We start from the raw sequence: 144,179 nt of genomic DNA, 5'->3' as shown, positions 1-144,179 counted from the left end.
CTCGACAATGGTTGCTAGGGAGGGGCTAGGAAGTGTTGAGGTGATTTATGATTGGCCGTTTGCTGCCCTGAGTCAAACTTGTGTTAACCCCATCTCTTTATGATGTTCTGATGCAGAGATATAGGTCTTGCAAAATGGTTGCTAGGGTACTCTGTTTGGTTGCTAGGGAGTGGCTTGGCAGCTGCCAATCATGAAACTCCAAAGGCTGCTTGTCAGTATGTATGATATAAACCAACTCCCATGCCTCTGTGACATTCAGAATAGAAGATATCCCTCTTTGGATTGTTGTTGCTAAGGTGCTCGACAATGGTTGCTAGGGAGGGGCTAGGAAGTGTTGAGGTGATTTATGATTGGCTGTTTGCTGCCCTGAGTCAAACTTGTGTTAACCCCATCTCTTTATGATGTTCTGATGCAGAGATATAGGTCTTGCAAAATGGTTGCTAGGGTACTCTGTTTGGTTGCTAGGGAGTGGCTTGGCAGCTGCCAATCATGAAACTCCAAAGGCTGCTTGTCAGTATGTATGATATAAACCAACTCCCATGCCTCTGTGACATTCAGAATAGAAGATATCCCTCTTTGGATTGTTGTTGCTAAGGTGCTCGACAATGGTTGCTAGGGAGGGGCTAGGAAGTGTTGAGGTGATTTATGATTGGCCGTTTGCTGCCCTGAGTCAAACTTGTGTTAACCCCATCTCTTTATGATGTTCTGATGCAGAGATATAGGTCTTGCGAAATGGTTGCTAGGGTACTCTGTTTGGTTGCTAGGGAGTGGCTTGGCAGCTGCCAATCATGAAACTCCAAAGGCTGCTTGTCAGTATGTATGATATAAACCAACTCCCATGCCTCTGTGACATTCAGAATAGAAGATATCCCTCTTTGGATTGTTGTTGCTAAGGTGCTCGACAATGGTTGCTAGGGAGGGGCTAGGAAGTGTTGAGGTGATTTATGATTGGCCGTTTGCTGCCCTGAGTCAAACTTGTGTTAACCCCATCTCTTTATGATGTTCTGATGCAGAGATATAGGTCTTGCAAAATGGTTGCTAGGGTACTCTGTTTGGTTGCTAGGGAGTGGCTTGGCAGCTGCCAATCATGAAACTCCAAAGGCTGCTTGTCAGTATGTATGATATAAACCAACTCCCATGCCTCTGTGACATTCAGAATAGAAGATATCCCTCTTTGGATTGTTGTTGCTAAGGTGCTCGACAATGGTTGCTAGGGAGGGGCTAGGAAGTGTTGAGGTGATTTATGATTGGCCGTTTGCTGCCCTGAGTCAAACTTGTGTTAACCCCATCTCTTTATGATGTTCTGATGCAGAGATATAGGCCTTGCAAAATGGTTGCTAGGGTACTCTGTTTGGTTGCTAGGGAGTGGGTTGGCAGCTGCCAATCATGAAACTCCAAAGGCTGCTTGTCAGTATGTATGATATAACCAACTCCCATGCCTCTGTGACATTCAGAATAGAAGATATCTCTCTATGAATTTTGGTTGCTAAGGTGCTCGACAATGGTTGCTAGGGAGGGGCTAGGAAGTGTTGAGGTGATTCATGATTGGCTATTTGCTGCCCCGAGTCAAATGAGACCACCCCCATGTTTCTATGACAATTCAGTCCTGAGATATCCCTTTGATCTCTTTCAATGGAAGTCTATGGGACTTGTTGCTAAGGTGCTCTAAATGGTTGCTAGGGCGTGGCTTGATAGCTTCACAATGATCCTGAGAGACTGATTGGTCATCTGAGTAAGATGAGCCCTCCCCCTTGTCTCTATGACACTGTGATCCAGAGCTACGTTCATTACAAAATCCCTATGCAATTTACCATAGTAGGAAAAGCATGTGTGTTTCACGGGACATTCCTTCCCCATAGTAAGTCAATGGGACAACTTTGGGACGCTCCTGCCCCCCAGGGGTGCAACTTTTACCCCATTGTGAGGTATGTTCTTACAGAGCCTGTCAGCCTCTTCAAATGTGGCAAATCACACGTTTCTGCAAAATCCTCGCTCAGAGCTATGAGTGCTCAAAGTTCGTCGCAATGTTAAGTCAATGGAACTTTTTGGGGCGCTTTTTCGCCCCTGGGGCGAACACCGCACCCCCGATCGCTTATAAAAGTCATAGCACACCTCTCCTCAATAAGCCGGTCGATTTGACACCTCATTCATGGGTCTGTGACAAACGGTGCGGGGCGAGTTACGCGCCAAACTTTTGTCCAGAACAATAAGAAGAAGAAGAAGAATAACTAGAATGTACATTTCCTGAAGAAAATGTGAAGTGGTGCTTGCAGTGGCAAAACTCTCCACTTGGTTGCTAGGGTGTTGTACATGATTGCATTCGAGCCAACAACCATGTCTGTACAATGTTGTGGAGCTGAAATATGGCTTCTATATGTTGCAATATGGTTGCTAGGTGGCTCTAAACGGTTGCTAGGGTGTGAAATCAGTTACCATGGTGATAGTTACAGACAGTTTCCCAACCAAAACAAAAGAGCCAACCCCCATCTCTATGTGATGTTCTGATGCAGAGACATGGGTCATGATAAACGGTTGCTAGGGTCCTCTGTTTGGTTGCCAGGGAGTGACTTGGCAGGTGCCAATGATGAAACTCCAAAGGCTGATTGTCAGTATAAATGATTTAAACCAACTCCCATGCCTCTGTGACATTCAGAATGGAAGATATCCCTCTTTGGAATTTGGTTGCTAGGGTCCTCTGTTTGGTTGCAAGGGAGTGACTTGGCAGGTGCCAATCATAAAACTCCAAAGGCTGCTTGTCATAATGAATGATATAAACCAACTCCCATGCCTGTGTGACTTTCAGAATGGAAGATATCCCTCTTTGGATTTTGGTTACTAGGGTACTCTGTTTGGTTGCTATGGAGTTACTTGGCAGCTGCCAATGATGAAATTCCAAAGGTTTCTTGTCAGTATGAATGATATAAACCAACTCCCATGCCTCTGTGACATTCAGAATGGAAGAGATCCCTGTTTGGATTTTGGTTGCTAGGGTACTCTGTTTGGTTGTTATGGAGTTGCTTGGCAGCTGCCAATCATGAAACACCAAAGGCTTCTTGTCAGTATGAATGACATAAACCAACTCCCATGCCTCTGTGACATTCAGAATGGAAGATATCCCTCTTTGAATTTTGGTTGCTAGGGTAATCTGTTTGGTTGCTATGGAGTTGCTTGACAGCTGCCATTGATGAAACTGCAACGGCTTTTTGTTACTATGAAGGATATAAACCAACTCCCATGCCTCTGTGACATTCAGACTGGAAGATATCCCTCTTTGGATTTTGGTTGCTAGGGTACTATGATTGGTTGCTAGGGAGTGGCTTGGCAGCTGCCAATCATGAAACTCCAAAGGCTTCTTGTCAATATTGAATTATATAAACCTTCCCCCATCTCTATACGATGCTCTGATACAGAGATATAGGCCTTGCTAAATAGTTGCTAGGGTACTCTGTTTGGTTGCTATGGAGTGGCTTGGCAGCTGCTAATGATGAACTCCAAAGGCTGCTTTTCAGTATGAATGACATAAACAAACTCCCATGCCTCTGTGACATTCAGAATGGAAGATATCCCTCTTTGAATTTTGGTTGCTAGGGTAATCTGTTTGGTTGCTATGGAGTTGCTTGACAGCTGCCATTGATGAAACTGCAAAGGCTTTTTGTTACTATGAATGATATAAACCAACTTCCATGCCTCTGTGACATTCAGAATAGAAGATATCCCTCTAGGATTTTGGTTGCTAAGGTGCTCGACAATGGTTGCTAGGGAGGGGCTAGGAAGTGTTGAGGTGATTCATGATTGGCCATTTGATGCCCTGAGTGAAACGAGACCACCTTGGTGTTTCTATGATCTACTAGAGCGTTTCTAGACGTTGCTAGGGTGTTCAGGATGGTTGCTAAGGTATTTTTGGTAGTTGCTATTTTGTTACTAGGTGGTTGGTAGTTGTCAAAGATGGTTACTATGGAGTTTTTATAGAGTTATTAAAATCTTTAATAACGAGTGCCTTCAGTACGGCACTCGGCCTGCGGCCTCGTGCCTATGGCTGAATAGGCACAAGCATGGAGCAATATCGCAAGGCCACGAGTGTAATATTGCGTTAAAAAATACAAAAAAATGTAAAAAAAATTTTTTTTTGGTTTAGGGTGGTTGCTAGGGAGCTCTTAGTGGTTGCTAGGGTGCTAAAACTGGTTGCTAGGGTGTGGCTATGAAGATTTTAGGCCATTACTTATTGGCTGCTTGATAATATAAATCCTCTGAGGGAGAGAGAGAGGGAGAGACGCAGGGCTGTCAGGCCCTTTGGAGTGGTGTGTGTGTGTGAAAACGTCGGTTGGGATTCAAATATTTTTAGAATGCCCAATGTAAAGTCAATGGGGACTTTTTTGGCCGCTTTTTCGTCCGCTGTGCGAACATCGTACACCCGATCGCTTAGAAAAGTCATAGCACACCTCTCCTCAATGAGCCGGTCGATTTGACACTTTACTCAGGGGTCTGTGACAAACGGTGCGGGGCGCATTACGCGCCAAACTTTGTCCAGAATAATAATAATAATAATAATAATAATAATAATAAGAATAATAAGTATGAGCAATAACAATAGTGATGCCTTGCTTTCAGCAAGCACCACTAACTAGAATGTACATTTCCTGAAGAAAATGTGAAGTGGTGCTTGCAGTGGCAAAACTCGCCACTCGGTTGCTAGGGTGTTGTACATGTTTGCATTCGAGCCAACAACCATGTCTGTACGATGTTGTGGAGCTGAAATATGGCTTCTATATGTTGCAATATGGTTGCTAGGTGGCTCTAAATGGTTGCTAGGGTGTGAATACACAGTTACCATGGTGATATTTACAGGCTGTTTTACAACTGAAACTAATGAGCCAACCCCCATCTCTATACAATATTCTGATGCAGAGATGTAGGTCTTGTAAAATGGTTGCTAGGGTACTCTGTTTGGTTGCTATGGAGATGCTTGTCAGCTGCTAATGATGAAACTACAAAGGCTTCTTGTTAGCATGAATGATATAAACCAACTCCCATCTCTATACGATGTTCTGATGCAGAGATATACGTTTTGCTAAACGGTTGCTAGGGTACTCTATTTGGTTGCTAGCGAGTGGCTTGTCAGCTGCCAATCATGAAACTCCAAAGGCTTCTTGTCACTATGAATGATATAAACCAACTCCCATGCCTCTGCGACATTCAGAATGGAAGATATGCCTCTTTGGATTTTGGTTGCTAGGGTACTCTGTTTGGTTGCTAGGGAGTGGCTTGTCAGCTGTCAATGATGAAATTCCAAAGGCTTCTTGTCATTATGAATTATATAATCCAACTCCCATGCCTCTGTGACATTCAGAATGTAAGATATGCCTCTTTGGATTTTGGTTGCTAGGGTACTCTTTTTGGTTGCTATGGAGTTACTTGGCACCTGCCAATGATGCAATTCCAAAGGCTTCTTGTCACTATGAATGATATAAACCAACTCCCATGCCTCTGTGACATTCAGAATGGAAGATATCCCTCTTTGGATTGTTGTTGCTAAGGTGCTCGACAATGGTTGCTAGGGAGGGGCTAGGAAGTGTTGAGGTGATTTATGATTGGCCGTTTGCTGCCCTGAGTCAAACTTGTGTTAACCGCATCTCTTTATGATGTTCTGATGCAGAGATATAGGTCTTGCAAAATGGTTGCTAGGGTACTCTGTTTGGTTGCTAGGGAGTGGCTTGGCAGCTGCCAATCATGAAACTCCAAAGGCTGCTTGTCAGTATGTATGATATAAACCAACTCCCATGCCTCTGTGACATTCAGAATAGAAGATATCCCTCTTTGGATTGTTGTTGCTAAGGTGCTCGACAATGGTTGCTAGGGAGGGGCTAGGAAGTGTTGAGGTGATTCATGATTGGCTGTTTGCTGCCCCGAGTCAAATGAGACCACCCCCATGTTTCTATGACAATTCAGTCCTGAGATATCCCTTTGATCTCTTTCAATGGAAGTCTATGGGACTTGTTGCTAAGGTGCTCTAAATGGTTGCTAGGGCGTGGCTTGATAGCTTCACAATGATCCTGAGAGACTGATTGGTCATCTGAGTAAGATGAGCCCTCCCCCTTGTCTCTATGACACTGTGATCCAGAGCTACGTTCATTACAAAATCCCTATGCAATTTACCATAGTAGGAAAAGCATGTGTGTTTCACGGGACATTCCTTCCCCATAGTAAGTCAATGGGACAACTTTGGGACGCTCCTGCCCCCCAGGGGTGCAACTTTTACCCCATTGTGAGGTATGTTCTTACAGAGCCTGTCAGCCTCTTCAAATGTGGCAAATCACACGTTTCTGCAAAATCCTCGCTCAGAGCTATGAGTGCTCAAAGTTCGTCGCAATGTTAAGTCAATGGGACTTTTTTGGGCGCTTTTTCGCCCCTGGGGCGAACACCGCACCCCCGATCGCTTATAAAAGTCATAGCACACCTCTCCTCAATAAGCCGGTCGATTTGACACCTCATTCATGGGTCTGTGACAAACGGTGCGGGGCGAGTTACGCGCCAAACTTTTGTCCAGAACAATAAGAAGAAGAAGAAGAATAACTAGAATGTACATTTCCTGAAGAAAATGTGAAGTGGTGCTTGCAGTGGCAAAATTCGCCACTGGGCAGATGCTAACACAATTGACATGTTGTGATACCATGATATACCACGTTTTAGCATCATTTACCACGATTTACCATGATTCTAAGATGATTTACTACGATTTACCACATTCCAGCATGATTTACTAAGATTAACATGTTGTTAGAATGATGCTAGCATGATTAGCATGTTGTTAACATGATTAGCATCTTGGTAGCATGATGCTAGCATGTTTAGCATGTTGCTAGCATGTTTTTAGCTAGATGCTAACATGATTAGCATGTTGCTAGCATTATGCTAGCTTGATTAGCATGATGTTAGCCTGATTAGCATGTTGGTAGCACGATGCTAGCATGATTAGCATGTTGCTAGCATGCTTTTAACAAGATGCTAGCATGATTAACATTTTGCTAGCATGTTGCTAGCATGCTTTTAACAAGATGCTAGCATGATTAACATTTTGCTAGCATGTTTTTAGTTAGATGCTAACATGATTAGCATGTTGTTTGCAATATGCTAGCTTAATTAACATGTTGCTAGCATGATGCTAGCTTGATAAGCATGTTGGTAGCATAATGCTAGCATGATTAGCATGTTGCTAGCATGATGCTAGCTTGATTAGCATGATGTTAACATGATGCTAGCTTGATTAGCATGTTGGTAGCATGATGCTAGCTTGATTAGCATGTTGGTAGCATAATGCTAGCATGATTAGCATGTTGCTAGCATGATGCTAGCTTGATTAGCATGATGTTAGCATGATGCTAGCTTGATTAGCATGATGCTAGCATGATGTTAGCTTGATTAGCATGTTGGTAGCATAATGCTAGCATGATTAGCATGTTGGTAGCATAATGCTAGCATGATTAGCATGCTGCTAGCATGATGCTAGCTTGATTAGCATGATGTTAGCATGATGCTAGCTTGATTAGCATGTTGCTAGCATGATGCTAGCTTGATTAGCATGTTGGTAGCATAATGCTAGCATGATTAGCATGTTGCTAGCATGATGCTAGCTTGATTAGCATGATGTTAGCATGATGCTAGCTTGATTAGCATGTTGCTAGCATGATGTTAGCTTGATTAGCATGTTGGTAGCATAATGCTAGCATGATTAGCATGTTGCTAGCATGATGCTAGCTTGATTAGCATGATGTTAGCATGATGCTAGCTTGATTAGCATGTTGCTAGCATGATGTTAGCTTGATTAGCATGTTGGTAGCATAATGCTAGCATGATTATAATGTTGCTGCATGATGCTAGCTTGATTAGCATGATGTTAGCATGATGCTAGCTTGATTAGCATGTTGCTAGGATGTTTTTAGCAAGATGCTGTTGCCAGGTGGTTGCTAGGGTGTTCTGGGTGGTTGCTAAGGTGTTCTGGGTGGTTGCTAGGCAGTTGCTAGGGTATTCTTGGTGGTTGCTAGGCAGTTGCTAGGTTATTCTTGGTGGTTGCTATGGTATTCTGGGTGGATGCTAGGGCGTTGCTAGGCAGTTGCTAGAGTGTTCTGGGTGGTTGCTAGGCAGTTGCTAGGTGTTCTGGGTGGTTGCTAGGCAGTTGCTAGGTGTTCTGGGTGGTTGCTAGGCAGTTGCTAGGGTGTTCAGGGTGGTTGCGAGTGCCTTATGTACGGCACTCGGCCTGCGGCCTCGTGCCTATGGCCGAATAGGCACAAGCATGGAGCAATATCGCAAGGCCACGAGTGTAATATTGCGTTAAAAAATACAAAAAAAATAAAAAATATTTTTTTTTTGGTTTAGGGTGGTTGCTAGGGAGCTCTTAGTGGTTGCTAGGGTGCTGAAACTGGTTGCTAGGGTGTGGCTATGAAGATTTTAGGCCATTACTTATTGGTTGCTTGATAATATAAATCCTCTGAGGGAGAGAGAGAAGGAGAGACGCAGGGGTGTCAGGCCCTTTGGAGTCTGTGTGTGTGAAAACGTCGGTTTGGATTTGAATTTTTTGGAATGCCCAATGTTAAGTCAATGGGACTTTTTTGGCCACGTTTTCGTCCGCTGTGTGAACATCGTACACCCGATCGCTTAGAAAAGATATAGCACACCTCTCCTAAATGAGCCGGTCGATTTGACACCTCACTCAGGGGTCTGAGACAAACGGTGTGGGGCGAGTTACGCGCCAAACTTTTGTCCAGAATAAGTATGAGCAATAACAATAGTGATGCTTTCAAAAAAGCACCACTAACTAGAATGTACATTTCCTGAAGAAAATGTGAAATGGTGCTTGCAGTGGCAAAACTCTCCACTCGGTTGCTAGGGTGTTGTACATGATTGCATACGAGCCAACAACCATGTCTGTACGATGTTGTGGAGCTGAAATATGGCTTCTATATGTTGCAATATGGTTGCTAGGTGGCTCTAAATGGTTGCTAGGGTGTGAATACACAGTTACCATGGTGATATTTACAGACTGTTTTACAACTGAAACTAATGAGCCAACCCCCATCTCTATACAATATTCTGATGCAGAGATGTAGGTCTTGTAAAATGGTTGCTAGGGTACTCTGTTTGGTTGCTATGGAGTTGCTTGGCAGCTGCTGATGATGAAACTGCAAAGGCTTCTTGTCAGTATGAATGATATAAACCAACTCCCATCTCTATACGATGTTCTGATGCAGAGATATACGTTTTGCTAAACGGTTGCTAGGGTACTCTGTTTGGTTGCTAGGGAGTAGCGTGGCAGCTGCCAATCATGAAACTCCAAAGGCTGCTTGTCAGTATGAATGATATAATCCAACTCTCATGCCTCTGCGACATACAGAATGGAAGATATCCCTCTTTGGATATTGGTTGCTAGGGTACTCTGTTTGGTTGCTAGGGAGTGGCTTGTCAGCTGCCAATCATGAAACTCCAAAGGCTGCTTGTCAGTATGAATGATATAAACCAACTCCCATGCCTCTGCGACATTCAGAATGGAAGATATGCCTCTTTGGGTTTTGGTTGCTAGGGTACTCTGTTTGGTTGCTATGGAGTTACTTGGCAGCTGCCAATGATGCAATTCCAAAGGCTTCTTGTCACTATGAATGATATAAACCAACTCCCATGCCTCTGTGACATTCAGAATGGAAGATATCCCTCTTTGGATTTTGGTTGCTAGGATACTCTGTTTGGTTGCTAGGGAGTGGCTTGGCAGCTGCCACTGATGAAACTGCAAAGGCTTCTTGTCATTATGAATTATATAAACCAACTCCCATGCCTCTGTGACATTCAGAATGGAAGATATCCCTCTTTGTATTTTGGTTGCTAGGGTACTCTGTTGGTTGCTAGGGAGTGGCTTGGCAGCTGCCAATCATGAAACTTCAAAGGCTGCTTGTCAGTATGAATGATATAAACCAACTCCAATCTCTATACGATGTTCTGATACAGAGATATTCGTTTTGCTAGACGGTTGCTAGGGTACTCTGTTTGGTTGCTAGGGAGTGGCTTGGCAGTTGCCAATGATGCAATTCCAAAGGCTTCTTGTCACTATGAATGATATAAACCATCTCCCATTTCTCTGTGACATTCAGAATGGCAGATATCCCTCTTTGGATTTTGGTTGCTAAGGTACTCTGTTTGGTTGCTATAGAGTGGCTTGGCAGATGCAAATTTTGAAACTGCAAAAGCTTCTTGTCACTATGAATGATATAAACCAACTCCCATGCCTCTGTGATATTCATAATGGAAGATATCCCTCTTTGGATTTTGGTTGCTAAGGTGTTCGACAATGGTTGCTAGGGAGGGGCTAAGAAGTGTTGAGGTGATTCATGATTGGCTGTTTGCTGCCACGAGTCAAATGAGACCACCCCCATGTTTCTATGACAATTCAGTCTGGAGATATCTCTTTGAACTCTTTCAATGGAAGTCTATGGAACTTGTTGCTAAGGGGCTCTAAATGGTTGCTAGGGCATGGCTTGATAGCTTCACAATGATCCTGAGAGACTGATTGGTCGTCTGAGTAAAATGAGCTCGCCCCCTTGTCTCTATGACACTGTGATCAGGAGCTATGTTCAATACAAAATCCCTATGCAATTTACCATAGTAGGAAAAGCATGTGAGTTTCACAGGATGTTCCTTCCCCATAGTAAGTCAATGGGGCAACTTTGGGCAGCTTCTGCCCCCCAGGGCTACAACTTTTACCCCATTGTGAGGTATGTTCTTACAGAGCCTGTCAGCCTCTTCAAATGTGGCAAATCACAAGTTTATGTGAAATCCTCGCTCTGAGCTAGGAGTCGTCAAAGTTTGTCGCAATGTTAAGTCTATGGGACTTTTTTGGCCGCTTTTTCGCCCCTGGGGCAAACATCGCACCCCCGATCGCTTATAAAAGTCATAGCACACCTCTCCTCAATGAGCCGGTCGATTTGACACCTCACTCAGGGGTCTGAGACAAACGGTGCGGGACGAGTTACGCGCCAAACTTTGTCCAGAATAAAAATAAGAATAACTAGAATGTACATTTCCTGAAGAAAATGTGAAGTGGTGCTTGCAGTGGCAAAACTCGCCACTCGGTTGCTAGAGTGTGGTACATGATTGCATACGAGCCAACAAACATGTTTGTACGATGTTCTGGTGCTGAGATATGGCTTATTCATGTTGTTCAGGTGGTTGCTAGGGTGTTGCTAGGGTGTTCTGTGTGGTTGCTAGGGCTTTGCTAGGTGGTTGCTAGGGTGTTCTGGGTGGTTGCTATGGTGTTCTGGGTGGTTGCTAGGCGGTTGCTAGGTAGTTGTTAAGGGGTACTGGGTGGTTGCTAGGCAGTTGCTAAGGTGTCCTGGGTGGTTGCTAGGCAGTTTCTAGGGTATTCTTGGTGGTTGCTAGGGCGTTGCTAGGTGGTTGCTAGGGTGTTCTGGGTGGTTGCTATGGTGTTGCTAGGCAGTTGCTATGGTATTCTGGGTGGATGCTAAGGTGTTGCTAGGCGGTTGCTAGGGTATTTTGGGTGGTTGCTAGGGCGTTGCTAGGCAGTTGCTAGGGTGTTCTAGAATGTACATTTCCTGAAGAAAATGTGAAGTGGTGCTTGCAGTAGCAAAATTCGCCACTGGGCAGATGCTAACACAATTACCATGTTGTGATACCATGATATACCACGTTTTAGCATTATTTACCACGATTTACCATGATTATAAGATGATTTACTACGATTTACCACATTCTAGCATGATTTACTATGATTAACATGTTGTTAAAATGATGCTATCATGATTAGCATGTTGTTAACATGATTAGCATCTTGGTCGCATGATGCTAGCTTGATTAACATGTTGGTAGCATGATGCTAGCATGATTAGCATGTTGCTAGCATGCTTTTAACAAGATGCTAGCATGATTAGCAATTTGCTAGCATGTTTTTAGTTAGATGCTAACATGATTAGCATGTTGCTAGCAATATGCTAGCTTGATTAGCATGTTGCTAGCATGATGCTAGCTTGATTAACATGTTGGTAGCATAATGCTAGCATGATTAGCATGTTGCTAGCATGCTTTTAACAAGATGCTAGCATGATCAGCAATTTGCTAGCATGTTTTTAGCTAGATGCTAACATGATTAGCATGTTGCTAGCAATATGCTAGCTTGATTAGCATGTTGCTAGCATGATGCTAGCTTGATTAACATGTTGGTAGCATAATGCTAGCATGATTAGCATGTTGCTAGCATGCTTTTAACAAGATGCTAGCATGATTAGCAATTTGCTAGCATGTTTTTAGCTAGATGCTAACATGATTAGCATGTTGCTAGCAATATGCTAGCTTGATTAGCATGTTGCTAGCATGATGCTAGTATGATTAGCATGTTGCTAGCATGTTTTTAGCAAGATGCTGTTGCCAGGTGGTTGCTAGGGTGTTCTGGGTGGTTGCTATGGTGTTGCTAGGCAGTTGCTATGGTGTTCTGGGTGGTTGCTAGGTAGTTGCTAGGGTATTCTTGGTGGTTGCTAGGCAGTTGCTAGGGTATTCTTGGTGGTTGCTAGGGCGTTGCTAGGTGGTTGCTAGGGTGTTCTGGGTGGTTGCTATGGTGTTGCTAGACAGTTGCTATCGTATTCTGGGTGGATGCTAGGGCGTTGCTAGGCAGTTGCTAGAGTGTTCTGGGTGGTTACTAGGCAGTTGCTAGGTGTTCTGGGTGGTTGCTAGGCAGTTGCTAGGGTGTTCTGGGTGGTTGCGAGTGCCTTATGTACGGCACTCGGCCTGCGGCCTCGTGCCTATGGCCGAATAGGCACAAGCATGGAGCAATTTCGCAAGGCCACGAGTGTAATATTGCTTTAATTTAAAAAAAAAAGCAGTTGCTAGGGTGTTCTGGGTGGTTGCGAGTGCCTTCAGTACGGCACTCGGCCTGCGGCCTCGTGCCTATGGCCGAATAGGCACCAGCATGGAGTGATTTCGGAAGGCCACGAGTGTAATATTGCTTTAAAAAATAAAAAAAAATAAAAAACTTTTTTTTTTTTTGGTATAGGGTGGTTGCTAGGGAGCTCTTAGTGGTTGCTAGGGTGCTGAAACTGGTTGCTAGGGTGTGGCTATGAAGATTTTAGGCCATTACTTATTGGCTGCTTGATAATATAAATCCTCTGAGGGAGAGAGAGAGGGAGAGACGCAGGGGTGTCAGGCCCTTTGGAGTCTGTGTGTGAAAACGGCAGTTGGGATTCAAATATTTTTAGAACTCCCAATGTAAAGTCAATGGGGACTTTTTTGGCCGCTTTTTCGTCCGCTGTGCGAACATCGTACACCCGATCGCTTAGAAAAGTCATAGCACACCTCTCCTCAATGAGCCGGTCGATTTGACACTTCACTCAGGGGTCTGTGACAAACGGTGCGGGGCGCATTACGCGCCAAACTTTGTCCAGAATAATAATAATAATAATAATAATAATAATAATAATAAGAATAATAAGTATGAGCAATAACAATAGTGATGCCTTGCTTTCAGCAAGCACCACTAATAATAATAATAAGTATGAGCAATAACAATAGTGATGCCTTGCTTTCAGCAAGCACCACTAATAAGTATGAGCAATAACAATAGTGATGCTTTTAAAAAAGCACCACTAATAATAAGTATGCAAGAGAACACTAATGATGCCTTGCTTTCAGCAAGCACCATTAATAAGTATGAGCAATAACAATAGTGATGCCTTGCTTTCAGCAAGCACCACTAATAAGTATGAGCAATAACAATAGTGATGCCTTGCTTTCAGCAAGCACCACTAATAACTAGAATGTACATTTCCTGAAGAAAATGTGAAGTGGTGCTTGCAGTGGCAAAACTCGCCACTCGGTTGCTAGGGTGTTGTACATGTTTGCATTCGAGCCAACAACCATGTCTGTACGATGTTGTGGAGCTGAAATATGGCTTCTATATGTTGCAATATGGTTGCTAGGTGGCTCTAAATGGTTGCTAGGGTGTGAATACACAGTTACCATGGTGATATTTACAGGCTGTTTTACAACTGAAACTAATGAGCCAACCCCCATCTCTATACAATATTCTGATGCAGAGATGTAGGTCTTGTAAAATGGTTGCTAGGGTACTCTGTTTGGTTGCTATGGAGATGCTTGTCAGCTGCTAATGATGAAACTACAAAGGCTTCTTGTTAGCATGAATGATATAAACCAACTCCCATCTCTATACGATGTTCTGATGCAGAGATATACGTTTTGCTAAACGGTTGCTAGGGTACTCTATTTGGTTGCTAGCGAGTGGCTTGTCAGCTGCCAATCATGAAACTCCAAAGGCTTCTTGTCACTATGAATGATATAAACCAACTCCCATGCCTCTGCGACATTCAGAATGGAAGATATGCCTCTTTGGATTTTGGTTGCTAGGGTACTCTGTTTGGTTGCTAGGGAGTGGCTTGTCAGCTGTCAATGATGAAATTCCAAAGGCTTCTTGTCATTATGAATTATATAATCCAACTCCCATGCCTCTGTGACATTCAGAATGTAAGATATGCCTCTTTGGATTTTGGTTGCTAGGGTACTCTTTTTGGTTGCTATGGAGTTACTTGGCACCTGCCAATGATGCAATTCCAAAGGCTTCTTGTCACTACGAATGATATAAACCAACTCCCATGCCTCTGTGACATTCAGAATGGAAGATATCCCTCTTTGGATTGTTGTTGCTAAGGTGCTCGACAATGGTTGCTAGGGAGGGGCTAGGAAGTGTTGAGGTGATTTATGATTGGCCGTTTGCTGCCCTGAGTCAAACTTGTGTTAACCGCATCTCTTTATGATGTTCTGATGCAGAGATATAGGTCTTGCAAAATGGTTGCTAGGGTACTCTGTTTGGTTGCTAGGGAGTGGCTTGGCAGCTGCCAATCATGAAACTCCAAAGGCTGCTTGTCAGTATGTATGATATAAACCAACTCCCATGCCTCTGTGACATTCAGAATAGAAGATATCCCTCTTTGGATTGTTGTTGCTAAGGTGCTCGACAATGGTTGCTAGGGAGGGGCTAGGAAGTGTTGAGGTGATTCATGATTGGCTGTTTGCTGCCCCGAGTCAAATGAGACCACCCCCATGTTTCTATGACAATTCAGTCCTGAGATATCCCTTTGATCTCTTTCAATGGAAGTCTATGGGACTTGTTGCTAAGGTGCTCTAAATGGTTGCTAGGGCGTGGCTTGATAGCTTCACAATGATCCTGAGAGACTGATTGGTCATCTGAGTAAGATGAGCCCTCCCCCTTGTCTCTATGACACTGTGATCCAGAGCTACGTTCATTACAAAATCCCTATGCAATTTACCATAGTAGGAAAAGCATGTGTGTTTCACGGGACATTCCTTCCCCATAGTAAGTCAATGGGACAACTTTGGGACGCTCCTGCCCCCCAGGGGTGCAACTTTTACCCCATTGTGAGGTATGTTCTTACAGAGCCTGTCAGCCTCTTCAAATGTGGCAAATCACACGTTTCTGCAAAATCCTCGCTCAGAGCTATGAGTGCTCAAAGTTCTTTGGGCGCTTTTTCGCCCCTGGGGCGAACACCGCACCCCCGATCGCTTATAAAAGTCATAGCACACCTCTCCTCAATAAGCCGGTCGATTTGACACCTCATTCATGGGTCTGTGACAAACGGTGCGGGGCGAGTTACGCGCCAAACTTTTGTCCAGAACAATAAGAAGAAGAAGAAGAATAATAAGTATGAGCAATAACAATAGTGATGCCTTGCTTTCAGCAAGCACCACTAACTAGAATGTACATTTCCTGAAGAAAATGTGAAGTGGTGCTTGCAGTGGCAAAATTCGCCACTGGGCAGATGCTAACACAATTGACATGTTGTGATACCATGATATACAACATTTTAGCATTATTTACCACGATTTACCATGTTTCTAAGATGATTTATTACGATTTAACACATTCCAGCATGATTTACTATGATTAACATGTTGTTAGAATGATGCTAGCAGGATTAGCATGTTGTTAGCATGATTAGCATGTTGGTTGGATGATGCTAGCATGATTAGCATGTTGCTACCATGCTTTTAACAAGATGCTAGCATGATTAGCATGTTGCTAGCATGTTTTTAGCTAGATGCTAACATGATTAACATGTTGCTAGCATGATTAGCATGTTGCTAGCATGATGCTAGCTTGGTTAGCATGATGCTAGCATTATGCTAGCTTGATTAGCATGTTGTTAGCATGATGCTAGCTTTATTAGCATGTTGGTAGCCTAATGCTAGCATGATTAGCATGTTGCTAGCATGATGCTAGCTTGATTCGCATTATGCTAGCTTGATTAGCATGTTACTAGCATAATGCTAGCATTATTAGCATGTTGCTAGCATGATGCTAGCTTGATTAGCATGATGCTAACATTATGCTAGCTTGATTAGCATGTTGTTAGCATGATGCTAGCCTTATTAGCATGTTGGTAGCATAATGCTAGCATGATTAGCATGTTGCTAGCATGATGCTAGCTTGATTAGCATGTTGCTAGCATGATGCTAGCTTGATTAGCATGTTGCCATTATGTTTTTAGCAAGATGCTTTTGCCAGGTGGTTGCTAGGGTGTTCTGGGTGGTTGCTATGGTGTTGCTAGGCAGTTGCTAAGGTGTTCTGGGTGGTTGCTAGGCAGTTGCTAGGGTATTCTTGGTGGTTGCTAGGCAGTTGCTAGGGTATTCTTGGTGGTTGCTAGGGCGTTGCTAGGTGGTTGCTAGGGTGTTCTGGGTGGTTGCTATGGTGTTGCTAGGCAGTTGCTATGGTATTCTGGGTGGATACTAGGGCATTGCTAGGCAGTTGCTAGGGTGTTCTGGGTGGTTGCTAGGCAGTTGCTAGGTGTTCTAGGTGGTTGCTAGGCAGTTGCTAGGGTGTTCTGGGTGCTTGCTAGAGTTTTTTGTGGTTACTAGAGCATTTCTAGACGTTGCTAGGGTGTTCAGGGTGGTTGCTAAGGTGTTTTTGTTAGTTGCTATGGTGTTACTAGGTGGTTGGTAGTTGTCAAATATGGTTACTATGGAGTTTTTATAGAGTTATTAAAATCTTTAATAACGAGTGCCTTCAGTACGGCACGAGGCCTGCGGCCTCGTGCCTATGGCCGAATAGGCACAAGCATGGAGCGATATCGCAAGGCCACGAGAGTAAAATTGCTTTAAAAAATATAAAAAAAATAAAAAAATGTTTTTTTTTGGTTTAGGGTGGTTGCTAGGGAGCTCTTAGTGGTTGCTAGGGTGCTGAAACTGGTTGCTAGGGTGTGGCTATGAAGATTTTAGGCCATTACTTATTGGCTGCTTGATAATATAAATCCTCTGAGGGAGAGAGAGAGGGAGAGACCAGGGCTGTCAGGCCCTTTGGAGTCTGTGTGTGTGAAAACGGCAGTTGGGATTCAAATGTTTTTAGAACTCCCCATGTTAAGTCAATGGGACTTTTTTGGCCGCTTTTTCGTCCGCTGTGCGAACATCGTACACCCGATCGCTTAGAAAAGTCATAGCACACCTCTCCTCAATGAGCCGGTCGATTTGACACCTCACTCAGGGGTCTGTGACAAACGGTGCGGGGCGCATTACGCGCCAAACTTTTGTGTGGAAGAATAATAATAAAAAGAATAATAAGTATGAGCAATAACAATAGTGATGCTTTCAAAAAAGCACCACTAATAACTAGAATGTACATTTCCTGAAGAAAATGTGAAGTGGTGCTTGCAGTGGCAAAACTCGCCACTCGGTTGCTAGAGTGTGGTACATGATTGCATACGAACTAACAAACATGTCTGTACGATGTTGTGGTGCTGAGATATGGCTTATTCATGTTGTTCAGGTGGTTGCTAGGGTGTTGCTAGGGTGTTCTATGTGGTTGCTAGGGCTTTGCTAGGTGGTTGCAAGGGTGTTCTGGGTGGTTGCTAGGGTCGTTGCTAGGCAGTTGCTAGGGTATTCTGGGTGGTTGCTATGGTGTTGCTAGACGGTTGCTAGGGTGTTCTGGGTGGTTGCTAGGGCGTTGCTAGGCGGTTGCTAGGGTATTCTGAGTAGTTGCTATGATGTTGCTAGGCGGTTGCTAGGGTATTCTGGATGGTCGCTAGGGCGTTGATAGGCAGTTGCTAGGGTATTCTGGGTGGTTGCTATGGTGTTGCTAGGCGGTTGCTAGGGTATTCTGGGGGGTTGCTAGGCAGTTGCTAGGGTGTTCTGGGTGGTTGCTAGGGCGTTGCTAGGCAGTTGCTAGGGTATTCTGGGTGGTTGCTATGGTGTTGCTAGGCGGTTGCTATGGTATATTGGGTGGATGCTAGGGCGTTGCTAGGCAGTTGCTAGGGTGTTCTGGGTGTTTGCTAGGCAGTTGCTAGGGTGTTCTGGGTGGTTGCTAGGGTGTTGCTAGGCAGTTGCTAGGGTATTCTGGGTGGTTGCTAGGCGGTTGCTAGGGTGTTCTGGGTGGTTGCTAGGGCGTTGCTAGGCAGTTGCTAGGGTATTCTGGGTGGTTGCTATGGTGTTGCTAGGCGGATGCTATGGTATATTGGGTGGATGCTAGGGCGTTGCTAGGCAGTTGCTAGGGTGTTCTGGGTGGTTGCTAGGCAGTTGCTAGGGTGTTCTGGGTGGTTGCTAGGGTGTTGCTAGGCAGTTGCTAGGGTATTCTGGGTGGTTGCTAGGCGGTTGCTAGGGTATTCTTGGTGGTTGCTATGGTGTTGCTAGGCAGTTGCTAGGGTATTCTTGGTGGTTGCTAGGGCGTTGCTAGGCAGTTGCTAGGGTATTCTGGGTGGTTGCTATGGTGTTGCTAGGTGGTTGCTAGGGTATTCTGGGTGGTTGCTATGGTGTTGCTAGGCGGTTGCTGGGGTATTCTGGTTGGTTGCTAGGCAGTTGCTAGGTGGTTGCTAGGGTATTCTGTGTGGTTGCTAGGGCGTTGCTAGGTGGTTGCTAGGGTGTTCTGGGTGGTTGCTATGGTGTTGCTAGGCAGTTGCTATGGTATTTTGGGTGGATGCTAGGGCGTTGCTAGGCAGTTGCTAGGGTGTTCTGTGTGGTTGCTAGGCAGTTGCTAGGTGTTCTGGGGGTTGCTAGACAGTTGCTAGGTTGTTCTGGGTGGTTGCTACGGTATTTTTGGTGGTTACTAGAGCGTTTCTAGATGTTGCTAGGGTGTTCAGGATGGTTGCTAAGGTATTTTTTTTAGTTGCTATGGTGTTACTAGGTGGTTAGTAGTTGTCAAAGATGGTTACTATGGAGTTTTTATAGAGTTATTAAAATCTTTAATAACGAGTGCCTTCAGTACGGCACTCGGCCTGCGGCCTCGTGCCTATGGCCGAATAGGCACAAGCATGGAGCAATATCGCAAGGCCACGAGTGTAATATTGCGTTAAAAAATACAAAAAAATTGAAAAAACATTTTTTTTTGGTTAAGGGTGGTTGCTAGGGAGCTCTTAGTGGTTGCTAGGGTGCTGAAACTGGTTGCTAGGGTGTGGCTATGAAGATTTTAGGCCATTACTTATTGGCTGCTTGATAATATAAATCCTCTGAGGGAGAGAGAGAGGGAGAGACGCAGGGCTGTCAGGCCCTTTGGAGTCTGTGTGTGTGAAAACGGCAGTTGGGATTCAAATGTTTTTAGAACTCCCAATGTAAAGTCAATGGGGACTTTTTTGGCCGCTTTTTCGTCCGCTGTGCGAACATCGTACACCCGATCGCTTAGAAAAGTCATAGCACACCTCTCCTCAATGAGCCGGTCGATTTGACACCTCACTCAGGAGTCTGTGACAAACGGTGCGGGCCGCATTACGCGCCGAAAAGTTGTCCAGAATAAAAATAATAATAAGAATAACTAGAATGTACATTTCCTGAAGAAAATGTGAAGTGGTGCTTGCAGTGGCAAAACTCGCCACTCGGTTGCTAGAGTGTGGTACATGATTGCATACAAGCCAACAAACATGTCTGTACGATGTTCTGGTGCTGAGATATGGCTTATTCATGTTGTTCAGGTGGTTGCTAGGGTTTTGCTAGGGTGTTCTGTGTGGTTGCTAGGGCTTTACTAGGTGGTTGCTAGGGTGTTCTGGGTGGTTGCTAGGGCGTTGCTAGGCAGTTGCTAGGGTATTCTGGGTGGTTGCTATGGTGTTGCTAGGCGGTTGCTAGGGTATTCTGGGTGGTCGCTAGGGCGTTGCTAGGCAGTTGCTAGGGTATTCTGGGTGGTTGCTATGGTGTTGCTAGGCGGTTGCTAGGGTATTCTGGGGGGTTGCTAGGCAGTTGCTAGGGTGTTCTGGGTGGTTGCTAGGGCGTTGCTAGGCAGTTGCTAGGGTATTCTGGGTGGTTGCTATGGTGTTGCTAGGCGGTTGCTAGGGTATTCTTGGTGGTTGCTAGGGTGTTGCTAGGCAGTTGCTAGGGTATTCTGGGTGGTTGCTATGGTGTTGCTAGGCGGTTGCTAGGGTATTCTGGGGGGTTGCTAGGCAGTTGCTAGGGTGTTCTGGGTGGTTGTTAGGGTGTTGCTGGGGTATTCTGGGTGGTTGCTATGGTGTTGCTAGGCGGTTGCTAGGGTATTCTGGGGGGTTGCTAGGCAGTTGCTAGGGTGTTCTGGGTTGTTGCTAGGGCATTGCTAGGCAGTTGCTAGGGTATTCTGGGTGGCTGCTATGGTGTTGCTAGGCGGTTGCTAGGGTATTCTTGGTGGTTGCTATGGTGTTGCTAGGCGGTTGCTAGGGTATTCTGGGTGGTTGCTAGGGTATTCTGCGTGGTTGCTAAGGAATTGCTAGGCAGTTGCTAGGGTGTTCTGGGTGGTTGCTATGGTGTTGCTAGGCGGTTGCTAGGGTATTCTGGGTGGTTGCTAGGCGGTTGCTAGGGTATTCTGGTTGGTTGCTAGGCAGTTGCTAGGTGGTTGCTAGGGTATTCTTGGTGGTTGCTAGGGCGTTGCTAGGTGGTTGCTATGGTATTTTGGGTGGATGCTAGGGCGTTGCTAGGCAGTTGCTAGGGTGTTCTGTGTGGTTGCTAGGCAGTTGCTAGGTGTTCTGGGGGGTTGCTAGACAGTTGCTAGGGTGTTCTGGGTGGTTGCTACGGTATTTTTGGTGGTTACTAGAGCGTTTCTAGATGTTGCTAGGGTGTTCAGGATGGTTGCTAAGGTATTTTTTTAGTTGCTATGGTGTTACTAGGTGGTTAGTAGTTGTCAAAGATGGTTACTATGGAGTTTTTATAGAGTTATTAAAATCTTTAATAAAGAGTGCCTTCAGTAAGGCACTCGGCCTGCGGCCTCGTGCCTATGGCCGAATAGGCACAAGCATGGAGCAATATCGCAAGGCCACGAGTGTATTATTGCGTTAAAAAATACAAAAAAAATTAAAAACAAATTTTTTTTGGTTTAGGGTGGTTGCTAGGGAGCTCTTAGTGGTTGCTAGGGTGCTGAAACTGGTTGCTAGGGTGTGGCTATGAAGATTTTAGGCCATTACTTATTGGCTGCTTGATAATATAAATCCTCTGAGGGAGAGAGAGAGGGAGAGACGCAGAGGTGTCAGGCCCTTTGGAGTGGTGTGTGTGTGAAAACGTCGGTTGGGATTCAAATATTTTTAGAACTCCCAATGTAAAGTCAATGGGACTTTTTTGGCCGCTTTTTTGCCCGCTGTGCGAACATCGTACACCCGATCGCTTAGAAAAGTCATAGCACACCTCTCCTTAATGAGCCGGTCGATTTGACACCTCACTCAGGGGTCTGAGACAAACGGTGCGGGGCAAGTTTCGCGCCAAACTTTGTCCAGAATAAAAATAAGAATAATAACTAGAATGTACATTTCCTGAAGAAAATGTGAAGTGGTGCTTGCAGTGGCAAAATTCGCCACTGGGCAGATGCTAACACAATTGACATGTTGTGATACCATGATATACCACGTTTTAGCATCATTTACCACGATTTACCATGATTCTAAGATGATTTACTACGATTTACCACATTCCAGCATGATTTACTAAGATTAACATGTTGTTAGAATGATGCTAGCATGATTAGCATGTTGTTAACATGATTAGCATCTTAGTAGCATGATGCTAGCATGTTTAGCATGTTGCTAGCATGTTTTTAGCTAGATGCTAACATGATTAGCATGTTGCTAGCATTATGCTAGCTTGATTAGCATGATGTTAGCCTGATTAGCATGTTGGTAGCATGATGCTAGCATGATTAGCATGTTGCTAGCATGCTTTTAACAAGATGCTAGCATGATTAACATTTTGCTAGCATGTTTTTAGTTAGATGCTAACATGATTAGCATGTTGTTTGCAATATGCTAGCTTAATTAACATGTTGCTAGCATGATGCTAGCTTGATAAGCATGTTGGTAGCATAATGCTAGCATGATTAGCATGTTGCTAGCATGATGCTAGCTTGATTAGCATGATGTTAACATGATGCTAGCTTGATTAGCATGTTGGTAGCATGATGCTAGCTTGATTAGCATGTTGGTAGCATAATGCTAGCATGATTAGCATGTTGCTAGCATGATGCTAGCTTGATTAGCATGATGTTAGCATGATGCTAGCTTGATTAGCATGATGCTAGCATGATGTTAGCTTGATTAGCATGTTGGTAGCATAATGCTAGCATGATTAGCATGTTGGTAGCATAATGCTAGCATGATTAGCATGCTGCTAGCATGATGCTAGCTTGATTAGCATGATGTTAGCATGATGCTAGCTTGATTAGCATGTTGCTAGCATGATGCTAGCTTGATTAGCATGTTGGTAGCATAATGCTAGCATGATTAGCATGTTGCTAGCATGATGCTAGCTTGATTAGCATGATGTTAGCATGATGCTAGCTTGATTAGCATGTTGCTAGCATGATGTTAGCTTGATTAGCATGTTGGTAGCATAATGCTAGCATGATTAGCATGTTGCTAGCATGATGCTAGCTTGATTAGCATGATGTTAGCATGATGCTAGCTTGATTAGCATGTTGCTAGCATGATGTTAGCTTGATTAGCATGTTGGTAGCATAATGCTAGCATGATTATAATGTTGCTGCATGATGCTAGCTTGATTAGCATGATGTTAGCATGATGCTAGCTTGATTAGCATGTTGCTAGGATGTTTTTAGCAAGATGCTGTTGCCAGGTGGTTGCTAGGGTGTTCTGGGTGGTTGCTAAGGTGTTCTGGGTGGTTGCTAGGCAGTTGCTAGGGTATTCTTGGTGGTTGCTAGGCAGTTGCTAGGTTATTCTTGGTGGTTGCTATGGTATTCTGGGTGGATGCTAGGGCGTTGCTAGGCAGTTGCTAGAGTGTTCTGGGTGGTTGCTAGGCAGTTGCTAGGTGTTCTGGGTGGTTGCTAGGCAGTTGCTAGGTGTTCTGGGTGGTTGCTAGGCAGTTGCTAGGGTGTTCAGGGTGGTTGCGAGTGCCTTATGTACGGCACTCGGCCTGCGGCCTCGTGCCTATGGCCGAATAGGCACAAGCATGGAGCAATATCGCAAGGCCACGAGTGTAATATTGCGTTAAAAAATACAAAAAAAATAAAAAATATTTTTTTTTTGGTTTAGGGTGGTTGCTAGGGAGCTCTTAGTGGTTGCTAGGGTGCTGAAACTGGTTGCTAGGGTGTGGCTATGAAGATTTTAGGCCATTACTTATTGGTTGCTTGATAATATAAATCCTCTGAGGGAGAGAGAGAAGGAGAGACGCAGGGGTGTCAGGCCCTTTGGAGTCTGTGTGTGTGAAAACGTCGGTTTGGATTTGAATTTTTTGGAATGCCCAATGTTAAGTCAATGGGACTTTTTTGGCCACTTTTTCGTCCGCTGTGTGAACATCGTACACCCGATCGCTTAGAAAAGATATAGCACATCTCTCCTCAATGAGCCGGTCGATTTGACACCTCACTCAGGGGTCTGAGACAAACGGTGTGGGGCGAGTTACGCGCCAAACTTTTGTCCAGAATAAGTATGAGCAATAACAATAGTGATGCTTTCAAAAAAGCACCACTAATAAGTATGCAAGAGAACACTAATGATGCCTTGCTTTCAGCAAGCACCATTAATAAGTATGAGCAATAACAATAGTGATGCTTTCAAAAAAGCACCACTAATAATAAGTATGCAAGAGAACACTAATGATGCCTTGCTTTCAGCAAGCACCATTAATAAGTATGAGCAATAACAATAGTGATGCCTTGCTTTCAGCAAGCACCACTAATAAGTATGAGCAATAACAATAGTGATGCCTTGCTTTCAGCAAGCACCACTAATAAGAATAATAAGTATGAGCAATAACAATAGTGATGCCTTGCTTTCAGCAAGCACCACTAATAAGAATAATAAGTATGAGCAATAACAATAGTGATGCCTTGCTTTCAGCAAGCACCACTAATAATAAGTATGCAAGAGAACACTAATGATGCCTTGCTTTCAGCAAGCACCATTAATAAGTATGCAAGAGAACACTAATGATGCCTTGCTTTCAGCAAGCACCATTAATAATAAGTATGAGCAATAACAATAGTGATGCTTTCAAAAAAGCACCACTAATAATAATAATAATAAGTTTAAATAGGATTTCAGTAAGTTGGCTCTCTCAAGCCAACTTAATAAAAGGACTCGAGAATGTTGTCCTATAAGAACGGTATCTCTCAACATTACAAGACTGTATATTAGCTATTAATGACATTATAAGAACGTTCCATAAACATTATTTTAAGAATGTTTTGTCCAAACATATATATATATATATATATATATATATATATATATATATATATATATATATATATATATATATATATATATATATATATAGGCTAATAAAAATAGTAATAGCTTATATCAGGGTGTTCTGATAAATTAGCCTACATTTCTTCAATTTAATCTTCCTCCACTTTTCAATTTTAAAATTCTCAAGGATTTACAGTAAAACCAAAATTCTTTTTGAAAAACAACAAAAAAATATGGCTTTGTTTTAAAGCACTTACATTTATGAATATAACATTTCCCCAGTATGAAAATAGTAAAAACTGAATGTTTACATCTTCCATTTTATACCAAATGTTATGTCACTTTTAGAGCACTGAGCAATCAAATTAATTGAAACTGTATGTAACAGTAGCCATTCATGTCAGACCAAAAGGCACTGCTGTTTGAACAAAACAATTTTGTACTGTTGTTTCAATTTCAATGTCATATTACTATACGTAACATTACTACACTCCAGTTCAGTAGGTGGCGGTAATGGCACAGAAACTGGTTTGCTAACCGCCAGAAAACAACACAAGAAAAAGAACCATTACCGCGAAATGTCAAATGAAAACAACGTGTGTCAACGGCACAATGAGGTAAAACAAAAACAAAGATAATTTCGCATTGTTGATGCGTTGTTCTTCAATCAAGGTGAGCAATGAACAGCGCCCGGTGTTTCTTACCAAACATTTTAGATGTTTGCGTGTCATCACGTGTGAAAATGTTGGTTTCTTTGATAGGACAGTTGCTAACTAGGGGGATCTAGTTAGTAAAATTCTGCATAGTTAGTAAAAGTTCTGCATTTGCTCTTGTTTTCTTGTTTACGACTTGCTTTTTAGAATTACTATTAGAATTACAAGAATTACAAATTGATATTTGTCCTCCTTAATTGATTAATAGTTTTGATGTGCTGATCTTGAGTTAGATTCATGATGCGGGTGTGTGTTGCTGGACTTTAACTCACCATGCTTTTTTTTTCATTTTCATATTGTGCATATGTCTTTGTTAAAATCTTTGCTGAATGCATATTATAATGCTTATTATCTGCTTTGCTTGCCTCATAAGTTACTGAGATTTCATGTTTTATTTTCTGTTGTTTGGTGCAGTTTTAGAAGGAAACCTTTAGAATCAGTCATGACTTCCACTGCATTCCTCAAAGGTAACGTTAACTTACTGATGGATATTTCTTCAATTAGGAGATATTTTGGTAACACTTTACAATAAGGTTCATTTGTTTACTACCTCAGTTTATATGAACTAAGAATGAACAATACTTCTTCAGCATTTATTAATCTTAGTTAATATTAATTTCAACATTTACTAATACTTTATTAAAATCAAAGGTTGTATTTGTTAACGTTAGTTAATGCACTGTGAAGTAACATGAACAAACAATGAACAGCTGGATATTTAATAACTAACATTAACAAATATTAATAAATAAATACTGTAACAAATGTATTGATCATTGTTAGTTTGTTAGTTAATACATTAACTAATGAACCTTATTGTAAAGTGTTAACGATATTTTCTGTCCTCTTGGATGTTCTTATTTTAAAACATGGATTAAAATTGTGTTAACATTTTTTTAACACGGTCTCATAGCAGAGTGTCAGTTTGAAATCAGAATATTTTTAATTTTAACATTTTATATGCACAGTGCTTATTTAATTTATTAGACCACCTGTCATAATAAAGAGAAAACACAAATATTTTAGGAATCTGTCAACAAATTGTGTTGTCATTTTATTAGGCAAATAACAAACTGAAACAACTACATTGTCTTTATTCATTAACAAAAAAAAATTAATATTTTTATTTTTTTATGCCCTCCTTTGGCCTTGATAACAGCTTGCATTCTTGCTGGCTTTTATTTACAGTACTTTTCCACAGTCTTTTGTTATTGACTTATTATTGACCAAATAGTTTCTAGTTGTTCCCAAAGACTTGCTTTTGATGAAACTTTTGTGCGAATCCACTAAATCCCAAATTTGTTCAATAGGTCTCAAGTCTGGACTTTGAATTGGCCAACTGTGCGGCTGCCTAAAGAGCTTACACATACTGGTGGATTAACTTTTACAGAAACATAAAAAAAAATATTTTGGTAATCCCCAAAACTGTTAGTTTAGGGCAGCTGTGGCACAAATTTTACATTGGGTGGTGCTCTAATAATTTGGTTAAGCACTGTATATTGTATCAAATCAGAGTTAATTGACTGAGCTGCTTTGCTTTAGCTTGTTCAAGGGTTTTCCAACTCTTTCAAAAAATGTGTGAAATATCAATATGCTATCAATAAGCCACACCTCCACACATTATACCAAAAGATCTTTATTCCTAGATGTGATAAATGTTTTAACATTTGAAGATTATTTGCCAGTGGTGCCATAACTTGATTATTATTATGAAACAAACTTTTTTTGTGCATTTGAATTTGTTTATCCACGTTCTGTTTCTCCCTTTGAAGACGTGGTGGCATATGTTGATGTGTGGTCCGCGAGCCGGGTGGAGGATTACTCTGATCCGTTCATCCAGCAGCTGTTGGACATGGGTGCAGAGGTGATAACTTTTTTGGCTACTGTGTTACAAATTAAATTTGTATTAAAATGTAAAATAAATGACCACATTTTAAATTTGTATTAAAATGTAAAATAAATGACCACATTTTAAATTGCAGGTATCGAAGACACTCAACAAACAAGTGACCCATGTAGTCTTCAAACATGGCCGCCTGTCCACATGGAAGAAGGCCCAGAAAATGGGTGTAAGGATTGTTTCTGTCCACTGGGTAGCCAGGTAAAATGTGTAGCACACACAATTAATCTTCTGCATGTTCATCTCAACATCTCAATAAAACCAGCAGTAGGGCTAAAATCATTGGTTTAAAAGGGTTTAAAATCATTGGTTACCTGTAAGCCAATCACATAACGTTTGGTTATGACGTGTGTTATGCGCAGGCTCAGCCGCATCTAACTTCCACTGTAAACACATGTATGATGCAAAAACAAAAAAAAAGCGAAATACCGGAGTGAACATGGCTGTGAACGACTTTTGCAGATTATGTGAAGTACATCTACGCATCCACGGTACAATCAGCATCTACGTCCCGGCTCTCAGCCCGCCCTCTGTTCGTTGATTGTCCGGCTGTTTTGAGGCCGGAGGAAAACGGGGAGATAGGTCGCTATCTCAGACTGAGTACAGAAGCGAACTGAAATTGAGAGGAAGTACGAAGTCTGATGTAGTCGGGCTACAGTAGGGCTGTCAAAAGGGCTGAATTTGAATTTAAAAGGCATTATTTCAGTTCGAGAAAAAATAGCTTTTGGCTTGTCTCCTTAAGGCCACAAGAGGTCACAATGAGCCAAATATTAATGCACAGCATTATTAACTTTAAGTCTTTAACTAAGTCTTTTAATGTTCATAAATCGTATAATTTCGTAAATTAAATATAATTTTGTAAATTCCATGAACAATTATAAACATAAAAGCATCACTCAAGAGTCGAAGCGCTGACCACACTGAGTACTTTTTTTATTTTTAGAAACATGACATGCAATGGAAAAAAAAAATACCCCAAAAAAGTCTCAAGATATATTTTTTTTAAAGTTAAACTTTTAACTTTACATGGCTTTCTAAACATGCTGCACTCTTGTGTGAGAAGCAAGCGCAACAGTCAAAGTTGTCCGTCTTGTGCATGTTTACACAGAAATCAATGGAAAAGCAGTGCAGAAAATGCATTCTGTTTGTATGAACGGCTTGGTTATGGTTTAGACGTAACCAAGATTTTCTCTGCATTAAAGGCACAATATGTAACTTTTTTGCTTTAAAATTAGCAAAAATCACTATATCTACGTTATAGCACGTAGCTATAGGTTTAGTACCTATGATCACGCGCGTGAACTCTGCAATCGACTACTTTGGACTTCACCCGAAAACAGGATGTAAACAAAGGTATTTGCGCTGGCTTAAATAACATAATTTTTATACATTTCTTTCACATCTACTGCAGTCAGATCCACTCGTGTTCACTCAGAAGGAATCACTCACATTTTCTGTGCACTTGTAATGACACATCAAGGATGTTAAGAGGCTAAAAGGAGGTTTAGTTCGTGCCCTATTGAAGTCAACAGGGTGCAAATTTTAAAAATAGAATAACTCGGTGTAGGCAACACCGATTTTTGTCGTTGTTCTCTGTATTGACAGCACTCCAAATGTACAAAAAAATGAGCTCAATGTTAAAATTGACCGGAGTTCTCCTTTAACACAAAGACTGGAGGTAAACGGCTCCAACTAGCATACTGCTCCCAGTAAGTGACAAAATAACGCCAACATTTTCCTATTTACAGTAGGTAGTCAACAAGAATGGCAATTACCGCCACGCCAGCCGCCACGGCAAAAATAAACCATTTCAAAGTCATTTGCGAAATGACCGCCAGGTGGCACAAAGGGATATTGTGCAAAACAGCAGCAATTGCTGCATTTTGAAATGTAAGGGGTTAATGTCAATTAACTGTCAGGATGAAATATTACAACTATGGTAAACAGAATAGAATATTTTTTTAGAACAGAAAAATAGAATCAAAACTTAAAAATACATACGACAACAATATAGCCTATATTTCATATTGTAGATGTCGGTGGGCAACATAAGACTATTTCCCGGGGGAGCAGCGCGATAACAAAAAACACAAAAACAAAATAACAAAAATAAATTGGGTGCAATGAAGCTGATTATTTTTTTACTATTCTATTAAGGAATGAGACGAATGAAGAGTGTTTCTCGCTCGTGTGAGCAAACACTAATTGCTGGACAAACAAACTTTTGGGCATTTCTCAGTGAGTAAATTCGTGGCCGAGTGGTAGAACATAACTTTCGATCGTTTTAGATGACACGGGTTCAAATACCGAACAAACATGGACTACTGTAATTTTTATATTATTAATGCATTTTATATTATTAATGCAGATCGATTTGGCTAGTCCTAAAACTCTTTTACACCATATCGGTTTTTGCATATATTTATAAAAAAAAATTACCATGCATTTCCATTTTACACTAAGGAACAAATATTATCCAACAGAATTACTGAATTTACATCTGTATAATAATTCCAGTCGTAATATCAAAAGCAGTTCTGTTAAAAATATATTATATATTTTGGGGTTCCCTATACAGAAAGAGTTTTTATAAACATGGTTTTAAGCAGGGTGTGATTTGCCAGGGGGGATAGGAATTTCCTTCTGGTCTAAACATCCCTGCTTCTGCTAAATTATTTTACCCAAAAGTTTGTCTGTCGTCTCTGTCTCCGGGAACTGCGCGTCACAAAAATTAACCGAAAGCCACTTGCCTCAGCTCAGTCACGATAAGAAATAGGCTATGTCTAAACCAGGGGTGCCCAATCCTGCTCCTGCCGATCAACTGTCCTGCACAGTTCATCTCCAACCCTAATCAAACACACCTGCCTTTACTTTTCAAGTGATCCTAAAGACTAGGGCTGGGGTAAACGATTATTAATTAAACGATTAGTTGGGTAATTATTTTCTCGATTAGTCGACTAATCTAACGACTAATTGGAATTATTTATCCTGTCTGTTATTCGCATATCTCTGTCGAAACCGTTACTCCAATGGATTTCAAACTCGACAGCTGTCTGGGCTCGAGTAAGTGCAGTGCCAAGTTTGACGTTGTTTGGATGAGAAATGCAAAAGATATGTTAAATATATTGGTAAAAGAAGCACTTAGAAGGTTGTGGTTTAAAAATAAACATTCTGACATAAACACACTGTCAGCTACAATGCTTACTTCTGAATAATATAGTATAAATATGATAAATCCATTTTTTTTTATGCAATTAATCCATTGAATCAATATAATAAGTTATAATAAGTTATTTTTCACATTGAAACAGTTAAAAATACACAACAAAGTAAGTTGATCCACATATGACAGCCTCTGAACTCGGTCAATACTAATCTGGACTAAACATAGGCTACATTCAATCAGCCATCGCTAAGAAATACCTTCTGAACTTTTTTGATGGCGATCAGCTGTAAAATGGCTTAGGTCCTGCTCGGTTTTCGTTGACTTTGAGTACAAGAATTGAAAGTTTTTTTAAAAGATCCTCTGGGGTTAACGTGTCAGCATTCGACAGAAGTTTGACGCTGTCGTGTGAGAACAAGCAACAGTCGGCATTTCTCTTCCTCCCGCGTGCCTCATCTTCTTAATCTCCTCATGTAAATGATTAGATTTCGATGGCTTACGTTTCTTCCCTACGGCAGAATCCACCACAGGTTCATCAATGCCGTCAAATGTATTAATTTTTTTGTTTGTTTGTTGATCAAAAAGTGCAAAGTAGATAAGGAAAACTAGGATGCCGGGTGTCAGAGCGCCACCGTTACTGTTTACAATGCGTGGAATTGTGCTCTGTGATTGGGTTGAGCGGATTTATGGCATTCTGCAGAGAAAGGAGACTGGCGTTTGTCGCGGTTTGGAAAGAAAGGGAGAAAACATGGCAGAATAACACGGCGGGCGGTGTGTGTGTGGCGAGCTGTACCTCCGGGAATGGTGCAAAAAAATAAATAAATGAAGCGTCGACGTTGACGTCATCGACGCACCGCTACAGCACTACTAAAGACCTTAATTGGTTGCTTCAGGTGTGTTTGATTAGGGTTGGAGATGAACTGTGCAGAACAGTCGATCAGCAGGAGCAGGATTGGGCACCCCTGGTCTAAACCCTTTAAATGTCTAAATATTTAATAAATGTTATCTGATTATGTAATCCATATGAAACCGAGAGGTAGGCCTACAGAGGATCTACTCAAACATGCTATCATGTGAGCGCTTCCCAATGCGAAAGGACAAGGCAAGAGTGAAAATCTTGCTCTAATTAAATGTAAATCGCCAAACATATCAAATAATTTATTTGTCGAAAACTTGCTATATTGTTCCATTTAAGTTCATAATTATTCTATAATTATTCTATAAATGTTATTTAGTTTAACAGCAGCACCATGAAGCATTTCTTATTCACAAATCGCACCCTGGTTGTAAGGATCCAAACATCCCTGTGGAATTTAATATTGAGTTGAAAATTTTGTTCATGACAACAAACTAACATGCGTTTGAAGATTGTATTTAGTTTTGCTTGGAAAAACCTGGCCCAAACCGAAGTAGCGTTTCAATTCTTCAAATATTAAAATAATGAAATATTTAGTTAATAAACTTATGACAGAAATATTACTACATGTAGCCTAAATTATTTAATTCCTTCATTATCAACATTTAATAGGCTAATGCTAATGTCTAGAATAGCGACTTCTCTTTGTTTTAAGTCAGTCTCAAACTCAGATAGCCTGTGGGGGGTTTGGAGAATGCAGCTCAGTGGCTTTATCGAGGGGGTGCAGGAGTGTTAATCGCCCCTCTTTCATATGGAGAGTGTCAGATAGCCAGCCTGATGATACAGAACAGGCAAAGGCAAAATTCCTTTCAGGATAAATCTCTCATGTGTCCAAATGTAGGCCCTATAGCCTATTGTAGTTTTATTTATTGTATTTAAAGGTTTTTCAGACAATTTCAATTGAAGTGTTCAATCCAATTGTTTCAACTGGTTTTGTAGAGTTTTAGAATGTTTGAGCAGTGTGTATGATTGTTAACAATCTGGCATTGTGTAAACATGAACTGTTGACGAAACGCGTTCATGCCAAGAAACAAATGGGAGTGAGCAGCAGATACAGAGCGCTTTAATTTGCGATCAACCTCGTTTTATTGTAAGGCGAATTCAGCTAGGCATTCTGTGTCTTTGAAGCAACCAAGGCTAAATAATTTGTTACAGGTTTTTTTTTTTTTTTTGTGATTTGTGTGGATGAAACGCAGCCACACATACAGTATTATTATTAGCCTGTATGATGTATTTTTACCCTCAAATGTTTAATTTTGAGAAAGACCTGGCACACGCCTAGAGGGAGACAAGAGAAACATGCTAAAAAGAGCGTCTGTGAGAGAGAGGCAAAGAAAAACGCCTGTTCTTAATTTGTTGCTTTGAACTATTTTCATTTTGTACTGTTTTAATTGGTTAATTTTGCTGCAAATTCTTTGGCAATTCAAATTTAAAATGTCGCAAGAATAAGATTCTGTACTACTTATTTTGCATCGCAAAGGGAATTAACTCTAAACTCGATGCAACCCTGACCCTGTTTTAAATAAATAAACTGTCCCTTTATTTAAACCTTGAAATGTGCGATAGGGTTTCAAACTTAATTAATTTGAGTGTTCTTTTATATTTTCATTGTTTTTTATATTGAAAGCAATACTTTTTAGTTAGTCTGTTATTTTTTATAGCCAAGTCAACAAAATCTTTTTCTGATTTGTTCAATGTATGGACCTGTTTTGACAATTTTCTTTCGTTGCTATGGCCAGGTATCACTGTCAGTCATATTAATTTCATGAATGATTCACAAAACAATTTAGCAGATTAAAGACAATCTTCCTTCATCGGTTTTGTCGTCTGTACAGCGGCTCTACTGGAATGTAGCAAATTTATGTTGTAATGTGCCATGGATAATTAAACAAAACTCTTGACTTTAATAATGTTACCCATTTAAGCATCAACAAAGGTAAAACATAAATGCTGTCGGCCAACATCGGTTAACAGCAGGTAGGCTAAAATGTTATTGTCTAAACGCCTATTAATAAAAATGACAGGAAAACACAACAAATCAAATCAAACACAACAAAGCTCCGAAAAGTGTTTCGAATCAATAAATGACCATTTCAAAAGTTTTCATTTTTGACAAATATTAAACTAGAGACAAAATTATGAAGATGGTGGAGCTAAGATTCGATCTCTGAACGTTTAAAGTTCCGCAGGGCGCATGTTGTTGCGTTGACCTCAGAGCTATCGTCTGAACGCTGTTAATAGAGAGAATAAACTGACAGTTTTCAAAGTCTGTGATTGTAGCGCCTCTTAGTGGTAAAAGGCAGCAAATACACACCCGCAATTTTACCGCTGCGGGAACGGCCCAAGTAGCAGTGCTTTGCTTCTGAGAATATAGTTCCCAGTATGTATATGGTTAGAAGATGGCTGTGTCTCATGACCTTGTTATTTGTACATGCTGTGACTATACAAATCACAACATGTCAATAGGAAAATGTTGGCGTTATTGTCACTTACTGGGAGCAGTATGCTAGCTGGAGCCGTTTACCTCCTGCCTTTGTGCTAAGCTAGGCTAATGGTGGGTGCGTCAGACAGTTACGGCACACACTGAGATGAAAAGGGTATGTATTGACTTTTCTAACTCTAAGGGATATGGTGAATAAGCTGAATAAGTACCAAAAAGTCTGCGTGTTCTTTTAAAGGGGTGGTATAATGCCCTTTTCACTAGATGTAAAATAAGTCTCTGATGTCCCCAGAGTGTGTATGTGAAGTTTTAGCTCAAAAAACCCCACAGATATTTTTATACAGCATGTTAAAATTGTCACTTTTTGAGGGTTAGCAAAAACGCATCGTTTTTGTGTCTGTCCCTTTAAATGCAAATGAGCTGCTGCTCCTTTGAATATAACAGCATATTCTTAGGATCTAAACAAAAATCAGTCGCACAGTTATATCAAAGTGCTGTTCAGAAAAAAGCCTTGACTATAACAACTTAGCAAGAGACACAACACACCCCTTGAATCATGTTTTTGAATTATTGCCATCACGTCGTCGCTACAGAACACCAAAAGCGATCAAAGCAATATATAAACAAACTTTTGTACCACATGCAATAAGTCTTTTGAATAAGAGGAAGGAGATGTGAATATTTTTTAAATTTGATGTATATGGTGTTTTGTTAATTGTTTTGTGATTGTATGGCGAGACCAAAGGCCGATTTTCAGCTAAGGCTGAACAATAAAGTACTACTAACTAATATTCTGTCTTGATAATCTATAAATCGTGTTCAGGGGGCGGGGTTTATGTAAATATTAGGGTTTGTGATGTCACTAACCCGGGAGGAATGTCTTGTAGTCCCAACCAGCCGTTTGTTGTAGTCCTTAAAAAGTGATTTCTTTAAAAGCAAATATCTCCCTTTGCTTTGAACTTTGAGCATCGTAACTTTGCAGATGTTGTTTATGCTCAAACAGCAACATTACACACTAACTAAAGTTAGAAAAGTGAAATCATAATCAACCACCCCTTTAAGCTTCTCTATTTCTGCAATGTTTTGCATCTAGTGCCACATATAAAGTGGGTTCAACTAGCTCAGCTAACAAAAACATTAAAACACAATGTCATCATCCCATCTTGTGCGCCACTGATTGACGCAAACCTAAAATTCGAATGTAGAGTTTCATGTAATGCGCGAATCGGTGGGCGGGGCTAAACAGGCAGTGTTGAAGTAGGCTTTGATCTTCTGCGGAGGCGGTGTTTGATACCCTTTGACTAGGGCTGCTCGATTATGGAAAAAATCATAATCACGTTTATTTTGGTCAATACTGAAATCACGATTATGTTACACGATTATTTCACGACTTTGGGAACGTGTTGCATTTATTAAAAAGACACGGTAACACTTTACAATAAGGTTAATTAGTTAACATTAGTTAATGTATTAACTAACATGAACTAACAATGAGAAATACATTTGTTACAGTATTTATTAATCTTTTTTAATGTTAGTTAATAAAAACAGCTGTTCATTGTTTGTTCATGTTACTTCACAGTGCATTAACTAATGTTAACAAATACAACCTTTCATTTTAATAACATATTAGTAAATGGTGAAATTAATATTAACTAAGATTAATAAATGCTATAGAAGTATTGTTCATTATTAGTTAATGTTAACTAAGGTAGTTAACTAATGCTAATTAATGAACCTTATTGTAAAGTGTTACCAAAGACACCTTTCAACAATTCTTAAAAAATCGAAATTTGAACATTGATTGTACTTTTTGAACTATTAAAATAAATAATATAACAGATAATACTTCAGTGAGTATTTGAATAATTCCCGCAGGTCTACCACTTATAATGCGGGAAATTCCCCCACAAACATTGATTCACTTTAGCATGTAGGCTAGATTGTATGAGTAGCCTAAGTGAATCCACACAGATTATAAAATCAAATCAATAATTTTAAAACTTTCTCCAAGACGCAATTTCACAAACCGCGTGAGTGTTCAGCGGCGCTGCGTCTTCTCTCTTTCCGTCTCTCAAAATGGGTTGGACAAGGCAAGCGTCGAAACTACACTCTCGCGTTTAGGAGTCGGGACATGACGGAATTGTCACTTGCACAATCGGGCCAGCATTGCATCGTAACTAAAGTTTATCATTTTCACTTCTTTTTAAGTCTCATCAGTTTAAACATTCAAGCTGAGAGAGTTTATGGCATCGGGAGGGGCGGATGTGCGCATGCGCGTGTCATTCAGAACACAAGACAAAATTAGAGCGTTCTTTAAAAACAGAACAGTGCAAAATAATCTTTTTTTACTCGATTGTACTATTTTGGTGATCGTTGGGAGCAGAAATCGAAATTGAAATCGAAATTCAATTAATAGCACAGCCCTACCTTTGACGTCATAGTTCGCTGTGTGCTTGGTGTCAATAAAAGCTTTTATTGGACTAGCAAGGAAGTTTTCAGTTCTGAAACTTAAAGGATATTCTTATAGTATGATGACCTCTTGTATGTCAAAAACTCAAGGAAAATTTGATTTCTCAGTTCATGACCCCTTTAAAGTCAATTATATAAAAAGTAGATCAGTCTAATTTGAATGAGAAAATTAAGACTGATTACATCTTGACTCATTGCTAGTTGGTCAAATTAGTTCTTAAGACACAGTCTTAACATAGTGGCTAATTTTATGCAACTAGCCACTAGTCCAGTTTTAGTTCTCGGACTCCATCAGTGACCTTTTTTTTTTGTGTTGCATTTCTTTGGGTGGCCTTTAGATGTCTCTAGACCTCAATGTTTCGAATTCATGATATGTTTGCAGATGCAAAGAGAGTAACGAACATATAGACGAAGATCTTTTTCCTGCTCAGAATGAAGAATCCAAACATCAACTTCTGAATAAAAGAACCGTAAGAAAATAAAACATCATGCATATATTTTTACTTTGACTGGTTGCTGTAAAAATGTAGGTAAATAAGAATGAAATAACCCCGTTTTTGTGTTTGATTTGTTTTTGCAGCACCGTTGCATGCAGCCTAGAGATTTTCCTGTAAAGACCCCTGAGAATGACAGGCGACTGAAAAAAAAATTTGACAAGATGATGGAAGACATGATCTCTTCATCCCCTGTTGGTGAGGAAAACATACGTTTGCTTCATTAATTTAATGTTTATTTCATTCAACAAATTTTTGTATGATTTTTTTATGCTTTTTTTAATATATTTTTTATTTATAGTTTCTGACACTTCACCATTCGTTATTGATGAGGAAAGTGGAATAGTGTACAGTCCCTCTTTAAAACGCTCTGACAGCATGGCTCAGCGACTGAGAGAAATGAGAGCGCAACGTGAACATCTCTCACCCACTGGTATTTACTCAAATCCTTTTGAGAACTATTTTAATTTCTGATCTAATAATTTTGTGATTTTTCTAGGGGTGTTATAGAGATGTGAATCTTTGAGTTGACAGTGAAATGGTTTGATTCACTATTCATTGGTTTTCATTTTAGGGCTTTTCACATTTGAAATGTTTAACCCTGGGTCATTCTAAACTACAACAGAATACTGGGCTATCTTGCCTTGTTTCACATTGCTTATAATCTACCCTGGGTTAACAGTTAATCCTGGGTATTCATAATACATATCTGCAAACTAGTTGCTCTTCAGCAAAATTCGGGGTGAAGTTTCAATTGCAAGCACTGTAAACTTCACAATAATTATTGGAAATGGGCTAATTTGACTGGGGGGAGACCATGGTCATCTCTCGAGCTGTCACAATCTTTTTTGGCACTCTAACGTTGCGTGACAGATCGCTGTAGCGCCTCAGTTCAAGCAAACGGCAGCGCCAAGTGCACATGAACCGATCACCTGTTCCACTTTACAGCACGAAAAGAATCATGAATGAACACAAGGCTCGACATTACCGCTTGTCCGGGACAACTGAAAGACAAGTTGCTTAACTTTAGTGACAAAAAAATAACTAGGGAAGCATCTAAACATTAGAATAATTGAATTTATAGTTAAAAAAAAAAAGGAGCCTAGTTAATATTAAGTTACTACATTTTAAACGCAAACAATATTGACTGTTTTTAGTTGGGTCATATATAGCAATACGCTGATTTCACGCAGCCGTTATTTTGAAATCGAAAGCGAGGCTCCGGTGGGAAGAAAACCGGAAGTGTCGCCTTTAATCACAGGAGAGTCGTGAATGTGATGGCGTATTGTTGTGTTTAATGATGTTGTGTCAATTCTAAAACTGTACATACATTTATTTTATACTTTAGACTATATACAGTGAAATTCATTTATAAATAAAATATTTTTTTTATATAATTCAGAAAGTAAAAAAAGAAGCAGGAATGAACTATATACATATCCTATATTGGATATTAACATCCAATAGTGTAAATCGCGGCAGCAGCTTCAGGTTGGTAGTCCAAAGGCATTGTTGTTTATCTTTACTTCCGGGGTTTTTCCCACCGGAGCCTCACTTTCGATTTCAAAATGGCGGCTGCGTGAAATCAGCGTATTCTGTGACCGTGGAGAGGGAAGGTTCGTTTCTCACTGGATTTGTCATCTATAAAGGTTAAAGAAAAAAATTTGTCAGGGTGCCCCTCACAAAAATGTGGGGAAAATCTTTGAGAGCCCTATATCCAAAATGGCTGCCGTCAGCCAAGCTGGAAATTAACTTTTTAATGGTTTTGGCAACAGTTCTGCATAATACATGGTTTCTGAGGCTATTTGGGTCATGCAATTCATAAATTATGTAGATTTGATTTGACCTATTTTTGACCTTCAAATTCAAGATGGCTGCCAATTTTTGGCTCTTTAAGGCGAGACACTACAGGTGAATAGGGTACATTTTTTAACTTGCAGATATCACCATGAAACTTTGCCAGTTGATTACTCGGATGAATAGGAGGAAAAAAATTATTGCAAGTTTTCTGTATTTTTTTTTGTTTAAATATGCTAATCAGGCTATATCTAATTAAATATGCGCTAATTTGCATATATTTTGTGACGAATCTGACCATTGGAAAAAAACAAGGTTCAAAATTATTTGTGCATTTTGTTGATATATTCAATGAAAAGACATTACAAGATACATTACAAGAATATCTCCTTTTGAACCCTGTAAATCAGAAAATACTGCCAATAGCCTTAAATTCATTTCGGCCCTATTTTTAGCCATAAAATGTCATAGAAATCAGGCCAAGAATGATGTATCAACAAATCCCTCTGGACAAACCACAATATAGTTGCGAATACAACTGTAAAGTTTGGTGTATGTATATTCACCTATAAAAGACAAAGGAGATTATTTAGCTTGGGGTTGTTTTTTATTAACATTTTAACAAAAAGACTCTTCATCTGAATCTGTTGAATCTCCACACTGACTCCTCTCATTATCACTGCTATTCTCATCTGAGCAGTCATGAGGTGTGAGCTGCTGGGGCAAGGGGGGCAGGGTGTGACGCACTGGTCGACACTTTCCGTTCACTAGCTCCAATCGTATCGCAATCGCGATGTCAAGCCTACGCGATTATATGACGCAAAATGCTGCGATTTTATATAAAAAAAAAACAAATTAGCGTTGTAAACGCAATTAACGCAGCATCTGTTAATTTTTGGCATCCTTTGGCTAGTGTTACATGATCCCGCTCTTATTCATGCAAATGCTTTTAAACCATTCAAACCATTCATAAGACAAAAAAAGAACGCGCTGCCTGTGAATGTCCTCCTGACACACACACGCACACGACCCACAGATAGACGCGCGCCAGTATCAAGTTCTCTTTCGCGGTAGAACGAACAACACACATGTATGCCATAATGAACAGGAAGACTCGCGCTAATATTGTGCATGCGCACAAAACAGCATGCCAGAATACAGTTCTCTTTCGAGCTTGAACGAACAATAACACACACAATTATGCCAAAATGTATTTTTGTCGAGTATCTTCATAACATAAGAGCAGTCTTATGATGAACGTGAAGAGTTGTGATTCGTGAGAGAATGAGGCGCCTAAAGGCGCGGATGCGATCGAACAGTGGAAACATAAAAACATACTCAGTCAAAGTGTTTAAGTTACTGTTAATTAAAATTTTAAGGAAAACAAATATATTAATCCGAAATGTAGCAAATTCATTTTAAATTCATTCAGGTACAATTACCAAACATATCTCAAGGTCTTTTTGTCTTTTGTACAAGTGCAGATTGGTCAAGTGTTCAATAAATGTTTTTGTTGAGAAATCTTGTTTATCTTAAGTAATTATTTGTGTTAAATTTTATCTTTCAAATAGAGGTTAAAAACAAGCACATAATCGGCCAAAATAAATTGGCAGCATTAATCGGCCATCGGCCGACCCGGATTTCAAAAGATCGGCATCGGCCTGAAAAAAAACAAACATATCGGTCGACCTCTAAAGTTAGTTTAAAACCACAATTAACGCTCTGGTTTCTACAACTTTCACTTAGAAGCAACAATCTGCCTTTAAACTTGAAAGAAATAAAGATTTGACATTTATCGTGATAATTATCGATATTGACTAATATAAAACAATTATCGTAATAATTGCCTTTGGCCATATTGCCCAGCCCTAACTGAAATCTCCCGGTCTATCACAATGGGAAAGTGTACATTTAACGAGCCATGGCTCAAAGATGGTGTGTTTAGTAGTTGGCTCAAGCCCGTTGCAAATAATCAGTATCAAGCATATTGCACACTGGGTAAGAAGGCGTTGGAGCTGTCTTTAGGCATTTAAATAATACATCTTGTTACTTTCAATGAAAGTCAATAAAAAAAAAAAAAAAACTTTTGAAAGGAATTTTAATGAATTTTTCGTAATTCGTGTAGGTCATAAATTTCAATCATAATGGTCATAAAAAGGTCTTAAAAAGTCTTAAATTTGACTGACCAAACCCAGCAGAAACCCTGTACATACAGTGGTGGTCAGAATTAACGGCACCCCTGGTAAATAATATCAAAAATGGCTGTAAAAAATAAATCTGCATTGTTTATCCTTTGATCTTTCATTCCAAAAATTCGCAAAAATCTATCCTTTCATTGAAGTAAAAGAATTGAAAGTGGGGGGTAAATCACATTATAAAATAAATGCTTTTCTCCAAAACACGCTGGCCATAATTATTAGCTCCCTGTTATTAAATACTTTTTGCAACCTCCTTTTGCCAAGATAACAGATCTGAGTTTTCTTCTAGAATGCCTGATGAGTTTGGAGAATAACTGACAAGAGATCAGAGACCATTCCTCCTTGCAGAATCTCTCCAGATCCTTCAGATTCACAAGTTCATGTTGGTGCTTCTTCTGTTCAGTTCAGCCCACTCATCTATAGGGTTCAGTTCAGGGGACTGGGACGGTCATGGCAGAAGCTTCATTTTGTGCTCAGTTACCCATTTTTGTGTTGATTTTGATGCTTGTTTTGGACCGTTGTCCTGATGGAAGATCCAACCACGGCCCATTATTAGATTTCTAGCAGAGGCAGACAGGTTTTGATTTTTTATCTGTTGGTATTTGCTAGAATCCATAATACCATGTATCTGAACAAGATGTCTAGGACCTCCAACAAAAAAATAGGCCCACAACATATAAGATCCAGCAGTATATTTAACCGTAGGCATGGGGTACTTTTTATCTCTGTTATATATCTCTGTTATATATCTATATATATCTCTGTTTATCCGGTCCCTTTTGAAGTTCCAGTCGTGTCTGACAACTGTATATTCGGAGTTTATTTTTGGAGGAGCGAGGAGGATTTTTCTTGAAACCCTTCAAAAAAACATGTGGTTGTTTAAGGTTTGTTTGATAATTTTTTTAGGCTTTTGATCCCCAAGACTCAAGTAATCTCTGCAATTCTCCATCTGTGATCCTTGGAGAGTCTTTGGCCACTCAAACTTTCCTCCTCAGCGTGCATTAGACAATATAGACACACGTCCTCTTCCTGGCAGATTCGTAACATCTTTAGTTGATGGGAACTTCTTAATATTGCCCTGATGGTCAAAATGGGGATTTTCAATTCTTTAGCTATTTTCTTACAGGCACTTTCTATTTTCTCAACAACTTTCTACTGCTCAACAATCTTTTGATGCACATTAGAACTATATTCTTTGGTTTTACTCATTGTGATGCTTGATTAACCCTGTGGGGTCTGAGCTGTTTTCTGGCCCCTGGAGGTGTTCTGACATGCTCTGACATTTGTGCTTATTTCTGTTACTTGTGATATTTTCATGGCTAAAGTCTGATTACACCGTATTCAGCACAAACTCTGCTACAATAATATATCAGCAGCATGTATGTAAAAGTTTGTAGTTTTGAGATAATGACATTTATGCGTGGTTTGTGAAAATACAAAAAAAAATTCTCACTGAAATAAGGCCATGAAACCCATACTGATTATTTCTTCACAAGACTTTTGAAAATTGTATCACGTAGCCTAGAATATTTGCTCCACAACTATGTGAAAATCGCCCTGACTGCTCATTCAGATAAGACAGTATATTGATTTAAAATTTGTACGACGTGTTTTGTGTGAGAAAGCTTTATGCAGGAGGTGTGATCATGTCATTAATATGTAAGCTTTTCACACCTGAGAAAGACAAAGACCCTCCCCTAACGGCCCTATTAGGAGCCATCAGGCCCTATCATTCTGAACAACCTTGCACAAAGAATGAGGAGATTTAAAGTAACAACATGTAACTTTTCAACCTTCATAATATATTTCCAAGACCCTTGTGATAGTACATCGACTTACAATAGGTTGAATGAGACGTCTGCCAGAGCCTGACGGGGTCTGTATTGCTTTTACTGGCACTATGTAACTTCGGGGTGCGGGTAGTAACCAGCGCTCAAAAAGAACTACAAAATTCGACTGCTTTACGGCATACGTCACTTTGCCCACCACTTCCTCAAATGTGGCCAACCAGCGCGTTTGTTTTCGTACGTCTGTTTTCGTCATGGCTGAAGCAGCAGCGAAACGTAAGAAGTCCAAGGTTTTGTCGGAGTAGAGTCGGAAGAGGAAAAGGGAGAGTGATAAACTGAAAGGCAGGACGAGGATCAATATTGGTCGAGCGTTTGCTCGCTGGCGTTAGCTTATGGAGGAGGAGAGTTACCAGACCGATGCTGACTTGGCCGTCATGCTGTTGAACTAGTAAGTAACTGTAAATTGCTTGCATACTATCTTTAGTTTTTCTAATCTGTTGTCTGCCTGGCTACGTTACGGAATCTATCTGGTCCTCCATTTATCTTCATGAATCAGCTAGTAGATGAGCGAATTATCAATCTGGTAGCTAGTAAACTCTAACATGGTAGTTTTAGATGGTTAGGATGCTATCACTCATTCTCGTTCAGATTTGAGCATTGCAATCGACATGCAAATCGCAAATGTTTGAGTTAAAATGTTTAGTCTACTAAACATGTATAAATTATGAAAGGGGGAAGATTAATAATATTATCATTGCCCATATGAAAAAACCCTGCATGCTTCATATACAGTAACCGTAAATCATTTTACGACAGCGGTAATGGACAATTCCGCTTCCAACCTGTAGGGCGACCGCAGAGGAAAATTTCCATGTTGTTGCTTTAAAAAAGAATGGCTTTTTGATTTGTCTGGATTTATTTACAACACAACATAATCCAAAGATACAAAACCAATGACAAAAAAGCACTTATTGAAAACAATGATCCAAAGACAGAGACCTTTGTGCCATTCCTAAAAACATTGTACATACCTTTCATTTCCAAGGTGTTTGATGTTCACTTTACCATGTTCATGTACAGAGACTCATGTGAATGTTGAAGTCAGCAGGACTCAGAGGCATCTGGTCCCTGAAAGAAAAAAAAGTGAACATACTGATATCAAGAGAAAGGCCTGCACGATTTTGGGAATACATTTTAGATTTTTCTGGTTAAAATTGCTTTTTAAAATTCACAGAATACACACACACACACACACACAAATGTTTCCAACAATATATGATATAATGAACACCAGGTTTGTTGTGCCTTGTAGGCATAGGCTATGCGCAGTGCTGCATAAAATAATAATAACAATAACCTATAGCAGCCTGTAAATCTTCCAAAAGATTTCAGTAACAACTAAGCTAGAGAAAAATATATTGATTATCATATGTTACTTCAAATGTTTCCATTCATTATGATGGTATGAAATGAGATAATAGTAAAAATATGAAGCCGTTTGGTGCGTTTTGCTTTTCAAACGCGATCGCATTCCAAAATATGATACATTCAAACGCGATCGCGATCCAAAATATGAAATACAAAATCCAATGTAAGCTCAAGGCGCGTCTTTCAAACTCGACGAAAAGCAGAGACTTGTGAAGTTTTTTTCGTGCTTTGTTTTTGAGGTAACGAGCGCGTTCGCGTTCCATGTGGAGATTTGCATGTGAATCTCTTTTGCGCGTGTGGGCGTGGTCAAATTAAAAATAATGAGCAAGCGTTTGAGATACTGGACATCTTGTTGGTTTTATACAAATTACTTAAACAGAGAATATTTGTTTTCAGTTTGAATCTGATCATTTAAAAGTACACACTTAAATGTTTATAAAGGTGGTATATGGCTCATAAATGTGTGACAAGTATTCACTGAGTTTGGTTTCAGTTTATAGACGTGCTCAAGAAAAAAAAGTTCACCGCGACGGGGAGGCAGAAAGCACACCCTGTTTATTTTCTTTATTTTACAAAAGCACAATGTTTGGATTTGATTGTAACTGGACACATACAAAAGTAGAAATATCACAGATTCTTAATTTATATTTCTTTTTTCTGTATGACCATAAATGACGGAGTAATTTAAGTTTATTGTGCTACAGTGTGACGAAAATCCAGCAAAACGCGCGGGCGCGTTTGTCGACCCCAGAGGGTTAAAGAAATTTGGCCTTTGTGTATTCGTCATATTTAAATTCCTGTGAAACAAGAAGTCATAGCTGGACAATTTCATGTTCCTAGTCACTCTGGTGTGCTGAATAAAGGAAAATATTAATGGTAATATACTTCAGAGATATTTTACTCGTAAAAAATTCTAGGGCTGCCAATAATTGTGGCCGACATGTTTTAGAGAAAAACATTTATTTCATAATGTGATTTCCTCCCCACTTTCAATTCTTTTACTTTAATGAAAGGTTAGATTTTCGCGAATTTTTAACAATATAAACAATGCAGATTTATTTTTTTACAGCCATTTTTTATCGTATTTACCAGAGGTGCCGTTAATTCTGTCCACCACTATGTGTGTATATATATATATATATATATAATATGCATATATAAATTGAAATAAATAAATGTTAACTGACATCAAGAAAAGTTTAAGTAATGAGAAATGTTTTTATGGTTTCAGTTTTTGTTAACTATAATAACACTGATACTAGTAAAATCTATATATTTAATAAAATGTGTCAAATAATGTTCAAAGTCTTTCTGTCCTGTGACGGCATCCCAGACTGAAGCTAAAATACTTTACTTTAAATTAAATGGAAATTTAACTCAATTAAATTAAATACAGTCTGTGAAACCAAAAATAACCGGGGTGGACATTGGACACACTTTTTTTTTATTGCAGGCTGCTCATTCAAATTCAGATGAGGGAGAGAAAATGTGCTTTCTTACAACATAGTACTATATTAACACCGTAAATTAAACTTTGTCATACTTGATCAGTGTTAGTTGTGAAGTAATTAATACCAAAGCTTCTCAGTGATTTTAGTCCTGTTCGAATGTGCCATCTCAGTAATCATTACGGACAATGTCAGTAAATATTACGGCGACTTTTACCTTCTGGAAAAAGGTCAGAGAAAATTACCTCAGGTAATACTAATCCTGTGCAAATAGACCCGCTGTAAATATGTACATAAATATTCCGTCATTTCCTGTTTAAAAGTACTTTTCCTTGGTTTTTCAAGTACGGAGGCGCTTGAAAAAGCATTCAGTAACGTTCTAGGCATGGGATGTCAAATCTGTGGCAAAACTCAAGTGTTTTCTGCATACCATTCAGATCAAAAAGAAGGTCCGAAGCCCTTGTTTTATAGGTACTTGTTTTAGCTTTAGGTAAGTGCCTAGTACCAGCAGAATCCAGTCAGAATTTAATTAATTTAATCAATCGTTTGATCGGAACTAACTGTTATAACTCACATACTTTGCTTATATCTTTGCTTCTGACATACTTTGAACTAACAAATATACATGCATACATACAGCTGTGGTCAGAATTATTGGCACCCCTGGTAAATATGATAAAAAATAGCTATAAAAAATGAATCTGCGTTGTTTATCCTTTTGATCTTTCATTCAAAAAAATTGCAAAAATCTAGCCTTTCATTGAAGTAAAAGAATTGAAAGTGGGGGGGAAATCACATTATGACAAAATGTTTTTCTTCAAAACACGTTGGCCACAATTATTGGCTCCCTGTTATTAAATACTTTTTGCACCCTCCTTTTGCCAAGATAACAGCTTTGAGTTTTCTTCTGTAATGCCTGATGAGTTTGGAGAACAACTGTCAAGAGCTCAGAGACCATTCCTCCATACAGAATCTCTCCTGATCCTTCAGTTCCACCAAGTTCATGTTGGTGCTGCTTGTTTTCAGTTCACCCCACTCATTTTCTATAGGGTTCAGTTTAGGGGACTGGGACGGTCATGGCAGAAGCTTAATTTTGTACATTTTTTGTAAAAGTTTGCGCACGTGATATCAGGAAGCAACGTAACATGCACATGATAACAGGGAGGTGACGGCGGTGTAAATCGAGTTACCCCTCCCACTTCTGCTAGTTTTACTGAGATTTCTTTTCCCGTGCGAATTGGCCATTAATATTACAGACGTCCTGTGGTAAAATTGCATTACTCCATCTACCCTTGTAAAACTAATCCCGTCCGAATAGGACTAAAGAAAACTGATCCACTGAGTTTTTTTTTTTTTTTTTTTTTGCCCACATGCTCCAAAATACATTTTACAGTTTGCACATATCTATTTTTAGTCGCAAATGCAAGTGAAATGCTCGTACTGTCTTCTGGGGCTGATGTCCTCGACAGATTCTGTCATTCCACTGGGACTGTTGCGAATGAGGGACTTTCAGCACTGGACTCTTGTGTCCAAATGGGCGCTCTCCGTCAGTGGAGAGATCACTCTTTTCTCGAGTCAGGGACTCTGCTGGGGGCAGTTTCTCTGAGAAAGGTGGTTAAAAAGGATGCGTTGCTCACAGGTTGGGGTGCAGTATGTGAGGGCAGAATAGTCAAGTCACCTTCATTTATATAACAATATGGATTTTTTCAAAGCAGCTTTACAGTGATAATAGGGAATTAGCGTAACAGATTGTTTAGGCTTTACAACAGCTCTTGGATAAAGTTATTGTCCAGCTAAAGTTAGTTTTGATTGATTGATTGATTCACTTCCGTTGCGAAGACCATTAGTTATTAACTTAGGGGCCGCTAACACAACACCGTTCTAACAGGAAAACCCTTAATGCGCTCCGGCCGCCCATCTGCACAAAACAGTGCCTGGTGTCTCGAGAATAGCGAAAGAGAAGTGGCCCGTCTCACTCAAGCGTGCCGCACAAGCCCTGAAAAGTGAAGCCAAAACGTCTCGATCGCCCCCCGGTGACTGGTCCCTCCATCATTAACGTCAAACATTACTAAACATCCGTATGAATATCGATATAACCGAGGGTAATGTTGAGGAGTGCTGCCGATTTCCCCACCTGTGTATCAGCACCTTCTTGTACAACAGCGTTGGTATCCCGTTGACCCTTCCTGGAGGCGACGGGGTCGGAGAAAGCGTGGAAAGCAGGGTGGAGTTGCTGCTCGATTTAAGTTTCTTGCGCGGTCTTCGGCTGTGTGTGTTGGTCCTGTGCTAACCTGCGAGCGCCGTCTCGTCGGGGCTTTTGCATGGTCCTTCCCCTCTCATCGGTGGCTTCGACCCGTTGTTGGATGTCTTTCGCCCGACTCTTCGTACATCGTCTCCCCCAGCTTTCGACGTCGTGGAGTGAATCATCGTAATCTTCGCTTACCAACTCGAACAACACAGCTGGAGGTAGCTGCACCATCCCTTAAAGTGGCCCTGATCAACGCCCGGTCAGTGGTGAACAAGTCATTTTAATAAATAATTTCTTCATGATGCAGGACCTGGACATTTTATTTATCACTGAGACATGGAATAAACCGGATGAGCTAAGTCCTTTCACAGAACTAGTTCCACAGGATTGTTTTTTCCTTAATACACCGCGGCTATCTGGCCGTGGAGGGGGACTAGCGTCACTGTTTAAAAAACAATATCCCTGCCGTGGTCTAACAACTAGCCCTTGCTGTACTTTCGAAGTACAACTTGTGCAACCGACATCAACTAACTCTCAGGTATTTGCCTTGGTTTATCGTCCGCCTCAACCGAATAAGGATTTTTTAAATTAATTTGCTAAGTTTGTGGGGGATCTGGTCACCAGATTTGATAGAATTTTAATCCTGGGTGATTTTAATATTCATGTGTGCTGTGATACTAAGCCACTTTCTAAAGAGTTTCTGAATCTTATTGTCTCTTTTGACCTGGATCAATGGGTGTCTGGACACACTCATATTCAGGGACATACTCAAGATTTAATTTTATCACGTGGTTTACTGGTATCAGACATTAACATCAGTAATACTGGTATGTCGGATCATTTTCCGATTCTGTTTTCTCTGCCTAATAATGACACCAGACATAAACTTCATACTTGCACACGGACAACTCAAATTTTTAATGAACGTACTAAGGAGGACTTTGTGGCATTGTACCCAGGTTTTAGTTACGGAACAAGCCACTGCTCCATCATTGAGCTCCTTGGATGCTGAAGATGACTTGAACTTTTTTAATTCTGTCTGCTCAAATGCTCTTAATGCTGTTGCCCCAATCAGGGAAAAGAGAAAGAAAATTAATCATTTTTCAAAACCATGGATCAATGATAATGTTCATTCTCTTAGACAGACCTGTAGAAGGGCTGAACGCAAGTGGAGTAAGGACAGACTACATGTTTCTTATGAAATTTTAAAGATTTCCCTCGCCACATTCCAGCAAGCTGCTAAAAATCACTACTTTTCTGAGCTGATTAGAATCAACAGTAACAGGCCCAATGTTTTATTACTACTAATACTACTAATCTTTTACCAGAGATTTCTGATTCTCTCTGCGAAGATTTTGCAATATACTTTAATGAGAAGATCTCAATGATCAGATCTCAAATGTCTCTGTCTATTTATATGCCACCTGAAGTTCCCATATGTTCTTCTACATGGTCTGTCTTTGAACCTGTTTCCCTTGACTCTTTGGTTGAGATTGTTTCAACTTTAAAAACTACTAGCTGCTTTCAAGATGTGATTCCTACCAAATTTTTTAAGCAGGTTGTATGTACTATCGGTTCTGATTTGTCTATTATCAACAAATGTCTCTACACCGGAGTTGTTCCTAACAGCTTGAAACATGCCTCGGTCTTGCCAAAAATTAAAAGAGCTAGCTTGGATCCATCAATTCTAAGCAACTACCGCCCCATTTCAAATTTACCCTTTATTTCTAAAATTTTAGAAAAAGTGGTTCTGAGCCAACTCCAGTCTTTTTTAACTGATAGGCAGATCTACGAGAAATTTCAGTCTGGTTTTAAATTACGTCATAGTACAGAATCTGCACTTCTACGAGTCATGAATGATGTTCTGCTCAGCACTGACACAGGGCAATCTGTAGCTCTCGTCCTCTTAGACCTTAGCTCTGCTTTTGACCTGGTCGACCATGATATTTTAATCTCTCGTCTTGAAGCATGTACAGGTTTTAGGGGCATGGTGTTGAAATGGTTCCGCTCATATTTGTCTAACAGAAGCTAGTCTGTTCGTATCAGGAAACAGTGCTCATCCAAAATGAAACTTGGGTTTGGCGTTCCGCAGGGTTCTATCCTTGGGCCAGAACTATTTTATCTGTATATGTTACCTTTAGGTTCTATTTTAACTAAGCATGGGGTTTCTTTTCACCTGTATGCCGATGATACCCAAATTTACATGCCTCTAAAGCGTGACGACAAGTCTGCTTTAAAGCCACTACTGGACTGTATAGATGACCTGAAATTATGGCTTACTGGTAACTTTTTGAGTCTGAATGAAAACAAGACGGAAATTATTGTCTTTGGCTCCAGTGATCGTAGTACACATGTTTGCGAACTCCAAACGTTGTCACCCCACAGTCAAGTCAAGTCATCTTCATTTATATAGCGCTTTTAACAATGTAGATTGTTTCAAAGCAGCTTTACAGAGATAAGCGTATAATTTAAGGTAACAGAGATTGTTTTGGCTTTATAGCAGAGTTAAGTTATTTTCCATCTAAAGTTAGTTTTGATTGATTTGCTTCCGTCGCAACGATCATTTGTTATTAAATTAGGGGCCGCTAAGACGACACCATTCCCTCTACACAGACTTTAAACGCGAACCTGTGAGAAACGCTGATGGCGTCCACATGCGCATTTAGAATGGGTTCTATAGTTATGTGCGTTTGGAATTCCCTACAAGCCAAGCCTAAACAAAGTACTTACTTTCCAAGTAGTCTTTCCTTATAAATTTTGATAAAGAATTTTATTTTATTTTGTTGCTCTGGGGTAGGAACGTGAAATGAATTTTCCCGACAACGCCTTATCTGTATAGTGGTAGAGGGATCCTCCATAGGGAGAGACTAGTTGGCACTTCAGCACTGCGTTGTCATCGGTCCAGGCGAAGGTCCTTCGTCTGATCTGGATACGGCCTGGATCCGGCAGGCTGCAGGAAAACCTCGGGATAAACACAGACACTAAAATTAGCGTAGATGCCATTCTTCTCATGATGTAACGAGTACATCAGGATTTATGGGAAGTGTTCCCGGTTCCGGCTGACCTAATCTATGCAGCCTAACATTAAATTATAGAAGTCTATAATGTATTATGTGAATGCTAGGTCAAAGAGATGTGTCTTTAATCTGGCTTTGAACTGGCAGAGTGTGTCTGCTTCCCGGACAATGGTAGGAAGACTGTTCCAGAGTTTTGGTGCTAAATAGGAAAAGGATCTACCGCCAGCAGTCGATTTTGATATTCTAGGTATTAGTAACTGGCCGGAATTTTGAGATCGCAATAGACGTGACGGACTATAATGCGTTAAGAGCTCGCTCAAATACTGCGGAGCTAAACCATTTAGTGCTTTGTACGTGATCAGCAATATTTTAAAATTTATGCAATGTTTAATAGGGAGCCAATGCAGTTTTGACAGAACTGGGCTAATATGGTCATACTTCCTGGTTCTAGTAAGAACTCGAGCTGCTGCGTTTTGAACCAGCTGTAGTTTGTTTATTAAGCGTGCAGGGCAACCACCCAGTAGAGCATTACAATAATCTAGCCTTGAGGTCATGAACGCATGAACTAATTGTTCCGCATTTGTCAATGAGAGCATATGGCTTAATTTAGATATATTTTTAAGATGGAAAAATGCAGTTTTACAGATACTAGACACGTGACTTTCAAATGAAAGATTGGTATCAAAGAGCACACCCAGGTTCCTAACCGACGACGAAGACTTAACAGAGCAGCCATCGAGTGTTAGACAGTATTCTAGGTTATTACGTGAGGAAGTTTTTTGTCCAATAATTAGAAACTCTGTTTTTTCAGAATTTAGAAGTAGGAAATTAAGAGTCATCCAATTTTTTATATCAGCTATGCATTCCGTTAATTTTGTGAATTGGTAGGTTTCGTTAGGTTTTGAAGAAATATACAGCTGAGTATCGTCAGCATAACAGTGAAAGCTAATTCCATGTTTCCTAATGATATCTCCTAATGGTAGCATGTACAGAGTGAACAGCAGCGGTCCTAGTACTGAGCCTTGTGGTACGCCATACTGAACTTGTGATCGATGAGACATCTCATCATTTACTGCTACAAACTGATAACGGTCAGATAAGTATGATTTAAACCATGCTAGTGCATTTCCCGTAATGCCAACATAATGTTCTAATCTATTTAAAAGAACGTTGTGGTCAATGGTGTCAAATGCAGCACTAAGATCGAGTAACACTAATAGAGAGATACAACCACGATCGGATGATAAGAGCAAATCATTTGTGACTCTAACGAGAGCTGTCTCGGTACTATGGTACGGTCTAAATCCGGACTGGAAATCCTCGCAGATATCATTTCTTTCAAGAAAGGAACACAGTTGTGAGGATACTGCCTTTTCTAATATCTTTGACAGAAAAGGTAGATTTGAGATCGGCCTGTAATTGACTAATTCTGTTGGATCAAGTTGCGTTTTTTTAACAAGCGGTTTAATCATAGCCAGCTTAAAGGTTTTTGGTACGTATCCTAGAGACAAAGATGAATTAATGATATTAAGAAGAGGATCTAGGACCTCTGGAAGCATCTCTTTCAGTAGCTTAGTCGGTATAGGGTCTAACATACATGTTGTCGATTTAGATGATTTAACGAGTTTAGTAAATTCTTCCTCTCCTATAGCAACGAATGAATCAAATTTTTCCTCAGGGGGACTACAATGCACTGCCTGATGCGTTACTGTAGTAGACGGTTGCATAGTTATAATCTTCTCCCTGATATTATCAATCTTATAAGTGAAGAAGTTCATAAAATCATTACTGCTGTGTTGCTTGGAAACTTCTGGGCTTGAAGCTTTATTTTTCGTTAGTTTAGCCACCGTTTCAAATAAATACCTAGGATTATGTTTATTTTCTTCTAATAGGGTTGAAAAATAAGCAGATCTAGCAGCTTTTAAAGCCTCTCTGTAAGTAATTGAGCTCTCCTTCCATGAAATGCGAAATACCTCTAGTTTTGTTTTCTTCCAGTTGCGCTCCATTTTTCTGGCTGCTCTCTTAAGGGCCCGAGTGTGCTTGTTGTGCCACGGCGTTGGACTATTTTCTTTAATCTTCTTTAAGCGCAACGGAGCAACTGTGTCTAAAGTGCTGGAAAAGAGAGAGTTAAACGTTTCTGTTGTAATATCGAGTTCTTCTAAGCTATCTGGGATGCTGAGATGATGAAACTGATCAGGAAGATTATTAATAAAGCAATCTTTAGTAGCAGAAGTGATAGGTCTCACATATTTGAAACACGGAGTCGGCTTTGCAGCCTTGGCTAAATGTAAATTACACGAGACTAGGTAATGATCTGAGATGTCATCGCTCTGCTGCAGAATTTCAACGGCATCAACATCTATTCCGTGTGATAATATTAGATCTAGAGTATGATTACGACGATGAGTAGGTCCTGACACGTGTTGTCTAACTCCAATTGAATTTACAATGTCTTTAAATGCCAATCCCAATGCATCTTTTTCATTATCGATGTGTATATTAAAATCACCAACAATTAGTACTTTATCTGCAGTCAATATTAATTCTGATAGAAAGTCCGCAAATTCTTTAATAAAGTCTGTATGGTGCCCTGGTGGCCTGTATACAGTAGCCAGCACAAATCTCAAGCGTGATTTATCGTTTACACTATATATTTTTAAATTAAGCACCAATGCTTCAAAAGAATTATATTTAAAACTTGATTTCTTAGTGGTTTTGAAACTATTACTATAAATTACAGCAACACCACCCCCTTTGCGTTTCAGACGAGGCTCATGTTTATAACAGTAATCTTGCGGGGTTGATTCATTTAAAGTAATGTAATCGTTTGGTTTTAGCCAGGTTTCTGTCAAACACAGCACATCTAGGTTATTATCTGAAATCATATCATTAACAACGAGTGCTTTTGAAGTAAGCGATCGAATATTCAGCAACCCAAGCTTTAGCATTTGCTCATCTGTATTATAGCTGTTTTTTATTTGTTGAACATCAATTAAATTTTTAACCTTAGATGGGATTAAACGTTTTTTGGATTTCCAAGTTCGGGGAACAGACACAGTCTCTATATGATGATAGCTAGGTGAAAGAGGCTCTATGTGATGTGATTTATCTGACCTCAGTGACGTGAGGCCGCTAGCAGACGGTCAGTTAAGCCAGTCTGTCTGCTTCCTGACTATGAGCCATATTACTAGAGAGAAGAGCAGCACCATTCCAGGAGGGATGAATACTAGGGCTGGGTATTGACACAAATTTCACAATTCGATTCGATTTCGATTCACAAGCTTACAATTCGATTCGATTTCGATTACGATTCGATTCGATTCAATATCGATTATTTTATATCAGGTACAATACATTGCAAATTTTCTCAAGGAAAACAAATCTCTTAACTATTAAACTATGGGAGTCAGTTGTAGCCTATAGGCTTCATTAGCCTACTATAATATTGAAGGTAAAAATTAACTGATTTGTATACAAACACTTAAAATACACTTATTTATTTTTATAATTATAAAGTTATATTAAATTATATAACAATTTAAATGGTGGCTGTCATAATAAACTTTCCAGATTTATTCAAACATGCATTAAATATTGATATGGTGAAAATATGGTGCATATATTTAACAAAATGCTCCTATCTAGAGTAAATTTTTCTAGCTGACTAACGAGTTTATGATCACTGGATGTTTTTTCTGAGGTAAATGAGTTACATGACATTGTTTACTAACGTCTTTCCACGGTTGAAAAATACTGATTGAGCGATTCCATGTGGCATGATACGGACTTCGATAAGTTGTACTCTATCTTTTAACACACTTTCAGATGCTCTTTCATGTTTATTTCGCACTGTAACTGGTGTTAAGGCGGAAGAGAAGATCATGTGCGCTCCGCGCTGCTGCTTCTCTTGAGCTGTGCCAGAGCGATCTCACGCAACAGCGCCAAAACGGTAATTATGTTTTTGAATTTCGTAAGAAAATGGCCGTAATTTGAAATCTGAGACTTCGTTTCATATCAATAATATCAAAGCACAAATATTATTGCGATTTATTTTATGGGATGCGTGCAACAATGTTCCATTCATTCATCAACTGAAAACAGGATGACTAATCGATTCTTGGGATTTAGGAATCGATATTGTTTCGTACAAATGAGAATCGATTAAAATCGAGAAATCGATATTTTTTACCCAGCCCTAATGAATACCATCTCTTTTCAACAGGTCAGGTTTGCCCCAAAAACTTTTCCAATTGTCTATGAATTCTATATTATTATTAAGCGGACACCACTTAGACAGCCAACCGTTAAGCGAACACAATCTACTAACTATCTCATCACTCCTGCGAACAGGAAGGGGGCCAGAGCAAATTACAGTCCTTGACATCGTACTTGCAAGTTCACACACCTCTTTAATATTAATTTTGGTGATCTCCGACTGGCGGAGTCGAACATCATTAGTGCCGACATGAATAATGATCTTAGAGAATTTACGATTAGCATTAGCCAGCACTTTTAAATTTGCTTTGATGTCAGGCGCTCTGGCTCCCGGCAAACATGTGACTATGGTGGTTGGTGTCTCTATTTTCACATTCCGAGTAATAGAATCGCCAATAACTAGGGCACAATCATTCTCAGTGGGTGTTTCACTGAGCGGGGCAAATCGATTTGTTATGGCAATCGGAACGGAAGAGTGGTTTTTAGATCCGCGACTAGAGCGATCCCTCACTGTCACCCATTTGCCCGGCTGCACAGGCTCTACTTCAGCCAGAACCGACTCATGTAAAGTGTTCACTATGCTAGGCGCATCCAAAACATCTAAAGCACTAGCACTCTTACTATCCTCAATTAAAGTTTGGATGCGTGTTTCTAATTCTGAAATCTTCTCTGTCAACCTAACTGTCTCCTTACATTTATCACATATAAATCCTATATTGCCGACAGAGAAGTCTATGCTAAACATGTGACATGAAGTGCAGGGGACAATAACAGGACAAGACATTACTCACCGTGTTTGTTGAGTGATTCTTACTCACCCGAGCTTTTATGTACTCAAAGGCGCGGACGCGCGAGAGAAAAATAAATAAATAAAAATAGCTGAGCGCACGGGTGGCGCGTTAACAGGCTAGCGAATTACTAGCGTTTTGTGCTAGTAGTACTAATAACAGAAGCTAGCGATGTCAGGTTAATCTGAGATGTTGGGTAAAATGTAGTAGTATAAACAACTAGAAATGGTAGTAAATGATGGTTCAAAACAAAGAAATACAAGGCTAAGACGGAGCTTACAGCACCGAAGCAAACAAACCACCTGTACCACCTGTACCACCTGTATCACCTGTACCACCACAGTACCACCTGTATTCGGAATCTGGGGGTCTGGATTGATAACAACATTACCCTTGAAAAGCAGATAAGTGCGGTGGTAAAGTCCTGCTTCTTTCACCTCCGTCTCTTAGCTAAGGTTAAACCATTTTTGTCTGGTAAGCACTTTGAGACAGCTATGCATGTTTTCGTAACATCTAGATTGGACTATTGTAATTCTTTATATATTGGGATTTCTCAGAAACACATCACCCGTCTACAAATAGTCCAAAATGCAGCTGCACGCCTTCTCAAAGGAAAACGTAAATTTAAACATATTACACCGGTTCTGATCTTGCTTCATTGGCTACCAATTAAATTTCTAATAGATTTTAAAGTTTTGCTCTTTGTTTTTAAATTTATACAGAACTTAGCTCCCCAGTACCTATCTGAATTGCTTCATCCAGAAATTAAGTCAAGATCACTAAGATCAGGGGACTCGAACTTACTTTCTGTCCCCAGGACCAGATTAAAAAATAGGGGTGACCGTGCTTTCGCAGCTTATGGACCTAAGCTATGGAATAGCCTACCCCCCAATATCAGATCTGCCCAAACTCTGACACTTTTTAAAACTTCTCTGAAAACGCATTTCTCTCACTTGCTTTTAATATACCCTGAAGTGCCTGACTTTTTCTCTTTGATGTGTATCTTTGCTGGTTTTGTGCTTGTATTGTCTTCCCTTATTGGCCTTGTTAAACACTTTGGTCAACACCAGTTGTTTTTAAATATGCTATACAAATAAAGTTGTTGTTGTCGTCGTCGTCGTCGTCGTTGTCCGCCTCCCGGTGTAATTCAACAGGACATGAGACCAACTAAACATTTAAATTGCACTTCAAATATCTTTTTCCCAAAGGTGGTTTCTGCCATTTACTGTAGTTTTTATCACTGATGTAAGTTCAAGTGTCTGTTTTTAAAATAAGTTTGTTTTTAGTTAGTTACGTGATGCTATAAAAACGGTGGTGTAACATCATGATTGACAGCTGTGATTGACAGGTTCTCTGACCGAAGTAGTCACTGAAGCACCAACAGCCTTTTTTTTGGGATCTTCGGAGGACTGAGGAGATTGTATTTACTTTATTTTAACAAGCCTCTTGTCGTACTGAAATCAACAGATATCAAAATTAGAGCAGAACGGAGCAGACATAGGCCACAAAAAAGTGCAGGGAGAGTGCATCCTGCGAGAGTGAGGGCGGGGCATTGATTTCGCGGCTTTACCTGCTCACTACTGTGAAGGTCTGGTCCCAAAATCGCTACTGCGCGACTCAAGTCCCAAGATGTCAGCGCCATATCGGGACACTGGCAGCTTCAGTTCTCACCAATGAAAGAGAGCGAAGGGGCGTCGCCCATCTTTTTTTACAGTCTATAGTCTCGCTACAGAATGCACACAAACTTCCTGGAACAGTTAACAGTATTACTGGCATTGAATAATTTTGTGCAGTCCCTAAGGAACCACCACTTTTTGATCAGATCAGACAACACAACAGTGGTAGAATACATAAATCGCCAGGGAGGCACACAACGCTTTTCTCTGTTCTCTAATTAACAGGAATACCATAGGTCAACACCCGCTCGTATGCAGGTTTATGAGAGGTGTGTGGCATGTGCACAGGGTTTCAAAGCCACTGGTTCCGTGGGGTCTGTCTGTGGTCCTGTAATGCCAGGGCTTGAAAACGGAAAAAATAATTCAATCGGTTCACTCCGAGCAGAATCAGTATTTTAACTTTGCTGTTCATGCATTCCTTCTGTATTATAACTGTTCCGAAACTGTTTTGATGTGAAAAAATACCGGTTAATAACGTTATTTTTCATCTTTTATGACAAAATGAAAGGAAAAACTGTCAACAGTTAAAAGAAATTAAATACAATTTTCAAGACATTTTAAAATGTTTGCTGCATGGTTAAAAAAAATACGCTACCTCCCATAAAATTGCGTTTTTGAGAGGAAAAAAGACAAGTTGCGTAAACGTCGCATTTTATTACATTCAGAAATAATGTAAAATACTGGTAAACAGAGGAAAATGTTTAAAAACATTATAAATACTATAAACCTATGGGCTATTTTAGTTTTCTTCACTCCACAACAAATCCTCTAAAGTTAACAGTATTCAGCTAAATAAACGTCAAGCCACAACAAATTAATTTAAATTGAAACTGAAGCCTGCTCATTCAGCACAAATCCAAATCATAGATCAAAATGTTCCCAATATTCGCAACGTGTTTGAATGCTAAACTATTATTTATTAGCAAACTAGGCTTTGTACTTCACTCGCATTATCGACGTAAAACATCATCCACATAAAACACACAGTGAGACGGTGATCACGCTGAACGACACAGATTGTAGGACTATTTAAATTGAGCAGTTTTTATATGCTCGTTTGACTACATTTTATTTTGATTTGCAGGCTGTAATGTCAAGTTAGCAATGCTAAAATATGTTGTGCGCCCATGAGGCGCTGGCACGATCATTGTAAGTTTTTCTAAGAAATGAAACTGTTACTCCATAATTTATGGTCATACAGAAGCAATACACCAATATCCCATCATGAGATACCTCAATCATCTTATCAGAGGACCGGGGTTACGTAAGTAACCTAAACATTTTTCTAAAAAAAGGATGCACTTTCTGCAGTCTTAGATTCTCAGTTCTCCATTCAGAAAAGCGCTGCAGGTGCGTGATGTGTGAATTGCGCAAATAGCTGCATAAACAATAGAACATGCAATGTTAACTAAACCCCTGTTAAAAAATAAAATAAAAAATAACCTTTGTGCTATCACAGACTCTTATTTATTGTAATTTCATTCTAATTGAACATTCTAATCTTGTAATTTAATGGTTAATGATTGTTTAATGAGTGACGGTTGATGTTCAAGAATTGAACATCCCTAATGTGAAAATATCATTTGCAGCTTAAAATTTATCTTAAGCTCTTTTAAAAATATATAATTTATTTCTATAATATGTGTAGCATTCTAGCTTTTTAAACAGTGTATTTGTGTGAACTGTTGCATTTAAAGTCTAACGTGAAGTATTTGAACAACTAAAACAATGTAAATGCTTTAATAAATAAATAATTAAATGTTTAGGTAGACATCATAATATACTATAATACTGGAATGCACAAACTGTCATATTATGACTGAATGTGCTGTCTGTATGATTACATGTTTGCAGTTTAACACACAAGTGTTTGTTTTATTATTTATACCACAACAGTAAATGAGTGTCTTAATAGAAATCCTGTAATATATATATTATCTTAAAAAAGATAACAAATTAGTAATATCTGAAAAAGCATAATAGGGGCACTTTAACACTGGTTTGTTGTAGCACAAAAAGTTCTGCTTACTGCACATTTTCATTCTTGTAGTTATCTACAATGGCTAACGAATCATTCGCACATTCATAGAACAGTTTTCTTCCACATTGCAGTATAAGGTGGATAGGATTCTTAAACTTCCCATTTTTCTTTCTTGGGTGCAGGAATGTACCCCACATTGTGCTAGAATAGAGAATACCGCTTGGTGTGAATAGTTTGCACATGTAACCCAATTTATATTTTTATTTTTAATAAATGCATTGAGAAAAATAAATGAATTGTTACACCCTACAGACTCACAAATAAACCTTTCTTTCAGGCTTTTATTTAATTTTGTATAAATTTAATTGCCTTGTCCCTCAGCCTCACAGATGCAGGAAAGCGGCTCAGGATATGATTCATCTTTGAGAACTTCTCTTGGGGCATGTCCAACACTGTCTTTCTTGCAACAGCTAGGTTAGGGAAACAAGTCTCTTTTGATATTTGAAGAATTACCATAGTATCCATTTTACATTGCATAAAACTAAAAGTGTTTAATTTTTTTTTACAGAGGAAGAGCCTTTGGATTGTTTCTCAACCTCTCATTGTCACTCCTCAAAGAAAAGAGATGAACAAGAGAAGCAGAACTACAATAAGTCAATAACCAAAATGACAAGTAAAATAAACCACACACCTCCTGAATCAGACACAGCCATGGCCATGAGTAATCCGTCCAATGGTGAAAGTAATATTAATGTCCCACCATTATCTTCAAGATCACAACGGTCTTTAGTGAACTACACTGGAGGAAAGAAGCAGTCCACTTTAAAGGGTTTCTTTCACAAAACCTGCTCTGAAAGAAAACAAAGCTCACACCTCAAACCAGAAACTGAAAACATTGGAATATTTACAGAGTTATCTGGCAGCCCTGAAAGACCTAAAAGTTCCCTGCCTGAAAGCCTCACAAAAACAAATTACAAAAACAGCAAAAGTATACAGCACTCCAAAGAACTGCAGACCAACTCTAAACATTCCTATTCCAGGAATTCATCATCAGCACGCAGATGTTACATAGCAAATGAAAATTTCATTCAAAATGATGAATCTGTTACGTTCAAGCCTGTTCATAAATGTCAACGTCAAACTTCTGCTGCACTGTGTTCAGCTGACTCGATTGGTGATCTTCCTAGTAGAGATGTTGAAGATGGTGAGGTGTTTGAAGACATCTTCTCACCAGCCAACAATGCCCTTAAACAGAGGGTCATTTTGTTTGGTTCAACCTCAGAAGCAGTGCACATGTCCACTTTTGACCTAGAGGACTCAAACAAGAAGAGCAAGAGATTGTGTAGTAAAAAGCGAAAACATGAAAATATTGATATTAAAGACTTGGTTCATTCATTAGACCCTGTGGATATGATGGAGGAAATTGTTCCTGAGACGCATGAATCAAGGCCTGAATGTTTGCCCGTGGGGACGTTTGAGGTGCCTCAGTCACCCAGGTTTGTAGAAGTAAAATTCAAGCCATTGGCAAAGAAACCAAGAAAGCAAACTAGGCTGAGCTCTGCTGTTCTCTCTGAAGTGAAGGAACGTAAAAGCTCATTTAAACTCAGTCCTACTAACGAAAAGGCATCAACGGCTTCCCCTCCAATGTCATCCTCTGCAGTCAACATGAAGCTGCAAATACAGGAGTTTCTCAAACCTGACCCTGACCCCGACCCCAAACGTGGTATTGAAAAGAGACAGATGGGTTTAAAAAGTATGTGAATTTTATTTAGTTTTTTTATTTGTAAATTGGACCTTGCTTATCTCTAAACAGAGCTGGATTTATAAATTCAAATTGTAGGGGCTTGGCAGTATATTGGTAGAAAAGTATTAAAATGTAAAAGCTGTATTTCAGGTGAAAAATTGCATCCCTGGAGCTGTGTTAAATTGTACTTAGTGGCTGTGCAATGAAATCTAGGTCCCTGCTAAACTGTAATAAGATGAATTCTTTACTTTTTTTATACTTTATACCTTTCTTTGTATTAGGTGAGAAACACTCCACAATAAAGCATGCTTTTAAAATGTTACACGGTTGACCAAACATTTAAGAAATGCTCTTGTCTGCTGCTCAGCTGTGTTGCTGCACACCTGCTGTGTGCTGCTCTCCTCTGAACTCAACTTTCTTTGTTTGCATTATTTCAGTTGCAGGGAAAGAGAATAAAAGCACAGCTTATGGGATCATTGAGAGAAGTTATGAAATGTGTAGCAAACCGGAAACTATGAAAAAGGACAAGTACATGAAGGTAAAGTAGCTACAGTTTTTTCATGTATTTTAGGTGGTACTAAAGATATCAATTGGGCAAAGATTCATGTAAATAAGACATTTATGTAAGCTAATTTAATGTTAAAGACATTTTTGAGAAATTGCAAACAGTTGAAGTTAACTTTATCATGAAAGCAGTAGTTTTTTTTTTTGTAAGGGAATTTGTACTCTTTCGCTCTTCCTGACAACAAGGTATTATCTTTTTCTGTGCACAGCACAACTACAGTCATAATTTAGCCGAACACACAAATTTAGTGCCAGATTTACTAACAGCCAGCGCAAACCCTCTTTTGATGTTAAACTACTGTCAGGATCTACTAAAGGACACGCAGTAGAAAAATTAGTAATGAAAAGGTATGAATAGTTATTTTTGCATCTGACCTTGCATATGCAGTATTTGTAGGAGTTTCCTGTTCAGATGCAATATTTATGGGAGCAGTTTTTAAATAAATTATGATTTACTAAGGTTTGCGCTAAGCAATTTACTGCTATTTGCACCATTTGATCAAAAAAAACAAAAGCATGTGTTAAGGCACCTGTGTTAGTAGATCACACATGCCTGATTATCATCGGCTCTGCTTGTTTGCGTAAATTTGAGCTGATCTTTAGACTTCATTGGTCATTATGGAAATGATCAGGGCTGCATTTCCCAAAAGCATCATAAGCCTAAGTTGATTGTATTGACCATTGGTGGCTTAGGCAACTTTGGCATTGGCAACTTAGGCTTACAATGCTTTTGGGAAACACAGCCCTGGCTGTATCTGTTTCTTCAATGTTTGTATTGTCAGTAAATCACCTCCACTCCCATCTGCGCTTTTATGGGATTACGGTCTTACGCTAATTTACCCTGTTTAGTAAATCTGGCCCTTAGTGTACAAAAGTAAACAAAAAGGCCCTTAAAATCAAATATTGAGATGAATTTTTAAGCCAGTACTTCATAGCATAAAACTCGTTGTGGTTGGAACGGTCCGTTTATTCACATTATCATGCAAGCAAATGCATATATAATGAAATTGGTTTTCTTTTACCTTGTATAGTTTTGTTCATTGTTCTTAAAGGGCATATGTGTTGTGCAACCCGCCTGGCATCTGTCTATTTTGATTTGCCAAGAAACAAATTTGTGCAGAAATACCATAGTTAGATTAGATACTCAATCTTTGACATCAACAGCAAAAAATATATATAAAGTGTTTTCTCCTCTCTTTAAAAATTTGGCATGATTATTTCATTTCTTTTGCTGTCCTGACTGCATGATTAGATGGTTAGTTAGTTTATTTTTATTAGCATTTGTCATTGCTTTTTTCGCTGCAATCAGAACAGACCCACTGCCCTAGTCCACTAATAATTGTATAGCAACAAACTTTTTTTTTTTTTCTCTTGGTAGGATAGCCTTCTTAAAGCTATCCTGGGTCGCCACAAGGTTTTTTATTTTCAATATTTTGTCGTCTTTACTTTTTAATGGTCCTTTCTTACATAAGAGGAATAAACCGTTTAAAGCTGTATTCTACCCCATGTTTCCAGGTGAAGACAGAGCTTTCAGCTTGATGCTTCTGTCTCCATGGAGCGTAGTAATTTGCTTTGATGCAGTTGTTATATGCGAGTCTCCTTGTTGCCTTCTTGGCTTCCTGTGTGCTTTCTTTGCTACTGTGACATGCACCTGGCAGAGGTCTGTTTGCTTTTTCTCAGCCTGAACTAAACTCCTTCCTGCCACAGAGAGAAGCAACAGGCTTTTGTCTCAATCCTCAATGTGATAAAGTCCAAACATTTTATTGTGGTAAAGAATTTACAGATGGGCATTTGTCATCAGTATTCCCTTTGACACGATTAGAGTATACATACTTAAATAATGATAATTGGATTAGAAGATCTCACTGGTGATCCAGATGCTATGATAATTTATGGAGAGGTACTTTTTTGGCATGAGGCTTCTCCTCTGGGACTTTTCCTTTGAGTGAAAGTCATGCTGAGGGGTGCATTTTCCAAAAGATCGTCAGTCAACTATGTTGCAAGTTCCGTCGTTAACAACATAGTTCAACATTGTCTGTGTTTTCCGAAACCAAAGTTCCTGAGAACGTTTGCAAACAGCAAACAACCTGTGGTTAGAAGCATATTTTGTTGTTACTATGACATGGACTTAAATAGATCATGCTCTTGGGCACAATAAGCAAGCCAACATGCAGGGCTGTTTGGAAAAGTATGAAACAATATGTACAAACTATAATTTTATTCAGACTGTACTTTGCTGTTTTGGTGATCGTTCAACTAGTCATGATTAGTATTAAACCAGTGTATCAGAGGTGAATGTATGCAGGTTATAAAGCATTTTAGATTTCTTCTTATCATGCAAACACGTTATCACTTGAAAAGAAAACAATTGAAATTACCTGAAAAAATATTTACATGTGGTTGTACTATGCTGAACGAATCATTTGAAAAATATAATTTTTCAATTAATTTGAAAAATCTACAGAGGTTTTGAAATCTACAACAAATTAGAGAGCTTTGGTGATAACTAGAAATCGCATCAAAAGTGGAAAGGGTTGGTCGAAAATATTTTTGTGCACAAGCTGACCACCAACTCCAACTTCCAGATGACATCTTTATTTTTTAGCTTAACTGACACAGATTGGAATGCACAGAATTGTGGGACATCATTTGCAGTGAAGGATGTATCTGCTGCCTTCAGAGATACCTTCATCTGATCGATTTTTGTAGACAGGAAGTGAAGCTAACATTGTATTCGGACGTGCCTTGATGCCGTCCTCCTTGGAATGCATCCCGAGTAACATCTAAACTCTTCTGCCCACATTCAATTTACGTGGAACACAGTTCAGAGTACACAGGTTTTTATACAGTGTACCTTTCAGAAGATCTCGGCTGGATTTGCTAAAGATTGAAAGATTTGTGAAATTTTCAGAGACACTTTAAATTATACAGATGCATATTTACATTATATCGACTATGTAAATATGCATCTGTAAATGAGAAGGTATTATAGCGTTTGCCTTTCTATTACTAATAGAAAGACAAATGCTACGATTATTTTTCATATTCCGTTCACTTTTAGGGCGATATACTGTTGTAAGTGTTGTTACCTGTAAAATATCATTCATCATTATTTTTTTTTATTTTTTTTAACATTTCATGACACGTCTTAGTTTTGTTTTTGTTTTTTATATTGTAAGTTAATGTTGCAAAAATGTTTAGATAATACTTATAGTTAACTACGTAAGTTATCATGAACTAGCCTAATTGCTTCTACAGGATTTATTAAGCTTTGTTAATGTTAATTTCAACATTTACTAATACATTATTTAAAATCAAAAGTTGTATATGTTATTGTTAGCTGATGCACTGTGAACATTAAGAGATTCTCTCTCTTTTGGATGCACTTGGTCTCTCTCGCAGTCTGTCTCCTATGAGGTGCTGTAGGGCTAAAATCAAACTTTACTCACTCATACAGTACATCACTCAAACACTTGCATACACATGTTAAGTAGTCACACAAATGTGTATACTATTGAATGCTCAAATATATACTGTATGTAATGCTCACACTAATGTCTTACTATGGTCCTTCGTCCTGGAATGAATTCCAGTCTAGACTAAAGATTGGTGCGCTAATTTCTTTAGCTGCTTCTAAAAAAAGAATTTCTGATACGCGGATGGATATGTGCCTTCATTGACTTCTAGCCCCTATTTCGTTTGTTTATATATTTTAAACTCATTGCATCTTCACATGCAAATATTTTGTACATTTTGTGTACATCTGCTTTGTATTTTATATTGTAATTTATTGTCTTGCAACCTATGATTGAACGTGCTATACAGGACTCCCTTGTAAAAGAGACTGTGTCTCAATGGGACTTTTCCTGTTTAAATAAAGGTTATATATAATGTGAAATGCAGACCAATACATCTGTTACTCGCACATACGTACAAACACTTTGCGTACATTCACCTACGAACTGCTTGTGCATACGTAAACTTCTTTTTTTGTTTTTTACACTAATGAAATGATCACTCATACAAACTCTTCGAGTGCATAAACCAATGACATTCTAATACACAGAAGACGCTCTTTACAATTCATTGGAGCATATGCATGCAACTGATTTTGTGTGTAAATGACGTTTGATTTTCAGGGGAAAACTCAAGTCATTTTAGCATAAATGGAAGCTGTTCAAGTGTAAACGGAGGGCAGTTCAAACTGAGTCGTTCATGAACGTTGCTTTCATTTTCAACTTTTTTTTTATATGATGGTAACACTTTACAATAAGGTTCATTAGTTAAAGGGTTAGTTCACCCAAAAATGAAAATTCTGTCAGTAATTACTCACCCTCATAAGTTCACGTAGTGGAACAGCGCAGCGCTTCTGGCTTCCAGCATCACACACATGACCAGTGTGTGCCAATAGTGAGCCTACGTTCTGACATACAACCCAGAAGCGCTGCACTGTTACACTACGTGAACTCACTCAGAGGCCCACACAGAAGAAAATTAATAGTTGAATAAAGTCGTTATTTTTGTTTGTTTTGCGCACAAAAAGTATTCTTGTTTACTTTCTCGTCTAATCCTAGTACTTCCTGCAGAATTTCAGTCTGTACTTGATGTTTTTCTTGGAGAGAAGTGGCTTCTTTGCTGCCCTTCTTGACACCAGGCTGTTGTCCAAAAGTCTTGGCCTTACTGTGCGTACAGATGCACTCACACCCACCTGCTGCCAATATTGAGCAAGCACTGCACTGGGGGTAGTCTCGCATAGCCAGACCTTCAGACTGAAGGTCTGGAATTCATAGCAGCTTTCTTTGGCCAAGGCCCGCCCATAAGGCCGTTTGACCGACATGTCAAACAACCAATTACAGTTCGTTTCGTTCAGCGTCACGTTTCGGGGCATGAAATGTCCCCACAACAACAGACCGGCGTGCAACAAGTCAGTCAGCATAGAAAATCAAAGAAGGAGAAGAAAACAAGCAGTAAGTCATTGATCTGTTCGTGTACGTATACTTTTGAGAATCCTACGTTTAGCTGATCTTGATAAATGCTCATTGTCACTCATGTAAACACAACAGTTTTTCTTCCGCAATCACACGTCTGCGCTTTGTTTCCCGGCAGACCGAAAATAAACGCGACACTCGCGCCCCCCGGAAATCCGATCAAATTCAACCAATCAGATGACGACTTCGACATTCCTGAAGTGTTTCCAGTTAAGTGTACCATATGCATCAGACGTTTAGCCAACGTTCCGTGGGCGTGACGTCTGAGGCTGAGACTACACTGGGGGTGACGCAAATCCATGGCTGACTCTTCAGGAGGAGTTGGTCCTGGTGCTTGCTGGACACTTTCAGATGTCTTGAAGCCTTCTTCTCTGCAGTTGAACCTCTCACATGAAGTTCTTAATGATCCAGTAAATGGTTTTTACTGGTGCAATTTTTGCCATTTTGATGCAAAGAATGATTACTGCACTTCTTCCCTCCTTTTATAGCAATAAGCCAGCTCTTATAATCCAATCAGAATGATACTGACTCGTACTTATTCACACTTTTTCCATGTGCTGATATAATTAGTGAAATTATGTTAGCGGTGAATGTGAATAAACATCAACTGAAGCAGCAAACTTTGCAAAACTGTCACTGCCTCTACTGCCTCTACTCACTTGTATAGTGAGTCAGTGAAGTTTGATTTAAGCCCCACGTGTCACCTCATAGTCTCGTTCAGACACACTGGGTCTCTTAGTCATTACATCTTCTTTTTCTTCATTTCATCAAATTGCACAGGAAATACAAACACTCATCTCTTTATGCAAACTCATTTGAAAAGAATTACTGTCCCAAGTCTTTATGTAAACCTTGAAAATGTGTAATTCACGGTGCCCCACACAACATGTGTAAAAAGGATATTAACTTAAAGCATGTTTCATTCATTCATGTCTTATTTTTAGTTTAAATGTGAGAATGTTTATTAGGGGTGTGATGATATACAGATTTGTTTCAAAAATTTGCGGTATGGTTCTTTCTGTTGAGCACACGTGTACCGAACGAATACAGTGTTGTTTTAGTGTTTAAAACTCAAGAGTTAGTGTTTAGCTGAAAAATAAATGACACAGCAGTGTCAGCTATTTGCATAAACAGGTCTTAAAAAGCCTTAAATTCTATTTTGAAAACCCTGCAGATACCCTGATTTTACTTATGTTCCTTCATTGTATGCCTAGCTGAAACATGGGAATAAATTAATACAACCTGCATTAATACAATACATATAATTGTATTAATGTAATTCATACAATAATACAATTTATCAAAAAATATTTTCAGCCTTCATTTTGACACTGTCTGAGATAATCCATTTATAAGGGGTGGCTACTTTAAGGCTGTTATGATTGGCTAACGTCATTGCATAGGAAAAGTTATCAACGCCCACTCGCTATTGCACATGAGTGTTTTGAAAACATTATCCATATAAAACCACAGTTTTACAGTCTTGTTGCTTGGATTCATTCTAAATAACAAACACATACTGGTACATATAAGTTCATAAGTGCTAAATTTGCTTCTGTGAATATTGTATCAATTATTTAACTACAGTGATGTACCATGCCATTTTAGCTTGTTTTTACAGTTCTTTGATATCTTTTGTAGTGACTTATCTGAGTGCTCCACATTGAAAGAGCAGTGGTGTACCAAATGACCTACTGATCAAGTTTGCCATGTCAGAGAAAGCATGTTTATAGTATGTGATGCAAACATCAAAATGTATTTAGTTAATTAAATTATGCATTTTGGTAAAAGGTTTTGAGGTCTTAATCGTGGTATTAAGTCTTTTTGTAATCTGCCCTTGTAATCCTTAATTTAAGTGAAAAGGAATAATGTCTTAAATTAGGATTATGCAGGTTTTTATTTTTTTGGATACAACGTAAACAAAGGATTTATATTGTTTTTGTTTTTTTGGAAGACTTATTTTGGACCATTTTTTGTTTTCACTATGGACACTGCTTGAATGACTACTTTCGTCATTAATATCTAACGGATAAGAATTAGTTTTTCTACTTTTCTCATGTGGTTGTATTTATTTGAAAATATTGTTAATAGTAAATAATTTTAATGATTTTGAATTCTTTTTGTTATTTTGTAAGAGTGCAAATGCATATGTTTTTTTATGACCTAAGACCAACCGATTATGAACAAAAGGGATGTGCCCGAAGCCGAATACCATATTCAGAAAGGAATGGATAATGGCTTCAAAGCGAATAACGAATTCTACCAAATAATTGGGGGGAAAAATCGGCTGCCCCTTTCACTCCTTGTGTTTGCTGAATAATTGCCAGGAGACTGCATAGCAGATCATCTACATAAATCTCTAAAATGACTACTCAATAATGAGTGTATGAAGTGAATGAGTGTAAACTTTATGAATGAAATGAGCAGAGCATGATCGCAAATGTAATAGCCATGTTGTCTTGCATCTCTCAGAAATAAGAACTTTGGCGAGTGATCTCAAGTAAAATACTACATTAAACACATTTTCTACTATTTGATGTCTTTTAAAATGTTTTAAACCTTATGATATTACCTTACTATATTAAATGTTTCACTCTCACACGGAAATAGGAAGCATTTATGTATTCTGTATAATATGTTCAGATCTACATTTGTATGCATAGTAAAAGTTGTTTTAGCAATTTTCAACCAAAAAAATAGCGACGTTACCCCTACATTGCTGGGAAATATAATGCAGTGGTTCAGTAGTGAAGCTATTTTATTACTTAAAGTCAGGGCGGCGTCGATAACAAGCTTCTTTGCTCCTGAATGTTTCTGTGTGTGTGCGCAGCATGATCTCTGTGTATGTGTGTGTGCGCTTCAATGAAAACAGCGCATTAATATAGAACTGATTAAACTGACTTGGAACTACCTGTGCATTAAATGTTTTTATTTTAATAAATATTCCTGCCAAACAAATTCTGTATTGAGACAGACTATGATATATTAAAGTTTAATTCAAGGGTTACGTTTTGAGAAAACTCCACAGAATATTTGATCTGAATCAGATGTTTATGATATTTAAGAGAGATGTTTTACAGGTTGAGCATCTACAGAATTGTTTTCCTTGAACAGTCTGACACCATTTTACGAGCAATGACGTTTGCTTCTATTGACTGGAATAATAATTGGCACCTGGCCACGTGTTTGTGTCATGGTCTCAGAAAGGATTTTGGTAAACATGTTTATGTATAACCTGTTTTAGCTGCCCTGTTCATTGATGGATGTAAACCCCAACTTCCTGTAGGAATAGAGAGGAAGGCCGTTCATGTGTTTGTACTACAGGGCTGCTGTACTGAGGCCAGGGTACATGGGACAGATAAAAAGGTGTCACAGTGTTCTGTGCTTAAACGTCTCTCAAATGCTTCCCCTCCCATATGGCCTTGGGCTTTCATTTCCTTTTTGTTCACCAAATATGCAGATATCCGGCATGTGTTTACTGGTTTATGCTACTTGCCAACAAGGAGCTCAATAGTACATGTGTCTGAGATAATAAGAGTTTAGTTGATTGGCATCAAAAAAACTTTGTGTACGATTAAAAAGAAATAAACTGCAACAATCTTTCAGTGTTTTTAATTTATTTTTTCTGTCTTTCCAGAAAAATAGATCCTTGGTAATGACAAGCATGCCCACTGAGTGAGTATCTATTATTGTGTTTTCTGAGTACTTTGAAACAATGAAAATAATAAAGCTGGGTCATTCCATGTCAACTCAACCCCGGCTCAAATTTTTTATGTTGTTAATATTTTTTCTTGTGAAAGACAAACATGAATAGTGATGAAAGCCAAAATATCAAATGTCATGGATGAATATTTGAGTAATTGACCATTTTGTAGAGGTGGGTCAAAATTACAATTTTCACCTGAGATTTGGAGTAAAATTACAAATTGATTAATAATGTCCAATTTAACGCACCCCTGAGGCGGCCGAGAAACAGCGCCGCGAAATGGGCAGAAAATGTATTAGGCGGCTTATTGTGCACTGTGTAATGCAAGTTAGAAAATGTATTAAAAAAAAATCTACAGTAAAAACTGCTCAAAATGTGGATTTCATTAGAGGAACAGCTGTCCTATAATAGGATAATGTCCACTTTAACGCACCCTCTGAGGCGGCCGAGAAACAGCGCCGCGAAATGGGCAGAAAATGCATTAGGTGGCTTATTGTGTAAAATGAAAATGAAAAAATTCATAAAAAAAAAATTAAACAGTAAAAACTGCTCAAAATGTGGATTTCGTTAGAGTAGTAGCTCTACTATAATGGGACAATGTCCAATTTAACGCACCCTCTGAGGCGGCCGAGAAACAGCGCCGCGAAATGGCCAGAAAATGTATTAGGTGGCTTATTGTGCACTGTGTAAAATGCAAAATTCAAAAATTCATAAAAAAAAAATTCTACAGTAAAAACTGCTCAGAATGTGGATTTCATTAGAGGAACAGCTGTACTATAAGAGGATAATGTCCAATTTAACGCACCCTCTGAGGCGGCCGAGAAACAGCGCCGCGAAATGGGCAGAAAATGTATTAGGCGGCTTATTGTGCACTGTGTAAAATGCAAAATTCAAAAATTAATTAAAAAATAATTCTACAGTAAAAACTGCTGAAAATTTGTATTTCGTTACAGTAGTAGCTCTACTATAATGGGACAGTGTGCAATTTAACGCACCCTCTGAGGTTACCGATAAACAGCGCCACGAATTGTGCAGAAAATGCAATAGGCTGCTCTTTGTGCATTGTGTAATGTGTTAAAAGTTAAAAAAATCATAAAAAAAAATTCTACTGTAAAAACTGCTTAAAATGTGCATTTCATTAGAGTAGTAGCTCTACTATAATGGGATCATGTCCAATTTAACACACTCTCTGAGGCGCTGAGAACCAGCGCCGCGAAATGGGCAGAAAATGTATTAGGTGGCTTATTGTGCACTGTGTAAAATGCGAAATTCATAAAAAAACATTCTACAGTAAAAACTGCTCAAAATGTGGATTTCATTAGAGGAACAGCTGTCCTATAAGAGGATAATGTCCAATTTAACGCACCCTCTGAGGCGGCCGAGAAACAGCGCCGCGAAATGGGCAGAAAATGCATTAGGCGGCTTATTGTGCACTGTGTAAAATGCAAAATTAAAAAATTCATACAAAAATAATTCTACAGTAATAACTGCTTAAAATTTGGATTTCGTTAGAGTAATAGCTCCACTCTAATGGGACAATGTCCACTTTAACGCACCCTCTGAGGCGGGTGAGAAACAGCGCCGCGAAATGGGCAGAAATGCATTAGGTGGCTTATTGTGCACTGTAAAATGCAAAACTCAAAAATTCATAAAAAAAAAAATTCTACAGTGAAAACTGCTCAAAATGTGGATTTCATTAGAGGAACAGCTGTCCTATAAGAGGATAATGTCCAATTTAACGCACCCTCTGAGTTGGCTGAGAAACAGCGCAGCGAAATGGGCAGAACATTTATTAGGTGGCTTATTGTGCACTGTTTAAAATGCAAAATTCAAAAATTCATAAAAAAAAAAAAATCTACAGTAAAAACTGTTCAAAATGTGGTTTTCGTTAGAGGAGTAGCTCTACTCTAATGGAACAATGTCCCAATTTAACGCACCCTCTGAGGCGACTGTGAAACAGCGCCGCGAAATGGGAAGAAAATGCAAATGCAACCAAAACAATGCAACTTCTTTAACTATATCGTCACATTTGTCATGGGTGCATAACTTCAAAATGCTAAAGTAAAAATGTCTAAATTTGATACTGTGATAACTCTTCTGTATTGTCAGATTGGTTCCATAACTTCAAATTGTACAGTAACCATGCCCATTGCTTTCAAGTCAATTCAATTTAATTCATACATTCATTTGTATGATGCATCACATCATTAATGCACAATACATCATTTCAAAGGAGCTTTACAGAAAATGCAGGTTTCTGTGTTACAAAATCACAATAGGATTTGATGAGATATCAGAAAGTACAGTTATATAAGTTAGTAAAAATTTGTATTTACAAATATCAAACATGCATTTTACCAAGATTAGTGTGCAGTTTAAAGTAATGATAAAATGATAATTTTTGTACAATCATCCATGTTTAACTACCTTAGTTAACATTAACTAATAATGAACAATACTTCTACAGCATTTATTAATCTTAGTTAATATTAATTTTACCATTTACTAATACGTTATTAAAATGAAAGATTGTATTTGTTAACATTAGTTAATGCACTGTGAACTAACATGAACAAACAATGAACAGCTGTATTTTTATTAACTAACATTAAAAAATATTAATAAAAACTGTAACAAATGTATTTCTCATTGTTAGTTCATGTTAGTTAATACATTAACTAATGTTAACTAATTAACATTATTGTAAAGTGTTACCGTGTCTTTTTAATAAATGCAACACGTTCCCAAAGTCATGTGAAATAATCGTGTTACATAATCGTGATTTTAATACTGACCAAAATAATCGTGATTATGATTTTTTCCATAATCGAGCAGCCCTACTTCCATCTTTCTAAAGTCATTTTTACCCCTTTGTAATTTGGTTCCAAATCTCAGGTGAAAATGTTAATTTTGACCCCCCTCTACAAACTGGTGGATTACACAAATGTTAATCTATTAATCTCTCTCTCTCTCTGTCCTAGCGTGTATCCCATATTTGTATAGGGTCCGCTTGTTTGCATGCTTTTCGCCACTTGGCTCGGTCCAGGGCATCATCAGTGGTGATATTTACTGCGCGCATATCCTCCACCAGACGATCGTGCCACCGCTGCTTCGGCCGGCCACATGGTCGTCGCCCGCGTGGTGATAGATTATAAGCCGTTTTCACCACTGTCTCATCGCCACTTCTGATGACATGGCCATACCAGCGGAGTCCGGCTTCACGCATTTTATGGACTATGGGCACCAGTCTATTAATCTATTAATCTAATCCATGAAATTTGATATTATGTCTTTCATCACTAGTTATGTTTGTCTTTCACCAGAAAAAAATATGAACAAAATCACAAATTTGAGCCGGGGAAGTTTCCAAAATTTGATTTTGATTTGACTCGGAATGACCAAGCTAACTGTTGTGCTGCATGAATACAAGCAACCCTCTAGATCAGAGGTCTTCAATCCTGTTCCTGGACGGCCACTGTCCTGCAGAGTTTAGTTCCAACCCTAATCAAACACACCTGAATCAGCTCATCAGGCTTTTCAGGATTGCTTGAAAATACAAAGAAAGGTGTGCTGAAGCAGGTTGGAACTAAACTCTGCAGGACGGTGGCTCTTCAGGAGCAGGATTGAAGACCTCTGGTCTACATTGTGATGAAATCACTTGTATATGAATAAAAATTTGCATTGGCTATTCAATTTCAACCCACACCACAATTGACAATGTAAAAGTTTTTTTCCACGCGTTACATCAAATATTAATGGTTCACCTCCGGCTCCTGCTCACTAGGCATGTCACAATAACTACTTTTTGTTGGGCAAATATTGTCCCAAAAATAATTTTGATAAACGATATTATTGTCATTTTAAGACCATTTTATGCCACTGAATATAATCATAATATAACAGCATATTAATGCCTTCACACTTTCAAATGACAATGAACTTTCAATTTTAATATTTAATATTTAGATATATAAAACAGAAAAACAGTGCAGTGGAATGTAAAAACTTGTTCTCTGTAAATGAACTAGACACTCGCGACTTCCGTGTCCCATGTGAAACGGCCTTAAAGTACCCATTTAATCAAAATTGACTTTTGGCTTTTATCAATGTGTTAGCCTTAAGGTTGTCAAGCAAAATTCGCTTTGACAAAATTTGCATTTAGAAGATATAAGTGTCCAAAACTTACACTTACTTCTGCCAATATGGATTAAATGATTTTGATGACATCACTGCATTTCAGCTTCTCATCAGATTATCTGTCCAATCAAAATCTAAGCTGTAGCTGAAATCGGTCACTTATTACAAAATTACTATTTTCTATATGGTGAATGGTACATATAGTGGATAGGGAACGATTCAGACAGTGTAAATATGCTTTTCATTGGGGGTGAGGAAGTCATGTGAATAGCCACAGCATGCACACAGTCTGCTCTGACTAGAGACATGATAGCACAGAGTGGATCATATGCGCGAATCGCCACAGACAACACAAAAGGTATTGGACCCATTTGAATTCTGCACAGAATGATATATTTTAAAGGGATATGGAGGAGATTAGGAGGAGAAACAGTTAGACCGTATCGGCATTAGAAACAGCAGACATAACACCAGTACTATGCACCAACATAAATTACACTTTTTTTCAAACTACATATCCTCAGCATGATTATGATCACGCCTTTGCTTTGGTGACAGTTTCATATTAAATATAAAAGGGGAATCTATTAGACTCTGGCTGTCATAAGCTGTCAAATGCTGCTTTGTCAAGCTCAATGGCTCTGGTCGAGCTGTGATATTAACAAAGCGCTATTGGCTATTTTAAAAAGGGGGAGGAGCTGCTCTATGTTGCGCCTTGTCTTCCTGTTTCAGTGGAAATTACATCAACACATTAAATAGGGCCTTTAACGCTAACTGCGAGCGTGCACCATTTCACGCTGTGATGTTTATATTTGCACAGGAACCGTGGATGCCGACTTTGATACTGAGTGCATTTGGACGTATTCTTCCAAACTGTCTGTACTCTGTAGTTGTCAGGAAAACACTATAACACTATACCTTTTCTATACCTATCTTTTCACCTGTCGATGTCCGCTCTGTGTATAAAGGAGCTGCTTGAGTCTCCAACATGGAGAGCAGATAAGATGAGAGAGGCATTTATAATGGGCAATATATCACGTCACCAAAATGATCAGGTCATGTCCATATATATTGCGATGAGTCAATATATTATCTTGACAGGCCTACTGCCCACGTGCAGAACTCTAATCTAAAGTAAGGTTATGACCAAATTCTGTATATTATAGGATGAGAAATTATATATCAGAATAATGGAATACATCAAAATAAAGTTATTTGTGCTGAAAATTCTAACCATGTGGGAATGCAGATTTTTGGATAAAGTTGTGGTCATACACCAGTATAAATAGTATAAATGTCGGTGTATAAAACTGAAAATAAACTGGACAAACATGAACAGGTTTTGTGAAGGAAAATGTAAGACTTTTTAAAGACCTTTTCAAGACCAAGTAAAGAAAATTTAAGGAATAAATTGAAGTGAAAACAATACGACAATATGTTCTCGAAGGGCGTTTTCACACCTGGCTCATTTGGAGTGTTTGTTGATGTTCTCCCTTAGTTCGGTTCGTTTAGGCAACTGATCATGGCAATTGCGCTCGGATCCGCTCCAAAACCATCTCTCCGAGATTGACTGAACGTGGTTGTCTCGGCCCAATTAAAAACAAACTCTGGGGCAGTTCGGTTGAGGTGAGAAAGCAATTCAACCCAACGGACCAACAAACCAAGTGGCATCATAATTCATAATGGGAAATGTGTTATATACACTTTAGAGGTTGAAATTACAGCTTTCAACAGATATTCATTACTTTAATTCATTTTACAAATAAAAAGTAGCTTTAATCGCTTTGCTCCCAACAAGTAGAATATGGAAATATCTTTTACTCCACCTCCAGATCACACTGAAAAAAAGTGATGTGTTCTCTGTATTTTTGTCTTGTTTTCCAGTGCAGATGTCTAAAGATTCTTAAAGCTGCAGTAAGCGATTTATGAGAAACACTTTTGATATTTGAAATCAATCCAACCAAACCCCTTTCTTAATTTCTCTGCCTCCAAATGCACACGCACGAAATGCACGAGTGGATGTCTCTGTAAAACTCTTGCCTGATCATAACCCTTCTTTTTCCAGTGATTTTCCTCTGACCTTTTCTCTTTTGTCTCGGTTAGAGTCCTGCACGGGTTCGGGTACCTCAAATTTTGCTCAAACGGGTGAGAAATATCCAACTGTGTCGGATACGGGTGCGGATCGGGTCGGACACGGGGGAAACACGGGTCTAAACACAGTTTAAAACAATCACATGCAAACGTAAAAATATATGCATATTTTTAGGAACACATCTACAAAAATATGCCTGTATTTCAAGTTGATAAAATCATTTAAAATCCACATCAGCTTATTTGTCCCCGCACGCGCCACGCTCTCCCAGGAATCTATAACGTAGCCTATAGGTTACTTTCACTTTTAAAAATTCCTCATAACCGCGCGCGATCTGCTTGCAGTCGTCGAGATGGATGCTGAGGAGTTGAAGAAAAGAATTGCTAGTGGAGATTGTAAAGTTGTCGACAATAGCCTACGTCATCAAAAATAAAGTCCAGTGTGTGGGAGAAATTTGGAGTTATCTAAAGAAAATATTGTGAAAGGCTTTGCTGCATGCATTTTCGTGTTGGATAGCCGCAAATGTGGAACTTCATCACTGAGGAAGCACGCAGATAACTGTGGTAACAAAGCAGTTCTATCGAACAGTATTTTTCAAATTTAACACAAGTATGTGTGGTGTGCAGGGCGTGTTTGAACCCAAAATTGTCAGATGTAGCCTAGGCTAGACGAATTGCATGGCAGATATAGTGTTGTAGCCGCATCTGTTCGATTGGTAAAATGTTATAAAGCTACTCAGTTTTGTGGTAATTAGGGCTGAACGATTTTGGAAAATAATCTAATTGCGATTAGTTTTACCAATATTGCGATTGCGATTTAATATGCGATTATTTTTTAAGCTCTATCTTTTCTATTATTTCAACAAAAACAAGCAATACATTGTTGTAAAATAGGATGGGAAGCCGATCAAAAAAATTTCTTATTAATTAATCTTATTAATAAAACTTAAAATATTTATAATTATAAGTACTTTTAAAAAGAATTACACATTAAAAAAAGATAATACAACTATATGTTAAGAATTTTAACTAATATAGCTTCAAAACATAAAAGCAAATAAAATAAAAACATTAAAAACATTACAAGCAATAAACAAAGAGTGCTTTCAGTATTTAAGGGTAGGCTGTCTGGACGTTTTCATCTCTTTTGAAATATAAGATGTGGTTTGTCCTGCCTGTTAAAATAACTGGCTGCGTCTACATTAATTTCGCGTCATTAAAGCATTTTGAGATGCAAGTACATTTAACCACGTAGACGGAGTCGCTCACAGCCGCGTGCTCAAGCGCTCTTCGCAAAGCGCATGTGACTATTTGAATTTGAAAGCAGCTTCTGTCGGTGATTTTCATATTTTTAATATATAAGCCAACTGCATTCCAAAAGACATATGATGCCTTCGTAGAGCATTTGTAAGGAAAATACCGTCGGGCTAGACTACAGGAGTAACATCAAGCAAAGCACGCGTATCTCATAGCGCATCTTGTGCAATGCAGCCCAATAATGTCCTTGTAATTCGCTTCAACTTTTCCGAACTTTATGAAAGATTATTTTTCGGAAGGTTCGAGTGGTGTCGTGTGTGCGTGCGTGCGTGCGTGTGTGTGTGAGACAGAGGAATTAGAAGCAAGCAGAATATGGTTGTTTATAAAGCACACGCAGCGCCATCACGTATCTGTGTTTAAAACTAAGCTCAGACTCTATTCTGAAATTATCTGAATAGATACAAAATCGTTGGAGAGAATCTATAACACAATATCACATAAATTAAACACAAACTGTTCTTTCCTGTAGCCTATGCCAGGTCTATGTGTAGCGTGCCAAGTTGATGCTTCCTCCGTAGTGCAGACTGCTTTACTCTCGCGTGTCACGTGACCAAAGTTTAATTGCAGCTTTTGCGGTTAGAAAATCGTGTTTCATCATATCGCGATATTATCGCAAATGCAATTAATCGTTCTTCATGTACTGGCCTTTTGACAGCTTTGGCTGAAGTTGTCCTTGTGTTAATTGTCCTGTAATAACTTCTGTATGACCTGGCAATAAACATTTTTGTAATTGTGTCTATAATGTGATAGTCTAAACTGATTTTATTTCGGGTGCGGGTCGGGTAGCGGTTCTATTTTAAGCGGGTCGGGTCGGGTGCGGATTTTGATTAGTGCTGCTGTCGGAAAATGGGTCGGATGCGATTTTAAGCACTGCGGGTACGGGCGGATGTGGGTTTACAAAATCGGACCCGTGCAGGACTCTGGTCTCGGTCCTCTCTCTTTCTACAGTCTTTCTTCAAATCTTCCTCCTCTCTCTCTCTCTCTCTCTCTCTCTCTCTCTCTCTCTCTCTCTCTCTCTCTCTCTCTCTCTCTCTCTCTCTCTCATGTGTGTATACACCCCCTACTGCTTATTAGCTACAAGTGTGTGGTGGTGCTCGGTCTGATCTCTTTCAACAGCGTTTATCAGAAATTGCTTACTGGGCCTTTAAATCAAGATACATTTACTTGAGATGCAAAATGACACAAAATATTTAAAAAAAATTCTGTGAAGTTCATCAAAATGAAGTGATGAATGTTTATGATTAAACAAGAACAATATCTGCTAATGGGTTCAGAAAAATAAACTTAATTCAAAGGGAAGTTTTCATAATTGACTGATAAACATTTGTTCTTGTTTAAATAATGAACTTTTGTTATATTTTTAAAGACTTCATTTTAGATTTGTATCTCAAGTAAATGTATCAAAGATGTTTAGATATTTGTATTGGAAAACGGGACAAAAATAATTCTTTTGCAGTCCATGCAACACTCATGCCATGACTTTAAGACTTTCTGCTTTGGTTTAAGACCTTTTTAAGGCCTTAATTTGTGTAAGGGTGAATTGAGACTAGCAGAAACCCTGAAGTTTATGATTTTTGTTTGTTGTGCATTTGTGTTTAGGAAGCAAGAGGTAGTCTTCCAGCTGGTCAGAAATCTGGGTGGTTTTACAGTGGTCGATAATGTGTGTGAAAGCACCACTCATGTGGTGTCCGGCAGCCCACGGCGGACGCTTAATATCCTGTTAGGCATTGCACGTGGCTGCTGGATCCTCTCCTTTGAGTGGGTGTGTATAGTGCTTATTGCTTTGTGTGTATTTTTTCGTAACTGTGATAAACATCATTCTGTAAAGATTTAGGTGATAGTTAATATATTGTATCTTTTTTTTTCTTGTCTGTGCAGATCCTATGGTGTTTGGAGCACAGGCAGTGGGTTCCTGAAGAACCATATGAGCTATCCGATCATTTTCCAGCTGCACCTGTAAGTACACAAGTACACTTATATTAATAGTGCATACAGTCACAAAATCTGATTTTGCCTGCAGTCTGAACAGATCTTTATTCCTGGCCATTTCTTCTGCATCCAACACATTGATTACGAGAGCTCATTTTTTGAGTACCATCTAATCTACCCAGATTTTAATATATGGCCTTGTTAGGAGAAGATTAACAATATTCTCTTCACATATGATTATGGATATGGTTTTGGATCATCAGTAATTTACAATAGGGATGTTTTGTCCCCATTATGACCACGCAGGAGAGATGGTGTTTCAAATCTTGTTGTACTTTTTTTAAATATACAAATTATATTACATAGTTACAACTACATTTGTAATATTAGACATTCAAAACATTCACAATGGGTATAAAAAAAACCTCTGTGGGCATAAAAGCGAACTAAACTCGGAGCACCTCCTGATGGTCCTGATGAGAAAATTTGCAGTGCTCGCATAAACTGTTTTCAGACCTCTGACACTGAAAAGAATGAGTGAAAACTTTTTCCTTGGGCATTGTGAGAGTGCTTGTGCTCATGACTGCGGTTGAACATCTAAACATACAAAATACAACGAATGAGATGCCCATCGACAGATTTTCTTCCGTCTGTTCTTCAAAATGTAATCGTGTGTATTTTGATATTAATGCAGTACAGGTAATGACATCGATCTGTGGTCTCCTAGTGGTTTACGCACAATTTAGCATTTTGTGAGAGTGCTTGTGCTCATGACTGCGGTTGAACATCTAAACATACAAAATACAACGAATGAGATGCCCATCGACAGATTTTCTTCCGTCTGTTCTTCAAAATGTAATCGTGTGTATTTTAATATTAATGCAGTACAGGTAATGACATCGATCTGTGGTCTCCTAGGGGTTTACGCACAATTTAGCATTTTGTTAGAGTGCTTGTGCTCATGACTGCAGTTGAACATCTAAACATACAAAATACAACGAATGAGATGCCCATCGACAGATTTTCTTCCGTCTGTTCTTCAAAATGTAATCGTGTGTATTTTGATATTAATGCAGTACAGGTAATGACATTGATCTTTGGTCTCCTAGTGGTTTACGCACAATTTAGCATTTTGTGACTAATATCCAACAACAACAAAAGAATACAATGACTTAATCTATACAATCCTTTTTTTTTTGGTCTGTTATATATACAGTAGCACACCTGCAGTCATGTGTATGCAACATAATTAGACACTGCTGCATTTTATGTAATGCATTTCAAACTAGATGTACCGCATCGCGGTACAAAATATGACCGCCGCTCAGGCCTGCACTGGCTTTCCACAAAAATAAATGACGTGGAGTAATTTGGCTGTATTGTGTGTTTATGTATATACCTAAAAAAAGTAATTGTATGTGCATGTCTGTCTGTGTGTGTGTGTGTGTGTGTGTGTGTGTGTGTGTATGTGTGTGTGTTTGTGTATGTGTGTGTCTGTGTGTGTCTGTGTGTGTGTGTGTGTGTGTGTGTGTGTGTGTCTGTGCGTGTATGTATGTGTGCGTACATGTGTGCGAGTGTGTGTGTGTTTGTGTGTGTGTGTCTGTGCATGTGGACTTGTATGTGTGTGTATGGGTGTGTGTCTGTGCGTGTGGATGTCAGTGTGTGTGCATGCTTGCGTTTGTTTGTATTCCTGCATGTGTGTCTGTGACAGTATCATCCTAAACCAGCAACCCTTCGCTCAACAGCACCATCTACAGGCCGATGAGTGTACAGTCACTAAATGTGCACATAAATGAATTTATTTTATACCCCCCCCATGGATGAAATTCTACAAAACTTAGCAGAGGATACCCCCAGAGGATGTCAAGTTAATCATACACATGAAATATGGTGCAGTTCTGAACATCTCCACTGAAGATAGGGGCGATTAAAGCAGAATAATATTGCATTTTCATTTTTTATGGGAGGGGCGCAAATCACAAATGAGTGATTATGGGCTAGGTTGATGTGGGCCCTTAAGAGCAACATACCATAAAAATTTCTTCATCCTCGGTGCCACGGTTCAGGTAGTTATTTAGGAAAAACTGCATTTTTTGGGGTTTGGGGGGGCCCAGCGCGGGGGGGGAGTGGCCCCTGGGGACCAAACGAAATTTTTCCGTAGAAGTGTAGTGGGGCTACATGCCCACCAAATTTCATGTTCCCCGGTGCTTCGGTGTCCCTGGTATCGTTGACGAAAAATTTACGGGGGCCCCAGTGCGAGGGGGGAAGTGGCCCCCGGGGACCAAACGAAATTTTTCCGTAAAAGTCTAGTAGACCAACATACCATAAAAATGTATTCATCCTTGGTGCCACGGTTCAGGTAGTTATTTAGGAAAAACTGCATTTTTTTGGTTTTGGGGGGGCCCAGCGCGGGGGGGGAGTGGCCCCCGGGGACCAAACGAAATTTTTCCGTAGAAGTCTAGTGGGGCTACATGCCCACCAAATTTCATGTTCCCCGGTGCTTCGGTGTCCCTGGTATCGTTGACGGAAAATTTACGGGGGCCCCAGCGCGGGGGGGGGGGAAGTGGCCCCCGGGGACCAAAAGAAATTTTTCCGTAAAAGTCTAGTAGACCAACATACAATAAAAATTTCTTCATCCTCGGTGCCACGGTTCAGGTAGTTATTTAGGAAAAACTGCATTTTTTGGGGTTTGGGGGGCCCAGCGCGGGGGGGGGAGTGGCCCCCGGGGACCAAACGAAATTTTTCCTTAGAAGTCTAGTGGGGCTACATGCCCACCAAATTTCATGTTCCCCGGTGCTTCGGTGTCCCTGGTATCGTTGACGAAAAATTTACGGGGGCCCCAGCGCGGGGGGGGGGAAGTGGCCCCCGGGGACCAAACGAAATTTTTCCGTAAAAGTCTAGTAGACCAACATACCATAAAAATGTATTCATCCTCGGTGCCACGGTTCAGGTAGTTATTTAGGAAAAACTGCATTTTTTGGGGTTTGGGGGGGCCCAGCGCGGGGGGGGGGAGTGGCCCCCGGGGACCAAACGAAATTTTTCCTTAGAAGTCTAGTGGGGCTACATGCCCACCAAATTTCATGTTCCCCGGTGCTTCGGTGTCCCTGGTATCGCTGACGAAAAATTCAGTAAGGTGACGAAAAAAAAAAAAAAAAAAACTTTGACAATCCCTATATGACCGCTTTCGCTAGCGGCGGTCATAATTATGAAGTACAGATGGCACTCAACTAGAATATATTTTTTGCTGCCTCGGTTGCAGCAGCCAATGCATTTCTGCTCTTGACCACTAAGTGGCTCTATAACCAAAGATTTTGACTAGTTTCACTTGTAATACCTGTATTTCATTAAAACGTATTCTTAATATCTATTAGCCTGTTATTTTCTCCTTGCAAAAATGATTTTAAAAAATGCTATAGAAAATGTGAATTATATAGGCTACACATTTATTATAGGCTTTGTCAATGTTATGACCACATTATTTAATATTTATCACAAATGGAGGAAAAAAACTTTTGACATTTACATTTATTAATTAGAAACACTTTCTGGTGCTTTATTTCTTATGTCATTTTTATTAGTATTTTTTTTTTCATAAACGCACAAACTCAAAGGTCTTCATGGCAACCCGTCAAAACAAAGGTTCGGTTTAACTTGACAGAAATATATTACTGTTTTACAGTAGAATTTAGATACGTCTCAATGTAATAACTAGATGTACCGCATCGCGGTACAAAATATGACCGCCGCTCAGGCCTGCACTGGCTTTCCACAAAAATAAATGACGTGGAGTAATTTGGCTGTATTGCGTGTTTATGTATATACCTAAAAAAAGTAATAGTATGTGCATGTCTGTCTGTGTGTGTGTGTGTGTGTGTGTGTGTGTGTGTGTGTGTGTGTGTGTGTGTGTGTGTGTGTGTGTGTGTGTGTGTTTGTGTATGTGTGTGTCTGTGTGTGTGTCTGTGCGTGTATGTATGTGTGCGTACATGTGTGCGCGTGTGTGTTTGTGTGTGTGTGTCTGTGCATGTGGATTTGTATGTGTGTGTATGGGTGTGTGTCTGTGCGTGTGGATGTCAGTGTGTGTGCATGCTTGCGTTTGTTTGTATTCCTGCATGTGTGTGTGTGACAGTATCATCCTAAACCAGCAACCCTTCGCTCAACAGCACCATCTACAGGCCGATGAGTGTACAGTCACTAAATGTGCACATAAATAAATTTATTTTATACCCCCCCATGGATGAAATTATACAAAACTTAGCAGAGGATACCCCCAGAGGATGTCAAGTTAATCATACACATGAAATATGGTGCAGTTCTGAACATCTCCACTGAAGATAGGGGCGATTAAAGCAGAATAATATTGCATTTTAATTTTTTATGGGAGGGGCGCAAATCACAAATGAGTGATTATGGGCTAGGTTGATGTGGGCCCTTAAGAGCAACATACCATAAAAATTTGTTCATCCTCGGTGCCACGGTTCAGGTAGTTATTTAGGAAAAACTGCATTTTTTTGGGTTTGGGGGGGCCCAGCGCGGGGGGGGGAGTGGCCCCCGGGGACCAAACGAAATTTTTCCGTAGAAGTCTAGTGGGGCTACATGCCCACCAAATTTCATGTTCCCCGGTGTTTCGGTGTCCCTGGTATCGTTGACGAAAAATTTACGGGGGCCCCAGCGCGGGGGGGGAAGTGGCCCCCGGGGACCAAACGAAATTTTTCCGTAAAAATCTAGTAGACCAACATACCATAAAAATGTCTTCATCCTCGGTGCCACGGTTCAGGTAGTTATTTAGGAAAAACTGCATTTTTGGGGGTTTGGGGGGGCCCAGCGCGGGGGGGGAGTGGCTCCCGGGGACCAAACGAAATTTTTCCTTAGAAGTCTAGTGGGGCTACATGCCCACCAAATTTCATGTTCCCCGGTGTTTCGGTGTCCCTGGTATCGTTGACGAAAGATTTACGGGGGCCCCAGCGGGGTGGGGGGAGTGGCCCCCGGGGACCAAACGAAATTTTTCCGTAAAAGTCTAGTAGACCAACATACCATAAAAATTTCTTCATCCTCGGTGCCACGGTTCAGGTAGTTATTTAGGAAAAACTGCATTTTTTTGGGTTTGGGGGGGCCCAGCGCGGGGGGGGAGTGGCACCCGGGGACCAAACGAAATTTTTCCTTAGAAGTCTAGTGGGGCTACATGCCCACAAAATTTCATGTTCCCCGGTGCTTCGGTGTCCCTGGTATCGTTGACAAAAAATTTACGGGGGCCCCAGCGCGGGGGGGGGGGAAGTGGCCCCCGGGGACCAAACGAAATTTTTCCGTAAAAGTCTAGTAGACCAACATACCATAAACATTTCTTCATCCTCGGTGCCACGGTTCAGGTAGTTATTTAGGAAAAACTGCATTTTTTTGGGTTTGGGGGGGCCCAGCGCGGGGGGGAGTGGCCCCCGGGGACCAAACGAAATTTTTCCTTAGAAGTCTAGTGGGGCTACATGCCCACCAAATTTCATGTTCCCCGGTGCTTCGGTGTCCCTGGTATCGTTGACGAAAAATTTACGGGGGCCCCAGCGCGTGGGGGGGAAGTGGCCCCCGGGGACCAAACGAAATTTTCCCGTAAAAGTCTAGTAGACCAACATACCATAAAAATTTCGTCATCCTCGGTGCCACGGTTCAGGTAGTTATTTAGGAAAAACTGCATTTTTTTGGGTTTGGGGGGGCCCAGCGTGGGGGGGGAGTGGCCCCCGGGGACCAAACGAAATTTTTCCTTAGAAGTCTAGTGGGGCTACATGCCCACCAAATTTCATGTTCCCCGGTGCTTCGTTGTCCCTGGTATCGTTGACGAAAAATTCAGTAAGGTGACAAAAAAAAAACAAAAAAAAACTTTGACAATCCCTATATGACCGCTTTCGCTAGCTACGCTAGCGGCGGTCATAATAATACTAACACTAATACAAATAAATTATCATCAAAACTTTAAGGAATAATTAAAAAATATCTTCCATGTTTTAATTTTAACAGTAAAGCTCATTGTGGAGCACGTTGTTTGACACAAAGTTTTAATTTCATATGATTAAAAGAAAATAAATGAATGTCTTATGTCTTCATTTGATTAACAGAAAAAAAAACAGAATTTGTGTGAAAAAAATAACTTTTCATTTTCAAAATTTCATTTTGTTGTGATGTGTGATGTAAATGTTTTTACAAAAAAAATGTATGTGCACTCTCGTCATTTCAGCTCACTCTAGAAGTGCACCGATACAAACAACCGCCTATTGTGCGCCGCGTCTGACAACACCACGTATCCGTAACAAGCCCGCTCCGCGACACTAGTACAGTAGTTTCGGGGGGTCTGCCACCCCCCCTGAAAAAAATCCTAGGGGACACACTGCTGTTTGTTAAAATTTAAGATCCACGTGCAAGGAGAGGGGCTGATGTTTAGATTATTGATTTTTGTTACCAGTTTGTGTGGTATTATCATATTAAAAGCAGAACTAAAATCAATAAAAACCATCCTTACATAAGTGTTCTGGTGCTCCAAGTGTGTCAAGGCTGTGTGCAGTGCAGTTGAAACGGCATCCTCCGTTAATCTATTTGCACGGTAGGCAAACTGATGATGGCCAAATTTGGGGGGGAATTGCTGCCTTTATGTGTGTCAGTATCAGCCTTGCAAAACACTTCATAATAATAGGTTTCAAAGCAATCGGTCTGTATTCATTTAAGCATTTTGCTGTAGATTTCTTTGGCACAGGGATAATAGGAGTTGATTTGAAACAAGTGGGACTATAGCCTGTCGAAGTGAGTTATTGAATATATCGGTGAACATGTGCTAGCTGTTTCAGCACACTCTTTTAAAACCCTTCCCTGCACTCCATCTGGTTCAGCTGCTTTCTTGATGTCAATTTTAGTCAGAGTGGACCTCGCTTGTTGTGGGTTCAGAATGAGTGCTTGCTTCCGTCATCAAAACAACCAAAGAAATGGTTTAGGACATCAGGGAAAGCAGTATCATTGTTCGGCATCTGGCTGTTACCACTCTTGTAATCATTGATTGTCTTGATTCTTTTCCACATGCTGCGGGAGTAATTTTTGTTGAAATGATCCTCAATACGCTGTTTATAGTTGTGCTTTGCGTCCTTGATGCTGTTCCTCAGTTTTCCTCGTTCATTTCTGTATTCCTCTATGTCCCCAGATTTAAAAGCAGTATCCTGAGCCTTTATAATAGTTTTAACCTCACTATTAAACCAAGGCTTCTGATTAGAAAACACATTGATGTGGTTCTTCTGATTGGTTCTTCTTGCACATTATCAGGGCAAAATGTTATGTATGACAGGACTGTCGAGGCATATTCCTCTAGGTTAGCTCCTTGTGCAAAGGTGTCCCATTCAGTGTTTTCAAAAGTCTAAGTCAGATGCTTTGCTTGCTCAGATGATTTACTTCGTTTTACAAGGCCGGCTACCTTTTTTCCCTAAGTTAAACGAAATGGACTTCCCACTCATGTAGACACTTCACACACTTTGTTGCCATGAATAATGTCAACCTTATTAAATTCCACAGAGATCTTGGGATCCTTAACTATCATGTTTTAAAAACTTTCAGGATAGTGAACCCAAATTTTTTTTCCCCAGAACTGCTGTTTGTTGCTATTCCAGTCACACTGTTGGATAATATTTGTTGCTTAGTGTAAAATGGACATGCTTTGTAATTATTACATAAATGTTCTGTATATAAAAGAGATTAGTACAGGAATGGTCAGACGTAACATTAGGATAATCTGGCAATTATTATTTTCTTATAAACCTGTTTAAATGTTACAGTGTCTATAAGTACATTGTATATTTAAGTTTATTATCTTCACAATTAAAGGGATAGTTCACCCAAAAATGAAAATTAGCCCATGATTTACTTACCCTGAAGTCATCCTAGGTGTATATGACATTCTTCTTTCAGACAGATTCAATCGGAGTTCTATTAAAAAATGTTCCGGCTCTTCCAAGCTTTATAATGGCAGTGAATGGGTGTATGTCTTTGGAAGTCCATCAAAGTTCATCTATTCATGATTAAAGTGCTCCACACACGCACTCCGGGGGTTAATAAAAGGGGCCTTCTGAAGTGAAGCGATGCGTTCGTGTAAGAAAAATATCCATATTTAAAACTTAATCGACTAAAATAACTAGCTTCCGGCAGACGGTCATTCGCATCGATTTATGCCAAAAGAGTAACCCTTGAACTTGACGCACAACGTAATGACGAGCACGGTTGCCCAGCCCTGTTTGTTTGAACCGCAAGAGGCGTCAATTGCCAAGTGTAGTGAGTGTGCAGCTCACTCAGGGGAGGATCTATGCTAATAGGGAAAAGTCTGTCACCAGTCATGGGAGGGGCCTGTTCCATTGCGATGTTACAATGGGTAGAAAACATGAACAAATCATTTTGAGACAATTTTTAAATTTAATTTTAGGAAATACAAAAAAGAGTGGGTGGATTTTTACCGTTATAGGTTAGTTGTCCACACTGTGGACAATTTTTATTTATTTTTTTAAAAACCATGTAAAAGTGAATTTTGCATTTTGCAAAAAAGGGACCCTTTAAGAAATGCTGTGGCATTTGGTTAAGACATCTACAAGAAGGTCCAAAGCACTAAACCATGTGTAAGCAACAGTTTTATAGAGTAACAATTTGTACGACATGTTTAAAGAACCTCCTCAGCTTTATGCATTTAACTCACTCTTGTACCATGGTTACATTTGACAATTATCAATAATATAATTTTTGTAAATAATTTGGTATTTACAAATAAAATAAGCACACTAAGAAAGTAGTTCTGATTCCACTTATCTACTTGAAGAATTAAGGAAATCCTGTAAAATATCAAGGTACTTTAGTTTACAGGTGTATATCCCCTTTACAGCTGTTCTTCAATTACCAATACATATTAATACATCCATTTGAACAAAACTTGTCCCTTGACGAAGTTCCATTAATATGTTGTATGTCAGGACTTCATGTTCAATGAATTAGCAATTTGACAACTGTAACAGTTTTTTTTTTCCAAGTGCTTTATCTTTTAAATAGAAGTCCTGTATCAGAAGTGCATGAAAGTCACACCTCTCCAACAAATGTTTCTCTATAGGATAGGAAATCAGTGACATCAGTAGTTATTAGCCGTGTTTCCACTGTCCGGCAAAAAGCAGGCGTGCTTTGGCATGCTAGCGCCAGTCGTGTTTCCACTGTCACTTCCAGGGCTTGATTGGGCCTCGCCGGGGCTTCTCCTTCTGACTGAAAATATAACTCTATAGGGACTGTCTATTTTTTTAGAATGATAATGATCATTCTTTCTAAATGTGATGAAACTATGCGGAGCTTCTGACCCGTCGGTGGAAATGCAGCGTGTTTGGGGCTCTGTGCTACAGGTCCGAGGCTATTATCCCAGCACAGCCCGTTGCCCTGGCTCGCACTGGCCCAACAGTGGAAAAGCGGCTATTGTGCCTTAGGACTAGAGGCTTAGAAGTTTGACGGTCTTATCATCATAGTTGTGGCCTTTAGTGAATACGCTGAACCTTTCCAGTAGTACCATTTGATGCCATTGAAACGATTAGTGTTCTGTCCCTGCTGGTAGTATACTCCATTGAGATTGGATGGTCCACAGGCATCAAACCACCAACCTAAATTATACAACAAAAATATATACTTTAGGATATAAAAACAGAAGTATATTGTGACACCACATAATTTTGGCTGTTGTTAACATACACCAGGCTCCCAAATATTACCACAGGTATTACAAATGAACAATTTTGTTTTTGAATGCATCAATGCTATTTCCTCAATTATTAGTATTAGTAGTTGTTCTTTTTTTTTGCTTGCTAAAATAAGAATGATTAAGGGGAAGTCTTCAGATCCCAGACCATTAATGGCAATGTTCATCAAGGCTAAGTTCCCAAATGAGCTACTCAATGACTAACTCCTGGCTCATTTAGTAAACCATGACCCAACTATAAAAAATGCAAAGCACCTTTTATATAGATTTTTGGGGTAAGGGGTGTAAAATACTTTCATTTTACTTTTTGGGGTATTTATACTTTACTCCAGTTCAATTTAAACTGAATACTTGTACTTTTACTTAATTCCATTTCTGAAGAAAAATCTGTACATTTTACTCCTTACAATTTTATTTTGATTTGATAAGTAATCGTCACATGTTTGAAGATTATTTTCGTCCATCTTATGCACATCACATGTGATAAATGAAAGCTCAAACATTCATAAATTATCCAGATAGAAATGTATTGCCCATTTTCAATGGGAAAGTGCCCAAGCAACAATCGCTCTGCAAGATTGCCCAGCAACATTGCTCAAAAAGTTGCCCTGTGTATCATCACCTTTAGATGCCAGGTTAGGGTTACACACTCATTTTCTGCCATGGTCAATGGACCCCCTGAACTTGGCCACCCCTTGTATAAAAACTCTAGTTCAGCCACTGCTTGATACGTGAGAACCAGTTATGTTTGTTTTTGTGCATCAAACCTGTATGCTTCAGTTTTAACTTTCTTCAATTTCTGGCTTCAAAAGTTCACCATCAAATCTGAGAAATCACATTTAGGCAGCTAAATTGCTTTCCCCCCTGCTAATGTAATGTGAAGTCTATGCATTATTTTTGTCTGTTTTGATATAGCTGCTAGACATCTGTGTAGTACCTTGGCTAAATGTATAAGATTGAGTGCAATTATTTTTATTTTTTTGTCTTTAGGGATAACAATCAGTCAATCAATTAATTTTTAATGTGATTAATTACGTTATGCGGATTAATTATTTTAAATGAATCACATTTAAATATTTGCTACCATTAAAAAGAAACAATTCAAAGACCTTTTATTATTGTTGCAGACGTAGCACGACACGATGATTCACCAACAGTAAACGAATGCTCGTTCTTCATAAGTACTACATGCACTTACGTTAATTTACATGAAGGAAAAATGATTCTCATGTTCGCCTTGACACGTCCAGTGTTGACAGCCTCACACGGGGTAGACACGATGTATGACATGGCACAACGGCTGATTTTGCCTTTTCTAAAAAAAATTATTGGTTGGAGCGAGAGCATGCTATAATTGGTCAGCACAAATGGCTATTATCTGATTGGCTTAAGTAGACAGTGGGTGGAGTCCACTTATTTGTGGATTTTTCTGCACATCTTGAGCTAGAAATGTTTCAAAATCTGCAAATGCATGCGGGGATCTACTAATGCACAGAAAACGATTCACAAATGAATGCCAGGCAGTTGTGTTTGTGACATTAACACATTTGTAAAAAAAACAATTATTTGCCAATCTCATTTTATTTATTTTAATTTTATTATTTTTAATTTTAATATTTACATTTATTTGTGGATCTCAACCTATTTATTTGGAATAATGCAACAATTCTAACCCCAAATTGAATTCTGTCTGGAATACAATTCTGGCCTCTGCATCACATCTGAATGTGCTTTTTAATTGTTGTTGCATGCACTGACTAGAGAGATGTTTTTTACCTCTGCGTCATTGTTTTGTTTTATTCTTTCAACCAAATCTTTCTGTGTATGTATGTCTAACAAACCATTTTATGCAGTAAATTCACTTTGCATTGAGAAGATGATCCAAAATGATTAAACGAGTATCTCCTCTCTCGTTTTTCATTTTTGCTATGGTACTTTTACTTTTTTTAATCCTTTAGTACAATTTAAAGTTGTACTTTTTTTACTTTTACTCAAGTATACTGTATCAAGTATATCAAGTATTTTTACACCCCTGGTGCCAAGTGACAGACTTAAAAAACTGGGGCAAATGAGTACTCTAAATCCATTAGAATAAGACAATTATGCATACGGTAAAACACTGAAGAAATGATAGAGGTATTTGAAAGTAATTTGCTCTTACCTCCTGAGAGCATTTGTGAGCATTTGCAAATACATTTGTCGTTGTCTACATCTTTTGTGCTGAAATCACTTCCTGGCTGTCCCATGCTGCTGGTTCTACCCGCTGTTCCACTGTAGTTGTTGAGGTGTATCCTATAGAATTGGAAAATCAGAAATATAAATAATATATTATACATGCGAGTTAGTCTGGTAATTCAGTTCTGTTATCAATAAGACATGGACAAAATACAACTGCTAAAATGTGTAAACTCTGTTCACAATTTTATTCTACCATTCTCAGTATTTGCGAGTACTCTCATTTTCCCTGTAGTTGGGGTACGTAGAAACGTGTGATAAGTTTACGTACTTTGTCAAATAATTCCGTTCTGCTGTATCAAAATACAGGTTTTCTAATTTAAAGACATTCTAGACATGCCAGAGATGAAGAATGTTCCCAAAGGTATAAAGACCAACTTAACATTGCAAGTAAATCACTTGCATATGCAACAAACAAACAAAAAACAAAAAAAAAAAAAAAAATATATATATATATATATTTAAATATATATACAGTACCAGTCAAAAGTTTGGAAACATTACTATTTTTAATGTTTTTGAAAGAAGTCTCCTATGCTCATCAAGCCTGCAGTTAAAAAAAAAAAAAAAACAGTAATATTATGAAATATTATTACAATTTAAAATAATGGTTCTCTTTTTTTAATATACTTTAAAATGTAATTTATTTTTGTGATGTTATGCTGAATTTTCATCAGCAAGTACTCCAGTCCAGTCCCAGTTGGAAACAGTTGTGCTGCTTAATATTTTTTTTATAACCTGAGATACTTTTTTCAGGATTATTTGATGAATAAAAAGTTAAAAAGAACTGTATTTATTTAGAATAGAAATCTTTTGTAACAATATACACTACCGTTCAAAAGTTTGGGAACAATAACTATTTTTTTTTTAAGAAATTAGTACTTTAATTCATCAAGGATGCGTTAAATTGATAAAAGGTGATGGTAACGATTTATATTGTTAGAAATGTTTTTATTTTGAATAAATGCTGTTTTTATGAATAAATGCTGTTAACGTTTTACTCATCAATGAATCCTGAAAAAAGTATTCCAAAAAAATATATTAAACAACACAACTGTTTCCATCATTGATAATAACTGAGTATCAAATCATCATATTAGAATGATTTCTGAAGGATCATAAGACACCAAAGACTGGAGTACTTGCTGATGAAAATTCAGCTTTGCATCACAAAAATGAATTACATTTTAAAATATATTAAAAAAGAGAACCATTATTTTAAATTGTAACAACATTTCATAATATTACTGTTTTTTTGTTTGTTTGTTTTTAACTGCAGGCTTGATGAGCATAAGAGACTTCTTTCAAAAACATAAAAAATAGTAATGTTTCCAAACTTTTGACTGGTACTGTGTATATATATATATACATATGTGACCAGTCACGGAAAGTAGGGACACAAGTCGGTTCTGGGGCATTTTGAGCTATTCACATATTCTGAAAGTGTAGTATTCAAGATTTCCAACGATGTGTAACACATGGAAATCTGATAATATTTGGAGAAGTTGTGGCCATTTGAAGGTAGGCACTCAAAAAAACTGAAATGGTAGAAATCTGCTTCTAAAGATTGGCAAGTTCTCACCCTTCTGGGAATGACAATAGGGCTCATTTACATCTCATTTAGATAAGTCATACCCCCTGTAAAGCTCCCCCGTCTCCCCCTCCCCCCTGAATGTACCAATTCTACCAATTCTCTAAATAAAACATCTCCAGTTAACTGGCAGAGCATTCATTTCGTTCGTTTTTTAAATAAGATACTAGCGCTGAAATGTGTTTTTTTTTTTTTTATCAAGTGATCAAAGTGCTCGTTGCCGCTGTGATCAGTGGTGCAGATACAGTGTTTACTCATGTGGCTCTATTCGTTCTGTTGAAATAACAAAATAATTCAAACGTTTGCGTGTCCCTGCGTGATATACAACCACTGATGAACATAATCGTTTTGATGAGAGAAAAAAAACTATACGAGAAAAAAAAAAAAAAAAAAAACCTATACAAGGGCGGATTCAAACTCTCAACCTCTGACACGCCTGGCGAAAGCTCTACCACTGTACCATTCATATACACGTTAATCATATAGGCGGATCTATGTATTGGCACTGACAACATGTATTAGGCTACATCTCATTAAACGACAAATTAAACCCCATGTAACCTACTATTTAAATCGATTGCTGGACATCGTAATGTTATTGGCGTCCATCTTCATTGAATTTTGAAATCAGATAGAGCCGGCCAGAGCGCTGCATAATAAGTAGCCACGCCGGCTTATTCAGTATGGAAATACACACCGACAATGACACGCCCCTACTGCGTGCTAGAATCTCCGAAAAACAAGCCGATTTCAACATCAAAATGTACGCTTTTAAATATACCAATACTGCTATCTCAAACATGGAGAGGCTTCTTCGTGATCTCAACTAACAGATTCTGCAAAAAAACGAAAATCACCAATTTTGAAAAAAAAACGCTTCTTTCTCATTTTGCTCGAAAGTTGTGCTGCCGACTTGTGTCCCTGGTTTCCGTGACGGGTCACATATATATATATATATATATATATATATATCTCAGAGTTTCCGCTAGAAAAAAATGGTGCCGGTCAAAGTGACCGGCAGAGGTATATAGAGCAAATATCACCTCTTAATTAGTCAAGTTAAGGAAAACTGGAGGCAGGCTATGTAACTTAAAAAAAGACATAATCAGGCCATATAGAATGCAACATGTTTATTAGCCTAACTTTCAAATAGACGGAAAAAAACATGAACGTCCGATTGGCGTCAATCAACGCCAATTGTTTTTACTATGGTTTCACATTCATAGTTTAACAAACCAATCCCCCTTCCCCACATAAAATATCTGAATAGTAGCCTATTGTTTTTACTCAAGCGAACTTAATTATACACTCTCAGCTAGGGTTGTGCCGATGGACGATATCATCGTCCATCGTGATGGCTGACCGACATCACGATGGAGAGCCACCATCGTGATGCCACGCCCCCCCCAAATTTGTACCGGCAAAAGTGCGTGTTCAGTGCTGTTCGCGTGTGTCACGAGTCACCACAGCAATCAACTAACCGCTTACGTTTCTGTGGTAACCTACAGCTCCAGCACTGGGATTCAAGCAGCTGCAGCTTTTTTAAGGTAATGGCGAAAATCATTTTAGAACAGCAGCGAAAATGTAAAAGTAGGCTATATAAACTTTAATAAATCCTTTTATTGAAACGGGTGCTTTGCTGTGCAAAGAGACATTTCGAAACATTTCACCCGCTGACCGCTGGTACTTTCACTTTTGCCGCAGACACTTTATATATTATAAATGTGTCGTATTGTTGATAATCCGTGCAGATTTCAGTTGACGATTCTGTTTAAAGTTATTAATAACAAAACATGAATGAATGAGAAAGAAAAGAGCAGGATGTGCTTTATATTGAAAAGAAATATTAAAAGTGCGATAAGTCGGATGCTGTGTGCGCGCTCCGAGCACAACACGGACAAACGCTTTGTCTTCGGTTGCGCGCCTAAACTGCCAAATAAACACAGAAAATTTTCAAAATGCCAAGTCGAGTATTCCCGTAAACATAGTAGATGTAAGTAGCTACTATGTGCATTCTCTCTCTCTCTCTCTCCCTCTCTCTCTCTCTCTTCGTGATGGTCAGCACTATTCCGTAGCATTAAGAGGACCCCCCCCCCGACGATATCATCGTTCATCGCGATGTTTTACTGTTAACATCGTCAACTGCCAATTTAGGGGACATCGCCCAACCCTACTCTCAGCAGACATTCTCAAATTATTCGACCCTCTTGTGAATCCGTTGCGTTGTCTTGCCTTTTCGCAGTGCGAACAGAACATTTTTTCGTTACCATCAACTACCTCACATCTTAGCCATCGGAACTTGTCACTCCATTCCGACCGATACGCCCTACACTTCGGCTTTTTCTCCGGTGGTGGTGGAGCTGTCTAGACATCTGAGGCTTCAGGCGTTCCTGACCATCGTCCGTCGTGTCTGGCCTCTGAAAAAAGCTTTTAAGGCTAGTCTGCCTGGGCCTGGCCATATTTGAAACGTCTCACTCATTCGTTCGTTGTTTAGGTCTATATTACAGCCGTTTTAGGCGTGCGCTTTATTTGAAATGCAACATGCGATGTTTAATAACTTTCAAACGGTAGAGCCTGTTCCTTTATAACATAGCCAAAGGTCGGTGTATTTTTGCTTTAAACATTTTAGGCTTATTCTCAAATTCAGACTGTGTTAGGGGGGCGGGATTATTAGGCAATTTTAATCGGACAATTTGACCAGAGAGATTTAATTTTGTCGGACATTTCATTTTTTTTCGGCAATTACCAGACAACGGAAACCCATATATATATATATATATATATATATATATATATATATATATATATATATATATATATATATATATATATATATATATATATATATATATATATATATATATATATATATATATATATATATATAATATGAGCACTTCTCCTTTGCCGAGATAATTTATCCACCTCACAGGTGTGGCATATCAAGTTGCTTATTACACAGCATGATTATTGCACAGGTGTGCCTTAGGCTGGCCACAATAAAAGGCCACTCTAAAATGTGCAGTTTTATCACACAGCACAATGCACAAAAACAAGTTTTGAGGGAGCGTGCAATTGACATGCTGACTGCAGGAATGTCCACCAGAGCTGTTGCCCATGAATTGAATGTTCATTTCTCTACCATAAAACGTCTCCAAAGGCGTTTCAGAGAATTTGGCTGTATATCCAACCGACCACGTGTAACCACACCAGCCCAGGACCTCCACATCCAGCATCTTCACCTCCAAGATTGTCTGAGACCAGCCACCTGGACAGCTGCTGCAACAATCGGTTTGCATAACCAAAGAATTTTTGCTCAAACTGTCAGAAACCGTCTCAGGGAAGCTCATCTGCATGCTCGTCGTCCTCATCGGGGTCTCGACCTGACTGCAATTCGTTGTCGTAACCGACTTGAGTGGGCAAATGCTCACATTCGATGGCGTCTGGAACTTTGGAAAGGTGTTCTCTTCACGGATGAATTGAATCCCGGTTTTCACTCTACAGGGCAGATGGCAGACAGCGTGTATGGCGTTGTGTGGGTGAGCGGTTTGCTAATGTCAACGTTGTGGATCGAGTGGCCCATGGTGGCGGTGGGTTTATGGTATGGGCAGGCGTATGTTATGGACAACGAACACAGGTGCATTTTATTGATGGAGTTCGGACACTCGGGAGGTCGTGAGATATTGCACACGTTGCGAGTCAGTTTAACTGATAGAGAGAGAGAGAGAGAGAGAGAGAATGCGCACGCTGTATGGTTGCTGCCACTGAGTTATAGCCCCATGTGGTTGTGTATGATTTAGCAATAGGGGACAGCTGGTGAAAATCGGGCCGACTCCCCGAATTTTTTAAACATGTTTAAAAATAATCGGGAGGTCGGGGAGGTGCTCATAACATGCTCGGCTCGGCTCGTAATTCCTCTCACACGCTGCGAGCCGCGACCATGCGAGCATCACCGATTCCACTCGATTTCTCCCGAGGGAAAAAAATCATCTGCGAGCTCGTAAAAACAGCAAAAATCGCACCGTGTACGCCCGCCTTAAGATACACCTGTGGAATAATCATGCTGTCTAATCAGCATCTTGATATGCCACACCTGTGAGGTGGATGGATTATCTCAGCAAAGGAGAAGTGCTCACTAACACAGATTTAGACAGATTTGTGAATAATATTTGAGAGAAATAGGCCTTTTGTGTACGTAGAAAAAGTATTAGATCTTTGAGGCCTTTACAAGGCAGCTACTGTACCTATGGAGGCAGTAGACAGCTCACTAGGTCTCAGTCCAGAGCCTTACTGTATACCCTGTTCATCTTTTTGATATCATTACAAAAATGGTAATTACCCACTAACTTGTTGGGGGGCTAGATGGCAAAAGTTGTTCAGGGAACTGTGTTGTCATGTTTTCACATTACATAGACTGTACGTATTTCCAGATTTCAAAATATTTTCTTTGGAGTTGTGACAATAGTGTGCCAGCCCTTCAGAGTTTTTATTGGGGAATGAACAGCAGTGTTAACGGGTGTGTACCAAATCAACAGCTAACTCCTGGCTTCCTGGTGTTTTACTTCAAACATGAGAGCATACTGATGTCAGACTTTATGGTCACAAACCAAAAAGATTAAAGAAGATTAATTAGATGGAGATATTCTAAAATAGCTGATATACACACACCTGTTCAAACGGTTCACATCAATTCTGTCATTATGAATAATAATGTGGTTAGTTGTGATGTTACTTGATGTTGGTAAAGAACTAAACTCTGCTTCACGATATGCTTAACTACAACTCTTAATACCAAGTTCTTCATGTTTCTTTGTTGCTCTCACATAGCATAAAGCAGACATGCATACTGATGCAGATAATCACTGTATAAACAATATACAGGAATGTGATTTTCTCATATTTATACGGCTTTCTGTATTTTCTGACCTGAATAGTATGACCGACGTGAATTGCATGAATCCGAGAAAAAAAAAGTTTTTACTGGTTACTGTATGATGATTGAAATCGCGTAATTGCTTTAAACAAATACTAAATAAACTGCAAAATGCTTTTGTTTCTAATACATTTATTTAATGCACGGATTGCTCATGACAGCACTGCATGAGCTCGCGGCGCTATCTGCGGGCCAGAGTTCAAATAACCAATTGCGAGAAAGTCTACATTGAAACTGTTATCCGCCAGTTGCCTGGTAACTTTTTATGAATTTTGACAATGCATGGTTGTGAGAATGTGATATGGCTTAGTGCGATCCAATGTTCCCTCAAAAAAAATTTATCTCTCTATTTGGGTGGACATTTTTCGTCACCTGAGCAAAAACATTATTTATACTTGACCTGTACAGCATACGTAGAAACACAATGGTTTCAACATGCAGTTGTAACTTTTAACTTATTTTTTACTTGAACCTTGATGTAACTTTTTGGTATTAAATTATATTTTTGAAAACAAGCAGTTAATTAAGAAGTCACTAAATGAAGCACATTTTAGGTTACCTGAGAATATTTAGTTTTACAGTGCTGTTTACTGTAGCCTACCAGTCTTTACCAAGAAATTTATAAAAAATAATTTACAAAATCTTCTGCAGGACAGTTCAATTCTTTAAAATAATATAATATAGTATGAAAAAAATGTAAGCTGTTACACTGGGATGGTTTGGTAGCCATAAAGTGTTTTTGTATAGCCAATTATTGGCTACAGACAGCATTAAATAGTTGTTTATTGCTTATGAATTTCCAATATTTTCTTTAGCAGGGGGTTTCAAACTTTTTAATGGCAAGGAGCCCTAAACAAAGCCCCCCCACACACACACACAAAATCTATTTAAACAATGAGTGTAATTTATGTATTTTGAGTTTGCACGCTTTGCAAACTTTGGGTCTGTAGTTGTTACCGTTCTGTGCCCATCATCCATCATTTCCACCACTTAATCAAACCACTCTTCTTTAAAACATGATGACGTTTTATTTCACGTCTTTTGCGTTTCTCGTTCCTTCTCGGATTGAGTTATTTGGTCCGCAAACATGACTATTCTTACCGTGGCTGATTTGGCTCACTGCCACTCACACGTGCTCACATCATTCTCTTTCTATGAAACCTGGAAACTGCGTTGACCATTTTTTACTCTATAGCAATACCAACTCTATAACGGTTGATCAGAGCACTGCAAGTATTTCTCACTTAATCTACAATCAAATGGATTTCCCCACTCATTTCGCCTCTGTCCTCTGCGCGGCATTTTATTCTTAATTGTGCAGCCGCGGCATCAGAATTGCACTGCTGCGCATGCGCGCAGCTTAAGGCGGGCGTACACGGTGCGAGTTCGGACCAGGATCGGACACTCGGGAGGTCGTGAGATATTGCACACGTTGCGAGTCAGTTTAACTGATAATCGCGTCAATGCAGCTGGTACACGGCACGACTGTCCTGCACGAATTTTATCCCGAGCCGGCAGCAATCACGTGAGCTTTCGCGCTAAACACAGAGACCGTCAATATTGCATGCAGGCAAAGCTTCAGATAGAAAAAATGACAGAAATGTGTGTGCAAATGATTTGTTGTAAAGCAGAGAACAGTAGCCATTCAACGTAAAAACTAGAGAGAGAGAGAATTATTATTTTTATTTTATTATTTTTATTTAATATTATTATTATTATTATTTTCTGTAGTACAATGTTCAAAATAATTTTCTATGCTGTTTTGATGCTTTGGCAATACAATTGTATTTTTGTCATGCCAATAAAGCTTTATTGAATTGAACAGAATTGAATTGAGAGAAGTGTGTGTGTGTGTGTGTGTGTGTGTGTGTGTGTGTGTGTGTGTGTGTGTGTGTGTGTGTGTGTATGAGAGAGGGAGAGAGACAGTGTATGCGCACGCTGTATGGTTGCTGCCACTGAGGTATAGCCCCACGTGGTTGTGTATAATTTGGAAATAGGAGACAGCTGGTGAAAATCGGGCCGACTCCCCGAATTTTTTAAACATGTTTAAAGATGATCGGGAGGTCGGGGAGGTGCTTATAACGTGCTCGGCTCGGCTCGTAATTCCTCTCACACGCTGCGAGCCGCGAGCATGCGAGCATCACCGATTCCACTCGATCTCTCCCGAGTGAAAAAAATCATCTGCAAGCTCGTAAAAAAAGCAAAAATCGCACCGTGTACGCCCGCCTTAGAGGGAACATTGGTGCGATCATCAAATTGCTGTTGTAATTAAATAAATAAAGTCGCACTGCATGTTTCAATAGCATTCGTTCAGTGGATAATTCGTTCATTTTCAGTTTCGATTCACAGTAAACGCTACTCTGTAAGTGCTGTGTGTTTGAGTCGCTTATAATTTGCATTTGGGAATGCAACAGGCACCAACCATCTTTCAAAATTCATAGATTTTCCTTCTTTTTTTGTCTTTAGCTAATCACATGCTTGGATATAGCAAAATTCTAGCATCACACAGCATATACTATAAAAAACACCCAAGGAGTCACAAAACTCTGAGGTATATGAAGGCACGGTGTAGTTCTTCACCTGTAATTCTGTTTCTCTCCATCAAGTGAGAACTGTTCATATTTTGAAAAGGCTGTGTTCCCCTCCCAGTCTGTCAGATCTATCCGGAGGACATGTTGTTTTTCTTGTGTCAACTTGGAGATGATTTCATTCCCCAACCAGTGTTCACCTGAGATGTCTCCAAACCCCTGAATTGGAAATACAGAAAATCCATGTTTCATATCAGTGTAAAATTGTCAGAAGTGTACAAAGAAAGATGTAAGCGCAATTAAATCCTTACCATTGTGTAATTTTTCCACGTTTGATGAAAATCAACAAGGCCATTAAAGCGCTTCTGTATTACTGTCCATCCACCTCCATCTATTTCCATGTCGCAGTAGGCCTGGAAACAAAATAAATCGTAAATTACTGGCTAAATTTCACCATTCATGTCCGTTCTGTATACACTTGAATCTCATGTCATGCCTTTCTTCCAGGATAAAACAAACAAATAACCTTTTTGGGCAACTTTCTCAGAATGCTAAGAAAGTTTAAAAATAATGTTAAATTGGCAGTCTTTCAAAGGTTTCTTAGAAAATGGCTCTCAGTGGGGAAGCGTGTTTAGAACTTAAGCAAAAGGGTTGCTCTTAAAAGAATAATTAACTCATTTAGTCACCCTTGCATCTTTCAAACCACATATTTTAATTATATTCTTAAAACACAAACGTTTTTAGGCAGAATGTCCATACTCTTCTATTTCACACAAGAGAAGTTTTTTTTTTTTTTTTTTTTACTTTCAAGCTCAAACTGCACCATTGGAGTATTTGAGTGTATTTAGGTCTCCTTACTTTAGATGATAGTTAAGTGTTAAAGTCAAGTCAAGTCATCTTTATTTTAAAAGTGCTTTATACAATACAGGTTGTTTCAAAGCAGCTTCACAGTGATAATAGGAAAATTATGCATTTTGCTTTTGTTCAACTGAAGTCATTTCAGTGTTAAAAAAAGATCATGGATATTCACTTTTGTATTTTCAAAGCTTTGTTGCGATCAGACATATGACCGAGAAGCAATGGCTTTTGGCATCGGTAATGTCTAAAGGCTCCATTTTTTAAACACAATTGATAATTTGCTTTAATATTATTGTTGTCTTTTTTTCTTTCAAAGTACAGTGTAAGCAGGAAAATAAGGGTTAGATTGAGGAAAAAAGATCAGGACATGACTTCAAGTGTTCGTGAGCTTGTGCAATCAAATTACTATCCACTTTTGGTCTATGGAAAATAGTAACTTTGACATTCAGCCTTTAGTGTTTCGGTCGATAAAAAAAAGAATGTAGTACATGGTCAGAACAATACACGGGGGAGTAAATGAGAGAATTTTAATTTTCTAATGTTTGCTAGTACTACTTTGAATGTCAATGCACTGTTATATATTTAAGTATTTTGCTGGTATTTTACTACTTTGACTTGAATTAAGTTGATAGACATTACCTTGACCTGCTGTTTTGTATCAGGTATGGTCAACGAGTAGACCCCGCTTTCCTTGTTCCCTGACTTGAAGACTGCAGCACAGTCATTGTACTGATCTGGATCGTCCTGCATCATTGCAGGATTGCTACCTGATAAAAGAAATGTTTTGTTAAACCAAAGTAGACAGTATGCGTTGTAATAGGGGTGGGAATAGTTTGGAACCTCACGATTTTTTATGTTTAATTTGATTGTAGTTTTGTTACTTTTCCTATTTAACTATCCTGGTTAATTTAACCCTATCCTGTTCCACACGTTCCAGATTCAGCATGCTCCGCTGTGCAATTACTATAGGGGCTTTTGCACCGGGCAGTTATAGGAAAAATTGTTTTAGGAACTAGCCACGGTGGGGCGGTTCCCCGAGAACTAAATGTTTCCTTAGGGACATTTTCCTGGTTGCATTTACACCGCCAGTTAGTACTCTGAAGTGACGTAAGCCTGCCGACATTCAACAGTCAACTGAATGGAGGATGCCGTGATCAGAGCTATGTTTTTGTTGGTTCATGGTATTCGTGATAACTGAGATGGAATGTAGATAGTGATACGATTGAAAGGGCTTTGAGATTAAATCTCTTGTGACAACTTGTGGGGCTACATATCATATAGGCTGAGAAAAGAACACAACACCACAGACAAAAGCGACAGGTAAATGCCGTTAACATTAGCTTTCTGAATGTTTCTGTAGGATTTTTTTAAAATACGGGTGCTGTTTCTTATGGTTCTCGGTCGACCAATCAACGTACACTAAAGTCCCTGGTAGTTCCTATTGTGCTGGGTTAGACCCTACTCTGAAGTAGGGACTAATTTAGTTCCCCCAAAAACAAGCACAAATGGCAAGTTTTTGCTTGAGGAGTCTGTCTACCATCAGTGGTTAGGCTGCAGTGGAAAAATAAAGTGTTTTTCCAAATCCTCCCGAGCAGTCATGATACAGACAGGACACATGACTGAGTTGTCTTTGATGTCCAAGCATCACACATCACAACTCTTGTTGCTGTCTTAAGGGCTTCCTCCACCTTTATCTCTGTCTCTTGGTACGCCAAGGTACTTCTTTTATGCGTAAAAAAGCCATTGGGATGTATGCTACACCTAGGCTCAATTGTGTGGATCAATTACCGAAAGCCTCATGTTTGTAGTGTTTCCAAAATACTTCACTTTACCAAACTTGCATATTTACCAAGCTTGCATATAAGTCTTGTCAAGCATCTCCTTCACCTGGAGTTGATAAAATCCAAAGTTTGTCCAAACACTTGCCCACCCTGAAAATGGGGCAGAATGTATCTGTTTTTCCTCCTCTATTGCTCATGCGTGCGTTAAATCTTAAACCTCCATTTTATTGTTATTGTGTATTGTTTATTTACGCACTTCCGTAAGTGAAACACCACACTACAGCCTGTAATAATTGAACATTGAAATAGATTCGTTTTATATTTCCTGACAAAGATGTCATATAGCCTACCACTTCTGCGCTTTGAGAGGGATGTGGGACACAAGCAGGAAAGAGACCATCTCTTTTCTAATATCTTCATGTTTTCTTTTGATGTTCCAAGCAACTGACACTTGTTGTAAAAGGTCTGAAGAGCGAATTTTATCTTCCGCAGATTCAAGACATTTAGGCTATGTTTGATTTTGTGCTGCCAGAGAAAGCGAAACTCATGCCTGGTTCAGTCTTTTACGATACACTGTGTCAGATTACGCGATTTTGACTCCTAAAATATTGTCGTGTCGTGGACAAGAAACATGTCAGACTACACATTGCTTCCCGACCAGTCATCGCGTGCCGTCTCACACGCACACATACTGTAAGCACACATTCACTCACACACATTCACTCACACACACACACACACACACACACACACACACACACACACACACACACACACACACACACACACACTCACACACACTCACTCACTCACTCACTCACTCACTCATGCTCTCACTCGCGCACACACACTCACTCGCACACACTCACTCACTCTTGACGGAACCCGTCGTGGAGGGCCGAAAAAAAATAGCTTTTTTGTCTTTTCATCGCGATGTGGTGAAGCATCGCAGATGTGGTGTCGGTTGTTGTCCACTGACACACTATATGAGATGAAACGATCGAATCTTATGTCCCGACGCCCGTTCTCGTTTACGAATCCCCACGACACGTCAAACGGATCGTGCCAAAATTGTAATCTGTGTGTAATCTGAACCAGGCATTAAATCCCAAGCGTGTGTGAAATGCGCTATACAAATAAACTTGATGTTTATCACTGCCCTTACCATGATAACATGCACAAACTGTGTTTTTTTTTTTTTTTTTGATGTGCAAGCAAAAAGGTATCAGGCCTATTATATTCACATTTTTACTGTGGTAAAGTAGAAAAAACGCTGTAGGACAAATTAAAAGTGAACCAAAGGAAGAAACTTTTATAATCCACTGCGAAAATGGGCGAGACGTGAGTGAAGATTTGGGAAAAGAAACAAGATATTCCATGTCTAATGGAATATTGTTAAATTCGCAAAACATAATACAAAGCTTAAATGTATGGGCTCACGTGACCTACCTCTCTCATTCGGCACAAATCCAAATGATTCCATGGCTGCAATGTAACGTTTAAATTGCAAACCTATTATTTCTTTTGTAAACAAAGCTTTGTGCTTCACTCGTGTCATAATATTCACGTAAAACAGCATTCACTTACAAAAAAAAAAAAAGTGTTTTGGCGGACCACCGCAGTGATGCGGTTGTCAAGTTTACGGGCACAGCCCTATCGTCACACCACTATTCATAAGTGATTTAAAAGCGGGGTGGAAAAGAGGGAAAACTAAATTCCTAGAAAAGTTCTAAATTGACAGAACAAAAAAAAAAAGTGCGGTAATCGGTTTCATCAAATTTTTAAGTTAACAAACTCAAAGATTAAGTTAATAGAACTTTAAATTTAGATTTTTTCCTACACAAACATGTTATAATGAAGTATTGACTACAATTTGATTGAACTCAAATATTTTATGGTTAACTACCAGCTACCTTAGCAATAGCACACAATACCATGTGCTACTGTAGCAAAGAACTATAACTATACAGCTGTATTGTATTGTGACAAATTTTGTGCTTCACAAAGTTTGCTGCTGAGGAGTCAGCTATGGAATCATGTCACCACCAGTGCAGTGCTTGCTCAATTTTGGCAGCAGGTGGGTGTGAGTGCATCTGCACACACAGTAAGGTGAAGACTTCAGGACAACGGCCTATAGAGAAGAAAAAAGTAGCCACTTCTCTCCAAGAAAAACATCAAAAACTGACTGAAATTCTGAAGGAAGTACAAGGATTGGACCGCACAAGACGCTGAAGCATTCTGAGAGCATCCATGTGTGGGGTTGCTTTTTATGCAAGGGAGGGGGCTCTCACAATTATGCCCAAAATCACTGCCATGAATAATGTAAGAGCAACTACTCTCAATGATCTAGGAGTAATTTGGCGATGATCTGTGCACTTTCCAGCGTAATGGAGCACTCCATGTCACAAGGAAAGAGTGATAATGAAGTGACTGATCAATACATGGAATGAAGATCAATACATGGAAATTTTGGATCTGTGGCCAGGAAACTCCCTGGATCTTAATCCCATAGAGAACCTATGGTCAATCCTCAAAGGGCAAGTGGACATGCAAAAGTCCACAACTTGTGATCAACTCTGAGCACTTACAAAGCAAGAATGGCTCACCATCTGTTAGGATTTTAACAACACTGTAAATATTGACTCTTTGCACATATTGAATGGTTTTTCCAATGAAAGACTTTAAAATGTATGAAATGCTTATTGTTTTCCAGTGTACCATAGAAACATGTGAAAAAGATAATCTGCAAATACAGAAGCAGCTTCTTCGTTCTAGCGTGTGTCCCGCGTTGGCGCAGGGACACACGCTAGAGGCATGCAAACAAGCGGACCTCATGTCCTCCGCCAGGCGATCGAGCCACCGATTTTTCATCCGGCTGCGCTGTCGTCGTCCAGATGGTGATGGATGATAGCCCATTTTCGCCATGGTCTCGTTGCTGCTTCTGATGACGTGGCCATACCAGCGGAGTTGGGCTTCATGCATCTTGTCAACTATGGGCTCATGCCCCTTTGGTCCGCTTTATTCATGATGTGGTCAAGCCAGAGGGACCAGCTTCATCTCCATAACGTGGAGGGCCTGCTCATATTTGATCGTGGCTGGCCAGAAAATACTGAAGCACCAAACATTGCAAAACACAAAATTTGTCGCTGCCAATACTTTTGGCCACGGTTGTACTATTGCATGTACGCAGATAATCAACATGCAGCATATAAAGTCTTAAGGTTTTATAGTCAATTCTCAACCTAACCACAGGCTCTACTCTTGACCACAATGGTAACCTCTGCAAAAGTACAACATCACAGAACAGTAAACACTTAACACATCTCTACCTCTATTATTCTTGTGCAAATAACACACAAACAAACACTTAATTTCATAATTTATTCTCCTTTTATGCGGTTTTATACATTTTGGGATTTTGATCACACTGCCTATCCTTACTGATAAAGTGTTGTATTCATGCTACAAGTTACTGTCAAGTAATATAAGAAGTTTTGAGAAAATAATTTCATTATGACTAGTGCCTTAAAGGTCTTTAACTGAAACTGTTGAACCGTGACAAAGTATATTGTGTTTACCGTACTCTGATGATTATCTTTCTATCCGTCTCTGTCTAACTTGCGGTCTAGCCTTTTCCCCAAACATTTGAACAGCTGCATAATATTATAGGTGAATAATAGGTGAACTGTCTGGCACAATATTGTTTTTGGAGTTTATTTTGCCCCAGGTCCCATGTGTAATAACGGTTGAAATACTGATGCAAACCCCACCTTGCTTACCCACAGAGATGGTGTGAATTAGGTTGTTGACTGTATTTGTCAGCTCCTGCTGCTGCTGCTTCATGGCGGAGTTATCGGAGGAGGTGCGGAGCAGTTGTTGCTCCATCTCTTTTATGATGCTAGTCTGCTTCTCCACCAGCTTCTTGAGCTGTTCCTTCTCCGCTTTCAAGTTTTCTAGCTCTGTATTTCTCTTGCCTTCCATGTCCTCCACTCGTTTTTCCAGAAAACTAAGAGGAACCAAGAGAACAAGTTTTGAAAAACACTCAGTTTTCCTCAAGACATTGTTTTTTCAACTCTATGAATGGAGTTAGTAGCAATGTGAATTTAAGTTTCTATAAAAATGTTTGTGACTTGAATAGATCTTCCTCCAGAATTTGGAGAGACAAATTGTGGAGTTTTTCTAAACAGCTCAATTAATATTATATTAATATTATTACCTGTTCTTTACATTCAGCTTTTGGATTTCATTTATCTGTTGCAGAATTTCATTTTCCAGTTTGCTGGTTGAAATGGAGTTCTCAAGAAGCTGACGTTCAAGTCGAGTTGTTTGGTTAATTACCTAAAGATGAAAATAGACATTGTGTTTCCAACAGAAAGCATCTTAGATGAGACTGCAAACCATGAGTATTTCCATATTCACTTTCTTTCAGTGAATCAAATTCCCTCCACTGAAGGTGTTTTCTAGTTGTTGTTTTTTCAGCTGTTGTGGTCTTCCATGTTTCATTAAATGAAGTATTCTTAAAGCACCCATACAAATATCTTGGCTTTAACATGTATGTTGGAATTCTGACTTCTAACTATAAAACCATCTTCTTAATAATTTAGTGTTTCTTCACGATATTTTTGAGAGAATAACATTGCTTTTCTCTGCAAGTGTCCCCCTGTGGTGAAAATCAAGCTTTTAATATTGTTTATATGTCTAATGTGGTGTTTTTAATATGCTTTAAGACAAACCATGTGTAAATTCATAAGTCATCACCATTGCTGAGTATTTTCTCCTTAAAACTGCAGTGAAAAAAAGTCAGTCTCAAAAACGCATCTGACATCAGAAACTACCTTGTAACCAATCACGACAACGTGCCGGCGGGCTTTGGCATATCACTTACAGTGAACTAGCAGGGGTATTAAGAGATGCCAGGTTATCCTGTTTTTTTTTTTTGTTTTTTTATATGAAAAATCAGGTAGATTTAGCAATATAGCGGGTGTATTATGTATATTACGATGTTATGATGAACATATTAATGGATCCGCGTATACTAAATGAAGCAAGGGATGTAGTTGCATTCAAGCTATTTTAAGAATTTCACAGTAAAAAACATTTAAATATGTCATTTTGGTGATCAAAGATGAGTTTTAAGGGATAAAATGATTTACTACAGGGGAAAGTACTACATATGCTTCTTTCTTTAAAAGAAGCATATGTCTAGAGATCATTTTACTATGAGATGAGAGAAGTTATCTTCTCAGCTCACTGGGGGTACAGCTGTGTTTACCTGCAGTCGTGAATGCAGTGATGGACAGCTGTCCTGGTGTTTGGATTTCATGTGATGTCATGGTGGCGATATTTAGGATATCTCCATTTCACCAGACAATGTTTCATGACATGTTGACCCATTTTATCAAAAGTAATTCCATTTTGTAAGTTCATTTAGTAAAATAATTTTGATCAAAGTAATTCTAAACTTTGCTTTGCTGAGGCAGACGACGACATTCTGTGATCAAATACAATCAACTTGTTAACAAGCTCCACAGCGTCACCCGGTGCATTTAGTTATAACTGAGTTTTAGTTGGCATGGATTTCACAGCATTTACGGCCAGCAAAACAACATTGATTGAATATTTGAAAATTCAAATATTCGTCCACACCCCTAGAATCAATGCATATTCAATTCATACCGTACTAAGACAATGCAGTTTTGTTTTTGTTTTACAAATTTTACTTTATTCAATTTCTCTAGTAGTATTTCTTGCTATTAGAATGACCTTATAGACTTAAAGCACAATTTATTTAATGTGTATCTTTCGGTCGGTTGTATTTGTTTGTGCTATTGCTTGTAATTTATTTATTGGTGTCACATCCGTGAGAGCTGATCTTGTGGGTTAATTTTTCATGTGTTTCTCTTTTCCCCATGTATGGTGTTTAATGGTGGGGGGGTGGGGGGTGTTGCTGATGATTAGGGTGACACAACGTGACTGTGTTTGTGATCATGCTACAACTATTAGGTAATTAGTGAAGTAAATCAAGTGCACTTATGACAAGCATGTGTGCTCTGAAATTCAGACCAAGTCAATGTGGCTTAGATTGAATAGGTTGTTTTTGCTCCCTGTTAGGTTGTACCAAATCTTGCATTGTTTTTTTTTTGTTTTTTTGTGTATTCTTGGGTTGAGTGCATGAACGTGGTTGTAGGTCTGAACAGATGGTTCACATCTGCACCGGCACTATTATATTCTTTAAGAGGCTGAACTCTTGGGGAAAAAGAAGTTATATTTTTGGGAGGTTTGGTGTGCTTTTTTTTTTCTTTTTTTTTTTCCTAAATAAATTGATTGTGGAGTCACAGCAGCAGGATCTGGTGTTGGATTACAGAGACCTCAGTTTTTAATCATAATCTAGTAATCTATCATTTGAACAGCAAAAAGATATTGGGATTACAGCAGGCTCATGCAAAGGAGATGTTTAGGCAGGGTGCAGAACACAAGGAAAAAATAAAGGAAAAAGAAATTCGTTAAAAAACTTAAGATTAGTGATTTGGCAAAGCAGTGTGAAATTAAGCATGAAAAACTAAAACATGAACAACGATTAGAGGAAGATCATCAAAAACAGAATTATCAGTTACAATAGCAACAAAATCATAAAAAATCACAGAAGAGCTCTTTACAGCCCTCTCTCTATAAGCACACTGCACTCGCAAAGAAATGGATACGTACATTATCAAATTAATAAATATTACTCTATTTTAACATTTATTTAAAATACAGGTAACACTTTACTATAAGGTTCATTAGTTAACATTAGTTGATGTATTTACTAAAATGAACTAACAATGAGCAATACATTTGTTACAGTTTTTATGAATCTTTGTTATTGTTAGTTACAAAGTTAAAATCCAGCTGTTCATTGTTTGTTCATGTTAGTTCACAGTGCATTAAACTAATGTTAATAAATACAAACTGTCATTTTAATAAAGTATTAGTAAATGTTGAAATTAATATTAACTAAGATTAATAAATGCTGAAGAAGTATTGTTCATTCTTAAAACATGTTAACTAAGGTAGTTAACTAGTGTTAACTAATGAACCTTATTGTAAAGTGTTACCAAAATACATACTGAGTGACGAAACAATCTGTCATAGAATACACTTGTTTGTTCACATTGAGTTAGGTTAATTTATTTTCAAGATCTGATGTGAATTATCCATTGTCGCTTTCAGAACTACTAAAGGTCACGAAAAATTATATTCAAACTCAAATAAATTCATGTCACAATAAAGCACATAATCAATACCTGAGATTATCATTGTCATACTATGTTTGTTCCAACCATGACGTTGCAAAAATAAAAATTGTTTCTAAAATATGATTGTCGTGGCTGGTTAGGACTCGGTGTTAGTTGGTAGGGCTCAAGAAGCTTCAGTGGGAGATCACAGAGATTGTAAGAGGGTAAAAGCTGCAGTTCTTAATTTTTTTAATTAGTCCCGGAGGTGTATCGATTGCACTTTCACACTTGGAAAAAGTATAACAGACAGATTCATATTGTTCGTGAATTAACAATTCATTTTGACAATTGGTTCTCTACTCTATTGTGTGCATATTGGAGGACCTGCGAGAAATTAATAATAATCACTTAAATGTATACTCAAAAGATTTATTTTTGCCTCTTGTTCCATTTAATTAATTAAAATGAGCTAAAATAACATCATTTTTATGTTTCATAACATTTCGTCACAACTTAATTTCATTGTTCAATCCATCAAATATATTTAAAACTGAAGTCTACTTAATATATTTGTTGAAACTACATGAATCATTTTGTTGGCAACTTACTGGGAAGTGGATATTTAGTTCCTAGCATCCTTTGCAAGGGTCTAAATTAAGAGTAAATTCAGGGATTAATCATGTGTTATTTATGTTTTTTTCAGTAAAGGGAAAGACATGTTAGTGTTTAATGCTCAGTTATGTTGGACATTAAAAATAGTTTATGTAATGTTTTTGAGTTTTGTGGTTACCATTATGCTGAAGAGTGGCACTTAAAAGGTTAATACTACAGTGACCGGGAGGGGACATGTTCGGTTCACTTAGTTTTGTCGTGGCAACGACATATTAACTCATGGGAACATGACAATATGTTGTGGCCACGAGATGTTAATTTGTGGGAACGTCATATTAACTCTTGGTAACGTTATAAGTCATGACCACAAGATCATTTTGTGGCGGTAACGGCCACATGATGTATAGTCGTAACCTCGAGATTCTATGTTGAGGGAACAATAAATTTTTCTTGTGGCCATGACTTCATGTTGAAGGAACAACATCTATTACTCATGGCCATGAGTTAATTGCATAAACAAACCTGCGTGATAAACTTCATTCCAATGCTGTCTTGCACCATATGCACCATCGCACACAATACAATACAATATAATAGGCAATATGTTAATATAATAATTTCTTAATTTAGTGCTTTTTCTTAATCAAAAATAAATAATTATTATTATAGGCCTATCCATTTCTGATTATTCCAGGTTGCTATGGTCGTGCAGGTTGTTTACGCATTTAACTCGTGGCCATGGGAGCAGTCATGGCCTAATGGTTAGGAGAGTCAGACTGATAACCCGAATGTTGCGGGTTTGATTCTCAATACTGGTAGGAAATGACTGAGCAAGGCACCTAACTCCCAATCACTCCCCAGTGGGGATCGTAAATTACTCACACTGTCTTTCCAAACTTGTAAGATTTTGTTTATCTTTAAAACACAAATGAAAATATTTTAAAAGAAATCTTTCTGTCCCTCCATTGACAGTCCACACAACTACCACTTTGTCGCTTCAAAAAGTTCATAAAGAGATAAAACTAAAATCCATACGAATCAAGCTGTTATATATTTTCACCATATTCTGTATTCTGAAAATTATTCAGATGGACCAGTGGACAGATTTTACATCAAATATGTTTGCCAAGATAGTGGAGCAGGTATGGGTACAACATCAACAATCAAGTGCTTATCTGTTGCACGTTTACTGCAACTGGGAGAAGGGAGTACCTTGACTTCTTTTGGCAGCTAGAGAGGTAATGCAGGCTAGTTTAAGATTTGATTAAGAAATGCACACTTTAACTTTCAAAGATTTATGAACCATGTCTTGACAGACAGACAGGCTACACTTTTTATTTAGATGATGTAATTGTCTACAACAAAACCTGGGATCAACATCTGAAGCCTGTCTGTGTGTTGTTTTCCCATTTAGCTGAAGCTACACTTACCATCAATTTATTAGTTCTCTTACGAGAGTCCTCTCGTACTGCGTTTTTGTAAAAACGCTATGGGAAAAACTCTTTTTCACGAAATACTGAAGCAAAAAATTATCCTTAATTTTCCATATATGTAAAGCGCGTTGCAGCAGTACACAGCTATGGCGAGACAGCTTGCTCGCTCATTGGCTGTTCTGCGGCAACTGCATAAGCCTATCGAGCGAGGCCTGAAGTGACGTCAGGCCAATGAGGGCCTGATCTATCCTAGCTCAATCACGATCACAGCTCGTGGAGCACAGAACCATTTTACTCGATCACCTCGAGAATCTTGGTATCACGGTCAATTGGACAAAGAGTTCGCTGAACCCCAGTCAAGCGATTTCGTTTCTGGGTACCATTCTGGACTCACAGTCTATGACAGCGCGGCTGTCGCCACAGCGCGTGCTGCGCATTCAGCGCGGTGGCGAGATCCTTCTGCTGCGGCGCGACTACCCCGCTCAGGAAGTTTCAAAGGATGTTGGGTCTCATGGCCTCAGCATCGCCAGTTCTTCAGCTGGGCTTGCTCCGCATGCACCCTCTGCAGTTCTGGTTGAGAGCGCGAGTACCGCGCGGAGCGTGGGTGTCCGGCCGGTTACGTCTCAAGGTCAATCAGAGCTGTGTGGCAGCCCTGATACCTTGGATGGCGGACGACTGGTACCAATCAGGTGTAAGCCTGGGGACTTCCTCGGGAGTGAGGATGGTGTCGACAGACGCATCCACCTCGGGATGGGGAGCGCTGCTCGAGGGCAGACCGTTCTTCTCGAGGGCCATATAAGGACAGAGGGATTCCCCTTTTGTCTCTAGGCTCTCTCTATGAGGTCATGTTTTGCGTCTGCGGACGCTACAATATAGGGAATTAAGGTCCCCCCCCCCCTTTTATTCCCAGACTCTCTGTGAGTCTATCTGGTGATTATGCACTGTATACCTGGGTTAGCTTCCAGTGATCGGTGTTTTATCCCAGTACGCACGGCGTTTTACAAGGGGTTCCCGTAGCGTTTTTACAAAAACGCAGTACGAGAGGACTCTCGTAAGAGAACGTACTCGGTTACTAACGTAACCTCGGTTCTCTCTAGAAGAGGGAACGAGTACTGCGTTCTCTGCCGTGCGTACGGTTCACTCTGGTTCGCTTCGGCGATGAAAATCAAGTGAATCAGCCTTTTCGAGCTCCTTTTATAGAGGTTAGCCACACCCGTCTCGGCGGGAAGTGGCAAGGAGGGCGCGAAGCGCCCTCATTGGCCTGACGTCACTTCAGGCCTCGCTCGATAGGCTTATGCAGTTGCCGCAGAACAGCCAATGAGCGAGCAAGCTGCCTCGCCATAGCTGTGTACTGCTGCAACGCGCTTTACATATATGGAAAATTAAGGATAATTTTTTGCTTCAGTATTTCGTGAAAAAAAAGTTTTTCCCGTAGCGTTTTTACAAAAACGCAGTACTCGTTCCCTCTTCTAGAGAGAACCGAGGTTACGTTAGTAACCGAGTACGTTTTTAAGCTTAGTCATCAAATATTAGAAATTTCGCTAGTATTTAAATTTTTGGTGTTGCAACAACCTTTTTTATTGTATAGTTACATGGGTCAAATACAACCAAAATAGAGCCAGTAAAAAAATTTGGCCAGGCAAGTAAAAATGTAAACCACTGGCCAAACGGGGCCAGTAGAAAAAAAAACTGTTAGGTTTTGAAACTGAACCCACTAAACCTAGCCTACTGAATTACCTAGAGAAGTATCAACCCCTACCTGTGCTTCAACAGTAGTGATTTTCCGTGTTTGCTCTGCTGTTTGACTCAGAAGGCTGGTCCCAATCTTGATCATGGTCACTGTGTGGTTTTGCACTGCGTTATTCTGAATTTGGGCCATGTCTTGTTTGAGGTTCTCCTGGATGTAGTTCTCCAGCTGTGGGTGAAATCAGAAGGAATTATTTAAAATTCGAATAGAACAGAAACTCTTAGATAAGACTACAGAAAATACAACCTCAACCTCTGAATTGTTAAACAAAAATACCCTGAAAAGTCAACATTGGCGCAAGACATTATTTAATCAAGGACTTTTCATCAACACATGACCCATTAATACTAGCACTTACTTATTCTATTTTGTTCTATTCTATTCTATTGTTTTCTATTTATTAAAAAAATAGTGCACTTTGCTAGACTAACTGGGATTTGACACAGCACTTACCTGTTGCCCTGTTTGATTGTTTTTTGATTGCTTCTATTGTTCTCATTTGAAAGTTGCTTTAATTAAAAGTGTCTGCTAAATGATTAAATGTAAATGTTAACGTGAAACTAGCTTGTTGCTTTCAAATTCTGGACTCATCTACTTGTCTATGCTTTACAATACAATACAATACTATATTTATTTATAAAGCACATTTAAAAAAAAAACAACCAAGGCTGACCAAAGTGCTGTACAGAAAAGAATAAGATTAAGAAAGACTAATAAGTTACGAAAGCATGAATCACCACTTGGAAGTTACTCAGGGATAAAAAGGTTTTCACATTAGAGAGTTTGCATGATTTTACAACAGTACTGATCAAACAGAACGCGCAGATTTCGAACTCATTGAGTTTCATATAGGGCAAGAGAACCACGGTCAACATCAAACACAGTATTTCTTTGACCCAAATATAATTTTATTTTTAGTAATATATAGTTTTATTTTCTAAATAATGCCAAAGCTTGAGTTCTTTTAAACAGGCCAACAGTGGTTGTAAACCATTTTTATCATTGTTTTTTAAGGGAAAATAGATCTGAGTACCATCAAGAAATGCATAGGATGGATAGTATATACTGAATTAGACAACTGCGATGAAAGGATACTCTTTATTTATTAAAAATGGAACCCAAAGGTAGCATGTACAGGGTAAACAATATCGGCCCGAGGATTGATCCCTGTGGGACTCCACAATCAAGAGGTATACTAGAGGAGGACTGATGACCAATACGAACACTGAACCATGTGTTGGTCAGAACCACTGTGACTATTCCACGAAGACCCACAGATATCTTCAGGTGTCTCAACAGGACCTCATGGTCGACCAAATCAAATGCAGCACTCAGATCTAATAAAACTAAAGCCATGGATTTCAGATTCCAGATTGAAACGTTTCATGAAAAGAATTTACAGCCAAATAAGATTGTAATTGAAGACAGTACAACTCTCTCAAGGATCTTTGAGTTAAAAGGTACATTAGAAATAGGACAAAAGTTAGAAAGATAGGAAGGATCCAGTTGACAAGCATTTGTTAATAACCAATAACAGGCCAGGACCAACTGTGTCCATGATTTTTTCTCAGGAAAAGAGGTGGAATAATATCCCGAGGACAGATAGTAGGTTTTAGGTGACCACCAATTTCATTACATGGAACCAGATTAATAGGCTCAAACTCAGACCAGATTGAAGAACATAACATCATGCATAGTACATACTGATTTAGACAACTGAGATCTTAAAGTTGTGATCATATCTATTATAAACTTTCGAAAGTGTCACAAAGTGAAGTAGAGGGCTCTAAAATGGACTGCACTGAAGGGTTTAAAAAAAAGTTAATAGAAGAAAAAAGAACTTGAGGTGTATGACAAATGTTTGTGATAAGTTCAGAAAAATATTTGCATCTTGCGGCCGTTGCAGCTCTTTGAAACATGTTATAAGAGTTTTTAAAAATTTCATCAAAAAAAAAAAAATGCCTGGTATCCCCCACTAAATCCCCCATTAGTACAGCAAGTTCACTCAAAAAGTCCTTGTTTTGCTGAGGATGACAATATATTAGAGCTATAGCAATAGTGTTTACTAAAACTAGTTATAGCTTATTAATGTTTGTAGCCTAGTGATCTTTTAATATCACTGTCTTGAATTAAACCACGTTAAGCATTCCCTTTGTAACAGTTTTCTAAGTGGAAAACGCTGAAAGTGTACGCATGTTGCGTTCATATTCGACCTGATCTGATTTTCTACATAGTAGGCTATGCTTTATAAATCAGGTGTATGCTGAATATCAATATCACTGTCTTATTACATTAAGCCACATTAAGCGTTTTTCACGTTATGCGCTTTAAGAATGTCCTGCATCGCTGTGGGGGGCGCATTTGCTGTCAGTATAGTGACAGCAATTCTTTTTGACATGTATTGGACCCCTCGTGAGTGAGAATGGGTTGACTTTTTAACAGGAACAAGAGGGGAGCAATCTCCCTCTCACCATGTTGGGACAGGTGTTCTGCAATGCCCATTTCAGTTTTAAAATCAAGTATTATTAAAATCGTGTATTATTGTGGTTTTAGAGACATGGCTTTCGAAAGTGTAGAAACAATAATTTTGCGAAAGAACTTGTAAATTGATTTTTTTTTTCGACATTAATCTGTCCGTTTTTAATTTAATTTTATAAAGATGCAAAATGTAATAAAAAAAATCTGAAATTAAGTCAATATTTTATTTTTTGCACATGAAATTTGTGTATACAGTTTTAATATAAATTTTGGTATTCAACATAGCATTTAAAAATACAACAACCGTTCTTTTTTCTTTCTTTTTTTCGTGGTTAAAAAAGGAAAAAGGAATGGACGCAAAAGTACATGGACCCGTCTACACTAGAGTTGACACTCCATCAGAAAACAAAATTTATTTTGATTTATTTTGTTTTTTTCTCTATTTTGATTATTTGTTGCTATATAAATAAGTGTTACGATGTGGTCAGCATGCACAAAAACGTGTCCACATAACAGAACATAAACCTCACAATAAGCTTGTTAGGCTATTTTTATATGTATAACAGTTACAGTAGTTCCAATTCTCGAATCTGACTGGACAAAAGGCTTTCTGCTGATATTTCATTTCCTGTATCGAGTTTCTGAAGCAAGCCAAGACTCAAACAAACAGGATGGAAATAATGAGTGACAAGTTTCATCCTCACTGCAAACATTTCTTAAATGCTAAGATGAAAAAAAAAAATGTGAATCAACCATTCAATCTTGATGGATGAATGAATGAATCAATGACTCATTAAGACAGTGACTTGCTGCCATATACTGGCAGTTTTAATTTTATATCTCTTAAGTAACCTATCAGTTAATTTCAGTTTCATTTCATATTTCAAAATATTATGAAATATATATAATATAAAATCATAGCATAATTTATGCATTTATAATTGCAGTGTAAATACATTTGAATACTTCTGTGCCATTTCTGCAGTGCAAAAATAGATGATAAATTGATACTGATATTGTTTGATTAGTAGCACACTAAGCAAAATATTGTCAAATTATCGTTAGCAATAAAAAATTACATTTCTTTAATATGAGTCATCAATGATATCAAAAACAATGAGAAGAGGTTCTTGGGTCAGATTGCTCTCTCTCCACACATGGACCACTGCAGAGATTTTCAATCCGGCCGAGAGCACCTTGTTCAGGCAATTTTGGACTGATTATTTTGATGCGGATATGAACATGGTTGCAATGTTCATATACATTATCCTGAAACAAACTGAATGGTAACACTTTACAGTAAGGTCACATTAGTTAATATTAGTTAAAGGTGCATTAAGCAACTTTTCATGTTAAAAATACCCGTTTTCTAACCTATACATGCTTAAACAATTGCCTGATGGGCTGAATGAGCCCTTCTCTGATCACTGAGATTGTCTCTATAATCCTGTAAAGTAAAATAAATAAGAGGGATTCGGGCCGGAATTTTAGACTGGGCGTGACGTCATGCGCGTTCACGGCACTCTCACCTGGCTGTGTCTGGCAGGTTTGTGTATTCGCCGCCATTCTCCGTAGAAGATGGATTCTAAGAGACCGGCTTGTAGTTCATTTCAAACACCAACGCAAACTCCACGTAAGATAAAAAAAAAGAAAACTTTTGTCCGTGAGCGTGCACACTTCTGGTTGCAGTTTCGCTTGCCGCCAGAGGGGGCATAGTTCTGCAAAAACTCAGAGACTTGCGCAATGCACCTTTAATGCATTAGCTAATATGAACTAATAATACGCAATATGTTTTTAAAGCATTTATTAAACTTTGTTGATGTTAGTACTTCAGTATAATCTAATTGTTCATTGTTCATGTTAGTTCACAGTGCATTAAATAATGTTAAACACAACTTTGGATTTTTAAAAATGTATTAGTAAATGTTGAAATTACCATTGAATAAATGCTGTAGAAGTATTGTTCATTGTTAGTTCATGTTAACTAAAGTAGTTAACCAATGTTAATTAATGAAACCTTATTGTAAAGTGTTACCAACTGAACTAACTCTTCCTTGCCTCACTGATGGCATTGAAAGGAATAATTTTCATTCCTTTAAAATAAGCATTCATTGTTGTTTCCTGATTTTTAGCTGCTTGATTGAACTGATTACATTGTTTCATTGTGAGTAAAGCACACTGAAGTCATACAGCTCTCTGGCTTAAAGGAGAACTCCGGTCAATTTTAACATTGAGCTCATTTTTTTGTAAATTTGGAGTGGTGTCAATACAGAGAACAACGACAAAAATCGGTGTTGCCTACACCGTGTTATCCTCTTTTTAAAATTTGCACCCTGTTGACTTCAATGGGGCAAGTTTTAAACCAGCTTTTAGCCTCTTAACATCCTTGATGTGTCAATACAAGTGCACAGCTAAAAGATATTAATAAAAATGTTATTTCAGCCAGCGCACATACCTGTATTTTCTTCCTGTTTTCGGTCGAAGTCCATAGTAATCGATTGTCGAGTTCACGCGCGTGATCATAGGTAACTAAACCTATGCGTGTGAACTTGGCAATCGATTACTATGGACTTCGACCGAAAACAGGAAGAAAATACAGGTATGTGCGCTGGCTGAAATAACATCATTTTTATTACTATCTTTCACATCTACTGCAGTCAGATTCACCCGTGATCACTCCGAAGGAATCACTCACATTAGCTGTGCACTTGTAATGACACATCAAGGATGTTAAGAGGCTAAAAGCAGGTTTAAAACTTGCCCCATTGAAGTCAGCAGGGTGCAAATTTTAAAAAGAGGATAACACTGTGTAGGCAACACGATTTTTGTCGTTGTTCTCTGTATTGACAGCACTCCAAATTTACAAAAAAATGAGCTCAATGTTAAAATTGACCGGAGTTCTCCTTTAAGTCTTGGTTTGATTCTTAGTTTGAGTTTGCTTGGCTTGCGTTTGATTCTAACCCCTTTCCCCTCCCCTAGAGGTCTGTCTTGACATTATATTTGTGTCTGAACCATGGTACATTTGCATCAATGCAAGTACCACAAAGAATACTAGCGGAAACTTTCCACCAAATCTTTACACGCACAAATCAGCACTTGCATTTTTCTGCCGTGAATGCATTTCAAGAGATGCGAAGCAGATTTACAATAAGTAATAGTTTTTAGTAAGTGTTAGTGATGGCTTGCCAAGATGCAAATTATACATCAGTAATGATTCACTTCCACAAGTTGAACTGCAAACCATACTCCCATTTGTAAGTGGATTCAGGTGAAATTCACATTTAAGTTTAGAAAACTACTTTCACATAAACAAAACATACCTAACTCTGAAATGAAACCACAAAAGTGTCCTAAAATATAAGCAAATTACCTTTAAAAACCACATCTATTTATGTACTTGTTTTCTGCTGTCATGTACAAGAGGAACTTGGTACCTTTTGCAGCCATTGTGTGTTGTTCTCCATGATGGTCTCTAGTTGTTCTAGTCTTTGGACTGAGCTGTCGTAGTCAACCAGGTCATCTCGCTGCACTTGGTTGGTGTAGGTACTTGAAGGACCTCCACAGTTCTGCGGTTCTGGCAGCAGAAAAGTGTAGGTGCATGGCCCATTCTGGATCTGGTATGACTTCTTTCCTGTTGCATCTGAATTGGTCATAAATGCTTCCCCAACACTAAGGCAATAAATTAGAAATAGTGTGCCGGTGTTCAGCATATTTGTTCTGAAAATATTTAATACTACTACTACCTGTTTAAGTAAATATCTTTGTTCCTGTCTTATTAGAGGATGGATGTTTGAAGAATGAAGACTCTAAGTCTCTACATCCAGTTGATTCTCCTTTTCCAGGACTGTGCTCACACTCATTTATATGCCATCAAGAGTAGGAGGAGCAGACAGTGTCACAGAAGCAGTCGTAGAGTGTCACTCGCTCACAGGCTGATTGTACTCATCCCTCATCAGTCTAACAGGCTGTTGTATTACCCAAGTCCTCTGTGAAGGACTAAGACTCCTCCCATGACCCATGGCCTCTACTTGAGGAGCACTGCTTGGAAAGAGGAGGATAAAGAGCATTCCAGCCAGACCCTGAAGCTCTTAAGCTCTCCCTCTTGCCTGTATCTGCTGCTCCAACAAAAGCCAAGACAATGGTTCTGGTCAGCAGGAGAGGACGGGGACGCAATGGTTGTATTTGTGTTGTTCTTAGAGGCTGCTGCTGAAAAAAAAAAAAAAAAACTACTCAGGATGCAGCTGTATAATTCAAGTAATGCAGCTTCAGCAGTGTCCAAGTCACACCAGACGAACACATGTCCAGATGTGTTTTTTGCTTTGCTTTTGTTCTTCCACATTCTCCTCTTCAAAGCACTGGTCCCCTTGAATAAATTAAAAAATAAAAATATTTAAATAAAAAATAATAAAATTCTGTATCAAAAATTATAAGGAAACGACAGTACTTTGTTTAGGCTTGGTTTGTAGGGAATTCCAAACCTGCGCACATATATTCGCACATAACTATAGAACCAATTCTTAATGCGCATGTGACCGCCATCAGCGTTTCTCACAGGTTCGCGATTAAAGTCTGTGTAGAGAGAATGGTGTCGTCTTAGCGGCCTCAAATTTAATAACAAATGATCATTGCGACGGAAGCGAATCAGTCAAAACTAACTTTAGCTGGAAAATAACTTTATTAAAGAACCGCTATAAAGCCAAAACAATCTCTGTTACCTTAAATTATACGTTTATCTCTGTAAAGCTGCTTTGAAACAATCTACATTGTTAAAAGAGCTATATAAATGAAGATGACTTGACTTGACTTGAATGTTTGAAGAGAGATTAAGAGAGGGTCTTTCAGTTGTCACTCAAACTCACTGAAAACTGGAAGCACATTTTTAGGTTTTTGAAAAATGTCTTCAAAAATGAAGAAATTCTGATATTGTTGTCAGTTTTTCAGGCTAACTTGTTACTCAAATTGATTTGTTGGTAATATGCCGAAAGATGAAAAGCTGCTTGTTTATAAAAGTATTTGGCTTTCACTAAGATGATATTTGTAAAAGCTCTTATCATGGAATTTAAAATGATTCCTTATTGTCATTATTGCAGTTGCTAAAAATAATCTTCATTTTCATATTGTCTGATATAGTCATGCATTTCTAGTCATGCGGTCATTGCTTTTCTTTGGAAGGGAGAAGCAGTTGATTGTGTTTTTGCTGTCTGTTCGGTTGCTCATGGTTTCAGCTGTGTCTCTTGAAATAATGTTTGTTAGTACAGCAGTTTTAAAGCGTTTTGTTTTTCAAATCAGTTTTTGTAAGGCTCTGGTGTTAAAAAAATAGTCCACCAGATACTGGTAAAAAAAAAAAGTTTTCAAAATTACAAACAGCCTACATTAGTATTTGACCTATAAAAATAAAATATTATTAGGCAAGTCCGTAAGAGCACTTCCTGATTTCAGATAATCACAGTATATTGGCCTGAAAAGCTGACATGAAGGAAGGGGAAGGCAGGTGTTGTGGGAGGAAATAATTCCGCTCAGAGGATGTTTTGTCTTTTAACCCCTTGGGTGTCTCCTCTGCTTGGATATTATGTCCTTGTCGTCACTTCCATTACACTTCCAAGAGAACATTGCTTTATGATGACCATCAAAGCTTCTATTCTAGTGTAGACACTCAAAGTATTACACATTCAAAGAGGTTCTATATAGAACAGGGGTTTTTAACTCTGGCCCTCGAGGTCCACTTTCCAGCAGAGTTTTGCTCCAACTCTAATCAAACACACCTTGAACAATCTAATCAATGTCTTCAGGATTACTAAAAGATATAGATAAGTGAGTTTGATCAAGGTTGGAGCTAAACTCTGCAGGAAAGTGGACCTCGAGAGGGCCAGAGTTGAGACCACCTTATATAGATCCTTAAAGATCCTTTAGGGCAGTTGTGGCCTAATGGTTAGAGAGTTGGACTTGTAACCCGAAGTCTCAGTACCGACAGGAAATGTAGGTGGGTGAATCCAGGTGGGATATGGAATATTTATTTACTACAATATGTATTCTTAAAATTACATCAGAATGGGAAAAAGTTTTTAAAAAAATACAATTACACACAAACAAACCACTAACCGCAAATTTAATTTTTTAGCTCAACTTTCATGGGATAGAACGGACAGGATTGTGGAATATCAGGGTTTTTTTTTTCTGGCTCAAAATGAGGTGGAGGTGGTAAAATCCTGATCATGTGCACCACGTCTTCAACTGGCTGAAGAAAACACTTTTTACAAGCACATATTTTAGGTATTTTGATAAGATAATTAGATTTTAATTTGAGAATACTACCATTATATAGTGTACACTCTGAGAATTCAAACCCATGTTCAGATTTGAAAGTTCAAATTGAACAAAGAAAAAATGCATTGACTTGTATCTGAACTTTAAAGGGCACTCAAACCTCTTTTTAGTTGATATAGTGTCTCATTCTACATTACGTTCACACTGGTGTTTTAGGAAAAATAATTAGAGTACAATAATTATAATTTTATATTATTATTCATATGACAGTAATAGCCATGTATTGTAAAACAAATGCACTGTAAAATAAATGAAAATGACTATTTCACAAGTATATTATTTTATGCTACAGTAGGGAAATCACAATACTTTTGTCCTTATTTCTGCACTTGCAAGAGATAAACCATTGAGCTTTTATTTTCACTGAAACTAGTTGAGCTTCTATTCGTCACAACTGGTAGTCGCATTAAAATGATTGAAATTCTAATTGTTAAGCATGATGAAGTGGTAACATATTACTCTGAAGTAGGCTTCTTTTAAATCAACATTTATTTGAAGTAAAAGGTCTTCTTTGGCAAAAGTATATTTCCCTAATAGCCTATAACACATGCTTTACTATCTTCAAACCTAAATTAAAAACCCTGGATATCATTGGCAGTGAATGATGCATCTGTGCTGCCCTCAAAAATTGGTCAGATGAAGGTATATCAGTAATAGACAGGACTATGACACAAGCATTGGATTAGGACATGCCTTGTTGCCTTCCTACCGCCGTATCCTGTGGTTGAGGCAGCATTTTTCATCTGTCGGACACAGCATATATAGAACCCCTTTGAACCTGTTTTTCTACGACTGCAGTTTTCACTAGAGAAATGCACACCAGCAAACAAGTTTTATTTTTATTTTTATTTATTTTTTACTTTTGAAAAATCAATGTATCAAATGTCAAACCTGTGTATTTTTTTGTAATACTATTATCATCTATAATATTTATTATTTATTATTTAAGAATTTAATAATGGTCAGAGTAAAATGTGTGAAAGTAAATCCAGTATATCCTTCTGAGTGATCAAAGTATTAGTATTTTTTTTTGCTGCATGTTACCAGTGGCTCTACTATTTGGTAGCTAGTAGACATTCCTGTTTCTGGAATGTCACTACAGCTCAGAATCATCTTGCCCCCCCCCCCCACCACCACCACCACCACCACCACACACACCTAAAATCAGTGCAGAAAATGCAAAGAAATGACGGCCATCGCTCAGGTGCAGGGGATGAATAATTTTCCCGTATTACATGTTTGGGAGGCCTCCTGTTTGTGTTAGTCATTTAATGTCACAAGGAAGTTGCAGGAGGAAGGAAATTACACAATGACCTTCTTTTTCTTAAACAGCGTTTACAACGTGCAAAAGCTCTGTCCTTTTTATTCTGATGAGAGAGTTTGTCATTTACAGGTTTGGGAGGCTATTTTTTCCTTTCATTACACTAGAGACCTGCTCACACTGTGAAAAACATTGTTAAATAAAACATTAATATGGAAACTCCATTTAACCCTTTAATGCATCAATTAAAACAAAGAAAAAAAGTCTTAAACGAAAAATGTTGTGCAACCCCTACTTGTACAATTGTGACAGGGCAACTGTACAGTCTTATTTATGACAGCATACTTTAAAATTACTTCTTTAATATCTACCACTACTACTGCGGTGGACCATCTAAAAATACATCAACTATCCCTTCAATGTCCTTTTCTCTCCAAAACAAGAACATTTCCAAAATCTATTTTTCCAAAATGATGTATTTTTAGATGAATTACACATGTCCACTGCAGTAGCAGTGCATGGTAGATATTCAAGAAGTAATTTTTAAAGTTGCTGCCATAAATTAAGACTGCACAGTTGCCCTTTCACAATTCTACAAGTAGGGGTTGCACGACTACTGATTTCTCCTCGTCGATTACCGTGTCTACACCAGACGTGACCGTTGACGCGTTGCGTAATGCTACAAGCTGTCTACACTGGACATGACAAAGCAACCTTTGTAAATCCATTTGTCCTTCCTATCACGAGTGCTAGGAGTACGTCATAAATAGAACGAGGCATAAATAATACTCGTGGTTTGTTACCTCTAAAAAGGGACAAATATAAGTCAACAAGTGTTTATTAATTGGCACAATGTTTTCAACAATTACGTCTTTTACATGTGTTGTAAAATCATTAAAATAACAGGTTTCATTTTGTTCTAAATTGGCATGCAACATTATAGCCTTAACATCTGCATTTTTACTAAGACATTTCTCCTTATATAAAACCTTATTTAAAGCCAACTCACCGGGAAAATAATACGTACATACACATATACACACATTAATAAAATTCATTTTAACAATTAGCAGTTAGTTATTATACAACATTAGCCACCTCATATAAAATTTCACAGGTCTTCAACGGTAAATAACAGATATGTACTTGCATCACTTAGATCTTCACTCAACCGGTTCAAAATAGTTTCTAATAGAATAAGACAAAATTCATGTAGTCTGTTTCCTGTCATCATCGGTTGTGTCCGTCGGTTGGTTGCGGTCATGAGTCACTGGTTTGCGTTAAAACAATAACGAAAAACAATAGTGTCTACATGAAGTTATGGTTATTGCATGGTCGATTAATCGATGGCTTCTGACAGCTCCAACTAGTGGTTGAAGTAGCCGACTACATGACTAGAGCACCCCCTAGAGCAGAGGTCTTCAATCCTGCTCCTGGAGGGCAACTGTCCTGCAGAGTTTAGTTCCAACCTTCTTCAGCACACATGCCTTTGTATTTTCAAGTGATCGTGAAGAGCTTGATGAGCTGATAAAGGTGTGTTTGATTGGGGTTGGAACTAAACACAGTGGTCCTCCAGGAGCAGGATTGACTGAAAAAAATAAAAGTACAGGACTGCCCTAGTGCAGAAGGGTGCAGAATGGCCACAAAGGTGTCCACTGTAGATCATTCCACTGTAGATCTCAACAGGTTGAGATCACACTTGTTCATCTGTAACAAAAACATATTGAAGTTACATTTTTGTGATCCTATATTCCTTCAGTTTAGAACTATTTACCTTAACTCCTGTTAACAGGGTCAACTATCAAGTGTCCAGTGGTTCATCACTTTAAAATCCCCCCTTGACATTATTTCAGCAGATTTCTCTGTTTGTTTGTTTTTAAGCTGGAAGGCACTCTTGGTTGGCAACACTATGACTGAATTAAATTATACACATCTTTACATACTGTATATAAATCACATTTCTTATCAATATACTTTGAGTGACACAGAGAGGAAAACTGATGACGCAGTTTACTAAGACTGCGATGATTAAAATGGTGTCTTAAAGACGGACAGATAAAGATAGGCGCAAACAGAATACTATACAGTGACATCAACATTAGTTTTAATAATCAAGTTTAGTATCACACCGGACGCTATTGTGGTAGTCATGCATCTAGCAGTTAGACCGTAACGATAACAGATACACTTTTAAGCAAAATAATTATATTGATTCAATCATTTAACATTTATAAGTTCATTTCTTGTCAGTAACACACACAATATTGCACAAATTATAGCGATCACAGAGAAGTAAGGTCTTCACTCTCTGTCCCTCTCTGTGGGGGGGGGGTTATCCTCTGCAACTGCTTTATAGCACACACACTCATAGGGGACAATAACAGCACTAGCAACAAACACACTGCCTGGAACTGAACAGGCGCTTGGAGGTGAGGGCCCTGGCGCTTTGGGAAGGGGTTGCGCTTAACGCACTGGTTGATGCAGGAAATGATGCGATGACGTTTGAGCTGTAGTGAAGCATTCGTTGAAGCTGTCTACTACAGAGCCAAAAAGGCCTGTCAGAAAACCGGGAAATCAAGGAGAGCTGTTTTGTCCACTCATTTGATCTCCAACAAGTTCAGCCAGAGGTGGTAATCAAGGACCACTTGGCTGCTCTTTGCACAGCCGTCATCTTGGTGGTGCGCAGGGTGAGGTTGGTCACGCAGCACAGGACTCTAAAGATGGATGTATCTGGGCCTGACTTGTCCATAGACCGGAGAAGCTTGGCCTGAAAAACTTACAGGACTGCCATCGCATGGAGGGTGGATCCTTCTTGGCCGTCAGGGCCAATGTGACCCTGCAGGGCATGGGCAGCATGTGTCTTTAAGCCGAGGGCCATATTTTAGTTGGCAAAATAGAGCAAAAAATTTTGACTATTATTGACTATTAATATTGACTATTATGTCTAAAATCAAAAAAAAATATTGCATTTTTAATTCTGAAATTGAAATTTATTTGTTGTATACAATCAATATCAATATGCAATAATAAAAAACAGCTCTCTTGTTTGTGTGATATCTTGTTTAAAATGGAACTCATTAAAAGGAAATTTTTGCTCCCATAATAAATTTGAGGCATTTTTATTGATTTTTGGTTTTGCCCCACACTCTTATTAATTTCCGACTAATAGACTACTGAAACATGACATAGCATAAACAAGAATATACTCTGTTTATTTTGATGGAAATTTGTCATATAATTGAAATGTGTAAATCTTAAAAACAGACACATTTTGTGTAAACCTCAAATTGCAGAATAAATGCTTAAATTTCCAGACTGAGAGAGCTTTCCGGTCCGTGTAACGCTTCACAATTCAGTTTTCAGACCATACAATGCAAATGCAAAAATGCAAAATTGAAACCAGACATTCTTTTTTGTTGTTTTTCCAGTACATTATCAACGGATATTTGCCTTTTTCTCCCCTTTTTTCAATTTTACTTTTGCTAAATTGTGACTTCAGAAACAAACATTTGAATAAATGAAATCTAACCGGTTTTCTATTTTTCCATTTTTCGTCTTGTAATTTGCGCTGTGGGCAGTACCATTAGCACGGGGGTGTGGCCGTGGACTAACTTTACTATCATTTCATTGATGTAACTGCTTTATTTACACTGCATGCACGTTTGAGGAGAAGTTTAAAAGACGGAACACAGGACAACATTTTTCACCCGAAGTGCCATAACTCTTATTATTAGGCTAATAGTGTACGTGTACTAAATTATAAGGCAGTCTCGGACCGGCCATCGGGAGCAGCCGGGAAAAGTGAAATCCCGGTGGCCTGGATATGATTTGTCTGAAGTATGACAAAATTATGTTAGTAATGGCATTTAAAAAGTAAATTATCAGAAATATTGCACTTTCTTGTACTTGAATGTTGAAATGGCCCTCCTGTGAGTAAATGTCTGTTGTAAATGTCAGTCAAGTGCTGCAATTTTAGTTTGAGACCCCTGGTGTTTGGGCTCATGTTACCCAAAATATTTGGAAAAAGAACATGGGTTAGAATAATATTTTCTCTGTTTTTCCAGATATGCCGACTGCAGCAGCATCTCTCTGCTGGGGAACATCAGCAGGACCTGTTCCAGAAGCAGCTGCCCATGTTTGTGTCCCCACACTCCCAGCCCCCCTGCAGCAGCCTAACAGAACTCATCCAGCTGTGTGGAGGAACTGTGTGCCGGAGTGTGCGGCAGGCCGGGATCTGTATTGGAGAGTATAATGGCAAGAAACCAGAGGGGAGCCACAGTCTTTCTGAACAGTGGATTTTAGGTAGGATGGCCTATTAATGATAACGATGAGCAACGAGTGATGTATTATCACCATAACACACCCTAAACAAAATCCATGTGTGCCACTGGACATTAAGGGAGGGTGGGATTTCTTTTTTCCCCCTCTTTTATGCTTTCAAAGCTAGATTGCTATTGCTAGCCTCTACAAAACTGCACACCATTAATAACCATCAACTAGTGCTGCTCGATTATGGAAGAAATCACAATCACAATTATTTTGGTCAGTATTGAAATCACGATTATGTAACACGATTATTTCACATGACTTTGGGAACGTGTTGCATTTATTAAAAAGACACCTTTCAACAATTCTTAAAATTAAATTTTAACATTTATTGTACTTTTTGAACTATTAAAATAAATAATATAACAGATAATACTTCAAGTATTTGAATTTTCCCGCAGGTCTACCACTCATAATGCGGGAAATTCCCCCACAAACATTGATTCCTTTTAGCAAGTAGATTGTATGAGTAGCCTAAATTAATCCACACAGATTATAAAATCAAATCTATCATTTTAAAACTCTCGCAAAGACACAATTTCACAAACTGCGTGAGTGTTCAGCGGTGCTGCGTCTTTTCTCTCTCTGTCTCTCAAAATGGGTTGGACAAAGCAAGCATTGAAACTACACTCTCGCGTTTAGGAGTCGGGACATGACGGAATTGTCACTTGCACAATCAGGCCAGTATTGCATCGTAACTAAAGTTGATAATTTTCACTTCTTTAAGTCTTATCAGTTTAAACATTCAAGCTGAGAGAGTTTACGGCTTCGGGAGGGGCGGAAGTGCGCGTGCGCCTGTCATTCAGAACAGGCGCACGCTCAAGACAAAATAATCTTTTTACTCGATTGTACTATTTTGATGATTGTTGGGAGCTGAAATCGAAATTCAATTAATTGCACAGCCCTACCCTCAACATTAATAATCATTGTTACAATATTAAGAGCTTGTAATTATCTTAAGTAGCTTTTAAAGGGCAGTACTAAATAAAAAAAAAAAAAAGGATCTTTAAAGTCCGCATGAACCGGAAGTTGCAAACGACTTTTCTCCAGTGTTGTGATGTATTTCCCAGTGAAACGGAATATTGAACAGAGGGCAGGGTTTTACTCTAGCGCTCCTCCTCTCCATCTCTCACTCATAGCAGACTAACGGTTTGAGGGGAGTGGTTAAGCGTTTCCCAAACCAAGCCGTCAAACCTACCAGACCGGAAGTAACTTTTCAGACTTTGATTAAAGATTACGACGGCAAACAATTTTTTTCTGTGTATTAACTTGCACGGATTAATTTTTCACCACAAGACTAGTAATATGCGCTAACAAAGTAAATAGGGTCAATTTTGATTTCAGTTGGACTTTAAAGGGTAACTAAACCCCTGGTCAGAGCCTGACTCCACCCACTGTCAATATTTGAAAAATGCTAGAAAAGTGGGCAGACCCCAGCGGAGATAGAGGGGACGAACCGTGAGCGGGGGGCCGTGCACCTGAGACCGTACTCGGTTACTAACGTAACCTCGGTTCTCTCTAGAAGAGGGAACGAGTACTGTGTTTTGTAAAAACGCTACGGGAAAAGTCTCTTTTCACGAAATACTGAAGCAAAAAAAATTATCCTTAATTTTCATATATGTAAAGCGCGTTGCAGCAGTACACAGCTATGGCGAGACGGCTTGCTCGCTCATTGGCTGCTCTGCGGCAACTTATCGAGCGAGGCCTAAAGTGACGTCAGGCCAATGAGGGCGCTTCGCGCCCTCCTCGCCATTTCCCGCCGAGACGGGTGTGGCTAACCTCTATAAAAGGAGCTCGAAAAGGCTGATTCACTTGATTTTGATCGCCGAAGCGAACCAGAGTGAACCGTACGCACGGCAGAGAACGCAGTACTCGTTCCCTCTTCTAGAGAGAACCGAGGTTACGTTAGTAACCGAGTACGTTCTCTTACGAGAGTCCTCTCGTACTGCGTTTTGTAAAAACGCTACGGGAACCCCTTGTAAAACGCTGTGCGTGCTGGGATAAAAACACCGATCACCGGAAGCTAATCCAGGCGTACAGTGCATAATCACCTGATAGACTCACACAGAGTCAGGGAATAAGGGAGGGGAAACCTTAATTCCCTATACTGTAGCGTCCGCCGGCTTAATATGACCTCACAGAGAGAGTCTAGAGACAAGAGGGGATTCCCTCCGCCCTTATATAGCCATGTCCGCAGACGCGAATATGACATCACATAGACAGGGTAGGGAGCCTGAACTAATGTGGGAAATGTGGGTCTTACACAGTTCTGCCCAAGACAGTCGGTAGCGCGTTGCGCTCGCGATTTCAGAGATCTAGTTAGACAGCTGAATCGACTACACCGATAAAAGCTTAGCCTGTAAGGCGGGAACCTCTAGGTTATAAAACCTGATAAATGTAGACGGTGAGGCCCAGCCTGCCGCCGTACATATATCCTGTAGGGAAATCCCGCTAGACCAAGCCCACGAGGAGGCAACGCCTCTCGTGGAGTGCGCTCTAACTCCCAACGGGCACTGGATGCCCTTGACAGTATAAGCCAGCGCTATGGCGTCAACTATCCATCTGGATAGACTCTGTTTCGAAACAGCCATTCCCTTGGAACGTCCACTGAACGAGACAAAGAGCTGCTCTGTCTGTCTGAAGACAGCAGAGCGGGACATATAAGCTCTTAAAGCCCTAACGGGGCAAAGAAAACTCGAGTCCCCTTCCTCACTTGATCCCGGTAGGGCAGACAGGGAAATAACCTGAGCCCGAAACGGCGTGTTGAGGGATTTTGGCACATAGCCATGCTTAGGTTTGAGTATGACTTTAGAGTCATTAGGGCCAAACTCTAAGCACGCTGGGCTCACGGAGAGCGCGTGCAGATCGCCTATGCGCTTCACTGAAGCGAGAGCCATCAAAAACACTGTTTTGAAAGACAAATGCTTGAGGCTAATAGACTGGATAGGCTTGAAAGGGGCACCTTTCATGGCCGCCAAAACCGTAGAAAGGTCCCACATAGGGACTGAAGGAGGTCTGGGTGGATTCAGCCTCCTAGCTCCCCTGAGGAAGCGGATGACTAAATCGTTCCTTCCTAGTGACTGACCCAGCGTTGATCCAGAGAACGCTGAAATAGCCGCCAGATACACTTTGAGCGTGGAAGGGGATCTGCCCTTATCCAACAGCTCCTGTAGGAAGGAGAGAACCTCCGTTACCTCACAATTGAGGGGTGATAGGCTCCGAGCTGTACACCAGCCGGAGAAAACCGACCACTTTGAAGCATAAAGCCGCCGAGTCGACGGTGCTCTAGCCTGAGTGATGGTATTCATCACTCCCTCTGCGAGACCAATGGATATCCGTTGAGCACCCACACATGAAGGGACCACAGCTCCGGGTGTGGGTGCCAAATCGAGCCCCCGGCCTGCGAGAGGAGATCTCTCCTCAACGGCACTGGCCATGGAGCGATGTCTGCTAACTGCATCAGGACTGGGAACCATGCTTGGTTCTTCCAGAACGGTGCTACAAGCAGCACTGGGCATTTTGTTTCCCTGACCCGCTCTAACACCTGTGGCAGGAGGGAGACGGGGGGAAAAGCGTATAGCGGGCAGCGCGGCCACCTTCGAGACAGCGCGCTGTCGCTCTTGGAAAAGAACGCGGGGCAATGAGCGTTTTCGTGGGACGCGAATAGGTCCACCTCCGCTCTGCCGAATCTCTCCCACAACAGCCGGACTGTTTGTGGGTGTAGAGACCATTCGCCCGGGGGAATGTTGTTCCTGGACAGTCTGTCTGGGCCCACATTCTGAAGCCCAGGTACGTGCACTGCTCTCAGCGAGCGTAAGTTGTGCTGAGCCCATATTAGGAGGCGTTTCGCCAACCTGTACAGGGATGTGGATTTCAGACCGCCCTGGCGATTTATGTAGGACACCACGGCCATGTTGTCCGAACGGACTACGACGTGTTGGTCCTTGATATGGGGACAAAAACGCGTCAGCGCGTTGTGCACTGCCAGCATTTCTAGGCAGTTGATGTGTTGGAGCTTTTCTCGTTCCGACCACAGGCCGAAGAACGGTCTGCCCTCGAGCAGCGCTCCCCATCCCGAGGTGGATGCGTCTTGTAATGGCAATTTTGAGAAGTTAATAACAAACAGCATCAATGGTGTAAGAACTTTCAAGAGGCAAAATTGTAATAAAGAGAAAAGGTTTATTTCAATGAGGATTCTTTTCACAAAAGCCGCAGCCACCCAGCTTTGAAACAGAATACCTATAGACATAATAAAACATAGACATTTTATACAGTTTCTTGGCAAAAAAACTCCTCCTTCCAGGTTTCTTGTAAATTTCCAGAAAGATACCCCCCTATCTTCAGCTAGTTCGGACTGGTTTCTACCCCCCTGGTGCAGGTCACACTGTTCTTGTCCCTGAGACACCCAAAGGCCTTCATCTATGACCTAAATTGCCTCTCGCTTCCCTGTCCCCCCTCAGCTGCTAGAAAACCTCACAGAAACATATGATTAAACAGTTTGGAAACAGATGATTATAAGAAATACTGAATTTTCCAAAACAGTCTGTCGACACCATCCTCACTCCCGAGGAAGTCCCCAGGCTTACACCTGATCGGTACCAGTCGTCCGCCAGCCAAGGTATCAGGGCTGTCACACAGTTCTGATTGACCTTGAGCCGTAACCGACCGGACACCCACGCTCCGCGCGGTACTTGCGCTTTCAACCAGAACTGCAGCGGGCGCATGCGGAGCAAGCCCAGCTGGAGAACTGGTGATGCTGAGGCCATGAGACCTAGCATCCTTTGAAACTTCCTGAGCGGGGTGGACGCGCCGCAGCGGAAAGATCTCGCCGCGCGCTGAATGTGCAGCACGCGCTGTGGTGACAGCCGCGCTGTCATAGACTGTGAGTCCAGAACGTTACCCAGAAACGAAATCGTTTGACTGGGGTTCAGTGAACTCTTTGTCCAATTGACCGTGATACCAAGATTCTCGAGGTGATCGAGTAAAATGGTTCTGTGCTCCACGAGCTGTGGTCGTGATTGAGCTAGGATCAGCCAGTCGTCCAAATAGTTCAGCACTCGCATGCCTCTGAGTCTGAGAGGAGCGAGCGCTGCGTCCATGCATTTCGTAAATGTACGAGGTGCCAGGGACAAGCCGAAGGGCAGGACTGTATACTGGTATGTCTGACCCTCGAAGGCGAATCTCAAGTATCGCCTGTGATGTGACGCTATCTGTATTTGAAAATACGCGTCCTTCAGATCTATCGACATGAACCAGTCTTCTCGGCGAACATGCGCGAGGATTTTCCTGGTCGTGAGCATTTTGAAACTGCGTTTCACTAATACTCTGTTCAGCCGTCTTAGATCCAGTATGGGTCTGATACCGCCGTCCTTTTTGGGGACTAGAAAGTATCTGCTGTATAGCCCCCCTTCGCTTTGAGCTCGGGGAACATGCTCTATTGCCCCTTTGCTTATCAGTTTTGATATTTCGGCGCGAAGTAGGTGTGCTACTTCCAACGACACCGTAGTTTCGACGCGCGCTGTGAAGCGGGGAGGGCGTCGACAAAACTGTAGCGAGAAGCCTCTTTTTATAATGCCTAGCACCCAGTCCGAAACCCCTGGAAGCGCTGCCCATGCTTTTGCATGGTTGGCTAAGGGTCGGATACGGAGCGCGCTCTGTTCGCCGTGCGACAGAGGCGCTTCGGGGGTCAAAAACATAGGCGTTATGCCTGTGGCATTTGAGGCGGGGAGCGCGCTTAATACAGCGGGCGGAACGCTCGTCCTCGACCTTACTACAGTGCTTAGCTGAGTGAGGACTGAGAAAGTCTCGTGGGACTCATGTGTGCGAGTAGATGTGGGTTGGGAGCGGGCACATTTACTGCTTTGGGCGCGCTGTCTGCCTGAGCAGAGCGCACGCTCACAGGTCTCGTTTTTACAGAGAGCCTGTGATCTGTTAGACATAGTGTTCGTGGGCACTGGGAAGTGGGCACTTTCACTATGTTGGAAGCGCAATCGACCTGAGTCGATTTTATGTGCGCGAGCCCTAAGTGTAGGGCTGTGCTTGTGTGTAGGGATGGGCACTGAGGAGTGGGCATCGACACTACATTTATAGCACCATCGGCCGTGGCCGGGACACCAGAAAATACACTCTTCTCGGGATATATCTGGGTAGCCGTGAGAACGGCTTTTTGTGTGCTGGACATCTTGTTGGTTTTATACAAATTACTTAAACAGAGAATATTTGTTTTCATTTTGAATCCGATCATTTAAAAGTACACACTTAAATGTTTATAAAGGTGTATGGCTCATAAATGTGTGACAAGTATTCGCTGAGTTTTGTTTCAGTTTATAGACGTGCTCAAGAAAAAAAAGTTCACCGTGACGGAGAGGCAGAACGCACACCCTGTTTATTTTCTTTATTTTACAAAAGCACAATGTTTTGATTTGATTGGAAGTGGACACATACAAAAGTAGAAATACCACAGATTCTTTTTTTATATTTCTTTTTTCTGTATGACCATAAATGATGGAGAAATTTAAGTTTATAGTGCTACAATGTGGAGAAAATGCAGCAAAACGCGCCCGCGCGTTTGTCAACCTCAGAGGGTTAAACAATACAATTTACACATAGTTCAAAAGTGTATTTATATGCATTGAGTTGCCGCCTTGAGCATCAGTAAATGGTTTCACCTTTTGTTCTATTTACTGTACCGTATTTTCCGCACTATAAAGGCGCACTTAAAAGCCTTTAATTTTCTCAAAAAATGACAGTGCGCCTTATAATCCGGAGCGCCTTATATATGGATCAATTGGTTAATTGGTTGATCCATACTGGTTGTACACGGCACTCAAGGCGCTCTGTCAAAATGTTTCAGTATGAAAAACCAATAAAAATAATTTAATAATAATAAAATGTTTCAGTACGACTGGTAAACTACAAAGCCCCACCGCTTGCAGCATTACGGCTACCATAGTCAGTAAACACCGGTAGTGAACGGAGTTGTCAGAACGCTTAAAGGTGATCAAGTAACTTTTTTACCTTAACTGAACAGCTTCGGAGTCATTGGAATGGTTATATTACTTATTTCGGGTTGAATGGTGGTCGTTTTGCACCCCCCTGGTGCCCGTGAGCGGAAAATCCGCACTTGCAACTTTGAGCCGGCGGGCCGCCGGCCGCCGCGTCAGGAAGTATCGCGTGATATCAGGTCTCGCGATGTAAACAATTGCTTTACGGCCAAAAGAAATCTGCTAAAATGCTGTCATTATTGCGCTCCCTCACGCTGTTCGAACCCGAATGAAGAAGACGTATTAAAGAATGTCCCATCTGCTTTGATGTCGTTGATCTACTAGCCTCTGGTGTCTGAGAATCGCCAACGAGTTTTTACAACAGTGTTGTCAAATATCTATTCCGAAGCTGTGGGGGGAGCTCTAGAGAGAAACATGCGAGCAAAAAGCGAGAATACAGCGAAGAAATCCCGAAACTACTGAGCCCTGCTTTAATAAAGTTTGACCAGAGCCTGTCTACGGAGAGCCTGCCCACTCCTTAAGTCCTATTGTACCGAATTTTGGTTGTAGTTCCACCAGAGTTCCACTGGGGGCGATCGCCATGAGTGCAAAATGAATGGGAGTCAATGGGGCTAGACAGCTAAATGTGTCTCTTTCACCCGATCGCCGTTGATAAATCTCAAATCTGATTGTAGATTTTGCAAGTTCAACATGGGTTTTAGGTTGAAAGTTGAATGAACGAGTACTTATGTCCTTTCGATTTCTTACAGGTTGAGTTGTTGTTGTCCATAACACGCTAGCATTCTGCTAATGAACGCTGATTGGTCAGTGAAGGACTGATTACGACCAGAGATACCGCTTGATGGCATCGTGTCATCCGCAGCGGGACCAGAAACAAACAAAACAAAAACTCTTCTAGCACGTGTGTTTACCTGTGTCAGCTGTGTTGTCGATGCCTCGAGAGAAAAGAAAGTGCAGAGCGCGAACGCACCAAAGTGACTGAAGGATTGCCGGGAAGCAGTATCTCTGGTCGTACATGTATATGACGTCATTGACACTTTAAAAGACTTTTTAAAGCAAATAAGTGACTCAAAAAAATCTAACACCCAGCAATGTGTCATTTATTTGCATCTCCTTTCGAATACAACATTCAAATTACTAGACAAAAAATTATATCCTGAGAAAAGTGGATTTTTATTGGTATAGCGCCATAGACCTCCATTCATTCTGCACTCGTCCTGTGAGCGCCCTCATATGGAATCAGAGAGGAACTGCAATTCAGAAATCCAGTTCAGAAGCCGGAAGTGTACTGAGAGTGAAACTTCTCGCCATATTAGACATTCTCTGGTTTGACTTTATCTGACTGTTTTGTTTACATTCCCTTTAGCACAGCTCCATCTAGTGGATGCATAACGCAAACCCAGTCAAACGTTTGACTGCAGTATCTTCTATTCTATGCGCCTTATAATCCGGTGCGCCCTATGTATGAAAACAGTTCTAAAATAGGCCATTCATTGAATGTGCGCCTTATAATCCGGTGCGCCTTATAGTGCGGAAAATACGGTATGCACATTTTGAATTTTCTGAAAAACCTACTTTTTCGAACTCCTCCTTGACCATATGTTCGATGTTCATGAAAATTGAACCAGATCGTCTTCAGACCATGCCGACACAAAAATTTAAGTTGATTAGTCACACCATTTTCGAATAACTCCAAAACAAAAGAGCATGCCAAAGTGGACATGAGGCTATATCTTTAAACATAGATATAAAAAACTATTTTGCCATAGTCGGCCGAACTTCCAATCCGCCATTTTTCTTTTCTTTAAAAAAATTTTTTTTAACTCCTTTTGGAACGTTTATCTGATTTTCACCAAATTTGAGTCAGATCATCCTCAGACCATGTCAGTGTTTATCTCTTTTTTTTATAAAGCAGTAGTGTGTAGTTAGGTGAGGTATAGATGTTCTAAACTGATTAAACAAGAAAAAAACGTATCGTTATCTGCAGATACTCAAGATAATGGTATCAGACATGAAAAAGTGATATCAATCAAGCTTATATATTTTATATAACTAATGTTTTTATGCTTTTCAGACAGTATCACCCATCTCATACTACTCCCATATAAAAATTATGTCTTGGAATGAAGATCCCTGGAATTTGATACTCCTGAAGTTGTAGAAATTGGCTGTGACTTTATTATTATTTGTAATCTGTGTAGCTACTATTATTAAACATTTATTGTATTGTGTTTTTGGCGACTTAAGTAGTGCAGTGTTACTGTCTTATTATTTAGATTTCTTATGTTACTGTGTGTTTATTTGTAACAAGCAATTTAATAAAACTGTGACTGTAAAAGCTGAAAACATACTTGCAATAAATGTAAATGTGGTTGAGAGTAAAGAGTACATGTTCGCCTGAATGTACCATGGTTGTACAAGGCACTGTTGAAAATAAAATTGACAAACTTGAGTGTGTCTTGTCTGATAATGTACAAGTTGACTGTCAAATACTTGTCTGACTTGTCAGTAAGGATGTTACAATTCTCTTTTTTTGCCCGCCTGGCCATGTAAAGAATGTTTGTTTAGATGGCATATAGCAGTGTTATTCAAATGGCAGTCCATCCACAACGAGGAACATGCTGCTTGCAGCTATTATTGTGTACTATTATTCAATTATTGATTATCTTTACAATGGAACTGAATCAACACTGAACTGACTTCAGCTGAATAACAGCCAAAATGCAAAATTTTCCTGTTATCACTGTAAAGCTGCTTTGAAATTGTTGTATAAAGCGCTATATAAATAACGGTGATTTAAATTGTGCACATCGCCACCCAATTAGTAGTTGTGCAATCTTTTCGTTTAATATTTAATCACTGTGAATAAGAATTATATTAGGGGTTTTTTGTTACTAATGAAAAGAAATACAGATTAAACAAACAGTATGTGATTTTACATTTACATTTATTCATTTAGCAGACGCTTTTATCCAAAGCGACTTACAAATGAGAGCAATAGAAGCAGTTAAACTAACAACAGGACAACAATATGCATGTGCTATGACCCTTCCCAGTTTAATCTAATTTAGTACCTGTATTATTTTTTTATTTTTTTTTTAAGATATAGAATAGAAGATAAAGTGTTAGTATTACTGGATCAGGTGTTGCCGTTTTAAAAAGATGCGTCTTCAGCCATTTCTTGAAAATGGCTAAGGACTCAGCCGCTCTGGTTGAGTTGGGCAGATCATTCCACCAGCAGGGAACAGTCAAGGTAAAGGTCCGAGAAAGAGATTTAGTGCCTCTTTGAGATGGCACCACAAGACGGCGTTCACTTGCAGAGCGCAAGTTTCTAGATGGCACATAAGTCTGAAATAATGAGTTTAGGTAAAAGGGAGCAGAACCAGTGGTTGTTCTGTTGGCAAAAGTCAGTGACTTGAATTTGATGCGAGCAGCAACAGGCAACCAGTGCAATTTTGTGAGGAGAGGAGTGACGGAGAGGTTTTATAGTGCAAGCTTGAAGACCTGCCAGGAGAGCATTACAATAGTCCAGTCTGGATAGAACAAGTGCTTGGACAAGGAGTTGTGTAGCATGCTCTGATAGGAAGGGCCTGATCCTCCTGATGTTGTATTAGGCAAATCTGCTGGACTGGGCAGTTCTACTGTTGCAATGTGGTCTGTAAAGTTCAATTGATCATCAATCACAACTCCAAGGTTCCTGGCTGACCTTGGAGTTATGGATGATGAACCTAGCTGAATGGAGAAGTTGTGGTGTAGTGTTGGGTTGGCTGGGACCACAAGCAACTCTGTCCTCACAAGGTTTAGTTGAAGGTGGTGGTCCTTCATCCAGCCAGAAATGTCTGTCAGGCAGGCTGAGATGCGAGTATCTACCGTCAGATCATGAGGCTGTAATGAGAGGTAGAGTTGTGTTTCTGAATCGTAGATCCTAGTGATGTCATGTAGATGGAGAAAAGAAGTGGTCCAAGCACTGAACCCTGAGGCACCCCAGTAGCTAGATGTTGGGTCTTAGACACCTCACCCCTCCACGACACCCTGAATGACCTACCTGAGAAGTAAGAGTTGAACCATTGGAGTGCGGTCTCCGAGATGCCCTTCGTCTTTAGGTTTGACAGGAGGATCTGGTGGTTAACTGTGTCAAAGGCAGCAGACAGATCCAGCAGGATGAGAACTGAGTATTTGGAAACTGCTCTTGCCAGTCTCAGAGCTTCAATTACCGAGAGCAGGGCATGTAGACGGCTGTAATATGGTTGTATACGTTGTTTTTTATGTTTAGTCATTTTGCTTCCACATTGCTTGAAAGGTCTATTTCTAATAAACATACAAAATACACTGTTGTTCTCTCTAATGCTCTTTGACCATGTGTCATTGTATACCTGGATGATATTTAATGGTTATCATTGTTACAAATGGTTTATCTATTTTGATTACACAGCAAACATCCATTCAATATTATTGGCCATAAAGATCAATAAATAATGCATCCTCTTAATGCAGCTTTAATTAACGGTATACCTCTGACTACTTGAAATTATGAAAAAATAAACTTCTACTTTGTTTGATCGGTTATATTAAAACATCTGTAATGACTGGACTGATCAAACACACCATCTTAACAACTCCTCACCTAAGCAGACTGTGATGTCTCGTTGCCCCACTGTGAATTATCACCCTTTTGCTCCACTCATACACTTCAAAGACACTTGGGTCATTGATTGTTCTCAATGAAAGAACCGTACAGGCTACAAGAAACAGACATGCAGTCCCATAGAAATGGAATTCTCTCCACTAATTAATTGACAGATCTGTCTAATGAATGAACTTGCATTTCACCAGTACATTTTGTGTTAATCGATCTTGTATGTTTTTCCCATGAGTTTTATTAAAGGGGTCATATAATGGTACATGCACTTTTACAAGTTGATTGTACTGAAATGTGTGTTGGCAGTGCCTGTACACAACCATCATAAAATGATAAAAATCCATCCAGTGGTTTTATTTAAATCTCCTTATATGTTTGACCCTCTCTAAAATCAAGCCGTTCGATTTTGTGACATCACAAAATCGACGCCCCTCCCACAATTGGTGATTAAAGGGTAACTAAACCCTAAACCAACTTTTTTTAGTTAATGATCTGTAAGAATGGGGCTTTATTAGTGCTGTTCATTGATTCGAGTAACTTTTTTTGACATTTGGGTATAAAGTCTTTTAATTCTACAATATATGGTGTAAAAACGTCTGAGTGCTGCCCTCTTCAGGTTGAACGGTGGCTACTGCAGTCGAATTTTCCTATTGGATGTTGCGGTACTGCGTGACGTAAGCGGTACTGTGTGACGTAGGCAGGTTCCAGCTCACCACGCCCTCCCTTGGTACGAGCTCACCACGCCCTTGGATGAGCTAGCGTAGATTTAGTACAGTGGTAGGTGTAGTACAGTCTATGGTGTAGTGTTGCTGGTAGGGTTGCCACCTTTGATTTGAGAAAAACCGGGACACTCAGATTTTCTGAGGGGGAGGGGGGGGGGAGGGTTTGCATGATTTTCCAGCGCTGTTTTTCCTTTATATTTAACTGAAAATTTTAACTCTAAAAAAAAAAAAAAATCTTGCAAATAAGTGTATTGTGATTGTCAAAACATTTTAGTAACTAAACTGAATTGTATTAGGTTTAGTGGCAACATGTTACAATGTTTATATGGTACAATTTCTGGTAAGATACGTTTTTTATTATTGCTTGAAACAAATTTCAGGATTTCAATTCAGTTCAATTCTTGTGATTTGATTTAATTGACTGATTTGGATAAATATTAGAAGATAGGCATTCATTTTTCTCAAGAAAAAAATCTCACCTAATGCTGTAAACATACAGAGAGCCTTATCAGCTGGTAAAATTATTTAAGGTTAAAAATAACTTTATTTAACAAATTAAATATAATGCATTTTTTTATTATAATAACTTTATCTAATGATAAGTAAATATAATAAATATGTAATATAGTAGCCTATGTTTAGCAAAATACTCTCTATAGCTCTTTTTTTCTAGCTAACTAACTTGATAGCCTATTATGGTCATCAATTGGCTTTCCTGAGGTAAATGTTATGTGACAATTGTTCTCCAGCTGTTTTATTGACCCTTTCCGCGGTTGAAAAACACTGATTGGTCGATATTATGTACGATGAATATACATTTCGGTAAGTTGTACGTTTTATTTTAACATTGTTCATTCGTGTTTATTTACTATTAGCTAGAGGTGATCAGTTCACGTGCCGCTAGGGATCTTTCACGTCAGCACAGCTGAACTGCATAGCTTTCCAGCAGACTTGGAAATTAGGCACCAGTGTTTGCATGCACTTGGCCTGGAAGACCGTGAGTGTAAAACCTGCATTTTACGCGGAATTGCTTTTCCAACGCAATAGAGGTGGAAATGGGCTTCTCCACACAGCTCGCGCTGAACAGCGACGCAGTGCCAAACGCTGCTCCTCCTGCATGGACTCCACCACCGCAGCGGCGTCTTGATGTGAGTGATCATATATATTTTAATCACAATTTATGGTTAGGCTAAAGTTAATCCTCTGGGGTCGACAAACGCGTCGGCGCATTTTGCTGGATTTTTTCACATAGCAGCGGCAAAATATGAATATGCATATAGAAAGCGCGCGCTATTGACATCAACTCGATAAAACTCATCAGATGCATATTTACGTCGTCTTGCGCATGGGCGTCAGTTTGGTTTGAAATGTGGTGGGGACAGAGACGCATTTGGAAGTGCATTTTCAGAAGTGCTGGGTACAATGACGCATTCATTTTTTTCTCTCTTTCGCGCAGGTTATAATACGATGTCCTGTAGCTCAGACACGGCCCCACTTTTCAACAGGCCCACCCAAAACTTTCAAAAAAAAAAAAAAAAAAAAAATTGATAATTAATAATTTGATTAAAAAATAATCAATAATTATACAAAAAAATCGCCAATAACCTCATAATTTGTGCTAAAATAGTGCTTAGTTTTAAAAAGCATTTTTAAAAGCTGGTCATATTTTGATGTTTCTGCGTAAGTTCAGCAGACAGTGAGGTTCGGGTTTGTTCCGATCAGAGTGGAGAGCACATTTCTGAATATTCCGCTACGCTCGTCCACTTCGTAAAAGTAATGATTATGAATGCGTCTAAATGTGTCTAAATACGCCGTGAATGTGAATGTGTATCTTTATCACACGCTCAAAAACCTTAAGCAAATAGTATCAGCCCCCAATCATGCAAAATTAATCAATGAATTAATCTTTTTGAAAATATATTTTATATTGGCTTTTTTATATTTCATATAGCCTATACGTTTTTTTAATATTATATATTATATAGGCCTAATAAGATTTATTTTTGTTAATAGGCTAGGCTATATCTCCATTAGAGATATAATTAAACAAAAAGTAGTCAAAACACATCTAACAGAACATAGACTAAGTTGTTTATTTTTTACAACATTGTGTTCTTATTTTGTTTAATTAAGATGTATAACGGATTGTCACCTTATAAACAGTCCCTTTTTTAATGGAATGATACACCCTTGTAATAAAGAAAAAGCTTCAGTGATAAAGAATATGAACGCAATGCATTTAATTATACATTAAGCGTTTTCCTTCCATAGAAACCCTTTATTATTTAAAATAGGTGGCTCGTGTCTTTCTATGGGAGGATGGCATAGCGGTGCACAGCAAATATTCAATGCATTCGATGAAAATATTCAATGGTATTCAATGCAAAACAAAAATTAAAAAATACAATTAGCCAATAAAATAAACAAATTATTGTGGCATTAATTAGCCCATAAAAAATATTTATTTTAAAGCCTAAACGAATTTGTTTAAAGAAAAACACCAGCGTTTGGCGTTTATCTGTAGCTATAGGCTAAGTGTTTCAGACGACCCTTTTCAAACAGACGCAAGAAAATGCAACACAATTTGATTAGTTAAACATGAAGATGATTATCCGTCTGGCATGGCCGCTCGCTCTAACGTTAACCTAAATGTTTGTTGTTATGAAGCGTATATCCGAGTGTTTGTGCGGAGTGTGGAGCGCGCACTATATGACATGGATAGAGGCGCCGGTGCCATCACTCGCATTTTCCTATCAACAGTTGAAACCTACTCCATTTCTGGTCATACAGAAAATAATAATACATCAGTCGCAACTACGTTTACTTGTGTAAACTCACAACAAAGCGGTGTGCCTTTGTAAAATAAAAGAAAACGAACAGGGCGCGCTTTCATGATTTCTGTGAAATGGACCGCGCCTCAAAAATGAACTGACAAACAGTGTATAGACAA

At 39.3% G+C, this 144,179-nt stretch overlaps 2 protein-coding genes across 7 annotated transcripts; one reads left to right on the top strand and one right to left on the bottom strand.

The window, feature by feature from the left end:
* The first annotated feature begins 25,191 nt into the window (after positions 1-25,191).
* mcph1 (microcephalin 1) lies at positions 25,192-138,320 on the top strand. Of its 5 annotated transcripts, none has more exons than XM_081350984.1 (15): positions 25,192-25,270; positions 25,781-25,833; positions 27,139-27,230; positions 27,349-27,467; positions 36,640-36,727; positions 36,838-36,949; positions 37,053-37,184; positions 59,716-59,808; positions 59,903-61,087; positions 61,516-61,616; positions 70,268-70,305; positions 79,481-79,643; positions 79,760-79,837; positions 128,603-128,840; positions 137,943-138,320. In XM_081350984.1, the coding sequence occupies exons 1-15, from the start codon at positions 25,239-25,241 to the stop codon at positions 137,993-137,995; spliced, it is 2,577 nt and encodes an 858-aa protein (XP_081207110.1). In that variant the 5' UTR covers positions 25,192-25,238; the 3' UTR covers positions 137,996-138,320. The 5 variants fall into 5 exon arrangements, with proteins under 5 accessions (XP_081207110.1, XP_081207111.1, XP_081207113.1 ...); XM_081350985.1 differs by having other exon boundaries at positions 25,221-25,325; XM_081350986.1 differs by lacking the exon at positions 25,192-25,270 and adding an exon at positions 25,392-25,612.
* Positions 88,282-120,784, bottom strand: angpt2a (angiopoietin 2a). Of its 2 annotated transcripts, none has more exons than XM_081350989.1 (9): positions 120,388-120,784; positions 114,488-114,643; positions 107,686-107,807; positions 107,249-107,475; positions 102,328-102,455; positions 101,142-101,243; positions 100,883-101,049; positions 91,705-91,835; positions 88,282-89,448 (listed from the first exon to the last, which is right to left on the bottom strand). In XM_081350989.1, the coding sequence occupies exons 1-9, from the start codon at positions 120,661-120,663 to the stop codon at positions 89,288-89,290; spliced, it is 1,470 nt and encodes a 489-aa protein (XP_081207115.1). In that variant the 5' UTR covers positions 120,664-120,784; the 3' UTR covers positions 88,282-89,287. The 2 variants fall into 2 exon arrangements, with proteins under 2 accessions (XP_081207115.1, XP_081207114.1); XM_081350988.1 differs by having other exon boundaries at positions 89,152-89,448; positions 107,240-107,475; positions 120,388-120,778.
* Positions 138,321-144,179: the final 5,859 nt, after the last annotated feature.

This window comes from Scardinius erythrophthalmus, assembly GCF_964197995.2.
Source record: "Scardinius erythrophthalmus genome assembly, chromosome: 21".
Classification (NCBI taxonomy): domain Eukaryota; kingdom Metazoa; phylum Chordata; class Actinopteri; order Cypriniformes; family Leuciscidae; genus Scardinius; species Scardinius erythrophthalmus.
Note: the sequence above shows the minus strand (reverse complement) of the source record. Positions and strands in the feature narration are given on the sequence as shown.

What these genes read in the sequence shown, in the direction of transcription:
- angpt2a (XM_081350988.1), bottom strand. Translation starts at nt 120,663, where the DNA reads ATGCTGAACACCGGCACACTATTTCTAATTTATTGCCTTAGTGTTGGG. An exon ending in TCACTACTGTTGAAGCACAG is followed by an intron (nt 107,808 to 114,487) that starts GTAGGGGTTGAT and finishes TTTCATCTTTAG; the next exon opens with GTAATTAACCAAACAACTCG. An exon ending in CGTGGAAAAATTACACAATG is followed by an intron (nt 101,050 to 101,141) that starts GTAAGGATTTAA and finishes TTTCCAATTCAG; the next exon opens with GGGTTTGGAGACATCTCAGG.
- mcph1 (XM_081350983.1), top strand. Translation starts at nt 25,671, where the DNA reads ATGTCTTTGTTAAAATCTTTGCTGAATGCATATTATAATGCTTATTAT. An exon ending in GATCTCTTCATCCCCTGTTG is followed by an intron (nt 36,950 to 37,052) that starts GTGAGGAAAACA and finishes TTTTATTTATAG; the next exon opens with TTTCTGACACTTCACCATTC. An exon ending in ATCATTTTCCAGCTGCACCT is followed by an intron (nt 79,838 to 128,602) that starts GTAAGTACACAA and finishes CTGTTTTTCCAG; the next exon opens with ATATGCCGACTGCAGCAGCA.